Here is a 142,451-nt window from a genome sequence, read left to right on the forward strand (position 1 = left end):
AAGAAATTTCGAAAAATAAATAATTTGGGCAGTAATGGGTTAAGTTGCCCAGCATAACTGAATCTTTAAAGGTAACTCAACGAGAGATCACAAAATTAGAGAATCTCAATACTGAATCTGAACTATCTCATTTTCACCATCTCATAGACGACATACAGAACAAATTGCAAACACTGCAACAGTCTACCCCTACGCAAGATGACATACAGCAACTTAAAACTTAACCAGTGTAGCAGGGGCTACAGAGTTAGATGTAGTTAAACAGGCCTTAACAACACTTCAAAACACAGACTTCAATTTACCCACTTCCCAGGAGATAAGATCTGTAGAAAGAGCAGTAAATTGAATACTCAAGTCAGAAGACATCAAAAACATTCAAGCGGAAATTACTATAATTCAAGACACTATTGCTACTTTGCCTACCAACCAGATAGTCAACGAACTTTATGCATTGTTTGAAGAAATAAGAAGTCAGGTACACGATCTTGCGAGCCAAAATACCAAATTGAAACTTGTAGAAAATTTACAAGAGATTATTTCTAACATTAACCTACAAATCAGTACTCTCGAAACAAGTGAAGAATCTGCTTTATCAGGTTTTACCTAGCAACTCAAAGAACAATTTAAACACTTGAATGTCGATGTGAAAATCAAACCCAGCTACGATGAAGTGGTACGCACTATAAACGAATATCAAGAAACGGTATTAAGCAGATTAGACGATCTCGAATTACGTCAATTTTTTACCGTTGAGATAGTTAGACTTGAGAGTGTACCAAATGTACGAGGGCACTGGACTTATGTTAATTTAGGAAATGTTTACAAAATGTACTCTTACAGTCAGTCTCATGAGTTTTTTATTGATGACGAAATTATTTTTTTTTAAATTTGGGTATGTAAAGAAAGGAAAACATATAGAAGTACCAAATTTCACCATACAGAGAAAAGATGGCGTCTACAGAGCACTACAAATACCTGTTGCATATTGGGACGAATCTGTAAATAAATATAAAATACATGAGGATCAAGAATTATCTGTTTTCCCTGCGGAAGCTGGTGACAAATTATTATTTGAAGTGAAACAATTATACCCCGAGAATAATCCATTGTATGTTATATTTTCTTTTCAAACAAAATGTCAAAACAAGATATAGTGAATGAATTACACAAACCAGTTCGTCGTAACTACAAACGACTGAGTGTGGTAACGAAAGGTGTGAATGAATTCCTTCAGGCTCATCTGATTGAGATGGCTACAGGGACTTTAAAAAATCTGGATAAGATAAATCATGGTTACAAATATATGCTTCCAGTTATTGATACCTTTAGCAAATATGCATGGGCTGTTCCTCTAAAATCCAAGACTGGTACTTGTGTTACCGAGGCTTTTAAGTCGATATTTAGTGAGGGAAGGATACCACAATATTTACAGACAGAGAGAGGGAAACAATTTTACAATTCTTCATTTGCTAAGTTAGTTCAGCGACATAACATTAAACATTATTCTACATACAGTGATCTGAAAGCTAGTATAGTGGAACGATTCAACAGGACATTAAAAAATCGCATGTGGAGGCAATTTACTCTACAGGGCAATTATAAATGGGTGCAAATTTTACCCGATATAATTCATAATTACAATAATACAGTACACAGTACTATTCACATGAAACCTGCTGAGGTAACTAAGTCTGACGAGCAATGATTGATTTCTACTGTTTATTGTCAAAAACATACATACACTACCAAGAAGCCAAAGTTTAAAATAAGAGATCAGGTGAGGGTCAGTAAATATAAACAGTTATTCGAGAAGGAATTCACCAAAAATTGGAGTACGGAGTTATTCTCTGTGGTTCAAGTTTTACCAGGGAATAGAAATACATATATAATAAAAGATAATCATAATAAAATATTGAAAGGGAGATTCTATGAAGAGGAACTTAGTAAAACAAAATATCGAGATACATATTTAATCGAAAAATATTGAAGAAAAAAAATAATAAATTGTATGTGAAATGGTTAGGTCTGTCAGTCAAAAGTTGGATAGAAGCAAACCAGGTGATTCTTTGACACCAACATGGAATGTGGTACAGCGTTTACCAGATGTAGTGGAAACTAATTAAAAAATGGAGAGCTTTTACCCGATAACATAAGATGCCTCATTGCAGGCCCATCCGGTTGTGGAAAAGCCATTTTGCTTGTTGATAATTTCTTGCTGGCCCCCAATTGGCTAGATTGGAAAAATAGACACTTGTATGTATTCTCAAAGAGTTTAGAACAAACAAAATACCAACAACTCATGAAGCTGTACGAGGGATTGGGCATATCCACATTTGCATCAACAATAAAACCTCTCGACCAATGTTTGAAAAATTCTGTTGTGTTTGATGATATCATTCTGGAAAATCAGAATGAAATTAGAAATCTTTTTACACAGGGTCGTCACAAAGAAATAGACTGCTTTTATTTAGCTCAAACTTATTTCAAAATTCCCAAACAGTTACTACGAGATAATACAAACTTAATCAGTTTGTTTCGTCAAGACCATACTAATTTAAAACATGTATACGATGATTATGTGGGAGGAGACTCAAATTACAACCAATTTTCAAAATTCTGTTCATCTTGTTGGAACAGCGACGATTTTGGATTTGTCACCATCGACATGACTCGTAAACCTAACAATGGGAAATTCAGATATAAAATCAACGACTTTTTGAACGTTGAAACGATATAAAATAACCATTAATTAAAAAAAAAAATATGACAAAACACAAAATTGAAGATAATTGGAAATTACGTGATTACTTGTCCAAACGTTTCAAAGGTTGGAAATCAGAAAATCGAGGTTTTTACGAACAACACAAACGTCAAGACCAACCCATTATCGATGCGATCAGTGGTCTCTGTAAAGAGATTAAGGGTGTAACAGAACAAAATAAAAATCTCATCAATGAATTGGTAACTCTTACTGCTAAAAATTATGCAGATTTTCCTCCTACGCCATTATCTAGCATCCACACACCCCTGGTACTTAAGGAACCACCTGCTAAAGCAGCTATAGAAGAAGCAGAGGAAATAGAGTTGGGTCCTATGGCAAGGGATTACCTAAGTACTGGAAAATTCGAGAAAGATGAAGTATTTGGATTGTATCCAACTATGGAACCAAATGAAGGTGTAGTATGGTAAATTGGAAAATCTAAGGTAACATTCGAAGGGGATAACATAAAAATTAATTTAGGCGGGAAAAATAGCTGGTCCAGATATCCTGGTACTGCTGGGCTATGGGAGCTCATCACTAAGAAACATCCAAAAAAAATTACAGAAGATGATTATCAAAGTTACTCTGAAATGTTGACACTCTCTGATGCTCTGTACGAAAATAATGATTCCAGTCAAAAGCAAGTGAAATCGAGCAGTGGTGATAAATACAAAAATCTGATCAAACCCATCTGGAACCAACTCAAAACCGGTAGTGGTATCAAGCAATACAATACTTTACCTAAAGAATTTGTGTGGGTAAACGATGTTAGAAAACTCATAGATAGATTGCTGGTTATAGCAGGGGAGGAAAATGCTGGGAACAACAACTTCCATAATGAGAAAATGCTTATTGTAAACATGATCAGTGACAAACTAGCTAATTTAATTGTAAACGATGCCAAAAGTATAGGATACTTAATTAAAATTAACAATACTTTACCTCCTAAATTCTGGAATATATCAGAGGGTCGAGGTTTGGTAAATGATATTATTAATCAACTTCCATTTGAATTACACGTACCTGGTTACCAATACTGTGGTCCGGGGACAAAACTTGAGAAAAGATTAAAAAGAGGTGACAGAGGGATCAACCCTCTCGATGCAGCTTGTAAAGAGCATGACATTGCATACAACACACACAAAGATCTGGATGATCGTCATGTGGTTGACAAAAATTAGAAGATGCAGCATTTCGAACATTAACCAGCAGAGATGCATCTTTGGGTGAAAGAATAACAGCATTGGGTGCAACTATTGCTATGAATACAAAACAAAAATTAGGGTGGGGTTTGTAATATAAATAAATATCTAATATAAATACCTTTAAAAATAATAAAAAATAATAACAACAACATGAAATCAAAAGGAGTTGTGTACCAAATTCCATATCACAATCTTAAAAATTTAAAAATAAATTCGATTTGAAATAAAAAACAACAAGAAAAGAAGAGACAATGTATAGCCAAAGGAAATGGAATGAAATTATTACTCAGTACGCCACAATTAAAAAGATTGCAAAATACAAGAAAAGAAACACATAGTGGAGGATTCATATTCAGCATTCCAGCTATCCTGGCAGCTTAGCCGGGGACAGTGCGCTATAGCCAAAACTGTAATTGATTAAAAAATGAATAAGGCAGAACTAGAAGAGCAGAAGCGTCATAATCTTGCCATGGAGAAAAAAATTAGGCAGTGGTGCAGAGTCCAGAGCACTCAGAAAATTAAAAAAGAAGAAACGCTCATAAACCAAGACATTGAATCTTTAGTTATAATATTTAAAATTAAACACTTCAGGGTTTTTTCATGTCTGATTCTCTCCCTAAAGGTAATCCCCATTCTCGAGAATGTGGCGTGGTCAATTTGGATAAGTCCGAAAACATTGGTACCCACTGGATATGCTATTATAAACAAAATAACAATGCTTTTATTTTCGATTCTTTCGGAGGGGTATCCCCTACAGAATTAATTTGTTACTTAAAACATGTAAAGGATTATTACAACGAGTATCGTATTCAAGATTTCGATCAAATTATATGCGGCCATGTTTGCATTACGATGCTCAGAATATTAAAAGAAATACCAAACATCAAATTAAAAGATTTTCAAAAAGCTGTATTATATATAAAATATGGGAATTTTTCATCTCTCCAGCGTGACTTCGGTCTTGAAACTACATCTTCACGATTATATTATCTATCCAAAATCCATAGCTCTAAGAGCATTCTACAGTATGTACCTGATTCCGAATGTAACTAACTACAACAATACTATATTAGTAGGTAATGAAAAAATTATTATTCCTCCCGGACAGTATAACTTATCTACTTTACAATCTGAACTTCCAAACACCGTATTGCTATCTCAAAATTCTGTAACGCACAGAGTGGAGATTGTGTCTACCAATGAAACAGTAAACCTATCTACCATGGGTGAACTTCTAGGATTCGAGAACAATAGCAAATTAGAACCAGGTGTTAGGCACATAGGTAAATTTATACCAAAATTCTTAGCTATAGAGACATTAAATATTCACTGCAACATTGCCAAAGGTATGATTATCAAAGCAGAAGAAAATTCGATTGGTAGTCACAAAGAAACAGGTATCATCGCTACATTTAAACCAAATTCAGAATTTATGGAACCCATCTTATATTCCCCAATCCCACCAGTCTATTTCCCTGTTTCTATTGATAAAGTTAATTACATAGAGATAACAATTACGAATGAGAAAAATGAAATCATCGATTTTGCTGGTGCTAATGGCACTGCAATAATAGAAATTAATATTTAAAATATATAAATAAATACCAAGATGGAAAATATCGAGAGTTATGAATTACAGTCCTTCCCACCAAACAGGAGGACATTTGCAAATTTGAATCAGCCCAACAAAGAGATACAGTATGACATCACGGTGGGGGATGGGTTCATTCATCCACATAGATCAGATCTGTATATAAAATTTGATATTGTAAAACAAAGTAATGGTGAAGAATATCCCCCTCCGGAGCTAATATAATATTTATAGATAATTTTGTTCCATTCTTATTCTCTCAAATTGAAATTAGGAAGCATGGTACAGTCATAGACAGGATTGTTTGCCCTAGGATTACATCCACTACAGTGGGGACATTGAAACTATCCAAATCAGAGAGTGCATATTATAAAGTTAGTGGGTTCGAAGCTGGAACAAAAATTCAAGCAAAAAGTCACACAGTACTGTTCCCCATGAGATTGCTATTTGGCTTTTTTTCTGATTATAAAGAAATTATGTGGAAAGATGGTTTGAGTGTCATATTTCGCAGAGCACCCAATGATCATAATGCCATCATGAGATACAAAACTTTAAATGCAAATGGAACAGCCAATGAGGTTAGTTTATCCGAAGCTGCAAAATGTGTGATCCAGTCTATGGAGTTGCGAATGCCTATAGTTGAATATGAATCGAATTATGCTCTCAAATACAAAGCCAACAATTTGAAAAATCCTCAAATTCCGATTCAATTTTATATTTATCAATGCATACAGAGGCCAGTGGAGGGTAATTTTTTTTAATTTGACATTACTAATCAGTGTCAATCTTTACAATACGACATGCCAAAGTTTGTAGCTGTGTTGTTTCAGACAAGGAGAGATGACAATCAGAAAAGGATAGCAGCCAGTTTGATAATTGAAAAGTTAAAAATGTGTATCTGAAGAATGGCAGAATTGAGGTGTTCCCTCGTGAAAATTATAATTTAAACATTGCAGAACAAGAGTATTTGAAGTGATATGAAGCATTTAATGCTTTTAAACGAGTGTCTGAAGGTAACATAGACATGTATTATAATCCAGATGAGTTCATAATTCACAGACCAATGATTTTAATAAATGCATCAAAATGAAAATTGGTAGTTATAAATGATCGAACTAATATAAAATTGATATGTGAATTTCATGAAAATCTACCAGAAAATACTACATGTAGTATGTAGTATGTAGTATGTAGTATTTCACATGCTTTTAAACGAGTGGCTGAAGGTAACATAGACATGTATTATAATCCAGATGAGTTCATAATTCACAGACCAATGTTTTTAATAAATGCATCAAAAAGAAAAATTGGTAGTTATAAATGATCGAACTAATATAAAATTGATATGTGAATTTCATGAAAATCTACCAGAAAATACTACATGTAGTGCTTCTATATTAATAGTAGAGAAGTCATATGTATATGATGTAAAGAATGAGAGAGTGATAGAACAATTTTAAATAGAATAGAATAGAATATAGAATTTTATTATTTTGTTATTTACTTCAGAGCCTTAGGATCGATAAAAATATATGAATAATTATATATAACATTAAAAAGATATATAAATATTTTTATCAACTTTTAAATTTACATTTATTACAATGTTTTCTTATATTATAGTGTCCATATTCTCTAGTATGAATGTTACAATCTAATATTTCTAATTTATTGTCATGGCCATCGAGGGCTATTTTATTTTTTATTGTAGTATAAACAACATTATTTTTGTTGGTAAGATAATATGCAGACATTAATTTTTTTCATTTTTATTTTCAAATAAACAATTTTTGAAATTATCTATTGTTAGTCTTACTATATTTGATCGTTTCACACCCTTACCTTTGTTAATTTCTTCTTCTTTTTCATCTATTTTGATACAATACATTTTTGCTCTGAGTCTAGCAAATTCTGATATTATACATCCTGCTGCTTCATAATAAATTATATAATGGACAATCTTTTGGATAGTTACTAAAATCAAAATGTTCTTTCATATCTAGTATATATTTATACAAATCCTCTGTTTCTATTTCATATATAAAACTAACAGTATCCATGTATGCTACTTTTATATTTTCGTATCTAGCTTGCATCACATCATAATGAAATTTATACATTTCTAATTTAGATAATTCAAGAATTGTAACACCCATAGCTATTGGCACATCACACACTACATCGGTGTTACTTCTTTCAATAAGGGTCATATTTTCAGTAATTTCTCTAAAACTTTTGTATGTAGGATCAGCAATAAGTTTCAAAAGTTTTTTCCAATTGGTCACCAAACTACACCTCAATCGATTTTTTTGTTCTCTAAAAATTTTCCATATATGGCAATAATTATTAATTTATAAAGATCTTTCAAAACTTTAGAATTTGTTTGTATTCGATTGTTTGTATTTTTCTCAATATATTGTGCTAACCACTTTCTTTGATCAAATATTAAAACCCTATGGATTTTTGTAAATATCATACCTTGCTTTTCGTAATATTGTAACATTCGATAATGAAGTACATAATTATTTTTGTTTTCGAATGTTAACATTAATTTTGTTTCTTCTGTACCTGGAACCTTTTGAGATACTGGTGCCATAGCTAATCCATGGTGTTTCTCATGACACCATGGTGGGTATAGTATATCAACTTCCAATAGACAACCTTTTGGATGATTTTCAGACCATTTAAAGAAATCCTCCTTGTCAAGTTCTTCCTGAGTCATCCATTCGCAATTACCAATTGGGAGTGATTGAGTCATGACATACCCATATAAATTGTTCATATCAATATAGTGAATATATTTAGATTTTTTATTAGCATCATAATCAGAAAAATATGTATTGTTTGCTTTTATATATCTTAAAGGACACTGTACTATACCGCCACGTATAGCAGATTCAACAAATGTAAACTGTTCACTATCTTCGAGAAGACCAATTTCAACTCCAGTATTTAAAAGCATAGCTTGCCAAGATAAACCAGGTGTTGCACACATAAAAACAGGATCCAAATTATATTTTTCAAAACATTTTTTTCGAAAAGTTTTGAACACATCAGCCAACAGGAGAACATCTAAATTCAAATAATAATCATGATAATCTACCATTGTTTCGCAATCTAGCATGTCCCAAAATGTGTGTGCAAGTTGATAATCCTCCTCGATACATTATTTATCTTGAAGATGGTTATAAAATGCTTCTCTCGGTGGTAACTGTGTCTCTTCAATTTTTTCAAAATCATCCATGTATTGATAGGGGTAGACTCCTTTTCTCATTAGCAAATTTATATCATATTGCCCAAATTCTTCTTTTGTATAAATAAATTTGTCTTCGGTTAGTTGTTTGACCAGAGTAGCTAACTGCTGGAAAGAAACTGATATGAATCTAAAAATTTAAGAACAACTGTTCTTTTATTTTCTAATCTGATAGTTTTCTCTACAATAATATATTTTTCTTTAGTCTGTGATATAATATTAATATTCTCTGCATCATAATCTAATTCTTTAATAAATAAATGTGCACCAAAATTTTTTGAATTGTGAATAATTACTGGAATATAAAATGTTTTTTGTATTTTCAAGTTACATGAATTACAAATCATATGGATATATTCTCCATTAAAATGGTTGTGGTGAGAATTTTTTTCATTATCTAAATCAAAATTACTTTTACAGTACACACATTGTATGACATTATTATATTCCTGATGTTGTTCTGGTGTAAGATCCTTCATTGATATTTCTGTATGTAAGAATGGAGCAAGAATTTTTACCCACTCTCGAAGTGTTTCAATAAATTTTTTGGATGCATCTTCACCTCGATATATAAACGGTTCTCTTAAGTTATCTGGATCCCATAAGTATTTATTAATTTTAGTCCAAAACCACAAGCTTCATGCTTAGCTATATGTCTTGTATATGATGTACTTGAATCTTGGTTAAAGTTGTTTGCTATTAGTTTTTGTATTGTTTCCAAATCAGCAGAGATTATAAATGGATGTTTTAGCAGTGCCCTAAACATAGAAAATTTTATACTTTTCTTTGGAAATTTGTAGGTTACATGAAGATGAGTATTACAATTTTTAATATGTTGATCTAATTGTTGTTCGCTTGATATTTTACCCCTTCCATAAAATGTTTTCAGACATCTATCACATATAGTAATTTTACCATGATGTAGTGTTACTTGACTTTGTGTCAATTTTTGGAGATCCTGTATGAGACAGTAGTATTTTTTGTTATTTTTTTAACATATAATTAATTTATAGTGTGTATATCATGTGGTGATGAATGATTCAGTTTGAGTACATAAATATTATCATTTTTTTCATTATAACCATAAACATGAAGAGCTATCGATCGATTATTGTGTTCTTTGTATTGTTTTTCAAATTGGTCGATAGCTAAGATGTCTACTGGATATTTTATTCCTTTCATAGCTTTTTTAAATTCTATTTCATATTTTTTATATTGATAAACACGATATTTATGATCTTTAGCTGGATGAAAATATGCTACGTATGATGCACCAAAGAAAACATTTATTGTCATCACTTTGAATATTCACTACACTTTTTTTTGTTTCTGATCTGTACTGGTAATCTAAAATAACTAGATCCACTTCCCCCACCAAGGGTGTGATATTTTGCTATTTTCAATTCAAGTTTATGGTTTGTATCACAAAGAGACAATCCTGAATTTCTTCTTTCAAAATTTTCATGTTTTAACTTAAGTTCTTCACAAAAGCTATCATAAATATCATCTAATTGTTGTTTGTTATTATAGTGTAGAATTTTTGTAAGAGTATAATGATAACAAATGTCTTCTTGAATATTAGAAGAATTTCTAGTTTGATGATAAAATAAAATTTATTTTGAGAGAACATATTGTAAGTTGAAAATGTTATTTTATTTATAATTTTGGGTTTAAGTCTAGTTAGAAAATCGGGAATATCTAATGCTTCATTATTTATATCAGTTGTATCATATATAATATGATCTAAAAAATTTGATTATTCATTTTTTATAATTAAGTTTGGAATTTGTTTTAAATATACAAAAAAATATTGTTTTAGGTTTCTTAAATTAATTTTGAAAAATTATAAAATTTGAGATTGGTTTTATATATACAAAAAACTTTTTTAAGATGTAATATTTTTAATTAAAATAATTAAAAAATGTATGTTATTTAAAAACAAAAAAATATAAAAATATACTATACACTGTAATAAAGATTTTTTCTATATGTTAGAATACAAAACTATATATTTTTTGGTAATTAAAAAACCTCTTCTATGCTTACTTTGATCAAAAATCTGTTTTAAAGTTTTAATACTGGAGGATATGAGAATATGCAAGTACGGTATATTTGGTTCAGATATAAATGGACCGAATTGATACTGGGGTATTTTGCAAAACATTTTAAAATTGACTCACATGAGTGAGGCGTTCAATTTTTTTTTACAGTTAAAAAAATAATGAATTTCGCTTTACGTATTTGAAAAAGTGAAATTTAAACAATTCGGTGTCCTAGGGGGAAATTATCTAAATCTTAGAACTTTTATACAATAAAATTGGAATTTAAGCTCTTGCGTGAAGCAAATTTTCATTTTTTTACACTTGGAAAATCAGCTAAAATCTTGATTTTCTGTTAAATTACACTAGAGAGCTCACTATGAAATTGTTAGATTTTGGGGGGTGGCTGATTTAGCCCCAGTAGATGATACTACAGTTCTGACCTAACAATAGACCCTTTAATTGACATTAATGGCTTTTTTATTCATTTTCGAGGGGTGACGCTATTATTAATTAATCTAGCGCCACGTTTCGGGGTGGTGGAGGAGATGAGTCATCGATGACTCATGCACACGTGTGAGTTTGAAATTAATGGTTTTCCATTAGTGCACAAGAGATACTATCATCTATTCCGTTTTCGGCCTAAGCTAACCTATTGTTGTATTTTATATGTGCGTTTCTGCCGGATATGAGTCACTGATGATTTATACAAACGTTGGAGTTTGGAATTAATGGTTTTTCCATTAATGTACAAAAGACACTATTGTGGATTTCGTTCTTTTACTCTAATCTAAGCCTATTGTTGTACTTTATATATGAGTTTCAGCCGGATATGAGTCATGGGTGCTTTATGCACACGTGGGAACTTGAAGTTAATGGTTTTTCCATTAATATACAAAATACACTTTCGGCCTATTCTAAGGCTTCACGTCCGGCCATTTTGGCGATGGTGGTGAGTCATATTAGCTGTAATTAAGGATCCGTATTTACCCGATATCAACCGGTGCCGATGCGATCGGAGGTAGAAGATATTATAACACATGTTCGCTTTAAAGGCGAAGAAATTGAACGCTGTAGCCTATATGAAAACGAAGTATGCGGGCAGAATGCATGTTATTAATAATAATTGCTCTTAAAAAAGGCAACAACAATACTGCAAGAACCTGCTACGAGGTTGCATTCATCGCCACCCCAAACCGCGAGCGTTCATGGACACGTGAGGGGGAAGAAAGGTTCTCCATTGTTACGTCCCCCATCGGTCTTCTTCCGGAGTGGAACGGCAGACAGGTGCCGCTAATATTTTTACACACGGTTAAAATTTTATTTGGCAGAAGTAATATACGCGTTCTTTTTTTCCGCCTTTCGTAACATTGCAAAGATTATTTAACCTAAGGCGTAAGGAATTTGGCTGAACTAGGAACAATCAGTTCCTGTATCTACAGCTTAAAGTGGATGCGAACCACTATTTGCCCTTATTTCTAGATTGCGAACCACGGACCCTTTGATTATTGGGTTATAAACATCAGGATTCACGTAAAATTGACCAGATGTTTTTACTGCTAGGTCCAATATTTCGCATTTTTTGTGTATTTTTACTCAGAAAACGCTATTTGAACGATTCAAGCAAGAGTTCGCATGGCAATTTAGACACACAAACTGTGTTTCTTCAACTTTAGCTGAAGTTTAGGTTTATTTTTAATACTGTGGTGGTTTATTTACTTTTCAAGTACCTTTTTTAGTAACTCAATTCCACTTTTTATAAATGAAAGAATTGGTTTCTACACACGAAATTTTTATTTTCACAGACTAGTCTACTACAAAGTATGTAATACATCAAGCTTTTTCAATTGTTACATATCAGAGAATACTATTCTACTACAAAGTAGCGTTATACTAACGCTTTTTTATCTCTAATATAATTTCATCACAAGTGCGATATCCAGGCTGATTGTTTTTTACTGTTCACTCAAAATTCTGCTATCCATGTTCACATTTTACCCCAGTACTCTGAGGCTAATGAACCTGCAGCTACTACAAAGCTCTGTGCCCTGATTAGGCTCTCACAACATCCACACTGTTGATAAAGTCAAGAAAACGCATTTGTAATTTTTTTTCTCACTATGGGGTCATTCTTTTTCAAATCTTTCCCAAAGAAAGATAGAAAGTATCCCATAGTTAGATTCCTGCTGGCATAATAGAGGAACATAATACAGTACAATCCGCACACACTGGACAACGGATTCTGAATAACTGTTCTGTTTATACACCAACAAAGGCACTTGCGTTTCAAAACTCTGTCACAGAAGCACTGGGGTTTTCACCAAAACTGTCAAAGTATGTTCCGTGGCAATTCGAATCAATGTACAGGGCAGTCCAATGTATTCCTGGCCCCGAATATCCGTCTGTATTGATAATCAGGGAATCTGGAAGCTTGATATTGTTCGGTAACGTATTGTCTGCAAACATTCCAACGAAGCTTTCAGATAGAACACTGTCTTGATGTACTTTCATGGCAATGCTTATGGTATCCATTTTGCAGCCGAATTCAATGAATATAAGTTCTCCTCTGACGACGAGATGCTGGCTTCTTTGCAGTCTTATGTCGAGTTGTTCTCGTCTTGGGTTGAGGCACATGCAGGTACAACGTGCTGAATGAAACTGTAGTGGTGTAGAAACTGACCGTACATGTGCGCGTTTCTCAGAGCACAAGCTATTTTTCTCAGGCGGTGGTTCTTCTCACAGCAGGTATAGGCAGGGAAACTTAGTAGAGCTGATTTAGAGCATCCAAGCTGCTCCAAGTTAATCACAGTGCGTTGAAGTAAGGTAGAAAGGAAATGGCACTTTTCTGCGCCAAAGGAATAAACGGCTGAGGCATTTTCGGTACAGCAGGATAAAATAGTGGACATATTGGTAAAATTCACTTCTCCAGCTTGCCAAGAGAGGCCGTGCACATTTTGAGTTTCCCATAAATTTTCATTTTGTATTCGGATATCGAGATCATCCCATGCGCACGGAGGTTTAAATACCCATGATTGCAAACAATTAGAATCTGGATCCACAACAGCTATTTCTTTCGGAATATATTTTCCATGATTATTTCGAAATCCTATAAAATCGATAATGGCTCTCATATTGTGATCCTACTTTGAGGCCGACAGTCACTCAACTGAAGGCTTATTTGCTATAATCAGTATATATGCCGCGGTTCTTGTCAATTTGTACCAGAGAATCAAATTCTTCATAAATAACACAAGTGACTGAGGAGGGAAGTGGCGAAGCAAAAGAGACCTTTAATGTCACACTACTGTCGCGAATTAAGTCCCAGGTGGAATCAATTTTCATGGTAGGAGAAAGAATAAATGCATACAGGGCAAATCCATTATCGTAGTCCTCACGCGATATACCGTTCCCACTATCAGAAAAATAAAGAGAAGTACCAGAGAATAATGAGTAATATGCTTGAACGATATTTTTGTCACTAAAATTGAGTGCCAGAGGCTGACTTGGGATAGACTTATTACCAATTTGAAACTGAAGCGAACTAAGATTGAAATGCTGAAAGTTGAAAGGGTTAGAGTCAAATCTACCATTGAAATAGCTATTCGATAGGAATCCTACTATGATACGTTTAGGTACAGTACCTAAAAAGATGTTACCCAGATTGTAGGAAGTGATATTTTGAGGCAGTGTGATTGATTTTACTTCTACTCGTGTTATAGGGTTCAAGGGCTTCACTGTGCGCTAAGCCTACATGAGGGCTAATTGTCACACGGCGAACAAATAAGGAGACATCTTGTAACTGAACTCGATATTCTGAATTCCCACTGGTTATTAAAGCAAACGCATCGCTTGTTCTGTGCAATTTAACTTGCATTGACACTTTGTTCATTAGAAGGCGGGGCTGAGAGGTAATATCTGTATGAAGGCGACCATATATTTCGAAACTACGGCTACCTGATGCAAAAGACATGCGTTTCTCAATTCCTTTGTTTTCTGTTAGATTTTCTAGTTTTCCAGGAGTATCGCGATACCAGAGAGAGGCAGTGAGGTGAGATTTTTTAGCTTCGTTCGAGTAATTCAATAAAGTTTCAATGTAAGCACGGTAGGCATATGATCCAGAGGAGGATGAAATCAATTTGTCGTTCAACATTACGTCAACTTGAGAAAAGAGTGAATGTAGAAAATTGTTCACGGGGGAAACCAAGTTATCTGGAGCCAAATTTGCTCCATCCGGTTTCGTAATTTTACATCTCACATACAAATAAACGTGCGAAGGGTCCAAATATTCATCGCCGCCCCCAACTACTGAAAATTCGATTGGAGAATCTGAAGTTAGCGTTGAAAGTGGGCGATATTCAACTAATGCTGAATTCTCTATAGTTGTCTGAGTGAGTGGAATTGTAAACAAATCAAGTTCCGAGTTTGTACAATCACAGGAGCCAGGATGTAAGAACGACATGGTGGTTAGCTATCGAAAATATCTCTGTTTCCCCTACGCCTTCTCTTTTTGAACTGTGAAGGTACTAGAGGGATGCCAAATTTTATAGTTGCAGCCTTCCGTTTTCTTTTTCCGCTACCAGAGAGAAGTTGAGAAACTCTTTTGTTCTGCCTTGTCTCTCAATGTTTCTCCTGCTTCGCCTAACCGAGTTCTAATCGAATGCTTTACCGGCTTATTTTCCAGGACATCCCCCACTACTTGCAGCCCAGTTGTCAGTGCTTGTTTTCCTAAAGTTTTAGCGCTTTCTTTGAGTAATGGAATAGCCAGACGGAACAACCCCTTGAAGATAGATCCTAACCCGTGTCCCCTTTGAAAGGGTGGACCTGAGTAATATGGGAGTCCCGAACCGGCCTGCTCGAGATAGTAATTGCGGTACAGTTCGCCTCTGTCGTATTTCATTTTCTCTTAAAATAAAGTTTAACGGTCAACTCCCCAAATGCAAATGAAGGTTTACGACCAGCATTGTCCCTTAAAAGGATTTCAATGGTGTCGAAATAATGCTTTGATGCTGATAAATAATGATCAGGATTGAAAATAATGCTTTGTGAACGTCCATACGGAACAGAAGGTATTGTAAACATTCTGAAAAGTGGAGCTTTAGTATCTCCTACTATCTGGTGACTTACTATGTCGCTGTACACCATAATTTGTTGTGGAACGCCAATACTTAAATTTGGTTGTTTCGAAGCTTGTGATTGCTTCACAATATTTCTATCTGGTTCAAAGCCCAACTGTAATGCTAAGATGGGCGAAAATTTGAGTGTGGATAATTGAGAATCGTAGTTTCCTTCGACAGAGTTTGCGGAGTAATTGCACCTGGAACGAAAAAGCCCTTCTCCTATGTGATTTTCATTCAAAACTTGTAACACAGAGTCTACAGTGGGATAATATGCAGGGGGCACCACTCTGCCTATTTGCCTGACCTGGCTGTGAGTTTTGAACTGTCCATGCAATCTCATTTTCCCCTTTCATAACATTGTAAAGACTATTAGTAAAGTGGACTTCAGAGAGCCCTACAACCCATTCTCCAGAATTTAAGTTGATTGGATATGCAAGTTTGGTACTAAAATGAGAAGGTGTATTGTTTCTGAAAAGTTTCTTGGACGCATTTGAAACCAAAGTGACGTAATATTCATTGTCACTGCCTTCAGCGATCATTGTTCCGCTTTTTTAAAATGTAATGTTACGCTCGACGCTCCAAACTGAAATGGGAGAGGGGTGCCGTGCTCTGATTTTAATAGTATTTCAATTGTTTCAATATATTGTTTTTCAACTTTTATGTATTGTCGTGGTTCGAAAATATAACTTTTCTTTGCTCCATATTCATAGTCTACAGTGCTGAATGATCTTATCACGGGGCCAATATTTGGTTGAGATTTCACAATATTTGAGCAAATGTGAATCTCGTGTGGAATATGAAAATCCATGTTGCATGGATACGTGGAACAGGTTCGTACTATCCCTGATCCCATATCAGAATGTATAAGTTCCTTTTTCTCTGGAACAGATAACGAATAACCAAACATTGGAACCAAGGAAGGCGACAAAAGTACTTTCATGCTTTCATCATGTTCCAAAGTTGTTTGCACGTAAATTGTGTGTTTATGTGCATCGTATCCTAAAGTTACATGTTGAGCAAGCACTTTTCGTTTTGGAGGAGGAATATTCGAAAGCAACAAAGAAATATTGGAATAAAATCCTTCTCGGACCACACTTTCACTGTAAAACACTTCGTCTCTGTTTTTAGGTTTATATTCATATATAATAATATTGTTATCTCCAGCTATATTATAGAAACTTCATGTCATATGTACTTCAGCTACAGCAACGACCCACTTTTGATCCAATTCGATTGACTCACTCAACTTTGTATGAAAGTGAGCAATTGTGTTGTCTGGAAACAAGTCTAAACTTGCATTGGAGGGTAAAGTAAGATAGAAATCGTCTCGTGCCATAGTGTCAACTAACCTAAACTTGAGTAATATCAGAAATAAATACCCATGATCTCATGGCTCTGGGATACCCCCGCCAATGTACAAACGCCTTATTTCCTTTTCGTTTCAAAATTTTTTCAATAATAAAAGGTCTATTTGGATCCAAGTTAATTTTCTGTAATTCAGGTTCGTAAAATATCCCTTCTATAATTTCTCCGTTCCAATCTTTGATTCTATACGTTGGGGGAACAGTACTTATTTGTTTGTCAACGACAAAAATTTCCTGTGTCCAATTAGGCAAATAACCTTTTTCGAATTTGAGCTTGTTTTTACTTATTCTTACATAATTACCAATATTAAATTTAAATTTGATATTTTCTTTTGGTTTAACGCGCGAGCGAGACCACACTTGTAAAGCATTATCAAAACTTACTTCTGCAGGCGCCATTTTTATGGATCTATGGTATGAATGATTGTAGGATTTAACAATTTTAGCTAGAATATCAATATATTTGTAGGTACTATTTGCAGTGAAATGCTTATACAATTTTGATTTCATAGTACGTATAAATCTTTCGACCACGGCTGCTTTCATTTCAGAATTAACACTGTAATGTTGCACATTATACTTGTGAAACACTTTCTTCACATGAGCGTTGTAAAACTCTCTGCCTTTGTCTGTCTGACAATACACGGGAGGATATTCCAACATATTTATAATCTTTGTGATAGCCTTTGCCATAACCTCGCCTGATTTGTTTTTTACTGGGACACAGTACGCTTGTCTTGAAAACACATCAATTGCACAAAGAATGTATCTAAAACTGTCGTTAAATCGAGCGATATTTGCATGTCAGCTAAATCCATTTGAACAAGTTCAAGAGGAGCCGTAGCTTCGTAACGTTTACGAGGGAAAATTTTACGAGCAGGAACATGTAAGGTATACGCATCCTGTTCTGACAACCAGTTCTGAATTTGAGTTCTAGATTGTGCTGAAGCCTTAGATATTTTTTCACTATTAGAAAAAGAAGTAGGAAGTTTATGAGTATAGTACAAACTTTTCAGATCCATGTTACAAGTCTTCCCAAATCAATTCAGGTTTCCTTTTTCTTAAAGGGGGTGGAGGCGTGCGTGTAACAATATATTCGCGAGGGATGTTTAAAGAGTGAAGAATGCGTTCGAACTGATCTTTTCCTATTGGTTCCCTGCTTTTTTTACGTGGGCGTACAACTTCGTTAATCAAATCGACTATATTGGAATTTTGATATAATTTCCCATGCATGGTGACTGTTCCTTGAGAATCCCAGCTTATGTTCCGAGAAGCAAGCAATCTTTTCAATAACAATTCTGTCTTTTTCTGGAGTGTTTTAGGCACCGAAGCAATAATTTCTTCTTTGAGTGTGGCAGTTTGTGGAGGTTCTTGTCGCTCTGTATGTACACGTATTTCTTGTTCTTCTATCACTGGTAAATATATCTGACTGGGACTCGTATGTTGTAAGTATCTTCGAAGAGCCTGTTGGTATAATTTCCATTTTTCGGGTTCACTATAATCTTGCCTTGCCAATATAGCATGAATATCAGAATCTAACTGCGATTCGTGCGTTTGTGAACGAGCGGCAGAAGCTTGCATTGCGGCTCCTGCTTCTTCAGGTACCAGTATCATTTTTTGTACACTCATTTGTTAAACAAGGCACTTCCTAAGGCTGCGATAATAGGGCCAATAAGAAAAGGTAGAAATCCAGCTCCTTTTTGTATAAGCAACTTTTTCTTCTTTTTAAGCGAAGTGCTCTTTGCAGCTAGCTTTCGTAGAGTGACTTTAAATTTTTGGAGCTTAGACTTTTGTACTTTTGAAAGTGGAACATTCCCTTTTATTGTATTGGCAGCACATTGACCGAGAACGCGTACTAGATCGGGGGACGCACGGTGCAACAATAGTTTACGCAGCTGAGGGTTGGATTTGCACAAAACTTTGAGCGCTGGAACGTGATGGTTCAGTTGTGAGGTCATTCTGAATTACGCACCAGAAATGACTTGTTTGCGCGCTTTCCTGCCGCATATATAGTTAATTGTTCGTCTGGAAATATATGCGCCCTCATTCTTAATATTTCGGGACTCTGTTGTGTCATATCGAACATTAAATAGCTATGAGGTTTATCTGTTGCATCTTCGAATGCTTGCAAAACACTTCTACTTTCGTCAGGTTTGAATTGTCGTGCCAAATAATGTATTTGTTGCTTATCTCGAGGGTTCTTGAAATACACAATGTAATGCGCGTTCAAGCTTATATCCCGCATCTTTGCACCTTTATGAAATCAATTTTGTACAATAAATATAACACTCATGTTCTTGTGGTGAGAATACTTGGTAAAAATATCTGCTACTGAAGAATCTTTTCCACTCTCGTTCATCAGATCGTCAATAATAATTAATCCTTGAGATTCAATATCCATATTTGCAATATCGGGTATTCCTTCAACAAACTGAATATTGCTGTCTTGACACAATTTAAGATTTGGTCTAACAGCACCATACGCCCAGAGTATCGATTTTGGTACTCGAGTAAACATTTCATTTTTATAAAATAGTAACTTGTCCACAAATGTAGTCTTCCCGCTCTGAGACGGGCCGCACACAATCATAGCAAACGGGTGACCAAAGCGAAAATCCATTGTAAAATGAGCTTTGTTCCAACGTGAGCGTTTATTTTATGTTCTCTTGCTTGAACACAAAATGGCTGACCTATGCGATGTAGTCAGTATAGGTGCCAATATTTTCTCTGTTGACTCTATTCGGTGCTTAAAATGCATTTTGTCTACAAAATACGTATCCTTCCGACATTCACATTCCGGGGGAACATGAAATATAGTTTCTATGTTTATAGCAAAATGTACTTTTGACTTGTTCATTTTTCGTTTCAAAATAAAAATGTTACGTACATGCGGAACATTTTATCTTTACATCTCGTACGGTAAAAAGAGAGATGGGGAACATCTAAGTCTAAAATATACTCGAAAATACTCTGACATAAGGTTGACGGTTATCTGAGATCGAAATTTTCAAGCTTTCTCTCATGCATAAAGTGGCTCTAGGAATCACTAAGCCTCAATAAAAATGGAAACATGCAGTAAAGGCACTTGGAGAGTTGTGGTGATCACATCATATAAAAAACATGCAAGAACAAGAATATATGGAACCCTACTCATATATTTAGGAAACTTTACCTACCCTAACAGTAAGAAAATACCGAGGAAACTCTAAAATAAACAAACATTCCTACGAACCAAACCAAAAATAGCGTAGTGGAAATCAATAAACCCTAACAACAACAACAAGATTCAACAACTACATCAAAACAAAAACAATAATAATAATAATAATAATAATAATAATAATAGTAATAATAAAGTTTGTGGGTACAGTTATACTTAAAAGTACTTCTTCCTTAGTGATTAGAGATTTTTTTGAAATAAAGAACAAAACTCAAAGTTGAGAATTAAAAAATATAAGATACAAAAGGCAATAAATAGAAAAATTAATAAAAGAAGTTGAAAACATTATCTTTGCAAGTCTAAACTGGAATAAACACTCCTGCCAGAATAGATGAAATTGTGATATTAGAGTAAAAAATGGAAATAAACTTTTAAAATAGCAAGTTGAAAGTTGAAAAAATGTATTTGTGAGTCCAAAATTTAACAAAAAAATGTTGGCTGAATAGATGAAATTGTGATATTAGAGTAAAAAAATAAACCTAAACTTCAACTAAAGTTGAAGAAACACAGTTTGTGTGTCTAAATTGCCATGCGAACTCTTGCTTGAATCGTTCAAATAGCGTTTTCTGAGTAAAAATACACAAAAAATGCGAAATATTGGACCTAGCAGTAAAAACATCTGGTCAATTTTACGTGAATCCTGATGTTTATAACCCAATAATCAAAGGGTCCGTGGTTCGCAATCTAGAAATAAGGGCAAATAGTGGTTCGCATCCACTTTAAGCTGTAGATACAGGAACTGATTGTTCCTAGTTCAGCCAAATTCTTTACGCCTTAGGTTAAATAATCTTTGCAATGTTACGAAAGGCGGAAAAAAAGAACGCGTATATTACTTCTGCCAAATAAAATTTTAACCGTGTGTAAAAATATTAGCGGCACCTGTCTGCCGTTCCACTCCGGAAGAAGACCGATGGGGGACGTAACAATGGAGAACCTTTCTTCCCCCTCACGTGTCCATGAACGCTCGCGGTTTGGGGTGGCGATGAATGCAACCTCGTAGCAGGTTCTTGCAGTATTGTTGTTGCCTTTTTTAAGAGCAATTATTATTAATAACATGCATTCTGCCCGCATACTTCGTTTTCATATAGGTTACAGCGTTCAATTTCTTCGCCTTTAAAGCGAACATGTTATAATATCTTCTACCTCCGATCGCATCGGCACCGGTTGAATTCGGGTAAATACGGATCCTTAATTACAGCTAATATGACTCACCACCATCGCCAAAATGGCCGGACGTGACGCCTTAGAATAGGCCGAAAGTGTCTTTTGTATATTAATGGAAAAACCATTAACTTCAAGTTCCCACGTGTGCATAAAGCACCCATGACTCATATCCGGCTGAAACTCATATATAAAGTACAACAATAGGCTTAGATTAGAGTAAAAAAAACGAACTCCACAAGTGTCTTTTGTACATTAATGGAAAAACCATTAATTCCAAACTCCAACGTTTGTATAAATCATCAGTGACTCATATCCGGCAGAAACGCACATATAAAATACAACAATAGGTTAGCTTAGGCCGAAAACGGAATAGATGATAGTATCTCTTGTGCACTAATGGAAAACCATTAATTTCAAACTCACACGTGTGCATGAGTCATCGATGACTCATCTCCTCCACCACCCCGACACGTGGCGCTAGATTAATTAATAATAGCGTCACCCCTCGAAAATGAATAAAAAAGCCATTAATGTCAATTAAAGGGTCTATTGTTAGGTCAGAACTGTAGTATCATCTACGTGGTCTGTTAGGACAGTAATGAAACTGATTTTCTGTAAACGATGAATTTTATTATTTTTACAAATCAAGGTTATCCCCTTCAAAATAGTTTCCTTGGGCAGCTACACAGTGATGGAGGTGTTGTTTCCACTGTTCGTAGCAGTGCTGGAAGGCTTTTGCTGCAATACCTTTCAGCTCTTCGGTTACGCTCTTCTGGATATTATCCAAAGTATCAAAATGGCGTCCTTTCAAGTGGTTTTTGAGTAAGGGGAATAAAAAAAGTCACAGGGACTGAGATCCGGCGAATAAGGAGGCTGAGGAACCACAGGAATGCTTTTTTTTGCCAAAAATTAATTGATGGAGACTGCCGTGTGACATGCTGCATTGTCGTGGTGCAGCATCCAAGTGCGTGCAATGTCTGGTCACCCTTTCCTGGGTCTTGCAAGGACTTCATTCGGTACACACGTTCAAATTTAACTCACTACTGATCATTCTCACCGTCAATCGACGATCTGACCTCACAAGAGACCTCACTCTTTCCACATTGTCATCCGTTTTTGAGGTTGAAGGTCTTCCTGCCCGAGGGTCGTCTTCCACTTGTTCTCGGCCTTCTAAAAAGTACTTCTGCCATCTGAACACTTCTGCCCTAGATAGTGCATGTTCTCCATAAGCCCTTTGTAACTTTTCATAAGTCACAGTGGCGGATTCGCCAAGCTTAACACAAAATTTGATGGCACAACGTTGTTCAAACTTTTGCCAGTCCATTTTCGTAACGCACCTCACAAACACAACTTCACGTCAGACGCTCTCAACAATCGTGTAGCAACTGTAGCAAGTTGAAACTTGTACTGAGTCAACGGCAAACATTCACCTACCTGCCGTGTGAAGGTGGGTGCAGCAGCGTTGCCGGTTCGTGCACAGTGTTGCCAGTCTCATTACTTTCCTAACAGACCACGTACTAGCCCCCTCTTCTACTACTCCCTTGTGTCGACAGTGGAACGCAAGAAATTGTTTCTGTCTTCTGCACTGGATGTGCCACATACCGCACTGCTCAACTACAACAGTGGCTCGATGTGACCACGAACGTCGTTGCACACATTATACCGACGAATCATGTTCTGGTACATTCGCTCCATCACACCTGGTGTCCATCAATCTCTCATGCCAGCAGATCTTCTTCTGTCTCTATATGAGTCTCGTACACCATAGTCTTCATACGACCCCACAAGAAATAGTCCAGTGGCGTTAAATCCAGCAGTCATTGGAGCCACGCGGTTAGACCACTTCAGCCTTCAAACCATGTAAAAATTGCATTCGTAGCATGATGAAATCGCAATAAAACAAAAGGATCTTGGGCCCCAAAGGCATTTGATTCCTTGTAATTGTATAGCAAACCAGCACAAACTTGTAAAAAAATATTTAACACAGAGACTTTAACCTGTTCACTTTGATGGTCAATTATTATACACATTTTTCTATGTATTTTGAACACTTTTCTCTGTAAAAGACTGATTTTATTACCACTTGGAACATTATTGGAGCTCTCCATTTTAACAAGGTTATTGGTTGGGAAGTATGAGGTTGTATGGAGAATATGCATGTTTAGGATAACATTTTATGAAGCTAGAATCCCAGGTTCGAACACAGTGAAAGATATGTATATACCATCTTTCTATGCTATATATCAGTATAGTTTTTCCACTGAATGTTTTGCTATGCAAAAGGAGGGAGATATATATATAACCTGGAATATGCATGTTTATAGTATGAGGGGCTAAATGTATGTATGTTATATGTCATCCACACTACACAAATTTAAATAACACTGGCTGACATAACTGCGTTTGGATATCTACATCATAAAAATGTGTTTACATCTAAGTTTTTATTTTTATTCTTAAAATTTGAGGTCATTACAATAATGAGAAGAATACATATTCACAACTTTAATTTTACTTAGCAAGCAGCAAATATTTTTCATACATTGATTGTTTTATTTTACTGCATGTTGTTAGTGCTAATCAAGGTGTTGCCTGCAAAATACAACTTTTATAACCATTTGGAGTAGTATTGGAGCTCTTCCTTTTATGAGTGTATAGGCTTAATGTGTTGCTTATTATGAGAATTGTTGCCTAACTTGGAATATACATGTTCAGTAAATGAAGAGTTACACGCCTGTATGTTATATGCCATCCACACTCTACAAATTTAAACAATGCTCGTTGACACAACTGTATTTGAATCTACATACTGAAAGATGTGTTTACTTCAGTTTTATTGATTTAGTTTTGAAATTTGATACCATTGCAATAAAGAGAGGGCATTTTGTTCACAGTACAAGAAATATTTCATTATGTTAATTTTAATTTTTCTGAACAAGGAGCAAATTTTTTACATTCACTGTACAATTCATACATTCTTTATTTTCACAACATTTGGTAAGTTCTAATCAGGGTGTTGATCTGTATGGATAGTTTGTCTATTTGTTCTACATTTTCCCCTTCATTTTGGTTTGGTTTGGTTTGATTTGGTGTTTTAAGTCCACTTTGTGCACAGTAAGGCTAATCGGGACTGGACCTACAGTTTAAACTGGGATCTGAACCACTATGTGTCTCCACCGGGTATCGAACCCGGGACCCCTTGATTAGAAGGCAACGACGCTACCACTGCGCCATCGGGGAGGCCTCCCCTTCATTTTATTTCATGCTTTGCTGCATGAAGTTGCCTTTAAATATAATTTAAAAGGAATGTTGCTCATGTTTAGAATATAATATCTCCCTTCTTCCACTTGCATAGCAAGACACTCAGGGGAAAAACTACACTGATGGAAACTTTGTAACAGATCTACTTAGAAGCAGAATCATGTTCTTAAAAAATGATGAATGTTTAAAATGCTATGGAAAGTTGGTATATACATGTCTCAACTAGTGTTCAAATCTGGGATTCATGGCTTCCTACCACATTATGCTAACCACTCCCACAAATAGGCTAATTTCACAGTTATAATCAGGTATAATTTTCTTCTTTCCTGTACTACAATGTATAACAAGCTCAGAATTAAATCATTATCACAAACACTCATGTAATAGTAGTTATGTACAGGGTGGATGGAAAGTAACTCCCTATTTTTATTTTTTTTTCCTCCTAAGATATTGAAGGTAGAAACTTACTTTTTTGTACACATGTAGTTTCTGTATACCATTATCGTTCCTCAAGTTACAACTCAATGCGTGCTCCAGTATTTTCTACACACTGTCTTAAACGAACAGGTACATTTGCTACGACCTTTCATGTCTTAACAGTCAAGGCGTAATGGGGGGAGCTCCATCTTGCATAAATAACAGTTCATGTTATTTTTTAAGGGCTTCGCTCTAACATCTCCCTCACTGTGACCACCTTTTCCTCCGATACTGAAGTCGAGGGCCTACCTGCTCTCTTAATGTCCACGACACTTCCGGTAGTCATTAATTTTCTGTGGCAATTTTTAATTGTTTTTGCATTCAGAACAGCTTGCCTCCCATGTTGACCCCTCCACCACCATTGCACCTGAATTACAGATTGCCACACCTCAAATCTTGATGAGCTCTTCAATGCTCAATCGTACTGCCATTTCTATATTCAAGGGCGCTTCAATGGAATTTCAAAGGCTTCAGAGGATGTGGAAAAAATATGCAACAAATGGCATACTTTAGCCTAGAAAACAAGATAACTTTCATTGCAATATGTACATAACTTCAATAGAAATACAAAGTTAAAAATAGGGAGTTACTTTCCGCCCACTTTGTATAATGTAAATAATATACATTTACAATTTTAACTCAAAATATAACTCAACTGGGAACAAAGTAGGTTTATGATAGGTATAAAAAAAGTATACATCAACTTTGCATAATCTCGATGCATCTTAACTAGGGCTGAGCCAATACCACTTTGAACCGATGTCGATACTCTCACCGATTCCCACTGATACTTGAAAATTGTAATAATTAAAAGTTACTTCGAAATTTCATTAACAATAATATATAAGTATTCCACTAATTATGTACATCAATTGATCAATATATTTGCCTTAAAATACACAAAAAATACATTAGAATATTGATTTTACATGTTATATTCACACAAAACTGCTGAAAACTAAAGAGAAACTTCTAATTTTGGATAATTTGCAGATAGGCCCCACCACTATGTTTAAAAACGTGAGCTAACTGCTGTCATAAGTACATAGTAAACTCAACACTAATGATGTAACTCACAGTTGTAACATTTGTATGCCTTTGCATGATATTAGGGATGTGACGAAGCTGAAAATTTATCGATGCCGATGTACTCACCGATAATTTTTGGAACTGATTCCGATATATATGATTATTTAACAGAAATGGAATGTTATTTTCAGCATGACAAGAATAAAAATGCTATGTACCTTTCTATTGCATATCATGTGAAAATATATATATATATATATATATATATATATATATATATATTCTCAATAGATGCAAATATACATTTGCATCTAAAAAAATGGTTATGTGAACCTTTAAGAAGAACATAGATTCTCAAGAGATTTAACATTAGTACACAATCAGTTCTTTTGAAATGGAAAATTAATTCCTGTTCTTAATATTGTAAATGTAATGCTGGCAGATTCAACTTCAGAAACACGAGTTTTTGAAGCACTTCTGGAAGTAACCTACTTCTTCTCTTATTGCAAATCTTTCCAGCAACACTGAATACTGATGCAGCAGGTATGCACAAGTATTTTCTTACACTTGCTTCAGGTTTGGATACTCACTTTTGAATTTCCAATACAACAGCAGATCCTAGTCACATGAAATAGTTGGTTCAGCAGTGTACTGATTCGAGGTAGATTGATCCTCTGAATGAGAGTTTACAATAATTTTATTACAATAACTCTACAAATGATGAAGAATCATAACCTAATTTTCAATAAATCTTACAAAATTAAAATATAAAACTTATTAAAGGTTAACTCTAGTATAATCTGTACCGGTTTAAATAACGGATTTTTGCCGATCCAGATACCGATGCCTATATGCCAATTTCTGCCGATTTTCATACATATCGTAATGAACTGTGAAGTTCGTGGGATCTTACCAAGAATGTTAACCAATTAATCAATGGGTGATGTAAGCTATTCATCATTCATTCTCTGATGAGGGCACTCGTCGTTGGCATGACAAGTTGGCAATACGAAAGGTACAAATAAGATTTAGGAACTTAACAGCTAGAAAAAACAATGGTCACTCGTTGGGTTTTCTGAACCTTTGAACCTGAATCATGGCTGGGTTTTAGGATAGTTACCTGTCTATCTGACGAATGAAGATAATTACGATGAATAAAAATATACCAAGTCCTCTGTTGGCTTCTCTATAGGTTGACCAGCGCGTCGTCACTTTTGCTCCACTGCTCTCCTAACCTCTCCACTCTCCTCAATTCCAATCCAAAGTCAGTCCCCTCTCAGCTTGTCTCACCTCTATATTCCCTAGGCCATGGAGCTCTTCTTCCATGCTGAATCGTGTTTTCAATTGCCACTATGCAAACCGCTGACTCCATAGGTCGAAGAAACTACCTGTTTCCTGAATACCTCAGGAGGTTTGCATAGCACAACACTGTGCATTGTTTACATACCTCAGAGGTTGAGACAACTGAGATAAACAAGTGAATGCCCTGGTCAACATGAAGCATTCAGAGAGGCTTTTTAAAATAAACATATAATCTTAGGAATTGATACGATATGCAATTGGCTTCAGCACATCCCTGTATGATATCTTTTAAAAATATCCCACCTCTTAGTGCCATTCAACATGCCGGCTGCATAAGGGCATGAAGGTATTCTCGTATCGAAACAGAGGGGGCCAAATACCTACCAATCAGTGGGATCATATTACTTGCCACAGAACAATTTGAAGTTTGCCTTGCTAGTAGTAAGTGTCCTGTTGCCAGGAATATGATGCATGTTTTAAATCCTAGTGACTGGTATGTTGTGTCATATGATTATAAGAGCTATCCAGGGGAGCTGGTGGGTGACCTTTGATATAGTCCACAATAAAATACAAGTGTCCATTATGAGAAGAGCTGGCCTATACTTTCAGTGGCCTCTTCCAAAGGACCAGATTTTTTTGGAAGGGGGGGGGAGTTAACTATGTGTCGTGGTCAATGGCAGTGGACATTTTACATTGAATAAAGATATTTAAACAGTTGACGTGTGGTGTAAGTTTGCTTATTCAGATTTGTAGTATATAGAATATGTGTTTCTAAATATTTTACTCCATGTTACAAACGTCTCATCATTTGTATGTGTGTGTGTAAATTAACTACAATAAATTGCTGAATTTGTAGAATCTGATATTTTGTCATTTCACTCTTCAGTTGTTCAGTGCACTGCAAAAAAATATTAATTTGATTCATAGAATAGGCACCGTTGTTTTTCTCACATTGAAGTATTTTGTTACACTATGTGTCCATTACTTACTATGAGCTATCTAGGTGTCTGTACTTTTCATATTCATGCTGTGCATATGCCCTAATATACAGGTCGGGTACCTTATTTTGCTACCTTAGTAACTTTGGAATGACCCTGAATGGATTGATGAAGAAAGAGATGCAATAAATATTCTTAAAAAATTGTTTAATTGTATGAAACATTCTTGTAGAAACATTCAATTTATACCTTCAGTTAGGTTCGTATATATTATAACATACTCTCTTTGGAATATTTTGATTTGATTTGGTCTTTTAAGTCTACTTTATGCACAGTAAGGCTAATCGGGACTGGACCTACAATTCAAAGTGGGATCCGAATCACTATGTGCCTCCACTGGGTATAGAACTCGGGACACCTTTATTACAAGGCGGCAACGCTACCACTGCACCATTGGGAAGCCACCTCTCTTTCGAATATAACTAGTGAGATGGAATATTGACAATTTCTTAATTCTATATCAATTTTGAATAAGATATACATGTAATTAGGATTTTTTTTTGTTATCATCCAATTAATGGTTCATTTTGGGTTCCTGCATAGCCAAATGGTTATGGCTCATAAAACTGTTTGTACTAAAATCATATAAGTTCAATTTCCATTAGAGCCCCCCTCCCCACCCCCAAGATAGTTTGTTAGTGCCAGCATTTGGAGGACAATTAAGAGCTACTTGAAAAGAAATAGCTGAATCCAATTGGGAAAGCTACATAACAATGTCGCTGGAAATCTAATTGCACACCACATGTCGCGCAATGGAAGTCAACTGACAGGTTCTTGGTGAGTTCCAACATACCATGTCGTGCACAGTTGTGAATCTCTAATATTATTTAGTTTTGACTTTCTTCATTTTCTGTTAATATAAGTTCCTTTTTCTTCTTTATCAGATGGAAATGTTTCATGGTTTAGAAATGGGAAACATTGAATTGAAAAATTAATGGGTTACATATATTGCACTTTCAAAACCTCCAGTAAAATTATATCTTAAAATGTGTGTGTGCATGTTTTTTGAGGCAAGAGAACTAAGCAGTCAAGATGTGTAAGTTCACTTTCAGTCTCAATTATTATGCTGCACGCATTCTACAGAAAATGCCTGCTAATAAACAAAATTGGAATATGTTAGTGAAACTGACAATTGAGAAAAGGTGTGACTTGGAAGGAATTGTAGTCTAGTCATGGAATTTATTGACAGTACTCTAAAACATGAAGATGTGTGCAATAACATTTTTACTTTCAATATCAAACTACAAATGCCATTACTTTTATCTTTTTCTATGTTGACAAAAGTTCAATGAACAATGATTTTAAGCACACCTTATGCAGAGATAGGCTAATTGGGACTGGTCAAGCCGTTAAAATTACAATTCAATTTACAGCACTGTGTCCTGCTGGTAATCAAATCCAGAGATAACGTGGAATCAGAACAATTATGTAGGTCCATGGGGGAGTTACAATAGGTGAATTGAATAATATTGAATATGATTGATTTGTGAATCACTTAAATGTGAATTATGTTTTAATAGGGTCAAAGAAAACGGAGTATTTATGTCCCTCCAAATGAGACAGCAATTCAAGTTATGCTGATTAGTGTGCTGCAAATTGAATTGCATCGGAAGCATTTGGAAACGTTTTACTTTACTACTGAAGAATAGTTCAAACGAATGTGTTTCATGGTTTTCAAAAGTCTGCTAAACAGTCAGTCTTGCATGTTTTAAAACTGACAGTGTCAAAAATCATTATATGTATATATTGTGAGTAAAAAGGGTTTGAAAAACTTGTTTTGCTGAATTGAAGTACCATATACAGTATATCTACTGCAGTATATAACCAGGGATTGTTAAAATTTTTCGTACACTGTCTTATATTCAGGAATTGTGGGTTTCTTATTTACGATACTGTATTCTTCAAAAGTAAGAGAGAAACACATTTTTGTTTTGTGGCAATTATTATACATGTTAGATGTTAATGAAAGTATTATTGTTATAAGCAATAGAAATCAGCTTCATGTGGTACACTGTATTTCATATATTGCTCTTTCTGTGGTAAATAGCAGCAAAGTTGAGAAAATATCTCATTTACAGGTGATCTTGACCATGTTCTTATTGGATATTTTATCATATCATATCATGATAATTTGCAATATATTTGTAAAAACATGTTTTTCAATTTTAATATTCACTAAATGTTTCTTCATGCGGTATGTTTTTGTTTTTCAGGATGGAGATGTCTGGGAAATCGTAGGTTTAAGTAAAATGGTCTTATCCAGTCACCTGAAGAGGACATGTGTTGGGATGAAACTGAATTAATAATAAGAATGGACTTAAGGTGATTGCCAGCTGCTTTTTTGTTTGAAATATTGACATAATGTAAGTGGCTAGGCTTTGCTGCATCTTTTGTGGAGGTGAATCTCTTGAACAAGTGATTACAGGTGTGGCTTAGATTTTATTTTCAGTCAGGTACCTTATCTGACCGAGAATAAGTTCTAACAACACTTGCACTGCTTTACATAATTATATAGACTACTGTGAACAGGAACCAAGCAGACTTCCATGGTCTAGTGTTTAGCATATTGTTTTGCAAAAATAAGAGTCCAGGGTGGGGAATTTTTTTTATTGAAATTGCTGATTGCTTTAAGTCCACTTTATGCACAAAATATGCTTTAGGGACTAGAGTTGAAGTTGAAACTACTGTAGAGTCCAAATCAAAATGTTCCTCCACCAGGTATCGAACCTAGGACCCTTTCATATTTCTTCCCATTGCCATTGTGAACTGAATGATCAGACATGAGAAGTAATGTGAATAAAAAACAATGAAAACAAAAACCTATTTTCTCAAGGGGTCACCTTTTAAGACACATTCCACAGTGGTTTGGATCCAAATTTAAACTGTGGATCCAGTTTTGATTAGTGTGTCATGAGCATATAGTAGGTTTTAACTTTGTGATGAAACACAGAATATTTTGGTCTTCAAAAAATATTAGGAATAGTAATGTACAAAAACCTGGCAATTGCGAGGGGTGAATGCCCCAATCGCTCTCCCTGTGGGTGCATGCCTACACCCATCACTTCTTGTTTTTCTATTTTTATAATGCAAGCATTTTTAGTAAAAGTTGAAAATAAATCACACTGTTCCCTAGGGTGTTCCCAATGTTTATGTATTATTTTTGTTCATAATGTCATAAAGTAACTCGCATAGGAGGAAAAATTCAACTGGTAGACCTGTGAACCCTCTTGCGCATGGCAGTGACAGTTTACAAGTGGTTGGTAATTTTTGTAATTATTATACTTACTATATAAACTATATAGACATTAATATGATTTTTTGAAGTTTAGTGAATGATAAAATATGTGTACATTCTTTCAATGATTGGTTCTTTTTTATTAATGATAATAATTCTTTAATTGTTATATTATAACAGCATCTATGTAAACAACAAAGAAATCTGATTCAATAATATAATTAATGGCTTGGAGTTTAGGGCTAAAAAAATGTTGACCTCTGAGTGTACCGCTGAGGTGTAAGGTATGAAAATTTTAAAACATCTAAATACAGTAAACACCTGATATAGCCTGGCATGCTAAAGGCTACAAATGAAATTGAGTATAGGGAAGTATCATAATGATGTTCACAGTAGGTAGTAGGCTTATAAGTCCAGGTCAGCAATACAGCAGGACCAGTGAAAGTTGCAAAAAAATTTTAACATCTTGATTTTCTTTGCGTACTTTTACAATGCTATTATAATCTGTTTTTTTTTCTCAATTTAATGATTTGGATTTATTCTCCTTATTTTTATTTATCTTTATACTTTAGCCTACATAGACATTTAAACACAAGCAACTGCTTGAGTTATTTAAATGTAGCCTACCTATTAATAACAAAACATACTTTTTATCCATAAGGTCATTTTCAACTTCCTTAATGTCACAGCGTTTGTTTTTAATGGTTGAACCATTTTGCAACTATAAAATGAAACATATTGCAGCTCAGTATAGAGCAAATTAAAAATAACATTTTTTGTTCAGTCTCATGTTTGAATTGAGAATTTGTGGTTTGCTATTGTTACTCATTGAGCAGTTTGTTATGTGAGAGTTCCAATAAATAAATTTCAAAATGAATTGTCCATTTGTTTTAATTCACAGTTTATCTTCCAATCCTTCCGTTATTTACGTAATGAATTTAATGTAATTTTTAATTCCAAGAATATTTCCAAAATACACCTAGTTTGTTATTTCTAAGTTATAAACAATGGTGGTGTCTGTATGAGCAGTGATTCTATTTTTTGTGTGTGGTGGATAATTTATTTGCCCTTATTGGGAATGATTTTGGTCATTTTTCTAAGGCATATGCTTCAAGAACATGTATTTGTTCTACCTAAGAAATTAAGCACAATAATTTGATGTCGTTTTTCTGCCTCTTGTGTTAAGCTGGATGAGAATGAATGTCGGATTGATGAAATATATGAGGCATGGTATGCATGGTAATGCATCCATGTCTTATACAGGATTCAAACAAACTTGAGACGTCATAGCTCTTTTGGCACATACCACTGACCAGTTAGCCAATTTGAAGCCAACCTATCTTCTTTTATGAATTAAATTTTCAGAATATTTATGCAGAATTTTTACTGTCATAGAATGTAGTTCGCATAAAGAATTTGAGACACTTTACTTTTCTTTTTCTTTCACAGATGCATATATTTCCAATTGATGGTGTAATGCTTGTTAATTCTGTGTTCAATTAAAGAAACTACTATATATTCTCTGCACATGCTCCTTCTACATGTTTTTCTATCTGAGGTAAGATAATTTTTTTCAATTACTGCAAAGTTGTCCAGGAACCCTTTTTTTCCAGCTTTAACAAATATTGCTACAGACTTACTAAAGAAGAAATTGTTCCTTAGTCGCATACCCAGGGTTCCATACCTTTTCATGTTCCATTGTTTAGTCTCAATCTTGAAATAAACTTGTCATTTTTCAAGCAACTGGTCTCAAATATAGGTAACTTGAAAAGTGACAAATTTATTTTAATCTTGGAAAGTTGTTTTTTCTTTAATTTTGACTAAATCTACCTCAAGCTTGAGAAGCAATACTTATTCAATTTTGTCTGAACTTAAATAAAAAAATGAATAAACTGACCTCAAGCTTGAGAAGCAATACTTATTTAATTTTGACCTAATTTAAATAAAAGATGAATAAACAGACCTCAGCATTGAGAAGCAGTAATTATTCAATTTTGACTAAATTTTAGTAAAAAAATCAATAAATCCACTTCAGCCTTGGGAAGCAGTAATTATTCAATTTTTACTAAATTTTGGCCAAGAAATGAATAAATCCACCACATCCTTGAGAAACAGTAATTATTCAATTTTGACTAAATTTTAGTCAAAAAATGAATAAATTAACCTCAGCCTTGAGAAGCAGCAATTATGCAATTTTGACTAAATTTTAGTCAAAAAATGAATACATTGACCTCAGCCTTCAGAAGCAGTAATTATTCAATTTTGACTAAATTTTAGTCAAGAAATGAATGAATCAACTTCAGCATTGAGAAGCAGTAATGATTTAATTTTAACTAAATTTTAGTCAAAAAATGAATAAATTGATTTCTCACTTTTGACTATATAACACACTGAAATGAAATGACTAAATGCATGCAGTCATTTTAATGAAAATCGGATCAGGGCTCTTTTGAGTACTGGATTTAGTCAAAAGTGACTACATTTTGCTAAGTTGTTTTTACAGTGTAGGGAGGGGGAGCTGGGATTTTTTCCCACCTGTTCAAGTGGCTCCCTCGCCCACCCAGTGTCGTATGAAGTAGGTACCTGGAGGAAACTTGAGAGGGTAAAGGCAGCCAGGGGTGTGGTGCTGATCATATTAACCCATCTTCGGCCATGATCAAGAAAGTGTGGTGCCCTAACTGCACACCCCCTATACACCTTCGTGGCGTGGTGCAAAGCACAGGTTAAATAATAAAAATTAAAAGATCTTCCAATCGTTGTACAGTGTGTCTCACTAGTTTTAGGACAAGGACATTTTAAAATAGGCAACCCAACTTACAGAAGGCATTGGTGGGTTGCGTGTAGAGTTAGGCTAAATTTCAGGGTTGCCACATGCACAATAGATATTTATGAAAAACACGAAAGAAATAAAACCAAGTATTATTTTATAAAACTATAAAAAATATCAGTATTACATTTGTCGCAAATAAGAAATACTTTCTGAAAGAAAGAAAGTCGATTTTGTAGTATTTCATTGTTGATGAGTCTTCACAAAGGAAAAGAGGAGAGAGGAAACGAAAGGGGACAAAGGAGAGGAGAAAAGAGAAATCCAAAGGAGAAGAGGAAAAGAAAAGGAGGGAAAAAATAGAGGACAGGAGTGGATAGAAGAGGTAATGAGGAGAAAGGAAAAACATGCGAGGAGAGATGAGGAAAATTGAGAAAAGAGGAGAGAAGAGAGGAAGGAAAACGAGGTGATAGAAGAGGAGGAAAGGGGTTTGGAGAGGAGACGAGACGAGAAGAGGGGAGTGGAAAGTAGAGTAAAAGAGAGAGAAAGAGAAGAATGAAAAGAAGAGGAGAAGAGTGCAGTGGGTTCGGAAATCTAAGACAGGAGAGGAGATAAGAGGAGTGGAGAAGAATGGGATGGAGACAAGAGGCGAGAAAAGTAGGGTAGGAGGTATGAGATAAAAGCAGAGGAGAAGGAGGGGAGAGAAGGAGGAGAAGGAGAAGATAAGAACAGAAGGGACTGGAGACGAGAGGAGAGGAGCGAAGAGGTAGTTACGTAAAATATGTCTCAGTGTCAAGAACTGATGCATTGATCAAATTATCGACATGAAACATTCAATACCATTTTATAATGTATTTGATCGGTGCGAAAATCCTTTTGGCCTAATTCAGAGCAAGATAAAATCTTCCACGCAAGATCTCTGATTTTACCTGTGATTATGCCACTAAAACATGAATGTAATGTTAATATTTATCCAGTTTTTCTCCACTTCTCTGTTCGTTGAAATGGAGATTTTGTTATTTAATATTTCCCCTCCCCCAATCATTAATTCCAAACTAATCATTCCGTTTCACACGGCGTGGACAATGAACACATTGGGATATGTCTAAAACTTACGAAAAGTTTCTGCCATCGGAGGGGACCATCAGATTGACATTCCTTAACAGTAACCACAACCCTACAAGCTGTCGCTCCTGAACGAAGGTAGAAGGAGCTGACGAATGTGAAATGTAGATCCAACTCTCCTCCTACATGTAATGTGCAAAGAATACTTGTTTGTATCTAAGAAAATGAAAGTAGTACGATCGGCGAAAACATTTAATGGACAATTGCACATGATGGAAACTTTTCAGTCGATATTTGCAGAGGTATCCTTGCATTGAACTCGAGTGGAAAAAGGGATAAAATAAGTATGTCCTGAATTTCCACAAATATAAACAGTCCTTTCATAAATATTTGTCAATCTCTTTGAAGCAGAACACAATTATCCTTACAATATCAGAATTCAAGATCTGATACTTGAAAATATCCCTTTGAACGTGTGTCAATTCATTTATTTGTTGTTTCAACAGAAGGTAAAGTCGTGGTGTAATGGTTCGAGTTCTTGACTGGGCTGCTAGTGGTCCCAGATTCGAGTCTCCTTACGGGGTGTTAATTTTTTTAATTCTTCTTTTTTTTTAAAACAAGAGCATTGTAACATTATTGGTAATAGCAGTGTAAAGTGACTACATTGTTCAGCATCTGGAATTTACTAAAAAAAATAAACAAGAAATGAATTGATACATTCAAAGGGATATTTTCACGTATATACTCTAACGATAATTGTGTACTGCTTCAAAGACGTTGACAAATATTAACAAAATAACTATTTAAATTTGTGGTAATTCAGGACATATTAATTTTACCACTTTCTCCACTCCAGTTCAATGCAAGGATACCTCTGCAAATATCGAATTAAAAAGTTTTCATTGGCCTCCCCCATGCTGCAGTGGTAGCGTCATTGCCTTGTAATCGAGGGGTCCCGGTTTCGATACCTGGTGGAGGCACAAGTGGTTCGGATCCCACTTTAAACTGTAGGTCCAGTCCCAATTAGCCTTACTGTGCATAAAGTAGACTTAAAACACCAACTCAAACCAAACCAACTCAACTCAAAAAGTTTTCATCATGTACAGTTCTCCAATGTTTTTAAATGTTTGTGCCGATTCGAACTACCTTCGTTTTCTTTGTTACAAACAAGTATTCTTTGCACATGACATGTAGGAGGAGAGTTGCACCTACAATTCAAATTTGTGAGCTCCTTCTACCTGCATTCAGGAGCGACAGCTTGTAGGGCAGTGGTTACCGTTAAAGATAATTATTATAAAAATGAAAATTACATTCATGTTTTTAGTGGTATAATCACAGGTAAAATCAAAGATCTTACGTGGAAAATTTTTCTTGCTCTGAACTCGGCCAAAAGGCATTTCGCACCCATCTAACACATTCACATTTTAAAATGTTGTTGAATGTTTCATCTCGATAATTTGATCAATGCATCAATTCTTGACACAGAGACGTTATTTTCTGGAAATAGATTTTCTCTCCTCTCGTCTTCACTCTCCTCTCTCCTTCTCCTTCCTCTCCCATTCTTCTCCTCTGCTTATATGTCATATCGGCTTCCTTCCCTGTTCTCGCCTCTTGTCTCCATTCCACTCTTCTTACCTTATCTCCTCTCCTGTCTTATATTTCCGACTCCACTGCACTCTTCATTTCGTTGTTTTCCTTTTCTCTCCTAACTTAAATTTCAATTTCAATTCACACATCTCACTGTAATTGTTTGGATGATATCTCACTTCTGCCGGCCCCCATGGCCAAGTGGTTAGCACATGGCACTACGACGTCAGGGGTCCTGGTTTCGAATCCCGGCCTGGACATGGATGTTTGTCAGTGTTCATTCATCAATTTCATCATATCATCACTCATCCCGATCTTCGCAAATTAGCCGAAAGTGGCACAAAAAGTGAAATGAAATAAAGCAATTCAACCAATCCCACTTCTGGTAGGAGTGAGGCCAGCAGTCGGTAGGTATGGCACGGATTATATATGGTATATCTCTGCCTTTGCAGTTACTCATTATACATATGTGTGTGCGTGCGTGCGGTTTCGTGTGTGTGTGTGTAGGCCTATATATTATATGCACTTACATTCTTATTCAATATCCTTGTTACTCTTCATAAATTTTTCCACCCCTGCTAGTTAATCGCGATAGCATTGTTTCATTAGCGACAAGCTGTTAATAATCCCTGATCAAGTACTAAGTCTTGAGATGGATTACTTTCGGAAAGGTGTGTATATTAAACTGATTTTGCAAGTTCTGGGTGAACAGTTAATAGTTAAATTTGGTGCAACTCTGAAATATAATGATCAAGAGGGTTCTCATGATGTGAAAATTGACTGGGCGGATAAAAACACTGTGATGGTTCGATTACATGTAGTGCCTATGGAATTTTCGGACGATGGGATTCGGGCTGTGTTGACATCCTATGGTGAAATCAAATCTATCAATGATGAAGTTTATTCAGGTGAACATATATACCCTGTTCGAACTGGGAGGAAGCTAGTTGAAATGCCACTCAAGAAATCAATACCGTCTTATGTGACAATTCTAGGTATTCGTTATTGGGCAACTTATCCTGGTCAACAGCCTACTTGTCGACTGCGTGGATAAGTGTCCCATACAGCTATAATGTGCTCAAAAAGACGTCCATATACCCGCTCAGTAGTTGGGGGAGCTCGCCTTCCTGCAACGATTTTTGACAATGCTTCCCATTCAACTGCAACTTATGCACAAAGTGTTCTTCGATCTCCGATCCAGCTGCCCATTACAGAGGACACAGTGGAATTTCTATCAACTGAATTACTATCTTCTGTTCCCTCCTCAATAGGAGACGTGCTGAAAGAGCTAGTGATACGTAAGGATGAACCCGGGTGTGTACAAACAAATGTGACACAAGAGCAAACTGTCTCCGGAATCCGGCAGGACGTGAAACTCACGAGTATTTCTTCGTGGATAAAGGAAGTTGAAGACAGTGAAATGGATTCAAGTCTGATGTCTGATAACACCGCGACAAACATGGCGAATGATCCCTCGTCTATGCAGCTGAATGAAAGTGATAGTTCTAGAATGGTGGTTGACCCGACTGGTGTTATGGACTTATCCAGTACAGAGCCATTACACGACCCATTGCCTGAAACACATCCCCAATTGCTCCAATTCAAACATAAGTAAGAAACAGGTGGGCAAACAAAAAAAGGAAGAAAGGCCAGGCAAAGAATGAGGTGACAACGAAGCCTGCAGAGCGACCTTCTCCATATCCACGTATAACTAGATCACAGAGTATCCCAAATACCAATGTCCTGCCAACTGAAAGTGAGAAAGATTAATAATTCCCTTTATTACATTATTACATTACATACTGAATTTGCATTATCATATAATTTAGACAATTATCAACTATAAACAACAATCATACACAAATATACAGCTATTCAATACATGTAATAAGGGGGGAACCCCCGAAGTAAGCCCGGCTCCTCCCGCCTACATTCGAGGGTAGGGTCTTATTGTCCTGGTTCCTAAAAATATACCAGGACGTCAGTTGCTCCGAATTTGACGGTTCCCCCGACTTTATTTCCTCTATTTGTTACTATTTGCATTTTAAAATAGGTATAATAATAATAAATTGTAATGTTATACAGGGAATATATACATGATATAATTGATGTATACAATACTTTATGTGATATTATTTCTGTTCTGGAATCCAGAACAGATGACATGACATTACATTACATAACAATATTAATAATATTATTTTAACAACATCATGAAGAACATCCTCAATAACATTCTCGATAACGTTTCCCTGGCAGTGAGACAAGCATGCATAATATTGGAGTCGCAGAAGATTCCGTTCCGGCATTCCAGAGTGGTTTGATGTACAAGATTATTCTCCTCATCAAACCCACAGAACCCAACTCACAAGTCCAGAACCCCAGTCTGGCATACCAGAGCAGGGAGCCCAAAGAAAGGCCGCATCCTGCGCCCACACTGATTGCTATTCATTAATTAGAAAGAAGAGATAAAATTAAAATTTTGGAGTGTGATATTTGTATTTGTATTTGAATTCTTTAGGGTCGTTACCGCCGCGTGCACAACTGCTGATCTGGCACACGTCCATGCAAGAGTGCAGCGCCTGCATTCCAGGGAGGGGACAAGGGATCACGACGGACAAGGAGCAATGTCCGTGTGAAGAACGATGCTTTATTGTCGTTGCTTCTCTACATTATAAAATGGCATCCTATCACGCCCGTCTCACTACCAGGGGTCATAACTTTTTGTTTTATTACATTATTATTTAATTATTTAATCAATGTAACGGGAGTGATTAATGTTTATGAAACTAAAAATATCCCTTTATTACCTTCACCTGTTAAAATTATATATGTTTAAAGTACAAGAAATATAAACATTATATATTACATAAGAAAAATAGAATATGTTTAACCATGCTAAGCGTACAACTTGTGTAAGTTAATTGAATGCAATGAACATATTAGATGATGTTAAATTATAATCTTAAATTGTAATTCTAATCTCAGTCCCGAGCTCAACTCCCAGGGAGTCCACTGGCTTCCAGCGGTGATTCATTTATTTGATCTAATTTGATCAGATAAGCTTTCTTAAGTAAATTAAAAATCTCCAGAAGGGAAGCTCCCGGGATGTCAGTTTCTTGTTTTGGGATTTTTTTTTTTAATTAATTTTTTTAATTTGTTTCTTTAGCATTTTTTGGTCCTCCCTGGGGATCGAGCTGAGATCATTTACTTAACACTGCTGTTCCTCCTAACGCCGTTCCATCCGTCTCATATACTTCCTGTGTCGCTCCCCAGGCGTGCGGGGTGGGTGGATTCTTCTTCTCTCGGCCGCCTCCTTCGTCCAGCGGCGACATCGCAGCAGCGACGCCCCGACGCACCCTCCGGCGACTCCTCTACGGGGAGGGGCTCGGGAGGGGGCGCAGGGATTCCTCTCCTCGGATTCCTTCTTGGTGTTTCGGCGGGGGCTGGGCGGGGCAGGGGGGCAAAAGGTCGCCGCCGATTATCTCGCATGAATATCTTCAGCTCCGCATCGGACACCGTGTCTGCCAGAGCATTTAGTTTATCAAAATATGGACTCCTTAGCAGATTGTAGACGTCCGTGTGGGGAAGTTCCCGCCTCGCTGCGATGATAATTTCGTCCGAAGCTTGGCAGAAAAATACCTTGTGCTCTGGGGTGTCGATTTCCGTCGTGCAGGACCTGCAGAGATCGTTGTCTCGTCTCTCCATTTTTAAAAGATGGGTGCCGTATGGGCCGTGGCCCGTGAGAAAATGGATCAAGCCCCTTGAGAACCCCTTGTTTTTATGCACCAAAGGCTCGTTCGTGTTCGGCATGAACTGGTAGAGTCTCCTAACCTTCTCGGAAGAGCTCCATTCCCTCTGCCAATCCTCTCTTACTCTATGCTTTATGTCACGGAATGTTGGGTAGAAGTTTCCTAGCATCTCGGTTATCTTTCTTTCGTTGCCCTTCCTGAAAAAGTAGGAAAGGGCCCGGAGCTTTATAATGTAATCCAACGGCAAGGTGCCCGTTACTGTGAGCAAGGCTTCGGTAGATGTTGTTCTGAACGCCCCGGTTAGCCTGAGCAGAACCTTTCTCTGCGACGATCTGAGTCTATGCACGTATGTCGATTTCCCCAGGGATGTCGATGCCCACGCAGATGCACCATACGATACTATCGAGTCATAAATGGAGACCAAGTACGTTTTCCAGGTTGAGGGTGGCAGATGGAATTTGTTGGAGGCTATCGTGGCCACCTTGTTCATTATTAGTTCTGCTTTAGAGGTAATGGTTTCGATGTGCCTCTTGAAAAGCAGCCCCTCGTAGAGAGTGACTCCGAGATATTTTACTTCCTTCACTCTTTTGATGGAATTATTATTTATTTTAATTGTAGGGTTTCTGTTAAAACTTAATTTTCCTTTTAGTAAAACATAGTTGGTTTTATTCGCAGAAAGATCCAATTTGGCTTTGTTACACCATTGCGTCAATCTATTAAGAGCAGTAGAAGTGCGTGATTCAATCTCCCGTCTGGAATTTCCAGTTATCATCAGCAATAAGTCATCTGCATACGCAATACACTTGTGTACTACCTGTAGGCCCTTCATGACTTGGAGACATGGTTCGAAATTAGCATTCCACAAGTGTGGACCGAGGACCGATCCCTGTGGGCACCCTTTAGATATAAGTTTGTTGATTTTTCCTTCTGGAAGAGATAAAAACACTCTCCTGTCGGTGAGGTAGTCGAGTAAGATAGTGTACAGTGTCCCAGGACAGTCCAAGTTCCGCAAAGTTTGGAAGAGGTGGGGCCACCAGAGGTTGTCGAAGGCCCCCGATATATCCGCCAGCACCGCCACTTCATATTTCTCGTCAACCAAGCCAATCGTGTTTAATAGATTGTTTATAGCGTCTTCGGTAGATCTGCCTTTCGTGAAGCTGAATTGAATGTCTGAGCTGTTTGTTAAAGCTGTGAATTCCAAAAGTCTTTTAGTCAGTAATTTTTCGAATATTTTTCCCAATATGTTGATAAGACAGATCGGTCTGTACGACTTGGGGTGCGTTTCCTCTTTTTTCCCGTCTTTTTTAATAATAATAAGTTCAGATTCCTTCCAAATTTTCGGAAATTCCTTAACAATGAGACATTGATTGTACAGAGACGTTAGGAAAGGGGCGATTGCCGGGGTTGCCATTTTAATGATTTCGGCAGGAATTTTGTCTGGACCCGGCTATTTTTTGCTTCTTGTGGCCGTGATTACAGTTATGACCTCCTCCACGCTGAAGGGAAGGAGGGTTCTGTTGTTGTTTTTTTCTTTATAATTGCTTCTGATGTATTTATGGGTGTCGTTATCTTCATTTACGTTATCATCGGGAAGTAGAGTGTTAAGTAGCAATTCCGCTGTGTCTTGCAGGTCCTTGGTGTAGGTGCCGTCCTCTTTCTGCAGAGTTGTAAAACCAGTTCCAATCTTTATCATGTCCATTGCAACCCTATAGGGGAGACCCCATTTGTCATTTTTTAATTTTGATTCGACAAAGCGTTTCCAGCTATTGGTTTTAAAGTTCTTCAGCTCGGCTTCGTATCTGCTCTTGGCCCTCCTGTAGAGATCTAAGTTTATTACCCTCAGAGCGTGTATTCGCGTCCTCTGGTACAGCTTACGCGCTTTCTTCATGACTTGCTTTAGGTTTTTAAGTTTTTTGGGCCAGAGCTTACCAGATTGTCTCCCGCTGGACGATAATTTCGGGGTTGATTGATCTATTGCATTTTTTAGTTCTTCTGTCACGTATTTTGCCCATTTATGCACGGTCTTCGTAAAGTCCACCTGCGGTGGGAGATTTATTGCTTGCATAAGAAGCCTATGATTAGTTTTTTCCAGTCGTACGTATTTTCGGCATTGCTTGTGGGTTCGTTGATGTCGGTTAATAAACAGAAGGTGATTATGTTATGGTCACTCGTGGTTTCCATGTCGAAGACCTTCCACTCTCGCACTTTTCCTGAGAGTTTGTTGTTTGATAAAGTGATGTCTATGTTGCTGGACGCCCCCGCTCTTCCCCTGTACGTTGGCGGATTTCCAGGAGCATTTTCGACAAAGAGGTTGTGGCTCGCAATAAAATCTTCCATCAACTCTCCGTTAGGATCCGTTGTGTCGCCGTGCCACCAAGGGGAGGAAGAGTTCGCATCCGCAGTTATCAGTAATTTGTGGATGTTGTAGGCATCGCATGCTTCCCCAATCTTGTCAAGAAAAATTTCGAGGTTAGTGCTGAATTGACAATAACTATTTATAAGGATGAACGTAAAGTTTTCTAGGGAGAGTTGTACACAATTAATGTGCGAGTTCGAAAATTGAGCGATTTTGGTTGGAATGATGTTCTTGTTCATTAAAATTATAGCAGCTTGTGGTTTCTCGCTGTCATGTAATACTTTTATTCCTGACGGTACGTATGGTATTTTACTATTAATAGTATACGGTTCTTGAATGGACAGAATATCAATTTTATTTATATTTGCGAATTCAAATATTTCCTGGGTAGCTAGTTTTGCACCATTGAGGTTGGCCTGTAAGACTCTTATTTGGCCGTTCATGGATGCCTGACGATCTGGTAACATTGTGGCCATTCTTTATGGTGGATAAACGCGACTCTTCCGTACGCCCTTGCGAAGTCAGCATAAATGTCTTCCAGCTCGAAGGGCACTTCCCTTCGTGAGAAAACCTTGTCAAGGAGTTCAAAGAGTTCATTTTCCGTAATTGGTATGTTATTCGACGCTAGAGTTATTTTGTCTATAGCCTCCGGATATGGAAAAGTAATGTTTCTGCCATTCTTATGTTTATATCTGATTATTAGTCTCAGTGCGGTTGCCAGGTTATCTTTCTGTTCCAGCCGACTGAGACGTAAAGACGTTTCGAAATCTTTATATATTGTATCTGGGTTTATGTTATTGAAAGTGACTTCCGGTGTAGGTGGGTTTAGGAGTGTCGGTTTGCAAAAATTAGGGTATTTACTGGAAGGTTGGAACTCAGGAGCGTTGGGGTTGAGGTTCTTTTCTGAAGCAGAGGTTGTGTTTACAAGGTTTCTTCGTGGAAGTTCTGAGGGGGTGGGCTCCAGGTGCAGTTGCGCAAGGATGTTTGTTGGCGAGGGAGGGGAGGGAGTAGTCCTTTTGAGTTTAGGAGAATAGTAGATAGTGTGAGGTCTCTCGGGTGATTCCGATGGGGAATCGGGTGGGGTCATAGGCAGAGTTAAAAGATTGTTTGTATTAGGTTCATGGACTGGTGAGGCACAAACTGGTGATGGCGGGGTGGATGAGGAAAGTGGAGAATAACTGTGTGGCATTTCCGAGTAGGATGACTCTGGGGAGCCATATGGGGGGTTAAGTGTGGGGAAAATGCAAGGCAATGCGGTGAAAACGCTCATGGGTAGTCCGGGAATGTTTCGACTAATTATTTGGTAAGGTAGTCTCGCTGGAGGGGTGGATTGATTGTTGGTTAGGTAAAAATTTGATAATGGATTGTTATTGCAGTGAGTACTGCAATGCTCTGAGTTAAGCATTGTCGATTTTAGCAGGTTAATAATTAGATCGTCAATCGGTTTCTCTTCTTTAGTAGCTAAGATTAGTTTCCATTCTCTTATCTTTCTTTCTCTGTATGCTGCCGCCCTTGCTGCATCGCGGCGAACGCGGCAGGGTGTTTTCCTGTTCTTGGCCCTGGATGACTGTTTGGAGTTTGTCTTATAGTCCATAATCGGTTCTTTCAATTGGTCTTTGTAAATGAATGTTATATGTGGGGCAGTCTTTGCCGTCACATTCTTTTTTCCTTCTGAGGCAGGGTATACACTTCTTTGGTTCTTCGATCCTGGGGCACTTATTTCTGGTATGCCCCTCGCAAGCACAGTGAGTGCAGATTTCGTTGTCCTTGCAGTTTTTGCTTATGTGTCCTAAATTTCCACATTTATGGCAGTTTGACACGGCAATGTAGTCTTTTATAGACAATGACTGGAAGGATATGAAAACCTGGCCTGTTTTTAGTAGGATCTTTCTTAAGTCAGGGGTAGCTTCGAATACACAATGACAATTTGCCCTGTTGCGTGGTCCTGTTTTAAATCTGAGATTAAACTTTTTGATGTAGTCCTCCCATGATATATGATTCTCTAAATTCAACAAGAAAATCTCCTCATAAAGCTCCGTTTCGGATTTATTTGAAGGGACATCGTAGACAATGAGAAGCGGATTTCTCTTTTTAGGAAATTCGGCCCTGATCTTGAGTTTGGCAAGTTCGCGATGATTTATTATCTTCTCTGCCTCTTCTCTGGTCTCCGTTTCCACTATAAGCATTTTGTTAGTCGTCCGCATTTGCTTTATTTTAATACCATCCCTGGGGGGGTTAATTGCCTTTGTAAATACCTCCTGCACCTTTTTTGAATCTTTTGTTCGATTCTCATCTGATATGAAGACAGTGTGCTTGGGTTTCTGCACTGTCTTCTGTATTTGTGCAGTTTTCCCAGATTGTGTTACCGCCGGTTGGGCCAGCGTTTGAGCGTAGGAGGGTTTGGAGTCTGCTTTGGCAGTGCTTTGCAGAATGTCGCATGCTGTTTTTAGAGACTTGTTCTCCGCCACTGTGTCTTGGTGTACCTGAGCCATTTTAGCAACTATTTCCAGAATAGATGTCTTATTCTCTGATGCGATGTTCCTGTCTTTGGTTATCATCAGGTTTAGCTCTAGTGACAGTTTAATGAAGAGTCCAAGCTGTATATCCGCAGTATCTGGAATATTTTCCATTATGGGGTTCATTGTATCCAATTCCCTTCCCTTTGCCCTTGTAATTACGGGGGGTGGGGGGCTGGACTGGGGGCCGCCCCCTATCTGCTGGTTTCTCTTCTTTCTTGGGTCCTCTAATGTTTCCTGGGAGCGCAGTCTTTTATTAACTACTGTTGTTTGTGAGTGGAGGCCAGACCGATCTGAGACCGGACCGCCAATTTGGAAGGATGGAGTATCATTTTCTCTTGTTTTATTCTGTGTGGGGGTTTTCCGATTTGATTCCCCTTCTTGGGGCATTCGGAATTGTTTTTCGCTAGACAGGTGTGTAATTTTACTGAAATATATTGTCTGCGATTATAAGTTCAAAGTTTATTTTTCATTGTGGTGTCGACGGTTTGCTGACTGTTCCGAAAAGTCACCGCGTGGGAAAACTCGGAGGATAGTTCTCATAAAGCAAATTGTTTATAAAAGCTCAATACTTACGGCTTCCTGGAGAGCTGGCTTCCAGATCCCCACACAACACCAAAAACAAAACAATCACCACACACACCGCACTAACTCCCGGCACTTTAGGACACACGAAACATTCGTTCCAACTTGATTTAAACGGACGAAGACAGAGCTCGCGCGCGAGACGTCTTCTTCCTAGCGCGTCACTCAGCGAAGTCCAGAGTATCCCAAATACCAATGTCCTGCCAACTGAAAGTGAGAAAGAGTAAAAGTCTTCAATCTGATGAATTTGTTCTGGTTAATTTTTCGTGTTAGTATATGGTGTGTTTTTGTGTGGTGCGATAGGTTTGGCCATGCGATGTGCGACATGCTGCATTATTGGTAAGTCCTATTATTAGTTCTGTTGTTATGACCACTACCATTAAAATTGCAACCATTAATATTAATAAACTGCAGAACCAATGTAAGCAACATGATCTGGGTGATTTTATTTTGCAATTATGTATTGACATTGCATTGTTTCAGAAGTGTCGGTTCTCCAATTTGACATACCATTTTCCCTTCGTGTATATAATAATGCTACTTACCGGGCACAAGGAACTGCCATAATAGTAAAGGACAATACTCCAATAACGGATGTTATCATGCATCCCGGTGGATGAATCATAAGTGTCAAGATGCATAATATTTGGATTTTTAATGTATATTCCATCAGGGAATCAACAGCGCCAAACAAGTAACACTTTCTTTATGCATGATCTTGCACCTGAAATTCCAAGCTGTGCTGTACATATTATCGGGGGATTTAATACATCAATTGCCTTCCAAAATATTGTTAGTAGGTTTAAATTTTCTGATGTGAGGACTGCCATTCACCCAGCAGTAACTGGTTTTGCATATATGAGAGATAATTGTGCCTCTAGATTAGATAGAATATATGTAACTCAATCTCTGAAATGTAATGTGTCTGCTATTCAAATTCAGCCGGTCTGTTTTTCTGATCACACTGCAGTAGTTGTGTCTTGTAATATTAACTTGCCTACTATACAACATGGATATGGATATTGGAAATTAAATACCTTCACGATTGAGGAATTTAGTAAAAAATGGGAATATTGGGAAGCTCTTAGTCAGAAACAACGTGATTTACCTATGTGGTGGGATACCTATTTAAAGCCAGCAATCAAACGTTTCTGTATTCAATATTGTAACAGTGCACGTGATTGGAATGTAAATTATGATTTTTATTATAGTGTGTTGCGTGAAATGCATAATGAGGCATTTAAAGCTAAAAAGGTTTCCGCTGAACTGAAACATGTACAAGCTATATTGTTGCGAATGCATGCACAAAAAAGAGCAGGTATAAAAATTCAAAATCGAATTTTCCCATTTGATTTACATGAAAAAGTGTTATTAACCCATGTGTTACGTGAACGTGCTCGTGGCAAAAAAAAATAATATGATTCATTGTATTACAGATACAGCTGGTAATATATCGACACACTATCTAGATATCAAAAATGTTATTTATTTATTTATTTACCAGAGAATTCCAAATACAGCTCTGGCCATTTTACATTGGAGTGTAATAACAATGGAAATAACAAAAAATAGCAATGGAAGTAACAATAAATAATAATAACATATAGTAAAATACATACTTTTTTTCTTCATACTTCACGTTTGTGCATACATACATATGAGATAAAGTGGATTACATGTTGTTACACAGTAGCTTTTTAAAACGTGACTGGTTTTCAAAAATATCAACTTGGTTTGGTAGAGTGTTGTATTGTGAGGGTAGTCTGTGGAAGAGAGAACGCTGTATTAAGCTTAATCTGGGTTTCTGATATGTGAAAAGCTGAGTGCTCCTTGTGGTGCGGAACGGTACTCGAAAGTGAATTTCTTGAAGAAGGCGATCCCTTCTAATGTTCCCATTGGTTATTTTATGGAGGAAAATATGGTCTGCAAGTATGTGTCTATCATGAAGGGTATGGATATTCAGAAGGATGGACTTTTGTAAATGTTTTGTGGATGGAATTCGTTGGCGAACAATGGCCAGGAAGAAATTTAGAACAGAATTTAGTCTATCTAATTTTGGAGGGCAGGCCATAGACCAGATCGGAGAACAGTATTCAAGTTTAGGTGAAACGAAAGATTTGTAAAAAGTGCCGAGAGCAGACAGGTTGTTTATTTCAGTAAAACGATAGAGGAAACCCAGCATACACATGGAACCCTTCGTGACTGCAGAGATGTGGTCAGAAAAGGAGAATTTCTCATCAAATATGACGCCTAAGTCCTTCTGTGCAGCAACCCTTTGAACGCAATTATTTTCTATGAAATATTGCGTATTAAATGTATTTTTCTTTAAGCAGAAGTTCATGGTGGTACATTTCTGAGGATTAAGTTTCAGTTTTTTTACAGGAACTGCAACACAAGTTACATGGTGTCACCTTGCCTTCTGTAACCTTGAAAGTATTAGGATATGCTGATGATGTAACTCTATGTATGAATTTGCCTCAGGATTTGACGATATTGTATAAATTACTAGATCGATATGAATCAGCATCAGGATTACATATTAATTAAAATAAAACTCAATATTTGCCACTTAGCGACACACCATTTACTTCTATGTTATTACCGTTCAGAGAAGTTACGTCTCTTAAAATTCTTGGTATTCATTTTTCTACATCATTCAATGAGATGATAGAACGTAACTATGCTTAGTGTATAAACTCGCTGAAAGCTATTTTGTGGCAACACAAATCTCGTGATCTTAGTCTAAAGTCTCGTGTTACATTCGTAAACATGTATGCTTGCTCGAAACTATGGTTCCTTGCAAAGTTACTTTCAATGAGGAAAATGGACTACAAAAAGATAAGAAGTGCGATAAATTGGTTTGTGTGGGCAAAGTACAGCCACGAGACATTTTGTTTACCTATGCAACACGGAGGTTTAACTTTGACCAATATTGAGCAGAAGAGTCAAGCTCTTCGAATACGAAACAATATTGCAACACTAGTGAATCACCTTTCTTGTTTAACTGCTGTCATCATGAAGGAAATGCTTAATGATATCGAACTGATATTGCCCATTTATGTTGCATGCATCCCTAAAACATATAAACATTTGCGAGACTCGATCGTAGAAATGTGATATTTATTACTCAATTCGAATGATTTTGCATCACCTACAGTGGCAGCTCTTTATAAGCATTTCTGCTTGTCTAGTATGATAATGCGTAAAGTCACTCTCCAAAACCCAACAGTGGACTGGGGTCAAATTTGGAAAAATATCCATGCAAAACATATGCCTTCTTATTATGTCTATGTGGTATAGTGTTGTACATGATTTGGTGGTCACTGAGACGAAATTATGTAAAATTCGGTTATCGGATGATAACTTGTGAATTCATTGTAAATGTGAAGGGATGATACAACATTGGTTAAGTGAATGTAAAAGAACTAGAGAAACTTGGAAATATTTATGTGTCCTAGAAGGTAAAATTTGTCGATTGCCAACTCATTGCATTACTGAACAATTTTTATTGTTACCTACCTCTCATTACTATCCCGAGACTAAATTGAAAAGTGTGCAGTGGATCTTTGGTTATTATATATAGCTTGTATGCAAATATAAGGAAATGGATTTTCATAAGCAATTCTTGCAGTATATAAAACACGAATATTATCAAAATAGTGAAAATAAGAGGAAAACTTACTATAGTAACTTTTTGTCAGTTCCTACTGAATGTTAACATGCTAAAATTGTAGTCACACATATGTGATTTCCCGTCAAATATGATTGTATGTTGTTTCTGAAATAATAATTTAAAAAAAAGCCGTGTTACGGCTTCACGTTCTGAAGGTTGAGTGTTTGAGCCCGGTCAAAGAAGATTTTTATATTTTGTAGTTACCAATGAGACTCCAACATGTGTGTGTAAGAATCTGCAATTGGACATTGTAACTTTTTTAAATCTTGTGTAACTATGCATATTCTTGAAAACATGGGAAAGTGCATATGACATGCATTTTCAATCCATGATTTGACCTGCTAATTTCTAAAAACGTCTTACATGTTTTATTCTTTACAAAATCATTTTATACTTGGGAACCTAACATGGAGCTATTAGACCATACCTGCTTTCAGCCAGGCTGTAAATAACATGCCTCTTCATTTTAATCTACAGAAGATTCAGAGTTTGTTTACACAAGTTTCGATTTTCACCTATTAATACAAGGGTTGATCAAATGAAAAGGTACAAAACGACACTGTCTGTGAAAATGAATACTTTATTCAAAGTATCCTCCATAGGCCTGAGCACATTGATCCCACTGATGAACGAGCCGAATGATTCCTCTTTCCCAGAATTTCTTTGGCCATGACGCGACCCAGTTCTTCACAGCATCCTTGAGTTCATCGTCCGAGGTGAAGCGTTTTCCTTTGAGATGCTTTTTCAGGGGACCAAACACATGGAAGTCACAGGGGGATAAGTCCGGACTGTAGGGCGGATGGTCTAGCTGCTCCCACTTCAACCTGGCCAGTTCCGCGTGTGTGACCCTGGAGACGTGTGGATGTGCGTTATCATGGAGCAGAACCACACCCTCCATGAGCAGCACTGGTCGTCCGTCTTCCCCGTAAACGTTCACCATCCGGCGATGAATATCGGCCGGTTTAACACCTTCCGCTGTCAGAAAACGGATAACGCCTCGCTGCTCCTCAACAGTCGAATTTGCCAATGTTAACGCCATCCTGTCCGAACATGCACTGCCACGTCACTTGGAGGGCGCTCTGTATCAGAGCCTCTGCTCTCTCCTGCACATGCGCGTTCCCCTGCATGCTCTGATGCCGCGTGGCGACTCCAATCGCACCCCTTCATATCAAGCTACGTTCTCCCATCGCGGCATCGGTATTATATAAACGATTCCGTTGTTACGACGTTTTGTACCTTTTCATTTTCTTTTGATTTGATTTTCACCTATTAATATGTTTAATTTAATCTTCTTTGTAGCTAATCAGTGGTGACTTACTCATTCCAGTATTTTAGATTTTTAACCACTGTTATTTTTTTATAAGAGATTTACCTACGTTTCGGAGGCCACCAAGAATAATCCTCCAAGGCAACCATTTATATGATCTAACTGACTACACGCTCCCTGAAGAAGGAGGCAGATTCAACCTCCGAAACGTACGCAAATCTCTTAAAAAATAACAGTGGTTAAAAGTCCAAAAACTAGAAATAATTTAATCTGTATCTAAATAGATATTGTTCTCGAATCCTAAAATGAGAATGAAACAGACATTTATACTTTTATACAATGTATGCATACTACAAATGTAGTAGCAATACTGATCGGTCGAAAAACAATGTGCTAAAGGTGGTCATAGGAACATTTGTTTCGTTATTCTTATACATAGCTACAGATATAAAACATTATAATAACGTGCTTGTTAAGGATTTCCACATATATGTTTCAACACCAAGCAAGAATTATAGTGAAATCAATTTCATACACAACAATATCCTCCTATCAACTCTCTATGTCTTTTTTGTATTTATGGCTCGTCCACATGCCATTTTCTAAGAGATTTAATGTCAAGTAGTTACTCTGAAAACCAGTACATTTTTATTAAAAATATCAGACGTTTCTAAATGTGTAATAAATTCCATTCTAGGCATACACTAGTTGCCACTGCACTGCAAAAATAATTATACTTTTGATGAGAAGCAAACCAGGGACCATTTAGCATCTCGGCAACTTATCACACCGACTTGGCAATAAAGTCATATTTCCACAGCATTTTATTGCACACTTTGATTTATGGAGAAAAAAATATTATAGAGGTGGAGGGTGGAATGATGACGATCTCTCAAATTTTTAGGAGTGTTTGTGCGTAGTTAGGGACTGATAAATGTAGTGATGCAAAGTCGATATCTTCTTCTCTCACTAGGCATGATACACAATGTCAAAACTTACACAATTTTTCAAGGTGTAAAACAACATATATAATTTATCATTTTCATAGAAAGAATATAAATGGCAATCTCCAAGAGACGTCATTTTATGAAATGAGAGCTTGCCACAAGGTTGCTAACAATTCCAACATTATCCTTTGCGTCCGAGTATAGATTTAGAGGTAAGATTCAATAGCATATCTATAGCCTAATATAAGCAAATAATCTAGTGATGTCAATTCCATGCAAAACACTAGATTCAAATGACAGACTACACTTAAGTGTTTATTTTATTTATGTTTCATTTCATGGCTTCAATTTTATTAAAGTAGTTTGGTATTTAGCAGTCTCAAAAACATTTGCAATTAAAATTTTACAGACTTACATTAGTTTGCAATTTATCGTTTTAAGAAAAATTGTTGTAGTGGAGACTCGAACTGGAGACCTTTGTGTGGTGGGCAAGTATCATAGTCACTGGACCACACCATCTATTTTGAGCATGTGCTTACATGTCCCATCCAATCAAGCACTCACACTGATCAAGAAAAAGCGGAGGAAAATCATGCCAACAATGTTGGCTAAAATCTTCACCACGGAGTGTATTGCGACGAAACACCACTTCAAAAATCTTAATGATAACCTCTACTTTCTGAAGGTACGAAATGTTTTCATTTTTCCACATAGTGTTTAACATCGAAATCTTCCTTTCTGGTCATAAAAAGAAAGAAATGTACCTGTATTGACAAAAATACCTCTTCAAAGCCATCTGTACGCAGAAGTTTGAACATGACTGAGACCTTTTATTTTCTGATATTTACTTATATACCTTCCATCATAACAAAATTATAAGGATTACAGGTTCTACTGAATAAAACAATCTTTTATATCGGAAAATTACTTAGTTACTGAATCTATATTAGTTGTATGGTTATCCAAAAATAAACGGGACCTATGCTTTAGTATGGCTCTAGAACACCCTTAATGCAAAAACTTTATTTTTTTTTAAATAGAAAATGGCATGCATTGGGATTAAAACGAATACACAGTCTTGACGAAATTATATGTCTAGTAGATGCACGAGCTTTTCCATTCCATGGGTGCTTTTCTAAAGTTACACGAGCATAATGCGTCAAAGGTGTTGTGGCAACTGGCAGTTCCATAAGTGCTTTCCTGCATTTTGTGCAATAACAAGCTTATTGCTAACATATTGTGCAATAAACAACAATTTACATAGGTAGTAATGTCAACCAGGCAGGTGTTCGGGCAGAGCAAAACATCTGAAACATGTGATCACGTGCAAGTGAATTTCACACAAGTATTCAAGTTAATGATGAAAATTATTAAGAATTCTTTCTAAAAGGATGTATTTAAGATGTGGTCAAAATCTGGGTGTACAGAGATGAACAACTTATATGTTAGGGAGATTATATAGTGACATGTTTTTTTTTTTCAGGAAAAAACTTGACAGTAATTTGTTTGTAATTCATATATTTGCAAAGAAAACGGATGCTTTTTTTTAACTAAAGGATTTTGGAGTTAGGGTCAAATGCTCACCATGGAACAACCAGCTGTATTTCCATTGAACGTGATCATTGTGTGGAAAACTAGTATGTGACAGTTTCTACAGATGTAATGTCATAAACAAAGGACAACAAAGATACAACTTCATAAGTTTTCTTTTCCTTTTAAAAATCAAGGCTGGAAGTGAAAATAAACCTAAATAACTTTACATGGCTTTTCTGAATATATTACTTTAGTATAATACTACATATATTTCGATTTTGATGTAATTTGGAAATAATAGAATCCTATGTAAGCTGAAATCCCCTACATCATATGACTATAGAAAAAAAAAAGATTTCAAGAACAGGGCCTCCCGATGGCGCAGTGGTAGCATCGTTGCCATGTAACCAAGGGGTCTTGGGTTCGATACTCGGTGGAGGCACATAGTAGTTCAGATCCACTTTAAACTGTAGGTCCAGTCCCGTTTAGCCTTACTGTGCATAAAGTGGACTTAAAACACCAAGTCAACAAAAAGGATCATTCCAATTTGAACACAGAGTCGAATTTCAGTTCCAGTCAGTTTTGAGTCCCATTAATATGTTCCCAATATGTTTACTTACAGTTTAACTCAGTTTTGCAATCTGAGTCTAAGGAGTCATGCCTGGGATAAGTTGCCTCCAGTTATGAATATGTAACACAGTTTCATGCATTAACGAACATAGCAAAGGTTGACCTATTCTCTTGTGAAGTTATAGTTTTTATGAGTCTACGAAACGTGTATTGTTCAGTACAACAGAACTGCATGTCATCAGAAAGAGGAACATTTACTTGCAGATCATCATTATATTTTATAGATATGATCCCTTAGCCATGTGAACAAAATAAACGCATGGTATCCCCAATCTTAAATAATTTACTGATTACAAGTATTGAAGTATAATGTAAACATAAAAAGAGCAGATTAATAGAAACCTGCATGTTACTCAAATTATGTATCATTCACAAAATGTATTATTAATCTAAACTGTATAAGAGTTGTAAATTTATTAGTTCATTTTCTTTATGTTTTCTGATCTGAAGATATGCAATTATTAAGACTTCATCTTGTAAGTGCAATTGGGTTTTATCGCTTACGCTAGATGATGGATGCTCCCAAAACACATTGAAAAGTCCTTTATCTAGTAAATTAGGATGTACATCTTGAAGTATATACGACAACAGTCAGAAAACAAGGGATTCCATGCTGACGGTGTCTGATGGAAGCACCTCCGAACAAGGTGAAAGAACAAACGCATTGTGACAAACTTCTTTACACCATATTCTGTTGTTTTTTTAAAAAAAAATCACATTATTCAAATTATTTATTGCACATTAAATACATGCTACAACACAAAAGGCTACACAAGTATCAAACCTTGAATATCATGAATTATTTAGATTCTGAAAAAAAATATATTAAATGTTGAATATAAAATAGGCATTTAAGCTGTATGACTTTCTGAATGTCATCTAGATCCTGCTTCCGTGCAAATAACTTCATACATGTTGAACACAAATAGGGCTTCTCTCCAGTATGAATTCTTAAATGTTTTTCAAGACCACCCTTCCATGGAAATGATTTGTTGCATGTTGAACACACATAGGGCACCTCTCCAGTATGAATTACTGGATGTTGTCTGAGAACTTCTTTCTGTATAAATTATTTGTTATATGTTGAACACACACAGGATTTCTAACCAGTATGAATTTTGATATGTTGTACAAGAACATCCTTCCATGGAAATGATTTGTTGCATGTTGAACACACATAGGGCACCTCTCCAGTATGAATTACTGGATGTTGTCTGAGAACTTCTTTCTGTATAAATTATTTTGATTGATTGATTGATTGATTAAGTTTATTTTACTTCGCGTTTTGTGCCTCTTGGCTAATTTGCGAAGATGGGGATGAGTGATGAAATGGATGAAAATGGACATTCACAAACAACCATACCCGACCGGGATTCGAACCCGGGACCCTTGGCGTCGCAGCGCGATGTGCTAACCACTCGGCCACAGGGTCGGGCTGTATAAATTATTTGTTATATGTTGAACACACACAGGATTTCTAACCAGTATGAATTTTGATATGTTGTACAAGAACATCCTTCCATATAAATGATTTGTTGCATGTTGAACACACATAGGGCTTCTCTCCAGTATGAACTTTTAAATGTTTTCCAAGACCACTCTTCAATGCAAATGATTTGTTGCATGTTGAACACACATAGGGCTTCTCTCCTGTATGAATAAGTGAATGTCGTCTGAGAACTTTTTTCTGTGTAAATGATTTTTTACATGTTGAACACACATAGGGTATCTCTCCAGTATGAATTTTTAAATGTTGTTCAAGACCATCCTTCCATGTAAATGATTTGTTGCATGTTGAACAAACATAGGGCTTCTCTCCAGTATGAATTCTTAAATGTTTTTCAAGACCACTCTTCAATGTAAATGATTTGTTGCATGTTGAACACACATAGGGCTTCTCTCCTCTATGAATAAGTGAATGTCGTCTCAGAACTTGTTTCTGTGTAAATGATTTTTTACATGTTGAACACACATAGGGTTTCTCTCCAGAATGAATGTTTAAATGTTGTTCAAGACTATCCTTCCTTGTAAATGATTTGTTGCATGTTGAACACACATAGGGTTTCTCTCCAGTATGAATTCCTAAATGATTTTCAAGACCTTTCTTCCGTTTGAATAATTTGTTGCATGTTGAACACAAATAGGGCTTCTCTCCAGTATGAATTCTTAAATGTTGTTCAAGACCATCCTTCCATGGAAATGATTTGTTGCATGTTGAACACACATAGGGCTTCTCTCCAGTATGAATTCTTAAATGTTGTTCAAGACCATTCTTCCATGTAAATGATTTGTTGCATGTTGAACACACATAGGGTTTCTCTCCAGTATGAATTCTTAAATGTCTTTCAAGACCATTCTTCCATGGAAATGATTTGTTGCATGTTGAACACACATAGGGTTTCTCTCCAGTATGAATTCTTAAATGTTTTTCAAGACCATCTTTACATGTAAATGATTTGTTGCATGTTGAACACACATAGGGCTTCTCTCCGGTATGAATTCTTAAATGTTTCCTGAGATTTGACTTCTGTGCAAATGCTTTATTACAAACTGAGCATGCAAAGGGATTATCTCCAGTATGAGTTCTGGAATGCTTTCGAGGATCTTGCTTGCTCACAACACTATGAGTTTTCCAATTATTTTTAAGACTATGTTTAAATGCGAAAGGATTGCTACAATTGGAACACAACAATGACTTTTCTTCACTACAAACTCCTGTATATTCCATGAGGCTTTTTATCTCCTTTAATTTTAATGATTCCTTGCACATTGAGCATTCAAACGATTTTGTTCTAGTATGATTTTGCACATGATCCACAAATTCACATTTATCATAATACAAATTACTTCCATCATTCAAAATGGCATAACCATCTGAGTTCGAAGATTTTGTAGATTCTCCTTCCCTTGTAGATTCTAGATTAGTTCCACTAATCTTTGTTGCAGAGTAGAATGTTGTCGCTAGTGTCGAGCTGCAAGAAAGAAATGCTATTGGAAGTGATTTGGGAATAAAAGTTTTGATTTGTAACATGAGTCTGTCGAAGATATGAATGTCCAGCATTATCCAAGTACTTTACACACACACACACACACACACACACCCCCACACACACATACACATCAGTAAAGGTGAATTTATTTTCAATTTTTTTCCTCCATTCGAAAAGCCTCTTTGATATTCCAAAATATAAAAACTACATACGTTTAGAAATCCATCTACAGCATTATCATGAATTTTCATGTAGTTTGCTTTAACTGTTATCTAGATATTCTCAATAGTTTAACAGACTTACATAATCGTGAAATTTTGGGAATATCTAGATAACAGTGAAACAAGACTACTTGAAATTCATGTCAATGCTCTAAATGGAGTTCTAAACGTACGTAATTTTTCATATTTTGAAATACCACAGCGGATTTTCGAGTAAAGAGGAAAATTTGAAAAAAATTTGCCCTTACGGCTGCCAAAGGTCCAGCCGAGCCTTAATGCTGGATGGTCGATATTTCGACCAGCAGCACGCGGCAGCAATTATCATGCAATATCTCACAAAATACACACAATATTTGAACTCTGGATTATGTATGTTTAATATACATATAAAGGTATGACATACTTGGGACGTTCAATATATGTTTCCCTGTGCTATAAAATATTGTATAAAGCAATGCCATTAAAAAGAAGCACATGGTTAACAAGCGCCATCCTTCGTTTACAAGGAACAACAATCGATTCATTATCAGACATGAAGGTGCATGCGCTCAAGGGCGAAAAGTAAATGCTTGTTCGGAAAACATAAGGAGTTCAGAAGCATGGATGGTGCACGCATGTTGGAAAGCTGGAGTAAACATCCCCTGTCACAATGTGCATGAGGAATGCATTGCCATCTTGCTGGTATTGCATTAAACCTTCAAGGCTGCAGCCCATGCTCATCAGTCGATTATCGCGACACAGTGGATGAGGAAACCAACACTCGCCCCCACTTAGCAGTGCAAACACAACAAAAAATTGAAGAACTGAGGTGGGAACAGCTGACCCACCCTCCATACAGCCCCGATTTATCACGGAGTGATTTCCATCTTTTTCCGGTGTTAAAGTCTGAATTGCAAGGTTACAGTTTCGATAATACAGATGAAGAAGTGAAGTGAAATGTGAGAATAGTGCTCAATAGCCAGAGCCCTGATTTTCTTGCAAAGGGTATGGACAAATTGGTGCAACGGTGGGACAATGCCTGAATCTCTATGGGGATTATGTGGAGAAGTGAGGAAGGAACATCCTACACATGTATGTATAGTTTTCTAATGTATCTTAAAAATAATTTTTTTTATAGCATGTGGAAACTTATATTGAACGACCCACGTACTCAAATTGCAAAGCATTCATTGTTACTACTATTATCAAGCAAAGTTTAAAAAAAGTCCTTTGTTTATCTTCCTTTCACTTTGTTACCACCATATTATTATGGGATAGATTTGTAAAAGCAGTTATTACTTGTAAACTACTACATCTATTTTGAAAAATAAATTCTACCAAGCAAGAATGAGTAAAAAGCAACTTTTTAAGCAGCGTCAGACAATTAAGGATTCAGGGGGGACATAGGGGCAAAGGCCAATCGTTGAAATTTGCCTCAACCACATGTTAGCACATGGCAGGAATTAATGCGTCATTTCATAAAAACTGTACACTGTATTTCAGTTGTTTGTTTGTTACCACCATATTATTATGGGATAGATTTCTAAAAGCAGTTATTACTTGTAAACTACTACATCTATTTTGAAAAATAAATTCTACAAGCAAGAATTAGTAAAAAGCAACTTTTCAGGCAGCGTCCGACAATTAAGGATTCAGGGGGGACATAGGGGCAAAGGCCGATTGTTGAAATTTGCCTCAACCACATGTTAGCACATGGCAGGAATTAACGCGTCATTCCATAAAAACTGTACATTGTATTTCAGTTTTTTTTTATTACTAGTTTACGTATAAAGGTCATAGATACTGTAATTGCAAAACAATACATCCATTGTTACTATTATTAACAACTGCCGTTTGAAAAAGCTTTCATGTCTCTTTTGTTACTATGGGATAAAAGGCTATAATTGCTGATCTACTGCATCTCTTTTAACAATTTAAATTCTAAATGTAAGAATTAGTAAAAACCAACATTTTAAGTAACATCTGAAAATTGAATGTCCAGAGGGGAAATGGGGACAAAGGCCCAAAATTCAAACTCTTCCATAATTACGCAAAATTTTCGAACTTTGATATTTGAGTTTCTCTTTCGCAGTGCCGGCACAAGAATTACATATTTTCATAGTATGGTCTTTTGTTGTGCTTCCCTCCAAATTTGGTCAATCGAGAGTTCATTGGGCCGATTCTATGTGAAATCCCGGCATTGTCCCGAAGCTGGCAACATTGCCACTTTATATAAGGTTGTATTTTTTCTTTGCTCTAAAAGCATCAGTCTCATTTCAACCAAATTTGCACCATTGTTGGAATGTACCGCCGCTACGTACTACATTTTTCATTCGCTTCGGTCTATTAAGGGGGTACAGGGGAGTACAGTGTGCCAACGTTTTCTTAAACAATTAAACTTTATTTTTGTTTTTCTTCGTTTAACACTAGTTTTTGCAAGGCACAATGTATAAATTTTACCTGCACTAAAAACCCTGTCTTTACAAAAAAAAAAAAAAATCATCTGTCTACGACAATTAGTTCTTGAGTTGTGATTTTTCTTGTACTTCGTGGTAAGTTTGTAAAGTGCATGCTTGGAAATGCGGCGGCGTGAACGAGAATTGAGGTACAAGAGAGGTCCGGCAGCTAAAGGTTAACCTTTAAGTAGGCATATGGGGGTCAATTTGACCCCAAGTAGATATTTCATTTATGCCCAGACACTTGCGGACTGGTCACATTGCTAGCTTACTAATACCTTCCTAAAACATTCTCATTCAAAGGTCATGATCAATATGTGAGTAATGGAAGTAAGGTGAAACTGCTCCAAACTTGCTGGGGGTTAAATTTACTCCTGTCTGCCTGGTAAGGTGTGTGATTCTTTGTTAAAGCCTTGAAAAAGATACAACAGAAGTTCACTTGGACTGGTATGAAAGAACAATCAAAGCCTTTGTATCTTCTTGCGATATTTGCCAAAAAGCAAAAAAGAGAAATGTATTACCATTTAATGTTCTAAAGTCAGAAATTGTCACGAAAGTGTTGCAAAGATTGTATGTAGATGTAGTTTGCCCTCTGCCTCTGTAAAAATTATGCATAATTCGTTTATGTTACATAGCATACCTTTTGAAAGCATCACAGATAATGCTGCATATTTCAAGAGTGAGTATTTTGCTTCATATTTGTTTCAAATGGGAATAAGACATAACTACCTCTCCATATCATGCCACAGCTAATTTAAGTGAAAGATGCATTGCCACCATTAAAGGTGCATTAAAAACTTACATTCATAATACTCAGATAAAATGGAGCACAATATTAAAAGAAATTCAATTTAGCATTAATTCTGTGTATCACGAAATATTGAAAATGTCGCCAGCAGAATTATTTTTGGGCCATCCATTACATTCGCCACTGAAAATTAAATGGAAACTTTTTCAATTTGAGGAAGATACGAATATAAAGGACCTTGCTTCAAAATGGGAAATTGCTATTGGAAATATGGCGAAAATGTGGAAAAAATCTAATGCGTTGTACAGAAAAGATATTCTGATATCACATTTTCGGTTGGTGATCTAGTTCTGATACAGTCTCAGGAAATTTGCAAATTGTCAGATAAAATTACTAAATCTTTATGTTTGAAATATCAGGGACCATATTTGGTTCAAAAGTTCTTAGGTGGAAACACTGTTCTGCTGGAAGGCTTTAGACACACAAAGAATTTGCGAAGGTCACATGTAAGCTTTCTTAAAAGATATCTTCCTCGCCTGAATACATAGCTTTAGGCTCAGCTACTAGAGACCGACGAGTTTGTTTTTTATCTTGTATATCTGTAAAGAGTACGTACTTCTGTTTTTCTTGTTAGATTCGTTGTTTGTTTACATTTACGTAATCACGTGTTTTATGTAAATCAGTTTGAATGGCACCGGATAATGAATGGACTTAGAAATCGATTTTACCTTTATCTGCAAATAGGAATATCGTAAACTAAAAAGGAATTCATATTGATGTATTAGTCAAAAGTGTGTTTAGATACTGTTTCATGTCCTTGTGTATTTCAGGAGATATGCTGGTATCAAGTCGACATAGAACAACTACACGTGCACTCAGTGCTACCTGAAGATCAAGGCATAAATTGGTATCTTTACAGCTAGAAAAGGAGTTGTTATATGGTATTGTATATCTTTGAGGGAAGAGGGGGAGGTTATCACCACCCCATTTCACAGCTGTACGATTTGGCAACACAACATCATATGGAATGAAGTCATGCTACGTAATCTCGAGGCCTCGTGTCCGAGCCAGGAGAATGGCTCGCCCACTTGGTCTCTGGGTAGGAAAGCTATACACACATACACTGGGGGAAATCTCTATTGCACTTAAATATTTCAAATGAACCATTAATTAATTAATAACGTAAACTGCTTTGTAGTAAGCTTATCTGCCATTAGGGCTAAAATTAACATAACTAATTTCGGGGTTTATTATATTTTTGAAAACTAAACTTTCATAGATTTGCATGGCCGATAACAGTATGGGTATTAATGCAAGAATTAATATTGATCTACTATAATATACACAAGGGGGAAAACACTAAATCTAGGTGCCAATTGTTCAAGGTTATTTACTGGATATATACGTGAATGATGTTAGAATAGTTGTTATTATTCTATTTACTGTTAATATGTTGATTGTAATAAACCTAAAAAATGAAAAGGTAGCTTTGGTTATAATTTATGCTTTATTGATAAGGTCTGTTCCTCTTACTACTAAGTACGCAGTTATATGGCTGAAGGAAAATGGGGGCCCAGTATAACTTTTCATTGTGTGGTAAGACGTTTGCTCGTACGTTGCTTCATCTATAGAGGTAATTTACGTGGAGAGGTCATAACTATTACGCTATCCACCAACGGAAGAAAAATGAAAACTGTCCCACAACTTCTCACGACACAGACTGTTCCATTTGGAACCAAAAAGGGAAAAGAAAGGGCTCTCCCACATTATGATAGGGGAGGAAGTGTGATAATTTACAATGATATTTCTTAATATTAAAAAAAAAAAAAATGGTACGAGGGTCCAATGTTTTACTTTTTTCATTTCCATGTGTTAGTACATACATTCAGCTACAAAATGGCATAGTTCGTTTAATTTATGGTTGATACTCTTTTGAGATAAGCTTATTTCTAAAGTTGTGGATTTCGCAACTTTTAAGTATTCAAAGGGTATTATCTGCTAACAGCATCAATATCCAAGTAATGTGCTATAGCAGGTAGTTTGTCCTAATAGTGAACTTCAATGCCCAGTAAACAAATCTTTGGGGTACTGTTGCTTAACCAAGATATTAAGGGGCAAAATCAGGCAAAAACTGCATTTTGGACCCTCTTTGTTGCTGCATAACAATGGAAAGAAATAATGCCCTAACAAAACAATTGAGTGGATATAAGCAAACAGTCTTATATTAACAGTATATCAAAACACAAGTTTGGGATTAGTAAGTCTTGAAGCTTTCCTGGTGACGAATGATGAAAATATTATCTCGGGCTATCGACCAGGTGAGTTGCGAAAAACATTCCAAGCTTTCGAGAACTAACGTCACTCTCATCTTCAGGGTTGAAGTTCAGCTCTGAGCATCAACCCAGTGTATATAAGTTCGTAGAGGGAGGATACCGGTGAAGATGGCGGACCAATGGGGTGGCATGTCTGCTGCATGCATGCTTCTGGTTAACTAAAGCTAACCAAGCTGGATCCAGTTCGAGTCCTGTGTCGCGATTAAGATTATCATTTTCTTCATGAATAGCAGCTTTCTTCCTTGATGATGTTGTCCCTGTAGTTTGAAGTCTTGGCTATGATTTCTGTGTTGCTGAAATCTGGTCTACGTCCGTCATTGATTGAATGTTCTGCTAGTCTCGACTTTTCAGGATGGTAATACTTGATGTATTATTTTCCTGTAGTTTACGGTTATTACAAGCATAAGAAAACAGTTTTTCTTTGTGACGTTTCAGGAGAACACACACTCCTTTCATCAGACATTTATTTTCATTTTGACTAAAGATACAGTAATTTTTAATTTCAAAATTGTTTATAAATCACCAAGAAGTTTGGAATGTACATTTAATGAATTCAAAATGAGAAATTCTCTACCAGATGTGGAAACCACACGAATATATAATATAAGTTGTTCATGTTCAAAAGATTATGTGGGACAAACAGCAAGGAAAATGACAATAAGATGACATGAACACGATTTGGACATTTTAAATCTAAACCCAAGAACAGGTTTGTCAACTCATATCATCGAAGAGAAGCATTTGATTAAAAAGAGAAGGGTTTTAAAAAGATTAACGGGAAACACAGAGTTGAATGTCTGGGAAGCTTCGTTCATTGCAGAAGAACACTGGAATAAATTAAATAATGAAAATGGTAACATAGATTCAGTATGGAGTTTTCTTTTTCACAAATGGAGTAAGCCACCATCTTTAAAATTTAATGTAACAGAAAACATCAAGAGACTTTGTGAAAACAATGATGAATTTGAATTACCTGATGATATTTGGGATTCATAATTTTAATATATATATATATATATATATATATATATATATATATATATATATATGAAATAAAAATAAAACAGACTGCTTTTTTCACAGTTAAGTTGCTATATTACAACAATGTAACATTGACAACATCCATTATATAACAGATTCTTTTTGTTTAAAAAATTACTAACCATTGTTATAACTGTATCTTTAGTCAAAATGAAAATAAATGTCTGATGAAAGGAGCATGTGTTCTCCTGAAACGTCACAAAGAAAAACTGTTTTCTTATGATTGTAATAATCGTAAACTACAGGAAAATAATTCTATAATGCAAGCAATGCGTACATACAAGAAAAACTAATACTTGATGTAGCTTTGGTGTTCTTTACAGTGGTTTTATTGCCCTACCCATTTGCCCAATGTATGATTTCCCGCATTTGCAGATAATACGGTAGACTCCCAGCGTCTTGAGTCCTAACTCATCCCTGGGGTTGCACAGTAGGCTTCTGATCTTTGGAGGTGGTTTGTGAATGGTTTTTAAGTTATTTTTATTGAAAATTTGGCTAATAACTCCGGAGAGATTTATGGTGTAAGGAAGAATGGCTATCTTGTGGTCAGCTTTGTCCGGATTCCCTGGAGTCTCCATGTCCCCTGATGTATTCGGATTCCCCGGTGTGTCCAGATTCCCTGATGCGTCCGGCTACCCTGATTGCTGGTCTTCATGGACAGTACTAGTCTTTATGTTTTGTTGATGTTGTGTTCCGAGTACCCATTCTGTTTGAAAGCTGTCCGAAGATGCTGTATTTCTTATGGAAGGTGCTCCGCGTTGCTGATAGAGATGGCCCGGTGAAATAAAGTAGAGAGTACTGTAGCTCGTTGAGACGGATGGTGAAGACTGTTGGCATTAAGATTTAAATATGTGTGAGTTGGCTTCCGCATCATCAAGGAAGCAATAGCCATTCATGAAGAAAATTATAATCTTAATCGCGACACTGGACTCGAACTGGACCCACCTTGGTTAGCTTTAGTTAACCAGAAGCGCACATGCAGCACACACACCACCCCATTGGTCCGCCATCTTCACCGGCATCCCCCCTCCACAAACATATATACACCAGGTTCATGCTCTGAACTGAACTTCTACCCTGAACATGTGACGTAAGCTCTCGAAAGCTTGGAATGTTTTTCGCAACTCGCTTAGTTGATAGCCTAAGATAATCTTTTCACGAAAAGTTTGGGATGTTGTTGCTTTCCAAAGATACAGCACTTTTAACTTAGTCTCGCTTCACTTTTCATGAAAAATGGAGGGTATAACCTTGAATTTCAACATTTTCTACAGGGGATGGAAAATTAGTTCAGGGTTTCAAATTTGCACAATATTCATTTCTCAATACCTACTTCAACATATAAACAAATTAAGGCAAACAAAAAATACTTCTATCTCAGTTTGTGCAAATTTCAAAATAATGGCTCTTAACAACAGATATTTATGTCATATAAATTGTTAATGTGTGTTAACATAATTTATGACAGATAAATATAATTGAGATTGCGATGAATACTGCACCAGAGAAGCTGAGCAGAAGCTTTTCTTGAGGAATGAATAGATACTTGCAGTGATTCCATGTCAAGTCAACTGATAAAAAATATTTTTGAACCTAAGAGATTCAGATTTTTTAGGTTTTTTGTTTATACATTGCACCTATCAAGAGGACAAAAACTGCCAAATTTCAGATTATTTTTGGCTCTTAGTTTTAGAGTTATTGACTTTCAAAGAAGCAAAAATCCAAACATTTGAAGACATTTTGAAATCTTTAAACAATTCTATAGATCGACCACAAGCAAAAAAACCTTGGGACGACAAGTCCCCGTGCAGCTTTCCCTTCTTCCCTGCACCTCGGGCCATAAAGAAGCATGGTCCACTCTCCCCCTCCCCTACTCACAGGGGTACGGTGCACAGGAGCCGTGGGTTTGCGCAGGTTGTTTTGCTCGTGGTTCCACTACAGATCAAAAACTATTTGATGTAGAGAGCTCAAATTGGAGTCATTATCTTCTGCTGTTAATGAGCTTTAATTTGAAATGCAACATGACTGTGGTGTTTGAATGTCTTAATTTTTATGAAACTCTCAAAAACACCATTTTTAATATTTTTGAAAAATATATATGATTTGAAGACATCAATTGACTATTTGTGTGCAAAATTTCATAGTGGAATGGCAATGGGTTCCGATGGAAATTAATTTTTTGTATTGTAATGTATGCAAAATTTGCTAAATTTGTTGACTTCCATGTTATAACCACAATTATATGCTGAGTGGTTGATGTAGAATTCCTCATAATAGTCTATTTTATAATTTTTGGACTAGACATATGAAATTTCATCTTATTTATTACCTTTAATATCAGGTAAGCAAATTGAAAAATGTACATGGGGAGTCATTAAATAACAGGAATTTTATTCACCAAAAAAGTTCCTTAGCAACACTGCACCTGTGCAGTAGTTCATACAGTATGGCCGCTCCTCTGTTGGCTTGCACTGTAGGAGAGCTACAAAGTGTTTTTCGTTTTTTGTAGTCAGATGGAGTGAAACCTTCTGAAATCTAGAGCTGAATGAAGGTTCAGTACGAGACAATTGTAAGTCAGGGGAAAGTATATGAATGGGTGGAAAGGTTTAAAGACGGAAGACAAGCCAGTTTGTGTGGCAACTAACACAGTGAAACAGCAGATCCATTAGCGAATCCATTAATTTAGAACACTCTCTTCTGACAAACAATTATCTCTGTACTGAGCATTCATTCTGCTGTAGATTTCAACACAGGCATGAACAGACCCTCTGATTAGAGGGGGGGAACCTTGATGATAGTTTATTTGGAGAAAGAAAAACAACCTCATTTCATCTTACTGTTTTATTGTATTGATGGGTATGGAACAAGGGCATATATAGAGTGGGCCCCGAACCACTGAAAGTAAATGTATTAGAAGAATATACCCTTATGTGACACCGATGTCCTTTGCTCCCTCCATTATTCTCACTAATTTACATATGAACATGGTTTCAGACAGCAGATTTAAAACAACTGCATATAATAAGTTCATTTCCAACACTAATGGCCATTGGGGGTGGGGGTGGTTGCTTCTTCACTTTCTGCCCCCAAAACTATAGCATGTTAATGCTAAGCCTCATCTGCAAAGGAAAAGTAAACTGTCGTTGCCCTCCTCCCCACTTTTGTCACTCAATTGCTGCTGCTGATTTCTAATGTATGGGCAATTTATCTTGCAAACACATAGGTAACAAAACTAATGAATAAACTGTATGCAAGTGATAATAACAAGACATTTGCTAGAGAACTAAGTTGGATAGTTCAATTAAATAAAAAATAATGCATCTTACGTAGTTGCTTGGTACTTTCGTTGGCTTGAAAATACTTAATTATGTAAAGAGCATAATATCGTTTAATAACAGCAATAAAATTCCTCTGCACTAAATTCCTAAGCAAGAGTATTAGCGCACACCTTTGCATTTTAGAAGGTTTCACTCCCTCTGAACACAAAAAACGAATTACACTTTGTTGCTCTTCTACAGTGCAAGTCAACAATGGAGCGGCCATGCTGTATGAGCTACTGTACAGATGCATACTTCGCCATTGTCACGACACCTTTATAGTGTGTTGCTAAGAAACTTTCTTGAGTGCCAAAACACACAATTTCGTTGTGCATAAATATCCATGAAGTTTAGAATAAATTCCTGTTATTTAATAATGTCCCTTCGTATATATTTCAATTTGCTTACCTGATATTAAAAGTGATAAGTTTTAGGTATTTTCATGTTATTTGTAGTATAAAAATTATAAAATAGACTAATATGAAGACTTCAACATCATGAGGGGTCCAAAAAAATAGAATTTAATCATTTGGTGTTGGGCACCAGCCTCAAATTAACAACAATAGATTAAAGTTTGAAAATTTTAATTAAAAAAAATAAAGTGTGCAGGAGATGCATTACTGTGAGAAATGCTTACAAATGGTTGTGCAACTATTAAATTAACTACACGTACGAATTCATCATCATGTTTCATTTTTACCTCACATTTCGTATATATAAACATAAATGTGTATGCTCATTCCAACATTAATCAAACACTGACAACAAGGCAATCTATGCAATGAGATGTGGTTATAGATGAACTTTCATGAAACCCATTCTAGGTCAATAAAACATTGTCAGTTATATATGTATTTAAAAACATCTACAAATAATAGACAATTACCTATATCCTTATGACTTGGCCAAGTAATTACAAACCACATTAGCGTACAAGGTAATTTTAATTTAACAAGTATTAAAATTCACTTAATGACTTTTTCAGGCATTCGTGTAGGACTCAATATAAAAATAATCTGGCACAATTTCTTCTATTCCACTTTTTTCCTTTCAGGGAAGAAATCTTAGCAGACGACCTATATGCCAACAACCTTATATATAGAAATCGTAATTTTTTCCACGTTGGCCAAAACTGATGCCCAATATCATGTTCACTACTTCTAACAGTTATAGTTAGGAGTTACCAAATTATGATCTTCTAAGTCAATTATCATAAGATTATGGAGGAATAAATAATTTCCGCTCAAAAGAAGTTCGAAGAACCAATACATATCCTGACATTTTAATGCTTTGAGGTTGTGTCTTTGTCAACCATGTGTAATGTATCCATGTACAACCAAGAACACCTAGTCCACTTCGCTTATCACACTTGTTAAACTTTCACGTAAAAGAGAGACTAATCATCGTGCTCCAATATGAGACTTAAAATGTTGAAAATAAAGCCTTTTTGAACAAGAAAATCATGCATTGTATTGTCCTGCACCAAACCATCACTTTTTCTTCATCACGATATCCTCACAAGTGTATCCAATACCCCATCCTTTTTCCGTATTTACAGATTACTATCAAATTTACATGAATACAAATAACAATTTTGTAACAGTTTTGTAGAGATATTTACATTGTAATTCCTTCTAAACCTAATAAAAGGCAACTTGGCAACAGATTTAAATATGCTTCATTATTTCTTACCTTTAAGAAGAGAAAAAATTCTATACATGTTTGCGCAATTATAGAGGGAAAAAGGATATTTTTGTACTATTCCAATTTTTCCCTACAGAGATATTTTGCCACACTGAAATCAACACAGTCAATGATACATTGCTTAAAATTATTAATCAGCATTTTTACCATGCAGAATACAAAAATTGAGTTCAAAACACACTTGAGTTAAGGAAAAATGAATTAAAATAACCAAGAAAGTGAGAGCAAACTCTATTCATTGTGCAAAACCAGGTAAAAACACAGTCTATTAACATGCAACATTTAGTTCTGTGCAAAGCATGCAAGACTGCAAGGAAGTATTGTGATTTATTTGTTAATTTTTTGAGGTCGGTAACTTTTGATTTAATGTATTGATTTTCATGAAATTTGAAATATAATGAAGAAATCTGACAGGTCGAACAATGAGATAGATCACATTCCACAAAAATGTAATTTAAAAATTAAACGTTGTAAAACCTTGGCCACATATAATGTACACTTGACGGTATCGTTATAACATCATCCACTCAGCATATAGTGGTGGTTATAACATGGAAGTCAACAAATTTAGCAAATTTCGCACATATTACATTACAAAAATGTAATTTTCATAGGAACCCATTGCCGTCCCATTATGAAATTTTTTCTCACAAATAGTCAATTGATGTCTTCAAATCATATATGTTTTTCAAAAATATTAAAAATGTTGTTTATGAAATTTTGAAAAAACTTCTTCTCAAGCTTTTTAAAAATTAAGAAATTCAAACACCACAGTCATGTTGCATTTCAAATTAAAGCTCAATAAAAGCAGAAGAGAATGACTCCAATTTGACCTCTCTAGGTAAAATAGCTTTTGATCTAGAACTGTTTAAAGATTTCAGAATGTTGGCAAATGTTGGGATATTTGCTTCCTTGAAAGTCAATAACTCTAAAACTAAGAGACCAAAAAAATCTGAAATTTGGCAGTTTTTGTCAACTTTACTGGTACTACCACTGCCCCAAAAATTATTAATTACTGGGATGTCAAGGTTCAGATCCCGGTTCATTTGGCTTGGAATGACCCCATAATCTTATATTACATTATTACAACATTTTGCACTTGGTACGTAACAAGAAAAAAAGAAACAGGAGAGGGTAGGATTTGAACCTAGGATGTTTCAATCTTGATGAAAAACTATAACAGGATCACTAACCAAACTGCTACGCGAGATTACTCACAAGAAACTCTGTAAAACATGTTCATCTCACTGGAAAGAAACTCGTGCCAGAGTTCTGAATAATTTTTCACCACAGATCAAGGAAAAGGTGCATTGTACATAATTGCATAGTATTGTGCAAGATATATATACTGATATCACACCTACAATTGTAAAAAAATTGGCTCTTTGCTTTCAAATGTGGACAATTCATTCCAAGTGAAGGAGATCCTGTTCAGTGTTTCAACTGCACACATTCTTGTGCTCCTTATTTTATGTTTGTAAAACAGGTAACATATGGTAAAGGGACTGATAGACTGAGATTATTTGGTAACATTCATAATGGGACTGAATAATTCTATACCAGCCAGTCAGAACATGAAATAATATTGTATGGAGCATGGAAAAAAGAAAAGAATATCAATAAAAAAAAGCCCCAAATTTTCAGGAAGTTGGTGGCAGCCATATATAGCTACCAAACAATCAGAACATTTTACATTTCCAATAAAATGTAATGCTTTCAACCATGGTGTAGCCATTGTGTAAACGAGTGGGCCATTGCAAACTGGTAATGATGTAGACTATGCCAAATATGCTTAACATGAGAGATTTTCAAATAACATGAATAAGCATTTCAACAGATGGATGATAGAACTACAGCGTGGGCGAGAAATAACTAGGTAATGAAAATTTGCTGAAGTTTTTGTAATGTTTAAGCAATCTGAATAAAAGTTTCTGTCTGTACATTATGAAATAGAATTACATATGTGCATACAAATTTCACAATATGATGATCCTGTGAAATACATGAAGCACATCCTTAAGTTTTCTTTTTGGAAAGGTCCCAATAGTTCTAAATTCCACTGCAATGTGCCAGTGGTTAGAAGAAATAATTTTGTGAGAGTAGGTCAGTCGTGAGTGTGCAATGTCAGTTTCATACAAAATTTCATTAAGATCCATCACCTAAGAACTCCATTGATTTAGTGCTGAGGTGCATACTGAAATCTGTCTGAATGGAGTTGGATTACCATATTGACCTGTGCAGAGTAACAAAGGGTGCTGACATTAGCATTTGTGAGTTAACTTTGTGATAACCACTGGCACTTAAACATGGACAGTTACATTACACATGTGCAAAATTGTATCCTATTTTGACAATATATGAAAAAATTTAACAAGTTTAAATCATTCAAATAATTTTGAAACATGGTATATAATAAGTAACCCTCCACATGCAGAACACATCACAAAGAGTTGGCAATCATGAAATGACATATATATAGTATAACATAAAAAACACTCATTTCATTGCTACAACATATCTCTGCAAACTAAAACAACAGAGGCCGACCTCCATGGTGAAGTGGTTAGGCATGTCCTGGGTTCCAATCTCTGCCTGGGAATGTGTGTTCTCTGTGAGTGTGACTTCATCAATTTCAACCTTTCATCACTCATCTCCACGATTAACCAAAAGTGGCAGAAAAGTGATGTAAAATAAACCAAACCAAGCAATCAAAAACAACAGAAAGTGTTCATATGTAAAACTATTCATAAAGAAACCATATTTTGTTCTTAAATATGGGAGACTTAAAATCCAAGCTTCATTGTTTAATTGCTACATGGAAAAATTCATGACTTTGCCCATATACAAGAAGCAATTCTGAAAATGACTAAATATTCAAGTTGAGGAAATTTTGAGGACCTATGATCAAAGTCTTATGATACTTGGTTTCACTACTGTGAAAATATTTCATGTACTCACCTTTCTGTCTCTGCAGATGGACATTCATCTTCAATTGTGAGTTCACTCTTCACATCTTCAGACTCTACATTAACATTGTCACTCTCATCACTTTTGCATGTAACAGCACCAAACTCTGCACTCGCATCCAAATATTTACAATCATTCTGCAAAAATTCAGTCATCCCAGCACCAGAGTTGAATGGTATGTGAAAGGCAACATTTCCTGGTTCATTGACTTTCATTTGTTCCAACTTTGGTTCAGATTTAATAACTGATGATGATGATGCTGGCTGCCAAGTGTTTTCAGTTGACTCTTCATTTGGTTCACTCTTGATTGAACAACTCATGAAATGGGGTTCTGCATTCAGGAGGTTGGACAAAGAGTGATCATGAAACTCCATCTGTGTTGATGAGGGTGAGGCACTTGCAATCTGAAAAGACATTTTACACACGAACATCAGATGGTGCTCAAATATTGGTGAGCCCAACTTAAAGAGTTCAGTATGGGCTTATGACAACAGCATTGGCGCATTGTGCGCAGCAGAAGACTGTTCCTTTGCACGTTGAGCGTTTTCTGTAGTACATGCCAACACAAAAGTTAGTGGTGCACACAGGCCCATACCCAAGGGGGTATGGGAGCCATGTCTCTCGCTCAAAGATTACAAGAATCTTTGCTAATACATATCATTTAATTTATAAATATATTATTTTCTAAACATAGAATTATAATGGCCATTCGGTGGTACTGGTAAATGTGTATTAAAAGAAATTTTAAAATATTGCTAATTTGCGGAATACAGTTTATTTCTCTTGGTGGACAAGGCTTAACATTAAGTAGCCATCCATAGCAGGGGTGGGGGGCAATGCCCCCCCCCCAGACCCCACAATCATCACCACTGTAAGCAATAAAAGTAAAACAAGAATGCAAGATAAATATAAGAATGGAATATTAATTGATTATATTAATAGAAAGCAGAACTTAAACATAATAAAAGCATTTCAACTACATTTTGCAATCTGGCATTTTAACCAGTTAGTTTGCTACTTTTCAACTTTTTAAATATTTGAAATACTGTATAAAAGTAACAAATTAATTCCTTTATGCATAATGTTTAGCAATTTACTTCTGTATGTAACATAATAAATATGCATATTATAATAAACCAATATACCAAATAAAATAAATTGTCCTCCACATTTTTTCAGTGGCCGCGGTGGCTCAGTAGGTAACGCATCTGACTACCATGCTAAAGGTCCCAGGTTTGATCCCCGGCTGGTTCAAATCCAGGATCTTTTCTAATGTTGGTAGTTGCCCCGGTGGCCACCCAGCGTTGAATAACATGGGTATCTGCGGGAAAAGGCAGTAAGGGGCATGATGCTGATCACATCAACCCCACTCACGGCCGGATCAAGAAAGTGTGGGGCATTACCCCCAAACCCCCTATATGCCTTCATGGCCGGGTGCTAAGCACAGGGGAACACACTACTTTTTTTTCCACATTTTTCAATTACCCCCCCCCCCCCCAAAAAAAAATCCTGTGTCCGGGCTTGGGTCCACTGTTACTGTATAATACAAGAGCACAAATTCATAAAACAAAGAAACCTCCCTTTAAGAAAAGGAGAAAAAATACGGAACAGCAAAATAATTATAATGATGTATGTCCTTACAATGCTACTAAATTCTTATTCCAAAGGTGCAACGCCATCTATTGGGTTACCACTGCCTGAGGAATCATCACTGGTGGTCATCTCTTAATCCGAAGAATCCTAGTTTAGCTGTATATTTATGGGTTCGATGTCATCCTGAAGTTCATCTGCATCCCACATTTCACTTTCAATTCTTCTTACATGCTCCACACACTTTTTCCACAGTTCACTTGTCACTTCATCGAAACCCTTACAAATCAGTCGCTCCATGTCTTTTATTTTAAATGTGCCGTTTCTTGAACTGGCATAGTGTTTGACCTGGGCCCAGATAAGTTCTATGGGGTTCAACTTGCAGTGATAAGGGGGTAACTGCAGAATTGTGTGGCCAAGATCTTTTGCCATTTCGTCTATTTTATACATATCATACTTGCACCAGATGTCCATCAGATCTCTTTTAAGCATCTCATCTTCATAAGTGATGTTGTGCGTCTGCAACAATTTTCACATGTCATCCTACCTAAATGATTTGTTGGACATCTGTTCTTTCTTACTGCTGTGGTACGATGCATTGTCCAGAACCATGATGGACCGTGGAGGGAGATTTGGAATTATCTGGTCTGGAATATACTTTTCGTAGGTCTCCCCATCCATTTCATCGTGTTCGTTGGTGGTGTTTTTTCCGGCACACAAAAACGAGTTTCGTATTTAGAACAAAACCATGTTCATTACCGGCATGCACCAAAGCAAATCTCGCTCCCCCGACCTGCAGGTGGTGCAAGCACACTGGAAAGGCCACAGAAAAAGGCATTGTGCAGTTTTTATTGTCTTGTCCCTCCACTCTTTTTGCACAGTAGCACCAGCATTAACCCATGACTCATTCGTGTATACAATGTGCCTGTTTTCGGTCCTAAATTGTCTAATTTGACGCAGATATTTGTGACGCATAGACACAACATCTTCTCTTTCAATGAGCATTGCTTTGCTTCCTCTTTTTTCATACATAAAATCAAGTTCTTTCAACAAACGATCAAAAATTGTCCTCTTTAAATTTGGCAACGAAGGGTCAGCATTTACTGATTGCAGCACAAATTGAAGGGTTGGAGGATGATTTTTGAAAAAGAACTCTTGGACTTTCCGCCGCACAGCGCTTTGAACAAAGTCGTCGTATTTTACATACCTGCTGTTATTTGGTGTTGTAAGAATTCCTTGAACCGCTTCGCTGCAAATTTTGTAAACAGTTTTACATGAAATTCCAGTCGCTTCAGTGGTTTCACTCAATCCAAGTAACACTTGTGCCACGATTTTTCTGCTTTAAATAATCAAAAATATTTATTACAATTTGTCTCTCTCTACTTTTAAGACACTGGCCACTTTTTCGTTTAATAACACTTCCACTTGACATTTTGCTGTTGTACAATAATAATAGAGCTAATAATGAACTCCTTGAAGGACTACCCAAAACGAAAAAGCACACTACACGGAACGACTTGAGATGACCGGACCCCTCTCCGATTTTCTTCATATTTGGCATACTCACTAATTGAGGCCTCCTAATCATAAATCTGAAGTTAAAATTTGTCGGAAACATCTAGAAATTGCAAAATAAGCTAAAATAAGGTGTTAGTTTTTAAGCAAATATATATATTATTGATACTACTACACCAAATTTTAACTATGTTTGCCTAACCTAACCACGCTCCAATGGTTTGTGGGGCTAGCGTCAATGGTTTGCAATTATTTGCAATTTCTAGATCCTGATACTACCAAGACATGAAATTTTAACTATGTTTGCCTAACCTAACCACGTGCCAATGGCTCACAATTTCTAGACGTTTCCGACAAATTTTAACTTCAGATTCGTGATTAGGAGGCCTCAATTAGTGACTATGTCAAATATGAAGAAAATCGGAGAGGGGTCCGGTCATCTCAAGTCATACCCTTATTTTTTACTCTTCAAATGTTAAGCATTTTCCTTTATGACAGAAACAATGTTATTTGGGGGTGGTGGCAACAAAAGTACAAGCTCATAACAGACCATACTGAACTCTTAAGTTGGGCTCTTCTATAGAAGATAAAATACATGTGTGTGTGTGTGTAAGAAGGGAAAGGGAAACCCTCACCAGACACTGGAAAAACTCAAATGTTTACAGCTGCATCTCCAGTGGTAGAAAAAGTTTGTGGAAACGCAAGCTGTGTAAAGTTGAAAGTGGTGGTTAGAAAGGGATAGGGGTAATGATGGATTAGTTGGAAAGTTAGTGGGTGGCGTCTTTCAGGCCAGTGGCCTCCACGATCGCACAGTGGCAGCATCACCGCCTTGTAAACAAGGGATCCTGGGTTCAATACCCGTGGAGTCACATAGTGGTTCGGATCCCACTTTAAACTTTAGGTTCAGTCTCGATTAGCCATTCTGTGACGTCATAAGCTCTAGCCCAATGACATGCAAGTAGCGGAGTGGACCCCTCTGCACATATCGTACTACAAACATTTCGTGAATCGCCCTACATGTTTTTTTCAGAGCGATTTTACAATATCGGGAATTTCTCCATTTTGTTTGAAATTCGGCATACTCACTAATTTTGGCCCCCTAATCACGAATCTGCAGTTAAAATTTGGCGCTCACACGTGGAAATAGCAAAATAATCTAAATTAAGTTCTTATTTCTGCACCCTCAATTTCCAAATTTCCCACCGATTCTGGCCTCCGCCCCTGGGGTAGTTGACCTACCGCCACCAACTGCTAACGCGGCTCCGCCTCCGCTCCGGCTCCCCAGTTTTCTCTATAGAGTCCCTGTTAAAGGCATGTTATAAATTGGGGTAAAATTTTTGTATCCCCAAAACGTATTTCTTCAATTTTACAGGAGAAAGTACTTACCGAAATGGCTTTATTTATACTTTAGGAAGGTCTTGGAAGTTTGTTTTCACCTGATTCAAATTTTTTGCCGGTAAATCATGTAATTTTCGACATTAATGTCATTCCGATACACGAAAGCTGTTCCCTTGATGTCCGTCTACTATGTGAACCAAATATTTGCGAGCGTTTCATGACGTAACAACCAATCAGTGTTTCCAATACGCACTTTTGTAACTGTGTAACAGTGGTAGAATGTAAATAAACGTGAGTTACTGTTCATCATTTCTGATTACGAACTTGCAACAACATGACGTGCACAGGATCAGTGGCGTGCTCAATGTGAGGTTGATGGGGGTTATAACCCACCTTTCGCCCAGTATCTCTAAGGCTATTTATGAATGGTTCGTGGGGCAATCTGTGAATGGTTTGTGGAGTTATCCGTAAATGGTTCATGGGGCTATCCGTAAATGGTTCATGGGGCTATTTATGAATGGTTCGTGGGGCTATCCGTGAATTGTTCCTGGGGCTATTTATGAATGGTTCGTGGGGCTATCCGTGAATGGTTCGTGGGGCTATGTATGAATGGTTCGTGGGGCTATCCGTGAATGGTTCGTGGGGCTATGTATGAATGGTTCGTGGGGCTGGCTATTTATGAATGGTTCACAGGGCTATTTTGAATGGTTCACAGGGCTATTTTGAATGGTTCGTTGGGCTATCCATGAATGGTTCGTGGGGCTATGCGTGAATGGTTCGTGGGGCTATTTATGAATGGTTCGTGGGGCTATCCGTGAATGGTTCATGGGGCTATCCGTGAATGGTTCGTGGGGCTATTTATGAATGGTTCGTGGGGCTATTTATGAATGGTTCGTGGGGCTATTTATGAATGGTTCGTGGGGCTATCCGTGAATGGTTCATGGGGCTATTTATGAATGGTTCGTGGGGCTATTTATGAATTGTTCGTGGGGCTATCCGTGCATGGTTCGTGGGGTTTTCGAACCCAAAAAAAATTCTAATTTTGAAAAACAAATTTAACTATGTGTCCTAACCAAACCTTGCCATCCATGGTTCGTGGGGCTATTTATGAATTATTCGTGGGTCTATCCGTGGAGTTTTGGAACCTGGAAAAAATACAAAATCAGTAACACGAAAGTAGGTATTTTTCTATGCAGAAGGGTTCAACACTGCATAACCACTGATCATGGACTACGCTAGGTAAGATTTCTCCGCCATATTGCATGTAACGCAAGCAAAAGCGAAGAAAATAAAAATACTCGATATTTCGAAATTTGAGATTATTTGCCTGCAAAAAACGAAACGCGAAATAGAAGAGTCCTTACGAATGCAGAATATGTAAGTATCAATGTGAAAAATACGAAAATAAGGGAATTAGAGACATTTGGTGGTTACCGAAATTTTAATGAAATGGGCCGGATTGAACTGCCCCCAAATAAACGCCCAATTTATTAAAATTTCAGTAACCACCAAACATCTCAAATTCCCCTATTTTCGTATTTTTCACATAGATACATTACTATGGGTTCTTTAAGTTCACGTTTAGTTTTTTGCACGCAAATAATCTCAATTTTCGAAATATCGAGTATATTCATTTTGTTCACTTTCGCTTGCGTTACACGCGATATGGTGGAGAAATCTTGACTAGCGTAGTCCATGATCAGTGGTTATGCAGTGTTGCAACCTTCTTCATAGAATAATAGCTACTTTTGTGTTACTGATTTTGTATTTCTTTCCAGGTTCGAAAACCCGACGAACCATGCACGGTTAGACCCACGAACCATTCATAAATAGCCCCACAAACCATTCACGGATAGCCCCACGAACCATTCACGGATAGCCCCACCAACCATTCACTGGTAGCCCCACAAACCATTCACGGATAGCCCCACGAACCATTCACGGATAGCCCAACAAACCATTCATAATAGCCCCGTGAACCATTCATGGATAGCCCCACGAACCATTCACGGATAGTCCCCGAAACATTCATAAATAGCCCCACGAACCATTCATAAATAGCCCCATGAACCATTCATGGATAGCCCCACGAACCATTCATAAATAGCCCCGTGAACCATTCACGGATAGCCCTACAAACCATTGACGGATAAACTCACGAACCATTCATGCATAGCCCCACAAACCCTTCATAAATAGCCCCACGAACCATTGACGGATAGCCCCACGAACCATTCATAAATAGCCCTACGAACCATTCATAAATAGGCTTAGAGACACTGGACGAAAGGGGGGGGGGTTATAACCCCCATCAACCTCACATTGAACACGCCACTGATCCTGTGCACGTCATGTTGTCGCAAGTTCGTAATCAGAAATGATGAACAGTAACTCACGTTTATTTACGTTCTAGAACTGTTGCACAATTACAAAACCGCGTATTTGTAAACATTGACCGGTTGTTACATCATGAAACGCTCACAAATATTTGGTTCACGTAGTAGATGGGCATCAAGGGAACAGCTTTTGTGCATCGGAGTGAAATTAATGTCGAAAATTACATGATTTACTGGCAAAAAAGGTAAGACTGCAGAATATGGGCTGCTTAGGAGGAACACGGTTCATAATTTTTTTTTAACGTTTTGTAGTTAGTAATCGGGAAAAGTAAGTTTTAAGGTGCGGAATTTTTTTTTCTTTAAAAAGCCAGAAAAACGTATCCAGGTTGGGTGGTATTGAAATCGTAGCAACGAAGGAAAAGGCATATCCTGCACAAATCTAGTGAAAGCAAAAAATGCCTATGTTGTTAGGTAGCTAGGGTTAGTTCTCTTAGCCTAAAAAATAATTAGTCATTGTATTTATGCTAATGAAACCTAACCTAACCTTGTAGGCATTCCTCAAAGAAATAACAAAAGAAACTGTGCGTAAACAATATGGACACGAACGAATGGAGAAATGCATTGCTTTTAGTAGCAGAAAAAACATCTTTCATTGCATTTATGCTATTGTACCCAACCTAACAGGCTAACCTAACCTTGTAAGCATTCCTCGCCTGAAATAATGGAAGAAACTGTGCATCTGTGGGTGGAATCCGGACTGACAAATCAACTTGAATGCCGTGAAACGAAGGGTCTCACTTATCGCACAACACTTGAAAAAAAATGTATCCCACTGTTACATCGATTCAGGAATACACCACCAGGTTTTGCTCTGTTACATGTTCACAATAGAGATTATGATAGATTTGGAAACAAAATACTCCTGTCACTGATTAAATTTTTTTATAACTACATAGAAGGGAGCAAAATGGCTCTATCCTATCACTACTTCAACTCTGTGTGTACAGTGGAATCCATGAGTATCTCTGTGCAAATTGTCCATCATCCTGTTAGTGTACTTTATTTGACCCAATAAGAGCTTCAAGAATTAAAATAAAGCTCAAAACAAGCTGCAGACAACTTCTGCGCATACTTAAAAATCAATCGCTTACAAACGCACAGGATGCAAGAGGAAAATTGATGAAAATAGTCATGGACAATTTGCATGCTAATATTCATGGATTCCAATGTACAATGGTGTCTCATAGAGAGAAAGAATTTTAATTCCAAATTAAACACTGAATACAGGATATGAAGAAACCCTGATTTCTTATGATTAAACTGGGATTCTAAATTGCTTTTCTGATAAACTGTTAACATTAAAATTAAATGACAAAGATGGATACCATTCCTAATACTGAAGAAGCAGTTAAGGTTGGGTGAACAAACGAAGAAGAATGGGACATACAATAGAGGTACAAACACACATTATCCCCCACAATACAGTTACATGAATTTTTCAAACAAAATTGGGGTAAGAAATCTGCCTAAAGGTCATGTTTATGATTCATTGCAAGTAGAAACACAAGAAAAATATAATTGTTGGTACTAGAAAATGAAATGTACTGCGGATATCAAAGTGAGTCCTGCTGTTCAAAAATGCATTGGGGAGTACATTACACAGGTTTCCTTGAATGTCATACAGTTACTCTCGGTAGCAAAATTTACAGGTGATACAACTCACTTTTCGACCCAAGTTCCTTTTGTTTTACGAGGTGCATTCAAGTTCTAAGGTCTCCTATTTTTTCTTCATTAATAGAAGAAGTTATAAACGTGAGAGTTGTTTGAGAAGAAGCACCATTCTTGAAGGTTGATGAGGCCAGATGACAGCACAATATGGCCCATAGGAATCTAGTGGCGCAATGTACCGGCGGACATATTTTTGATACTGGGAATGACATCATTTACATCAAAAGAACAGCATATTATTATTCATTTTCTACACCTGTGTCGAGTAACATCCATCAATATTCTTCTTAAATTGACTGGGACATGCTGTGATGGTGGCATAGACATGAAAAATGTGCGTTCGTGGGTTCGATAGTTTAAATGATGTTGAACGTCTTATGAAAACAAACCAAAGGAGCCTCGCCTCACTCACAAACCAGCCGCCAGTTACTCCATTGCTGAGAAAAATTATGTTTTGGGACAGCGAAGGCGTTATACTCACGCATTGTTATCCTAAAAGTATCTCAATGATGTGTACAAGCTATAAAACTGATTTGAGGACCAAGTTGCTGCCAGCATTGCAAACGAAATGGCTGGATATTGCAGCAACTGTGTTCTCTTATCAGGACAACACACCTACTCATCGGGTAGCCATTGTTCAGACGCTCTTCATGGAAAACAAATTTCAAGTGAATCACATGCTCTGTCCACAATCACCTGACCTTGCACCTAGCAATTTTTGGCTCTCTCCAATGGTAAAGGACATTTTCGCACATTTTCTGCTGTTCCTCGATAATTTTTATATCCAGAAAAAGTATTTCATAAAATTTACAGGAGAAATTACTTACCGAATGCAGTTTATAGTTGTGGAAGTTCGGGAAAGTTATTTTCTCGCATTGTTCATTGAATTTTGCAGGTAAATCATCTATTTTTCAATATAAATGTGTGACCGATGCACGAAAGCTGTTTCATCAATTTCCTTCCAGCCGGATATTGCCTTGTGTGTGATGAGGTAATCACGGTCAATGCCGGTCAGTGTTTCCAAACACGTGTTTTTGAAACTGAAGAAGGTACGTTTATGCAAATGGTTTGTAGAGCTATGCGAGAATGGTGTGTTGGGGTATGCGAGAATGGTGTGTGGAGCTATGCATTTTTTTCTAAACCAATTTTTAACTATTCTAACCTAAACGTGACCCAACCTAACCGGAAATGGTTTGTGCGGCTATGTATGAATGGTTCATGAGGCTATGCGTCAATGATTTGAGGGGCTACGTAGGTATTTTTGGGTGGAGTGGGGTGGAAACGCTGCATGCCGAGTATGGTAGTGAAACTGTGACTGCCATTTTGCTGTTACCAAAGGCAAAAAAAAAAAAAGAAGAAAACTTAACCGATATGTCGCAAATAGAGCTTATTTCTGTGAAATAAGCGAAATGCCACCTTCAACAATGTTTCTCAATGCAGAATACGTAAATACGAATATTGAAATTAAATGAAATAGCAAATTTCAGCCGTTTCCCGGATATAAGAAATTGGTACCAGTTAGAAAAGTCGGAGACACATTCAACCTTTTTTTTTTTTCAAATAAAAATCATTTCTACTTAACTCATATGCATAGCAGAACATTTTTCAACCTGGGGATCAATTTTTTTTCCCATGAAAAACACGTTATTTCTGACATTATAATTCTTTATTTGTCGTTGCTAATTCGGCGGCCAAATCTTGACTCACGTTGTCTGTCGTCAGCCGATATGCAGTATTGTCAGCTGATGTGTAGTGTTTCCATACCTATGAACCTATAAATGCCGCACAAGCTATTCACAAAACGTTTTGAATCGAAAATTGTTCCACAAACCATTCATGGAAGGTTAGTTTAGGAAAATTTAGAAACATAAATTTCAACAACAACAAAAAATTACTTTCACTACACTTAAATGTATTGCATGCTATGAACCTATAAATGCCGCACAAGCTATTCACAAAACGTTTTTATTCGAAAATTGTTCCACAAACCATTCACGTAAGGTTAGGTTAAGAAAATTTCGAAAAAAAAATTAACATCTTGTATAACTACCGCGTGGTTGCTACACTGACAGGGGGTTATATAACCGAACGCACGGAAATTTGATTCACGTAGTCGACGGTAATGGTGGCACGAGCTATCGTGCCACGGAGATGCATGAATGACAAAAAATACCTTACTTACAGGCCAAATATGTTGCACGATTCGAAAAACCTATTTCCCCGGTAACACTTTACTATACCTGAGACAGATTTCTTCAAATTTACAGGAGAAAGTACTTATGCAAATCATTTTCTGTAGCGTTGTTGATGTTCGGGAATGTAGTTTTGATCCATTTTAATGCGAATGCATGTGGTTTTCTACGTAAATCTATTTCCGACGCGCTATAGCTGCTGCCGCCATTTGCTTTCTGCATGAGAGCACAATGTACCAATGTTTTTGATGACGTAAACACCGTAGTAAGTGTTTCAACGCACGCCGTCTTTTCGCTATAATATGATGTGCCGTTGTCCGTATATGCTAAATTGAATGGAGTGCTAATGGAACCTAACCCAACAGGCCTAACCTAACCTAGTAGGCATACCTCGTCCCCGTGATGGTTCGTGGGGCTATCGTGAATTTTTGGGCTAACATCAATGGTACATATGCATTATTTTCGTTAGAAATTCATTATTTCACCTAAATAAATGTTCGCGAATGCAGAATAGTACGTTAGCAATGTAAAAAAGTGTGAAATAAATCATTGACAGGTGTCTCAGGTATAGTAAAGTAGTACCGAAATCCGTCTCCGGCTTATCTAATCGTTACCAAGAAATTTACCCCTGACACTGGTTTTTCACTCCCACATAATCCTGCATTTGCTTACTATCGTCTTGGTTACGAACTGCTGCTGTCTTTTTCTTCTTCACATGTGTGAGGTACGAAGGGTTTTCCGGTATCGGTTCACGAATTCTAACCATTTAGGTTTTCTCTTATCGCACAACACTACGACAACTCTGCGTTCAGTCGTCAGACGAGGATTGGCTACGTGGGAAATGCTCCTTTCGTGGCTACCATAGCATTTCCTTCATGATCCTATTTGCAAAATTACTATTCACTTGATACGTTTAGTTGTATTATCTCAGAGATGTCACTACTGCTGTTCTCAAACACGAAACCCCTTCGAGCCTCCTGTAAACACTCAAAAAGAGCTACCGGTTGTAGTCTGTGTTATGCATCAAGTTTACAAAAGAGAAATTTTTGCGAAAGGTAATTTCAACTTCTCATTTCACCTATACTTCGGACTTTATCGAAATGTAAACTGTGATAATTACTTTCAGTAAGGTTCCACATTACATTCATATTCGTTCACAGTACTTTCCGGTACTTCCTGACGTTTTTATCAATAGAAAATAACTTACGAATCGGAAGAAAACATGCAGGGCGATTCAGGAAATGTTTATAGTAGGATATGTGCAGAGGGGTGCACTACGCGACTTGCACGTCATTCGCTAGAGCTTGTGACGTCACGAAGAGGACATGAGCGGAAGAAAGCTATGCGGAGAATGTATCAGATGGCCCATGAAACACTGTTTTCATGCATCTTTTGATTTTATACATCAAATCTGTTAATTTGATTTGACAACAAGAGATGAAATACGCGATAGAAGAATAAATTTATTCCGAAACAATGAATAGTTTCTTTTCCAGACATTATTTGCGTGATATCTTGTCCCTGTAGGCTTTGGCCCAGTGCCGGCTTTTCTTTCCAGCTAACCTATTACATTTATTTTAAATGTCTAATTCTAAGGAAAGTTTTTGTGCTGGCATATTCTGATATGACTTTTTCCTGAATATCCTGGAATATCACTTTAATATTTTTACGTTACTTTTCAGATTCTCCAAGTCGACCGTAAGGATGAGGATAAATTTGTATTAGTGTTTTTGTTATTTAGTGTCGCTTTTCTTCCACTTTTGGCTCGTCGCGATGAACAGGATGAATGATGATTAGTTTAATTTGATGACGGAACACTCGTAGAGAACCCCTATGCCTATGCTGGGACATGAACCTGGGATCTTTGGAGGTGAAAACAAAAGTATACCACTTAACGCCCATGGCTATCGAGCCTGTGAATGAATTGGATGGTGGCTATTGCATAAAGGGTGTCTCTTCGGGAAGCATTCAAACGTCTTCCACATAATAATAATATATCCTAGGATCTTCATTATTGCGGGCTTACTAGGCTCTGCCATGTGGGCCAACAATCTGAGTATTACTATGTAGGGTTTGTGTTCTTTGTCTTGTGATCTTCCCTTCATCAATTTCATCTACTCACCATTCATTTGTATCATTGTGATTAGCCAATTGGTGAATTATACGTAAAACGAAACAAAATCAATACAAACACAAAATAAAAATAATGGAACGATTATGCTGTTAGGTTTTTCTGTATTTTAGGCACGTTGCACTAATCAGCCAAGAGTCAGAGATTGCTTTTCAGTCCTATGATTCTTCTAATAATGGGAGGTAAATGTAAGCTGAGAATTATAATTTGGTCTTTTATCCACCTGACTTGAGGACCTTAATTTTTAGATTTTATTTGTAACGATATTTTAAGGTGAATAAGGGAAAGTGAGGGTAAGACCGGGTAGTTAGAGTGTCAGATTTAAGTAAAATATGCATTGTTTAACTGAGTACGCTATATTTCTTTCCTGAAAAGTCATAGTTGCACTACTTTTTTTTATCATTGATTGTTTTCTGAAAAAAGGCAAATCACCAGGTATTATCCCACTGGTGGGGTAAGACCGGGTGCATATGTTAACTTTATAGGAAAATAGAAAAATGGGATTTTCAGTGGAAAAGTAGCAGAAATTTTTATTTTATACCTATGACAAATTTGTTCATGCCTTAGCTGAACAATTCAAGAATATTAGTTACAGAAGTCACAAGTAAAGAAGTTGTCTTCTTCCTCCACTCCACTGCAGCTTTCGTGGGCTCAGCCAAGACACTTTCCACTTTGGATCCACCCTTCTCCTTGTTCTGGGTTATAAAATACATCATTACAAAAAAATATAATTTACTGTTAAAGGATGGGACAATGATGGGTAGTACACGGTCTTGCACCGCTGCTTGTACTCGGTCTTATCCCGAGTGCAGAGGTTATAAAAACTAAACAGTACCAAGCTACTATTGGACTATATCCGTATTGTTTGTTAGGGTATAAATCCTTAGTAAACATATAATAAGCTGAGCTAAAGAGCGTTTTATAACTGTAATGACTATTAAATAAGGATGGTTTAGAAACAAAATTAACATTTGAGAGATGACATCGTAAAACAAACTAACCTACACAGACGCCATGAATTAAACAGCAACAACATGCCAATATGGCCTCTCCTTCTTTTAACTAGTGGAGTGTAGTTCACAATCTTTCCGCTAAAGAGGAGAACTAATGACGCCAGAACCAAGGTACCCAGTTTCACCCCATTATCCAATCTTACCCCACCTTCCCCTACTAATGCGAGGAATTATAAAAACTTACGGCTAATTTCGGCACTGGCTTCCTATCACATTCTGTAATACTTATATTTGTTGTAAGACCATACTTAATACATTAATTTACTTTGTATAAATATTATATTATCAATTGCTTTTCCTAATTAAATGTCATACCATATCAAACACACATGAAATGTGTTTTCCTAATACTAGTAGACCTAGTAGTCCGCAATTAGAAAATAAGTCTTGTGAAGCAACACAAAAATGGCCTCCCCAATGGCATAGTAGTAGCGACGTTGCCTTGTAATCAAGGGGTCCCTGGTTCGATACCCGATGTAGGCACATAGTGGTTCGGATCCCACTTTAAATTGTTAGTCCAGTCGCAATTAACCTTTCTGTGCATAAAGCGGACATAAAACACCAATTCAATCAAGCAACGCAAATATGAAATATTAAATCTAGTTTCTGTATTTTTATTTGGTTTATTATACTTCACTTTTCTGCCACTTTTGGCTAACTGCGAAGATGGGGATGAGTGATGAAATTGATGAATAACCACTCACCAAAATCCATACCCAGGCTGGAATTCGAACCTGGAACCTCTGGCTTCGCAGTGCGATGAGCTAGCCACTCTGCCACGGAGGTTGGCTATTAAATCTACATGAAAAGAGTTTCTGCAGTGTGATTGAGTTGAGTCAAAAAATGTCCTAATGTGTCAGTATTCCCGCGGCATGTATTCCTATATGTACTAATACATGGGATGGTTAAAGCCTACCTACCGACTGCTGGCCACACTTCCACCTGCCGAGGCAGAAGATCATCCAACCTGTTACAAAGTGACGTGTGGTCAGCACAAAGACCGCACCGTCATTTTTGTAAGTCTCCATTACCGGATTACGCTACTCATTCATAGCTCTCGGATTTTCTCACAATGGTGGGGTCCACCGGTCTCATACACAGTCAGAAACCTCAGAAGGAAAGTTGTTACGCTTCCCCTAGGAGACTCGAACCTGCGCGTTCTGTAGCCGGAGCCAAAAAGCATGACGTCTTAGACTGAATGGTCATGGTGTGCAACTAAATATGTACTAAGTTTTAAAAGCAAAAGTGCCTTCTGCGCGTTGCAACATGCCATGAATAAATATAGGTATTATGATTCACAATCTCGGCCATTTATGAAGGTGGTGTTATCATCACGTTTCGGCCCCCAAAATACTATTTTTTAGACCCCTGGTGAACCTCAAAGCAGTTTTGATGCAAGGACGTTGCTGAGAAAATCTTCTTTGAGGCCAACCACCCAGGGAACAGAATCCTCCAGACTATTTACCGACTGAACCACCGCGAGTTTTTAAAGCACATATGAAATAAATTAAAGCTAGCAAATTAGTATTATATTTGTACGATATCTTTAAATTATAATATAATAGATGTGTATACAACATATTATATTGATAACACAAAAATCAGTGAAAAATTTTTCCTTGCTTTCATAAGCATGCGTTACATTGAATAGCTTCTTTGGGCATTATTTACATGACAGCTGTTCTCATTGTTTAACGAGAAGGTTGAAAGTATGTGCAAGGGCAAATCTTCTGTCCTGGAAGACGTACATTATATTTTCAGCACATGAAGTAAAGTAACACAGTGCAATTGACAATTAGTGTTGGCTACCTACGAGATGTTCAAAGTATTATTTTTGCAGGCGATGTTTCAACTTCAAAGCTTAAAAGATCTTATCTTGCTCTCAATATTCAATAAAGCAATAATTAGAACCTGAGTTCCGATTGGTGGCCGCGGTGGCTCAGTCGGTAACGCGTCTGACTACCATGCTGAAGGTCCCGGGTTCGATCCCCGGCCGGTTCAAATCCGGGAACTTTTCTAACGGTGGAAGCGGCCCCGGCGCCCACCCAGCGTCGAATAACATGGGTACCTGGGGGAAACCCTTGGGGGTAAAGGCGGTCAGGGGCGTGATGCTGATCACATCACCCCCACTCATGACCGGATCAAGAAAGTGTGGGGCGTTACACCCACACCCCCTATACGCCTTCATGGCGTGGTGCTATGCACAGGGGAACACTTTACCTTTTTTTACCTGAGTTCCGATTGTGTAATGGCTTTTGAAAGTTGCATACGTGATGATGCAGAAGGCGAGTGTGGAAGTAAGTAGTTTTGAGGAATAAATTGAATCAATCCTGCTGCAGCAACGTGATTTTTTGGAAGCGATTGTTACTTTATTCCAGGCGATTTTCTTCTGTGATTATTGCACGTGGCAAGAGCACAAATAGGATGATTTGTACTCATTCTAACAGCATTCGAGAAAAGGTGTGTATAAGTAAAAAAAAATCGACCGAGTATACGCTAATGGAGTAAGTTCCATTCTGTTCTCATAATGACGTCATAGCATGCACATAATCATGGGAGAAATTCTCGGAACCTCGGGAATCGCCTACCGAATAAAGGTACCTTGCGATATGTGGTCTAATATGTAGCCTCGACAGGCTTGTGGTCAAATTTGTAGTCATTTCCTCAAATACGCTGGTAAAGTAAACGTTACTTCCAGCAATGGAAGACCTGTCTTAATACAATGCCCTCCTCGTACTTTCCCTATGCAGGTAGTATGGAAACGGATCGCGAGGGATACATTTTGTTGTAAGTGACAGCTCTTATCAAAGAAAAAAATGGAGAAACAAAAGCATGCATTTTCCAAAAATTGGCCGGGACTTACGATTTCTTCGGATTAGCTACGATAGGCTTGCTGGCGAGTAAAGGAACGTGAAGTCAAATGGTTCTTTGTCTGCTGTCAGATATTCTATTATTACTTTGTGTGTGATTGCAAATATTAGGCACATTTCCTGCCTTCTACACCACTGCGCATTAAAATAAAGTACAATTCAAGGGAAACTTTCTGTTTCCAGGAAACAGATTTCATAAAATTTACAGGAGAAATTACTTACCGAATGCAGTTTCTTTAGACTTGTGGAAGTGTTTTCTCGCATCGTTCATTGAATTTTGCCTGTAAATCATCTGTTTTTTGATATAAATGTGTGACCGATGCACAAAAGCTGTTGCATCCATTTCCTTCCAGCCGGATGTTGCCTATGTGTGATGACGTAATCCCGGTCAATCCCATTCAGTGTTTCCTAACACGTGTTTTTGTAACTGAAGAATGTACATTTCCGCAAATGGTTTGTAGGGTTATGTGTCAATGGTTCATAGGGCTATGGGGCTATGTAGCCACTTGGTTGACCAAGAATAAAAATAACCATATTCAAGTCTACACATATCACCCATTGATGTTCATGGTATTTTATATTTGCCAAGAACAAGGAGATGCTCTTGGACTATTCTTTCATCCTGTTGGGGTGACTTATTGGAATTGAACCATATTTGTTGCTGTTATTTAAAATAACACATTTCAAACTACATTTGAACTGTCAATAAAAATACTCCACTCACTTGTTTTATATTCTGAAAGACCAGGTTTGTTCAGAATGTTTTCCATGTCATTGCAGAATACTAATTTTTGTCTTCAGTAAAAAATGACAGCAAATCTTTTTTTTTTCCATTTGATAAAATGTAATTCTTGTTCCAGGCTGAAGTACTTTCTTTTCCTTTAGTCTGGAGGCAAGCAATTCCAAAGACTCCTTGGAAAGATGTAAGTCCTTCATCAGATCACTCAATTCATTCTGGTCAACTATGTGAAGTTGTTTGGAAATCAGTGACACTAAGCCTACTGTCTTTATCTTGTGCAGTATCAGACATGCAAGACTCATCCCCTGAGAGCTGTGGTAGTTCATGGATAGGTGGAATGGGTACAAGATCCAAATGCGGAACAGGTCTTCTGACTGAAGGTAGATTAGGGTAAGACCACTTGTCACAATTATGTTGATTGATGCCTGTGATATTAACAATACAAAAATAACAGTCATTGAAGCATTTTTTCTGTTCCCTCTATACCATTGGTACTTCAAATCTCAAGCAGCTTCTCTATCCTTTTGTCCAATGGCATAAATGCTCTGTACAAGTTGTGCATGCAATATGAGGAGCCCATGGCTTATCCTGATCTCCAAGCTTGACACCAAAATGAGCTACATATGCTATTTTCACAAATTCAGAAATTGGTTTCCTAATTGAAGGACCAGGGGGAAAAACGATGAATGTTCATTCGAGACGATTTGCCAGGAAATCAAAGACAAGTATTTCTCTTTCATAAATACATCAATATATGCCAAAATAATAATGCGTTTTTCAGGCACTTCTCATCGTTTCCCAACCAAGGCCGTTCTCATTCTGAGCTATCAGATGGCGCTGCGATCTCAAAATGGGCGAAAAATCGACATTCATCGTTTTTCCCCCTGGGTCTTCAATTGCTTTCAGTGTGTACTCCCCACAAATATAGTGAAATACACTGGGATGATTCAAGCAGGTCCGTCTTGAAGTAGCCATAACTTCTGTAGTGTTCGATCTGCAGTAATGAAATGATATGAGTGGGAATAGTTGTGAAACATGGATCAATTATACATACGAAATGTGGGTAGTTTAAATATATTAATTGCGAAATCAATTAACAAAGCTTGTTATGATATCCCTATTCTGCAGAGGAGATCTTTCAAAGAATTGACTAACATTTTATGCATTCATATCTATCATATCATATCTGTTTCTAAGAAACCGGAACTGATGCAGTCTATCAGATGCAATTTTCTGAATCAGCCCCCAAAACCCCAGGAACAGGCTTAAAATCCAAGAGACACATACACACAAGAAGTTGAGCAAATTTATCTATACCTTCACCTGCAACATTAGGGGAGGGGCACATTGAAGGCCTTCAACCTCAGGATTAACACCCACCCCTTCTCAATCCACAACCTGGACTTAAATTATTTTCGTCACTACCAACCATCAAAACATCCCTTTCAATTAACACTTTGGTACGAAAAAGATGGGAGAGGGCCTACATATTAGCCATGAATGCAACCAACCTCTGGCCTGAAAGATTGATTGATTGATTTGTTGTTTTAAGTCCACTTTATGCACAGAATGGCTAATCGAGACAGGACCTACCTACAGTTTAAAGTGGGATCCGAACCACTATGTGACTCCACGGGTATTGAACCCAGGATCCCTTGTTTACAAGGCGGTGATGCTGCCACTGTGCGATCGTGGAGGCCACTGGTCTGAAAGACGCCACCCACTAACTTTCCAACTAATCCATCACTACCCCTATCCCTTTCTAACCATCATTTTCAACTTTACACAGCTTGCGTTTCCACAAACTTTTTCTACCACTGGAGATGCAGCTGTAAACATTTGAGTTTTTCCAGTGTCTGGTGAGGGTTTCCCTTTCCCTTTTTACACACACACACACACACACACACACACACACACACACACACACATGTATTTTATCTTCTATAGAGGAGCCCAACTTAAGAGTTCAGTATGGTCTGTTATGAGCTTTTGCCTTTGTTGCCACCACCCCCAAATAACAGTGTTTCTGTCAGAAAGGAAAATGCTTAACATTTGAAGAGTAAAAAAGAAATATGCAATAAGCAGAGGAAATGTAAGGTTTTGAAATTCTACACCTTCTTTTACAAGTCAGACCATCGAATAAAGACATATTCTTTTCTTGTGTTTACGTGATTTGGGGAGCTAAAAATAACAGCCCTCCGAATGTTGCCAGTTGCTGCAAACACATGTTGGGAAGAGGGAAATGGGGAGGGGGGAATGTCCAGGCAAAAGTTCGTCAATAGACTTCTGTCCTTCCGTCCCGTGGGGTCAAGAGGTTTATTGTGTGCATGTTTTTTCGTTTTGGCTAGTCCTTCAAGGAGTTCATTATTAGCTCTATTATTATTGTACAACAGCAAAATGTCAAGTGGAAGTGTTATTAAGCGAGAAAGTGGCCAGTGTCTTAAAAGTAAAGAGAGACAAATTGTAATAAATATTTTTTTATTATGTAAAGCAGAAAAATCATGGCAAAAGTGTTACTTCGATTGACTGAAACTACTGAAGCAACTGGAATTTCATGTAAAACTGTTTACAAAATCCGCAGCGAAGCGGTTCAAGGAATTCTTACAACACCAAACAAAAGGAGACAGAGGAGAAAAACGCCAAATAACAGCAGGTATGTAAAATACGACGACTTTGTTCAAAGCGCTGTGTGGCGGAAAGTCCAAGAGTTCTTTTTCAAAAATTGTCCTCCAACCCTTCAATCTGTGCTGCAATCAGTAAATGCTGACCCTTCGTTGCCAAATTTAAAGAGGACAATATTTCATCGTTTGTTGAAAGAACTTGATTTTGTGCATGAATAAAGGGGAAGCAAAGCAATGCTCATTGAAAGGGAAGATGTTGTGTCTATGCGTCACAAATATCTGCGTCAAATTAGACAATTTAGGACCGAAAACAGGTACATTGTATACACGAACGAGTCATGGGTTAATGCTGGTGCTACTGTGCAAAAAGAGTGGAGGGACAAGACAATAAAGACTGCACAATGCCTTTTTCTGTGGCCTTTCCAGTGTGCTTGCAGCACCTACAGGTCGGGGGAGCGAGATTTGTTTTAGTGCATGCCAGTAATGAACACGGTTTTGTTCTAAATGCGAAACTCGTTTTTGTGCGCCGGAAAAAACACCACCGACGAACATGATGAAATGGACAGGGAGACCTACGAAAAGTATATTCCGGACCAGATATTTCCAAATCTCCCTCCACGGTCCATCATCATTCTGGACAAACCATGGACCCAACCCCAAACACAGGATATGAAAATTAGATGCTTAAAAGCATCCGGTGGAAGTATGATATGTATAAAATAGACGAAATGGCAAAAGATCTTGGCCACACAATTCTGCGGTTACTCCCTATCACTGCGAGTTGAATCCCATAGAACTTATCTGGGCCCAGGTCAAACACTATGTCAGTTCAAGAAACAGCACATTTAAAATAAAAGACATGGAGTGACTGATTTGTGAAGGTTTCGATGAAGTGACAAGTGAACTGTGGAAAAAGTGTGTGGAGCATGTAAGAAGAATTGAAAGTGAAATGTGGGATGCAGATGAACTTCAGGATGACATCGAACCCATAATTATACAGCTAAACGAGGATTCTTCGGATTAGGAGGTGACCACCAATGAGGATTCCTCAGGCAGTGGTGACCCAATAGACAGTGTTGCCCCTTTGGAATAAGAATTTAGTAGCATTGTAAATTCATCATATAATTATTTTGCTATTCCCTATTATTTTCTCCTTTTTCTTAGATGGAGGTTTCTTTGTTTTATGAATTTGTGCTCTTATATTATACAGTAACCATGGACCCAACCCCGGACACAGGATATTTGTGCTAGGCACCATGCCATGAAGCCATATAGGGAGTGTGGGGTAACGCCCCACACTTTCTTGATCCGGTTGTGAGTGGGGGTGATATGATCAGCATCACACCCCTGACCACCTTTACCCCCAGGGTTTCCCCCAGGTACCCATGTTATTCAACGGGGGGCCGCCACCAATGTCAGAAAAGTCCCCGGATTTGAACTGGCTGGGGATCGAACCTGGGACCTTTAGCATGGTAGTCAGACACGTTACCGACTAAGCCACCGCGGCCACCGAAAAAATGTGAAAGGCAATTTTTTATTTGGTATATTGGTTTATTATAAAATACATATTTATTATGTTACATACAGAAGTAAATTGCTAAACATTATGCATAAAGGAATTAATTTGTTACTTTTATATAGTATTTCAAATATTTAAAAAGTACAAAAGTAGCAAACTAACTGGTTAAAATGCCAGATTGCAAAATGTAGTTGAAATGCTTTTATTATGTTTAAGTTCTGCTTTCTATTAATATAATCAATTAATATTCCATTCTTATATTTATCTTGCATTCTTATTTTACTTTTATTGCTTACAGTGGTGATGATTACCCCCCTGCTATGGATGGCTACTTAATGTTAAGCCTTGTCCACCAAGAGAAAGTAAACTGTATTCTGCAAAGTAGCGATATTTTAAAATTTCATTTAATACTCATTTACCAGTACCACCGAACGGCCATTATAATTCTATGTTTAGAAAATAATATATTTATAAATTAAATGATACGTATTAGCAAAGATTCTTGTAATCTTTGAGGGAGGGACATGGCTCCAATGCCCCCTTGGGTACGGGCCTGCGTGCACCACTAACTTTTGTGTTGGCATGTACTACAGCAAACGCTCAATGTGCAAAGGAACAATCTTCTGCTGCGCACCATGCGGCAATGCTGTCGTCATAAGCCCCATACTGAACTCTTAAGTTGGGCTCACCAATATTTGAGCACCATCTGATGTTCGTGTGTAAAATGTCTTTTCAGATTGCAAGTGCCTCACCCTCATCAACACAGATGGAGTTTCTTGATCACTCTTTGTCCAACCTCCTGAAGGCAGAACCTCATTTCATGAGCTGTTCAATCAAGTGTGAACCAAATGAAGAGTCAACTGAAAACACTTGGCAGCCAGCATCATCATCATCAGTTATTAAATCTGAACCAAAGTTGGAACAAATGAAAGTCAATGAACCAGGAAATGTTGCCTTTCACATACCATTCAACTCTGGTGCTGGGATGATTGAATTTTTGCAGAATGATTGTAAATATTTGGATGCGAGTGCAGAGTTTGGTGCTGTTACATGCAAAAGTGATGAGAGTGACAATGTTAATGTAGAGCCTGAAGATGTGAAGAGTGAACTCACAATTGAAGATGAATGTCCATCTGCAGAGACTGAAAGGTGAGTACATGAAATATTTTCACATTAGTGAAACCAAGTATCATAAGACTTTGATCATAGGTCCTCAAAATTTCCTCAACTTGAATATTTAGTCATTTTCAGAATTGCTTCTTGTATATGGGCAAAGTCATGAATTTTTCCATGTAGCAATTAAACAATGAAGCTTGGATTTCAAGTCTCCCATATTTAAGAACAAAATATGATTTCTTTATGAATAGTTTTACATATGAACACTTTCTGTTGTTTTTGATTGCTTGGTTTGGTTTATTTTACATCACTTTTCTGCCACTTTTGGTTAATCGTGGAGATGAGTGATGAAAGGTTGAAATTGATGAAGTCACACTCACAGAGAACACACATTCCCAGGCAGAGATTGGAACCCAGGACATGCCTAACCACTTCACCATGGAGGTCGGCCTCTGTTGTTTTAGTTTGCAGAGATGTGTTGTAGCAATGAAATGAGTGTTTTTTATGTTATACTATATATATGTCATTTCATGATTGCCAACTCTTTGTGATGTGTTCTGCATGTGGAGGGTTACTTATTATATACCATGTTTCAAAATTATTTGAATGATTTGAACTTGTTATATTTTTTTCATATATTGTCAAATTAGGATACAATTTTGCACATGTGTAATGTAACTGTCCATGTTTAAGTGCCAGTGGTTATCACAAAGTTAACTCACAAATGCTAATGTCAGCACCCTTTGTTACTCTGCACAGGTCAATATGGTAATCCAACTCCATTCAGACAGATTTCAGTATGCACCTCAGCACTAAATCAATGGAGTTCTTAGGTGATGGATCTTAATGAAATTTTGTATGAAACTGACATTGCACACTCACGACTGACCTACTCTCACAAAATTATTTCTTCTAACCACTGGCACATTGCAGTGGAATTTAGAACTATTGGGACCTTTCCAAAAAGAAAACTTAAGGATGTGCTTCATGTATTTCACAGGATCATCATATTGTGAAATTTGTATGCACATATGTAATTCTATTTCATAATGTACAGACAGAAACTTTTATTCAGATTGCTTAAACATTACAAAAACTTCAGCAAATTTTCATTGCCTAGTTATTTCTCGCCCACGCTGTAGTTCTATCATCCACTTGTTGAAATGCTTATTCATGTTATTTGAAAATCCTCATGTTAAGCATATTTGGCATAGTCTACATCATTACCAGTTTGCAATGGCCCACTCGTTTACACAATGGCTACACCATGGTTGAAAGCATTATATTTTATTGGAAATGTAAAATGTTCTGATTGTTTGGTAGCTATATATGGCTGCCACCAACTTCCTAAAAATTTGGGGCTTTTGTTATTCTTATTCTTATTTTTTTCCGTGATCCATACAATATTATTTCATGTTCTGACTGGCTGGTATAGAATTATTCAGTCCCATTATGAATGTTACCAAATAATCTCAGTCTATCAGATCCTTTACCATATGTTACCTGTTTTACAAACATAAAATAAGGAGCACAAGAATGTGTGCAGTTGAAACACTGAACAGGATCTCCTTCACTTGGAATGAATTGTCCACATTTGAAAGCAAAGAGCCAAATTTTTTACAATTGTAGGTGTGATATCAGTATATATATCTTGCACAATACTATGCAATTATGTACAATGCACCTTTTCCTTGATCTGTGGTGAAAAATTATTCAGAACTCTGGCACGAGTTTCTTTCCAGTGAGATGAACATGTTTTACAGAGTTTCTTGTGAGTAATCTCGCGTAGCAGTTTGGTTAGTGATCCTGTTATAGTTTTTCATCAAGATTGAAACATCCTAGGTTCAAATCCTACCCTCTCCTGTTTCTTTTTTTCTTGTTACGTACCAAGTGCAAAGTGTTGTAATAATGTAATATAAGATTGTGGGGTCATTCCAAGCCAAATGAACCGGGATCTGAACCTTGACATCCCAGTAATTAATAATTTTTGGTGCAGTGCTAGTACCAGTAAAGTTGACAAAAACTGCCAAATTTCAGATTTTTTTGGGCTCTTAGTTTTAGTGTTATTGACTTTCAAGGAAGCAAATATCCCAAAATTTGCCAACATTCTGAAATCTTTAAACAGTTCTAGATCAAAAGCTATTTTACCTAGAGAGCTCAAATAGGAGTCATTCTCTTCTGCTTTTATTGAGCTTTAATTTGAAATGCAACATGACTGTGGTGTTTGAATTTCTTAATTTTTAAAAAGCTTGAGAAGAAGTATTTTCAAAATTTCATAAACACCATTTTTAATATTTTTGAAAAACATATATGATTTGAAGACATCAATTGACTATTTGTGAGCAAAATTTCATAATGGGACGGCAATGGGTTCCTATGAAAATTACATTTTTGTAATGTAATATGTGCGAAATTTGCTAAATTTGTTGACTTCCATGTTATAACCACAACTATATGCTGAGTGGATGATGTTATAACGATACCATCAAGTGTACATTATATGTGGCCAAGGTTTTACAACGTTTAATTTTTAAATTACATTTTTGTGGAATGTGATCTATCTCATTGTTCGACCTGTCAGATTTCTTCATTATATTTCAAATTTCATGAAAATCAATACATTAAATCAAAAGTTACCGACCTCAAAAAATTAACAAATAAATCACAATATTTCCTTGCAGTCTTGCATGCTTTGCACAGAACTAAATGTTGCATGTTAATAGACTTTGTATATACCTGGTTTTGCACAATGAATAGAGTTTGCTCTCGCTTTCTTGGTTATTTTAATTCATTTTTCCTTAACTAAAGTGTGTTTTGAACTCAATTTTTGTATTCTGCATGGTAAAAATGCTGAATAATAATTTTAAGCAATATCTCATTGACTGTGTTGATTTCAGTGTGGCAAAATACCTCTGTAGGGAAAAATTGGAATAGTACAAAAATATCCTTTTTCCCTCTATAATTGCACAAACATGTATAGTATTTTTTCTCTTGTTAAAGGTCTGAAATAATGAAGCATATTTAAATCTGTTGCCAAGTTGCCTTTTATAATTTTTAGAAGGAATTACAATGTCAATATCTCTACAATACTGTTACAAAATTGTTATTTGTATTCATGTAAATTTGATAGTAATCTGTAAATACGGAAAAAGGATGGGGTATTGGATACACTTGTGAGGATATCGTGATGAAGAAAAAGTGATGGTTTGGTGCAGGACAATACAATGCTTGATTTTCTTGTTCAAAAAGGCTTTATTTTCAATATTTTAAGTCTCAAATTGGAGCACGATGATTAGTCTCTCTTTTACGTGAAAGTTTAACAAGTGTGATAAGTGAAGTGGACTAGGTGTTCTTGGTTGTACATGGATACATTACACATGGTTGACAAAGACACAACCTCAAAGCATTAAAATGTCAGGATATGTATTAGCAACACACTATAAAGGTGTCGTGACAATGGCGAAGTATGCATCTGTGCAGTAGCTCATACAACATGGCCGCTCCATTGTTGACTTGCACGGTAGAAGAGCAGCAAAGTGTAATTCGTTTTTTGTGTTCAGAGGGAGTGAAACCTTCTGAAATCCAAAGACGTGCGCTAATACTCTTACTTAGGAATTTAGTGCAGAGGAATTTTATTGCTGTTATTAAACGATATTATGCTCTTTGCATAATTAAGTATTTTCAAGCCAATGAAAGTACCAAGCAACTATGTAAGATGCATTATTTTCTATGTAATTGAACTATCCAACTTAGTTCTCTAGCAAATGTCTTGTTATTATCACTTGCATACAGTTTATTCGTTAGTTTTGTTACCTATGTGTTTGAAAGATAAATTGCCCATACATTAGAAATCAGTAGCAGCAATTGAGTGACAAAAGTGGGGAGGAGGGCAACGACAGTTTACTTTTCCTTTGCAGATGAGGCTTAGCATTAACATGCTATAGTTTTGGGGGCATAAAGTGAAGAAGCAACCACCCCCACCCCCAATGGCCATTAGTGTTGGAAATGAACTTATTATATGCAGTTGTTTTAAATCTGCTGTCTGAAACCATGTTCATATGTAAATTAGTGAGAATAATGGAGGGAGCAAAGGACAACGGTGTCACGTAAGTGTATATTCTTCTAATACAGTTATTTTCAGTGGTTCGGGGCCCACTCTATATATGCCCTTGTTCCATACCCATCAATACAATAAAACAGTAAGATGAAATGAGGTTGTTTTTCTTTCTCCAAATAAACTATCATCAAGGTTCCCCCCCCCAATCAGAGGGTCTGTTCATGCCTGTGTTGAAATCTACAGCAGAATGAATGCTCAGTACAGAGATAATTGTTTGTCAGAAGAGAGTGTACTAAATTAATGGATTCGCTAATTGATCTGCTGTTTTACTGTGTTAGTTGCCACACAAACTGGCTTGTCTTCCGTCTTTAAACCTTTCCACCCATTCATATACTTTCCCCTGACTTACAATTGTCTCGTACTGAACCTTCATTCAGCTCTAGATTTCAGAAGGTTTCACTCCATCTGACTACAAAAAACGAAAAACACTTTGTAGCTCTCCTACAGTGCAAGCCAACAGAGGAGCGGCCATGCTGTATGAACTACTGCGCAGGCGCAGTGTTGCTAAGGAACTTTTTTGATGAATAAAATTCCTCTTATTTAATGACTCCCCACGTATAGTTTTCAATTTGCTTACTTGATATTAAAGGTAATAAATAATATGAATTGATAATGACTCCAATTTGAGCTCTCTACATCAAATAGTTTTTGATCTATAGTGGAACCACAAGCCAAACAACCTGTGCAAACCCACAGCTCCTGTGCACCATACGCCTGTGAGTAGGGGAGGGGGAGAGTGGACCATGCTTCTTTATGGCCCGAGGTAGGGGGAAGAAGGGAAAGCTGCACGGGGACTTCTCGTCCCAAGGTTTTTTTTCCTTGTGGTCGATCTATAGAACTGTTTAAAGATTTCAAAATGTCTTCAAATGTTTGGATTTTTGCTTTTTTGAAAGTCAATAACTCGAAAACTACGAGCCAAAAATAATCTGAAATTTGGCAGTTTTTGTCCTCTTGATAGGTGCAATGTATAAACAAAAAATCTAAAAAATCTGAATCTCTAAGGTTCAAAAATATTTTTTATCGGTTGACTTGACATGAAATCACTGCAAGTATCTATTCATTCTTCAAGAAAAGCTTCTGCTCAGCTTGCTTGATTTTTCTCTGGTGCAGTATTCATCGCGAGCTCAATTATATTTATCTGTCACAAATTATGTTAACACACATTAACAATTTATATGACATAAATATCTGTTGTTAAGAGCTATTATTTTAAAATTTGCACAAACTGAGATAGAAGTATTTTTTGTTTGCCTTAATTTGTGTATATGTTGAAGTAGGTATTGAGAAATGAATATTGTGCAAATTTGAAACCCTGAAATAATTTTCCATCCCCTGTAGAAAATGTTGAAGTTCAAGGTTATACCCTCCATTTTTCATGAAAAGTGAAGCGAGACTAAGTTAAAAGTGCTGTATCTTTGGAAAGCAACAACATCCCAAACTTTTCGTGAAAAGATTATCTTAGGCTATTAACTAAGCAAGTTGCGAAAAACATTCCAAGCTTTCGAGAGCTTACGTCACATGTTCAAGGTAGAAGTTCAGTTCAGAGCATCAACCTGGTGTATATATGTTTGTGGAGGGGGGATTCCGGTGAAGATGGCGGACCAATGGGGTGGTGTGTGTGCTGCATGCGCGCTTCTGGTTAACTAAAGCTAACCAAGCTGGGTCCAGTTCGAGTCCAGTGTCGCAATTAAGATTATAATTTTCTTCATGAATGGCTATTGCTTCCTTGATGATGCGGAAGCGGGCTCACACATATTTATATCTTAATGCCAACAGTCTTCACCATCCGTCTCAACGAGCTACAGTACTCTCTACTTTATTTCACCGGGTCATCTCTATCAGCAACGCGGAGCATCTTCCATAAGAAATACAGCATCTTCGGACAGCTTTCAAACAGAATGGGTACTCGGAACACAACATCAACAAAACACAAAGACGAGTACTGTCCATGAAGACCAGCAATCAGGGTAGCCGGACGCATCAGGGGACATGGACACTCCAGGGAACCCGGACAAAGCTGACCAGAAGATAGCCATTCTTCCTTACACCAGAAATCTCTCCGGAGTTAATAGCCAAATTCTCAATAAAAATAACTTAAAAACCATTCACAAACCACCTCCAAAGATCAGAAGCCTACTATGCAACCCCAAGGATGAGTTAGGACTCAAGACGCTGGGAGTCTACCGTATTATCTGCAAATGCGGGAAATCATACATTGGGCAAATGGGTAGGGCAATAAAACCACTGTAAAGAACACCAAAGCTACGTCAAGTATTAGTTTTTCTTGTATGTACGCATTGCTTGCATTATAGAATTGTTTTTCTTTGTGACGTTTCAGGAGAACACACGCTCCTTTCATCAGACATTTATTTTCATTTTGACAAAAGATACAGTTATAACAATGGTTAGTAATTTTTTAAACAAAAAGAATCTGTTATATAATGGATATAATCAATGTTACATTGTTGTAATATAGCAACTTAACTGTGAAAAAAGCAGTCTGTTTTATTTTTATTTCATATATTTTTTTAAAAAAATTATGAATCCCAAATATCATCAGGTAATTCAATATCATCATTGTTTTCACAAAGTCTCTTGATGTTTTCTGTTACATTAAATTTTAAAGATGGTGGCTTACTCCATTTGTGAAAAAGAAAACTCCATACTGGATCTATGTTACCATTTTCATTATTTAATTTATTCTAGTGTTCTTCTGCAATGAACGAAGCTTCCCAGACATTCAACTCTGTGTTTCCCATTAATCTTTTTAAAATCCTTCTCTTTTTAATCAAATGCTTCTCTTCGATGATATGAGTTGACAAACCTGTTCTTGGGTTTAGATTTAGAATGTCCAAATCATGTTCGTGCCATCTTATTGCAATTTTCCTTGCTGTTTGTCCCACATAATCTTTTGAACATGAACAACTTATATTATATATTCCTGTGGTTTCCACATCTGGTAGAGGGTTTCTCATTTGGAATTCATTGAATGTACATTCCAAACTTCTTGGTGATTTAAAAACAATTTTGAAATTAAAAATTACTGTATCTTTAGTCAAAATGAAAATAAATGTCTGATGAAAGGAGCGTGTGTTCTCCTGAAACATCACAAAGAAAAACTGTTTTCTTATGCTTGTATTAACCGTAAACTACAGGAAAATAATACATCAAGTATTTCCATCCTGAAAAGTCGGGACCAGCAGAACATTCAATCAATGACGGACATAGACCAGATTTCAGCAACACAGAAATCATAGCCAAGACTTCAAACTACAGGGACAACATCATCAAGGAAGAAAGCTGCTATTCATGAAGAAAATGATAATCTTAATCGCGACACAGGACTCGAACTGGACCCAGCTTGGTTAGCTTTAGTTAACCCGAAGCATGCATGCAGCAGACATGCCACCCCATTGGTCCGCCATCTTCACCAGTATCCTCCCTCTACGAACTTATATACACTGGGTTGATGCTCAGAACTGAACTCCAACCCTGAAGATGAGAGTGACGTTAGTTCTCGAAAGCTTGGAATGTTTCCCGCAACTCACCTGGTCGATAGCCCGAGATAATATTTTCATCATTCGTCACCAGGAAAGCTTCAAGACTTACTAATCCCAAACTTGTGTTTTGATATACTGTTAATATAAGACTGTTTGCTTATATCAATTCAATTGTTTTGTTAGGGCATTATTTCTTTCCATTGTTATGCAGCAACAAAGAGGGTCCAAAATGCAGTTTTTGCCTGATTTTGCCCCTTAATATCTTGGTTAAGCAACAGTACCCCAAAGATTTGTTTACTGGGCATTGAAGTTCACTATTAGGACAAACTACCTGCTATAGCACATTACTTGGATATTGATGCTGTTAGCAGATAATACCCTTTGAATACTTAAAAGTTGCGAAATCCACAACTTTAGAAATAAGCTTATCTCAAAAGAGTATCAACCATAAATTAAACGAACTATGCCATTTTGTATCTGAATGTATGTACTAACACATGGAAATGAAAAAAGTAAAACATTGGACCCTCGTACCATTTTTTTTTTTTATATTAAGAAATATCAATGTAAATTATCACACTTCCTCCCCTATCAGAATGTGGGAGAGCCCTTTCTCTTCCCTTTTTGGTTCCAAATGGAACAGTCTGTGTCGTGAGAAGTTGTGGGATAGTTTTCATTTTTCTTCCGTTGGTGGATAGCGTAATGGTTATGACCTCTCCACGTAAATTACCTCTATAGATGAAGCAATGTACGAGCAAACGTCTTACCACACAATGAAAAGTTATACTGGGCCCCCATTTTCCTTGAGCCATATAACTGCGTACTTAGTAGTAAGAGGAACAGACCTTATCAATAAAGCATTAATTATAACGAAAGCTATATTTTCATTTTTTAGGTTTATTACAATCAACATATTAACAGTAAATAGAATAATAACAAATATTCTAACATCATTCACGTATATATCCAGTAAATAACCTTGAACAATTGGCACCTAGATTTAGTGTTTCCCCCTTGTGTATATTAAAGTATATCAATATTAATTCTTGCATTAATACCCATACTGTTATCGGCCATGGAAATTTATGAAAGTTTAGTTTTCAAAAATATAATAAACCCCGAAATTAGTTATGTTAATTTTAGCCCTAATGGCAGATAAGCTTACTAAAGCAGTTTACGTTATTAATTAATTAATGCTTCATTTGAAATATTTAAGTGCAATAGAGCTTTCCCCCCAGTGTATGTGTGTGTATAGCTTTGCTGCCCGAGACCAAGTGGGCGAGCCATTCTCCTGGCTCGGACACGAGGCCTCGAGATTACGTAGCATGACTTCATTCCATATGATGTTGTGTTGCCAAATCGTACAGCTATGAAATGGGGTGGTGATAACCTCCCCCTCTTCCCTCAAAGATATACAATACCATATAACAACACCTTTTCTAGCTGTAAAGATACCAATTTATGCCTTGATCTTCGGGTAGCGCTGAGTGCACGTGTAGTTCTTCTATGTCGACTTGATACCAGCATATCTCCTGAAATACACATGGACAAGAAACAGTATCTAAGCACACTTTTGACTAATACATGAATATGGATTCATTTTTAGTTTACGATATTCCTATTTGCAGATAAAGCTGAAATAGATTTCTAAGTCCATTCATTATCCGGTACCATTGAAACTGATTTTCATAAAACATGTGATTACATAAATGTAAACAAACAACGAATCTAACAAGAAAAACAGAAGTACGTACTCTTCACAGATATACAAGATAAAACACAAACTCGTCGGTCTCTAGTAGCTAATCCTAAAGCTATGTATTCAGGCGAGGAAGATATATTTTAAGAAAGTTTACATGTGACCTTCGCAAATTCTTGGTGTGTCTAAAGTCTTCCAGCAGAACAGGGTTTCCAGCTAAGAACTTTTGAACCAAATATGGTCCCTGATATTTCAAACATAAAGATTTAGTAATTTTATCTGACAATTTGCAAATTTCTTGAGACTGTATCAGAACTAGATCACCAACCGAAAATGTGATATCAGAATATCTTTTCTGTACAACGCACCAGATTTTTTCCACATTTTCGCCATATTTCCAATAGCAATTTCCCATTTCGAAGCAAGGTCGTTTATATTCGTATCTTCCTCAAATTGAGAAAGTGTCCATTTAATTTCCAGTGGCGAATGTAATGGATGGCCCAAAAATAATTCTACTGGCGACATTTTCAATATTTCGTGATACACAGAATTAATGCTAAATTGAATTTCTTTTAATATTTTGCTCCATTTTATCTGATTATTATGAATGTAAGTTTTTAATGCACCTTTAATGGTGGCAATGTATCATTTACTTAAATTAGCTGTGGAATGATATGGAAAGGTAGTTATGTTTTATTCCCATTTGAAACAAATATGAAGCAAAATACTCACTCTTTAAATACGCAGCATTATCTGTGACGCATTCAAAAGGTATGCCATGTAACATAAACGAATTATGCATAATTTTTACAGAACTTTTAGCACTTAATTGTGTCATAGGTTGGCACATGCAGAATTTTGAAGCCCCGTCTGCACAAATAAGAATATATTTAAAATTATTAGACATTGGCAGAGGGCAAACCACATCTACATACAATCTTTGCAACGCTTTCAAAACAAATTTTTGACTTTAGAACATTAAATGGTAATACATTTCTCTTTTTTGCTTTTTGGCAAATATTGCAAGAAGATACAAAGGCTTTCATTGTTCTTTCATACCAGTCCAAGTGAACTTCCGTTGTATCTTTTTCAAGGCTTTAACCCAATAGCTATGAGCACCCCTATAACATTTGCATGATAATAATCTATGATAGAATTTTGTAAATGTTTAGGACCAAGAATTTTGCTCTGGTACATTTATACAACAAGCCACCTACTAATTTATAGTCAGGTATTACTTCTTTATTCTCTATCCTATTCATAATGTCTGACAATTCAGAATCTTTCCATTGTTCATCTTTCAAGGACATAGAACACAGTGTAATCAAGGGGTCCCGGGTTCGATACCCAATGGAGGCACATAGTGGTTCGTATCCCATTTTAAATTATAGGTCCAGTCCCAGTTAGCCTTACTGTGCATAAAGTGGACTTAAAACACCAACTCAATCAATTAAGTTTACACTTTCCAATGCCTCTACATCTAAATCTTCACTATCAAATTCGTTATTATTATATATATTCTAGACAGAAAATCTGCTATTACATTACTTTTACTATAGATGTGTGTAACTTCAAATTTAAATTCAGACAATTTCTCCATATAGCAGCATCCACGTTACACTTAAAGAGTCAATTTGTACTTCAAAGGGCTGTAATTTCAAACAGGATGCAAACTTTTCAATGGCTAACATGAGCCTTAATAATTCAATTTCATAAATTGACTTATTCTTATCTTTTTCTTTAATTCGTTTAGTATGAAAATGAACAGCCCTCAATATATCCATGTCATCCTTTTGTAACAATGTACATCTATACCCTTTTAAACTACAACCTACTTCTACTACAAAGGGCTTATTTAAGTCTGGTAATTTTAATTTTACATTCTCTTCTAAACATTTTTTGATTTTCTTTAAGGCCAAGTCTTGAGCCTGTCCCCACTTACATTTTACTCCCTTAGTTTTTTTAATTCATACAGGGGTCCCATTAATTCTTGAAAATCAGGAATAAATCTACTGAAATATGATAGGAAACCACATAATCTATTAAGTCCACGTATGTTCTTAAGCTTGGGGATCTTTCTTATCACCTCCAAACGTTCTGGATCCATATTCAATGTACCATCTTTAATAATAAATCCTAAATATTTAATTTCATTTTTCATAAACTGGCTTTTCTTTGGTGAAATTATAACGCCCCATTCATGAAATCTTTCAAATACAGTACGTAAATGTTATCTTTACTAAATATAATCACATCATCCGCATAGAATAGTTCCCTTGAGATCCCCTAGAATTTTATACATTATCCTAGACAAACAGCTACTTCCTATCTAGACTCCAAATGGTACACGAGTGTACTGATACAAATTAGAACTATTAGCAAAGGCTGTTAACGGTTTGGATTCTTCTGTTAATTTTACATGGTGAAAGACTTTTGTTATATCAAAGACACAATATATAGAACCCTGACAAAGTGATGTTAGTGTTTCTTCCAGTACACTATTTGGAAAATGTCTGTAAACTACCTTTTTATTCAATTGTCAATAATTACAAACAAGCCTGCTCTTGTTTTTTTCCTTTAACTAGAAAACAGGGACTACAATAATTGCTAGTAGATTCTTCAATAATACCCTTCTTTAATAAGTCCTGTATGATTTCTTCCATTTCAAGACGTTTTTTCATGTGTCACAGGATGCGGATTAGCACTAAAAGGAATATTATATGTTACTCTAATTTTATATTCAAAATCCTTAATGCATCCCACTTTATTATCACATAAAACATCAGAGAATTCTTTCTTTGACATACCTGTTTCATTTTGATAGTATTTCTCCTCCGAAAAGGCTGCATTGAGACATTGGCCTGTGTGTTGTGGGGTGGGTCCTCTGTTTTGCTTCCAACGCTGACCTTGGCCACCTGCAGCAGTGCACCGAACTCTTGTCCGTGCGATACTTCCTCCTCCAAAATAGCTTGAATGAAGTCCTTGGGATCCAGAACTTGCTGTAAAAAAATGAGTTATCCTGAAAAATGTCACATCCATTAATAATACTACTATTCCACACAATAGGTACACTATTTTTTCGAATGTTTCAAAGTCATTAAACCATTTTCCAAATTTATCTTCATGCCTGTTTTTATTTGAAAGTTTAATCCTAATACACAGTATGACTGATGTACCAATTACCTTTTATCATTACCATCGGTCTTTCTACGCACTTCCCCAAGATCTCATTTTTCTGCTCTCTAAGAGAAGGACAGCGGTCTCAAAAAAGTCAGCATTCTTTCCCATGAAGCCCAGGATATATATATATTAGATCACCGCACCTACTTCGAGAGAAAGAAGCCAGTGTGTTCCTGCAATAAACTTTGATATACATCCAGTCCACTATCGGCTCAAGTCACCAACAATTCATGTTTGGCTTGATGGTTGAAATTTAGAGATGCAGCTAATCATGAAACTTCAGGCATTTTAAAATTTAAAAGCCCCAACGAAACTCTCGCTCTCGTCCTGAATAACGACCCTCTGTTCTTGAGGGTGGAAGCAGCTGTCCAGGCCCGGAATCAAAACAATAGTTCTACACATAATATTCTGAAACAGAGGACATTACTTACTCAAGCGTGCTAGCTAATCTGGCTCATTGACAGTGAAGTGACAAGGGTAAATAGTACGGAATCTTGACCCCCGACCTCGCTCGAAAATATATCTCCACCGTGAAAGTTAAGACAGCGAGAAAACACAACAGTTAACCAAGTGTCAAAAGGAAAGTGCTCACTGTGGAGTTATTAGAGACTTAAATTTAATTAGAGCCAGATACTTCTTCACCCTCCAAAATAACCTATGAACAAGGTTGTCCCATGCAAGGCTATCATCCCTTATCTCATCCCCATCAGTTTAAACATAACCACGTGTGGGAGGAGTTAAAAGTGCAACAACCAATAGAGAAGAGCGACAATTCCTCTCCGGAGCAGCGTACTCGAGAAATCAAGTGAAAAAGGAAGAACTTCAAAAGGACGTTCTCGCATCAGCATCTTTACATATCGGAGAGGGAAATATTCCTCCTCACTTGACAAAGTTTGGACTCTTAGCTTTGAACTCAGTTTTAAATCAGACTTTTTAACTTATTAAGAAACTTATTAAGAAATGGTGCGTACGTAAATACTAGTGTTTGTGTGCAATGCTGGCCATCAGAGGCCTCCGCTGCTAACTTGTTTTGACCCAGTGCAGAATGGGTAAGGGATCATATTTTGCCTGCAAGGCTTGTGTAGGAGGGAGCGAGGCGGCGTAAATATTTCAACTGCAGCCCATTAAATACTATCTCATAACTGATTTCTGATTTCTCCATATTATAATAATAGTTGCTTGCATTGGCTTGTGATCGAAGACCAACGTATTATGAACTTATGCATCCTTCTCCGTTGGCCGATCTCTGGGCCGTTCACACAACCAACCTCCCCATGTCTTAATTGTTTTGGTACAGTTATTTGGTTTTTCTCTCAATGTAATTAAACATTCATGTCTAATGCCAAATAAATTCGAACAATATCCACCACTACCCATTTCTGTTATAACAGTCTATAGGTAAGTTCTTTGCAACATAGAATTCCACAGGCCATGACACTTCATTTATCACCAAGGGTAACACTACTTTCTTATTCATTTGCAACACACTTGAAGTACCAACTGTAACTTGAAAGTTTGCCTCCTGTTCATTACATTTCCTGTTCTTTTTAATATTGTCCCACAAGGATTCTTTCAAAATATTGTGAATACTTCCTGTATCCACACAAGTTTGTAATTCTTGTTGTGCAACCATACAGTTAATGAAAATAGCATGACACTTAATATTAGGGGAATTATTTCCTATTTTTTGTTGCATTGAAAACATATTTCTCTTGACAGGGAAATTATTTTCTCTACGGTTAAATCCCTGGTACTTACGGTACTGATTCACTGTTCTGTCTTTATTCTGGGATGGTTGGTGAAAATGAAAGTTCCCTTTTTTCGTTTTAGTATTCCCATAAAAATCCTGTGCAAGCTTATGATGTTTCTGGATGTTGGTCAAGGCCACTTGAAATTCAGCAAATGAATTAGGAAAAACACCACCAAAAAAGAACCGTTCTGAATATTTAGGCAAGAAACGTTCCAAAAATAATTTGCATTTCTCTTCTTGTGTCCACAGAAATATAAAGTGTACATGCTGCACGCATTCTACTTTCTAAAAATTCAAAAGGATCTTTAGTTTCCCCTTGTTTCTTCAATACCCATTTAAACTATTAAATGTTTACGGCCCAAGATACATACGAATTTATCCATTAGAGTATCCATTATAAATTGTCAGGAATATCCCCGTTCTACACTTTCCATCCATATTTTCATGATTTTCTTGGGCATCTTAGGAATTAATGCTAAAAATAATTATCTTGGAGGGAAGAGCAGAACAATACAATCTACCTCGTACAAGAAGGCAAAAAGTTCATCACATCTATCACTTAATCATGGGACTTTGTTAAGTATCCCTGTCAAGGTTGTTTGGGCCACATGACTTGAAATTTTTCCCAAAGTATGTCCCGAAAATAAAGGTTAAGAATTTCTTATAGCATTTGGAACTGAACTTTCGTCTTCCAAATCGGAAAACTGAATCAAATGTTCCCTAGGTTTACGATCAATCCATGAACTATAAAAAGGGAATTCTTGGTCACCCTTTTGCTCCAGTCTGACTAATAGGGGGTATTTGAGTAGAATTATTTTCTTGCTGACCGTCTAATCTATCAAACTTACTAAGACCTACTTTACGTGTCGAACTCATGGCAGGTAGTCCTTGGTATCCAGTTACATCAAGAATTCCTGTCTGGTCGACGGTCGCATAAGGATTGCCATTCAAATAACTCATCTTATATACTGCAATAATATGACATACCGAAATTAACAGACACCATCAGAACAATTTCTCGCACAAGCTTTTAAGGTCAATTCTATGCAATATAGCTACAGCTCTCTGGCTTCAAACCAACCATGCTCTTGTATGTCCTCCACACGTAAATTATCTCTATAGATGAAGCAACTTACGAGCGAATGTCTTACCACGCAATGGAAAGTTATACTGGGCCCCCATTTTCCTTGAGCCATATAACTACGTAGTGAGAGCAACAGACCTTATCAATAAAGCATAAATTATAACCAAAGCTATCTTTTCATTCTTCAGGTTTATTACAATCAACATATTAACAGTAAATAGAATAATAACAACAATTCTACCACCAATCACATATATATATATCCAGTAAATAACCTTGAACAATTGGCACCTAGATTTAGTGTTTCCCCCTTGTGTATATTAAAGTAGATCAATATTAATTCTTGCATTAATACCCATACTGTTATCGGCCATGCAAATCAATGAAAGTTTAGTTTAAAAAAAATAAAAAATAATAAACCCCGAAATTATTTATGTTAGTTTTAGCCCTAATGGCCGATAAGCTTACTAAAGCAGTTTTATTAATTAATTAATGGTTCATTTCAAATACTTAAGTGCAATAGAGCTTTCCCCCAGTGTACGTGAGTATAGCTTTGCTACCCGAGACCAAGTGGGCGAGCCATTCTCCTAGTTTGGACACGAGGCCTGGAGATTACGTAGCGTGACGTCATACCATGTGATGTTGTGTTGCCAAATCGTACAGCTATGAAATGGGGTGGTGATATGGTAAAGTCACCCCCTTGTAATCAAGGGGTCCCAGGTTTGATGCAAGATTAAGGTACAAGTTGTTCGGATCTCACTTTAAACTGCAAGTCCCAAGTCCGGATTAGCCTTCCTGTGCATAAAGTGGGCTTAAAAACAAAGCTCTACCAAACTTTATATAGAGTTTCGTACCAAGGAATTTCGAAAGGGGGTGGAGGCTATACATTTTTTTAGTAGCCAGCCATCTTTTCCTGCCTTTTAAATTATTTTTTTCTGGACTAAAGGGGACGGTTATTATCGACCCAAAAAAATACATCATTTCTTGTAAAAGTCTGTACTTGTAGCACTATGCTGTAGGTGCAGGTTTACCAAAATAAATCAGTTTCAATTCAGGTAGACCTAGGATTGGAACTTTGTGGTGGAGTGGTTACCACAGCATGCCACGATACCAGGTATCTTGGGATCGAATCCCGGTCTGGTGATGATTCTACTTTGTGAGTGTTGCTTCATCAATTTCATAATATCATCACTCATCTTCATTGTCGCGATTAGCCAAAAGTGGCAGAAAAGCAACATAGAATAGCTTAATATTAAGGAATCAATCTCAAATAGACCTAGGAAAAGCAGGCTTAGGATATTTCCATCATCTTTAATATTGTTACTGCAAATAACCAACGTGCTTTTTTTTTTTATCATCATGGTAGTTGTTTTTAAGAAGTTTTAAAACTTCAGACACAAATTGATATTTTCGGGTGCTTCACCTTCCAAGTATAATGTGGTACTCCAGATGTGGAGTGCCTTGTACAATATGTGTCAATAGTTGCCCAACCCATTTTTTTTTTAAATTTAAAAAAATAAAAACATATTAACAAAGAATCACACACCTTACCAGGCAGACAGGAGTAAATTTAACCCCCAGCAAGTTTGGAGCAGTTTCACCTTGCTTCCATTACTCACATATTGAAGGAAGTGATCCTGACATTTGAATGAGAATGTTTTAGGAAGGTATTAGTAAGCTAGCAATGTGACCAGTCCGCAAGTGTCTGGGCATAAATGAAATATCTACTTGGGGTCAAATTGACCCCCACATGCCTACTTAAAGGTTAACCTTTAGCTGCCAGACCTCTCCTGTACGTCTATTCTCGTTCACGCCGCCGCATTTCCAAGCATGCACTTTACAAACTTACCGCGAAGTACAAGAAAAATCACAACTCAAGAACTAATTATCGTAGACAGATGAAATTTCTTTCGTTTCTTTTTTTCGTAAAGACCGGGTTTTTAGTGCAGGTAAAATTTATACATTGTGCCTTGCAAAAACTAGTGTTAAACGAAGAAAAACAAAAATAAAGTTTAATTGTTTAAGAAAACGTTGGCATACTGTACTCCCCTGTACCCCCTTAATAGACCGAAGCGAATGAAAAATGTAGTACGTAGCGGCGGTACATTCCAACAATGGTGCAAATTTGATTGAAATGAGACTGATACTTTTAGAGTAAAGAAATAAGACAACCTTATATAAAGTGGCAATGTTGCCAGCTTCGAGACAATGTCAGGAATTTCACATAGAATCGGCCCAATGAACTCTCGATTGACCAAATTTGGAGGGAAGCACAACAAAAGACCATACTATGAAAATATGTAATTCTTGTGCCGGCACTGCGAAAGATAAACTCAAATATCAAAGTTCGAAAATTTTGCGTAATTATGGAAGAGTTTGAATTTTGGGCCTTTGTCGCCGTTTCCCCTCTGGACATTCAATTTTCAGATTCTACTTAAAATGTTGGTTTTTACTAATTCTTACATTTAGAATTTAAATTGTTAAAAGAGATGCAGTAGATCAGCAGTTATTGCCTTTTATCCCATAGTAACAAAAGATACACGAAAGCTTTTTCAAACGGCGTTTGTTAATAATAGTAACAATGAACGTATTGTTTTGCAATTACAGTATCTATGACCTTTATACGTAAACTAGTAATAAAAAAAAATATTTTTAAGATACCTTAGAAAACTAGCAAGCAAAGCAACTGAAATACAGTGCACAGTTTTTATGAAATGACGTGTTAATTCCTGCCATGTGCTAACACGTGGTTGGGGCAAATAAAAAAAAATGATAGTAGTAACAATGAATGTTCAGCAATTTGAGTACGTGGGTCGTTCAATATAAGTTTCCACATGCTGTAAAAAAAAACTATACATACATGTGTAGGAGGTTCCTTCCTCACTTCTCCACATAATCCCCATAGAGATTCAGGCATTTTTTTTAAAACAGAAAATGGCATGCATTGGGATTAAAACGAATACACAGTCTTGACAAAATGATATGTCTAGTAGATGCACGAGCAAAGTTCAAAAGCATTTGTCCCACCGTTGCACCAATTTGTCCATACCCTTTGCAAGAAAATCAGGGCTCTGGCTATTGAGCACTATTCTCACATTCCACTTCACTTCTTCATGTGTATCGAAACTGTAACCTTGCAATTCAGACTTTAACACCGGAAAAAGGTGGAAATCACTCTGTGATAAATCGGGTCTGTATGGAGGGTGGGGCAGCTGTTCCCACCTCAATTCTTCAATTTTTTGTTGTGTTTGCACTGCTGAGTGGGGGCGAGCATTGGGTTCCTCATCAACTGTGTCGCGATAATCAACTGATGAGCATGGGCTGCAGCCTTGATGGTTTAATGCAATACCAGCAAGATGGCAATGCATTCCTCATGCGCATTGTGACAGGGCATGTTTACTCCAGCTTTCCAACATGCGTGCACCATCCATGCTTCTGAACTCCTTATGTTTTCTGAACAAGCATTTACTTTTCGCCCTTGAGTGCATGCGCCTTCATGTCTGATATCGAATCGATTGTTGTTCCTTGTAGACGAAGGATGGCGCTTGTTAACCATGTGCTTCTTTTTAATGGTATTGCTTTATACAATATTTTATAGCAGAGGGAAACATATATTGAACGTCCCAAGTATGTCATACCTTTATATGTATATTAAACATACATAAGCCAGAGTTCAAATATCGTGTGCATTTTGTGAGAAATTGCATGATAATTGCTGCCGCGTGCTGCTGGTTGAAATATCGACCATCCAGCATTAAGGCTCGACTGGAACTTTGGCAGCCATAAGGGCGTATTTTTTCAAATTTTCCTCTTTACTCGAAAATCCGCTGTGGTATTTCAGAATATGAAAAATTACGTAAGTTTAGAACTCCATCTAGAGCATTGACATAAATTTTCAAGTAGTCTTGTTTCACTGTTATCTAGATATTCCCAAAATTTCACGATTATGTAAGTCTGTTAAACTATTGAGAATATCTAGATAACAGTTAAAGCAAACTACATGAAAATTCATGATAATGCTGTAGATGGATTTCTAAGCGTATGTAGTTTTTTATATTTTGGAATATCAAAGAAGCTTTTCGAATGGAGGAAAAAAAATTGAAAATAAATTCACCCTTACTGTTGTGTGTGTGTGTGTAAAATCCTTGGATAATGCTGCACATTCATATCTTCGAGAGACTCATGTTACAAATCAAAACTTTATTTCCAAATCACTTCCAATAGCATTTCTTTCTTGCAGCTCGACACTAGCGACAACATTTTACTCTGCAACAAAGATTAGTGGAACTAATCTAGAATCTACAAGGGAATGTAACAAATCATTTACACAGAAAAAAGTTCTCAGACTACATTCACTAATTCATACTGGAGAGAAGCCCTATGTGTGTTCAACATGCAACAAATCATTTACAAGGGAGAGTGGTCTTGAAAGACATTTAAGAATTCATACTGGAGAGAAGCCCTATGTGTGTTCAACATGCAACAAATCATTTACATGGAAGAATGGTCTTGAACAACATTTAAGAATTCATACTGGAGAGAAGCCCTATGTGTGTTCAACATGCAACAAATCATTTGCATGTAAGGATGGTCTTGAAAAACATTTAAAAAATCATACTGGAGAGAAACACTATGTGTGTTCAACATGTAACAAATCATTTACACAGAAAAAAGTTCTCAGACTACATTCACTAATTCATACTGGAGAGAAGCCCTATGTTTGTTCAACATGCAATAAATCATTTACAAGGAAGAGTGGTCTTGAAAGACATTTAAGAATTCATACTGGAGAGAAGCCCTATGTGTGTTCAACATGCAACAAATCATTTACATGGATGGATGGTCTTGAAAAACATTTAAAAATTCATACTGGAGAGAAACCCTATGTGTGTTTAACATGCAACAAATCATTTACACAGAAAAGAGTTCTCAGACGACATTCACTAATTCATACTGGAGAGAAGCCCTATGTGTGTTCAACATGCAACAAATCATTTACGTGGAAGGATGGTCTTGAAAGACATTTAAAAATTCATACTGGAGAGAAGCCCTATGTGTGTTCAATATGCAACAAATCATTTACATGGAAGGAAGGTCTTGAACAACATTTAAGAATTCATACTGGAGAGAAGCCCTATGTGTGTTCAACATGCAACAAATCATTTACATGGAGGGATGGTCTTGAACAACATTTAAGAATTCATACTGGAGAGAAGCCCTATGTGTGTTCAACGTGCAACAAATTATTCAAACGGAAGAAAAGTCTTGAAAATCATTTAGGAATTCATACTGGAGAGAAACCCTATGTGTGCTCAACATGCAACAAATCATTTACAAGGAAGGATAGTCTTGAACAACATTTAAACTTTCATTTTGAGGAGAAGCCCTATGTGTGTTCAACATGCAACAAATCATTTACACGGAAGGATGGCCTTGAAATACATTTAAAAATCCATACTTTAGAGAAACCCTATGGGTGTTCAACATGTAAAAAATCATTTACACATAAAATAGTTCTCAGACGACATTCACTTCTTCATACAGGAAAGAACCCCTATGTGTGTTCAACATGCAACAAATCATTTACATTGAAGAGTGGTCTTGAACAACATTTAAGAATTCATACTGGAGAGAAACCCTATGTGTGTTCAACATGCAACAAATCATTTACATGGAAGAATGGTCTTGAAAAACATTTAAAAATTCATACTGGAGAGAAGCCCTATGTGTGTTCAACATGCAACAAATCATTTACGTGGAAGTATGGTCTTGAAAAACATTTAAAAATTCATACTGGAGAGAAGCCCTATGTGTGTTCAACATGCAACAAATCATTTACATTGAAGAGTGGTGTTGAACAACACTTAAGAATTCATACTGGAGAGAAGCCCTATGTGTGTTCAACATGCAACAAATCATTTACATGGAAGGATGGTCTTGAAAAACATTTAAAAATTCATACTGGAGAGAAGCCCTATGTGTGTTCAACATGCAACAAATCATTTAAATGGAAGGATGTTCTTGGAAAACATTTAAAAATTCATAGTGGAGAGAAGCCCTATGTGTGTTCAACATGCAACAAATCATTTACATGGAAGGATGGTCTTGTACAACATATAAAAATTCATACTGGTTAGAAATCCTGTGTGTGTTCAACATGCAAAAAATCATTTACATGGAAGGATGGTCTTGAAAAATATTTAAAAATTCATACTGGAGAGAAACCCTATGTGTGTTCAACATGCAACAAATAATTTACATTGAAGAATGGTCTTGAAAAACATTTAAAAATTCATACTGGAGAGAAACCCTATGTGTGTTCAACATATAACAAATAATTTATACAGAAAGAAGTTCTCAGACAACATTCAGTAATTCATACTGGGGAGGTGCCCTATGTGTGTTCAACATGCAACAAATCATTTACATTGAAGGGTGGTCTTGGACAACATTTAAGAATTCATACTGGAGAGAAGCCCTATGTGTGTTCAATGTGCAACAAATTATTCAAACGGAAGAAAGGTCTTGAAAATCATTCAGGAATTCATACTGGAGAGAAGCCCTATTTGTGTTCAACATGTATGAAGTTATTTGCACAGAAGCAGGATCTTAGATGACATTCAGAAAGTCATACAGCTTAAATGCCTATTTTATATTCAAGATTTAATATATTTTGTTTCAGAATCTAAATAATTCAAGATATTCAAGGTTTGATACTTGTGTAGCCTTTTGTGTTGTGGCATGTATTTAATGTGCAATAAATAATTTGAATAATGTGATTTTTTTTAAAAAAAAAGAATGTGGTGTAAAGAAGTTTCTGTCACAATGCGTTTGTTCTTTCACCTTATTCGGAGGTGCTTCCATCAGACTTCAACTTGCTTTGTTTTGCCAGGACCTCTCCAGGATCAGCAGTCACTATGACACCATCAGCATGGAATCCCTTGTTTTCTGACTGTTCTCGTAGATACTTCAACATGTACATCATAATTTACTAGATAATGGACTTTTCAATGTGTTTTGGGAGCATGCATCATCTAGCGTAAGCGATAGAACCCAATTGCACTTACAAGATGAAGTCTTAATAATTGTATATCTTCAGATCAGAAAACATAAAGAAAATGAACTAATAAATTTACAACTCATATACAGTTTAGATTAATAACACATTTTGTGAATGATACATAATTTGAGTAACATGCAGGCTTCCATTAATCTGCTCTTTTTATGTTTACATTATACTTCAATACTTCTAGTCAGTAAATTATTGAAGATTGGGGATACCATCCGTTTATTTTGTTCACATGGCTAAGGGATCATATCTATAAAATATAATGATGATCTGCAAGTAAATGTTCCTACTTTAGATTCCTCTTTCTGATGACATACAGTTCTGTTGTACTGAACAATACACGTTTCGTAGACTCATAAAAACTATAACTTCACTAGACAATAGGTCAACCTTTGCTATGTTCGTTAATGCATGAAACTGTGTTACATATTCATAACTGGAGGCAACTTATCCCAGGCATGACTCCTTAGACTCAGATTGCAAAACTGAGTTAAACTGTAAGTAAACATATTGGGAACATATTAATTGGACTCAAAACTGACTGGATATGAAATTCTACTCTGTGTTCAAATGGGAATGATCCTTTTTGTTGATTTGGTGTTTTAAGTCTATGCACAGTAAGGCTAATCCGGACTGGACCTACAGTTTAAAGTGGATCTGAACTACTATGTGCCTCCACCGAGTATTGAACCCAAGACCCCTTGGTTACAAGGCAACGATGCTACCACTGCGCCATCGGGAGGCCCTGTTTTTTCTTGAAATATTTTTTTTCTATAGTCATACGATGTAGGGGATTTCAGCTTACATAGGATTCTATTATTTCCAAATTACATCAAAATCGAAATATATGTAGTATTATACTAAAGTAATATATTCAGAAGACCCATATAAAGTTATTTAGTTTTATTTTCACTTCCAGCCTTGATTTTTAAAAGGAAAAGAAAACTTATGAAGTTGTATCTTTGTTGTCCTTTGTTTATGACATAACATCTGTAGAAACTGTCACATACTAGTTTTCCACACAATGATCACGTTCAATGTAAATACAGCTGGTTGTTCCATGGTGAGCATTTGACCCTAACTCCAAAATCATTTAGTTAAAAAAAAAAGCAACCGTTTTATTTGCAAATATATGAATTAGAAACAAATTACTGTCAAGTTTTTCCTGCAAAAAAAAAAACACAAAAAAAAAACAAGAAAAAAAGTCACTACTGTATATAATCTCCCTAATATATAAGTTGTTCATCTCGGTACACCCAGATTTCGACTACATCTTAAATACATCCTTTTAGAAAGAATTCTTAATAATTTTCATCATTAACTTGAATACTTGTGTGAAATTCACTTGCACGTGATCACATGTTTCAGATGTTTTGCTCTGCCCGAACACCTGCCTGGTTGATATTACTACCTATGTAAATTGTTGTTTATTGCACAATGTGTTAGCAATAAGCTTGTTATTGCACAAAATGCAGGAAAGCACTTATGGAACTACCAGTTGCCACAACACCTTTGACACTTTATGCTCGTGTAACTTTAGAAAAGCACCCATGGAATGGAAAAGCTCGTGCATCTACTAGACATATCATTTTGTCAAGACTGTGTATTCGTTTTAATCCCAATGCATGCCATTTTCTGTTTTAAAAAAAATAAAGTTTTTGCATTAAGGGTGTTCTAGAGCCATACTAAAGCATAGGTCCCGTTTAATTTTGGATAACCGTACAACTAATATAGATTCAGCAAGGAAGTAATTTTCCGATCTAAAAGATTGTTTTATTCAGTAGAACCTGTAATCCTTATAATTTTGTTATGATGGAAGGTATATAAGTAAATATCAGAAAATAAAAGGTCTCAGTCATGTTCAAACTTCTGCATACAGATGGCTCTGAAGAGGTATTTTTGTCAATACAGGTACATTTCTTTCTTTTTATGACCAGTAAGGAAGATTTCGATGTTAAACACTATGTGAAAAAATTAAAACATTTCGTACCTTCAGAAAGTAGAGGTTATCATTAAGATTTTTGAAGTGGCGTTTCGTCGCAATACACTCCGTGGTGAAGATTTTAGCCAACATTGTTGCCATGATTTTCCTCCGCTTTTTCTTGATCAGTGTGAGTGCTTGATTGGATAGGGACATGTAAGCACTTGCTCAAAAGAGATGGTGTGGTCCAGTGACTATGATACTTGCCCACCACACAAAGGTCTCCAGTTCGAGTCTCCACTACAACAATTTTTCTTAAAACGATAAATTGCAAACTAATGTAAGTCTGTAAAATTTTAATTGCAAATTTGATGACAAATAATTTTATTTTTTATTCAAATTGCAAATGTTTTTGAGACTGCTAAATACCAAACTACTTTAATAAAATTGAAGCCATGAAATGAAACATAAATAAAGTAAACTGTTAAGTTTAGTCTGTCATTTGAATCTAGTGTTTTGCATGGAATTGACATAACTAGATTATTTGCTTATATTAGGCTATAGATATGCTATTGAATCTTGCCTCTAAATCTGTACTCGGACGCAAAGGATAATGTTGGAATTGTTAGCAACCTTGTGGCAAGCTCTCATTTCATAAAATGACGTCTCTTGGAGATTGCCATTTATATTCTTTCTATAAAAATGCAAAATGATATATGTTGTTTTACACCTTGAAAAATTGTGTAAGTTTTGACATTGTGTACCATGCCTAGTGAGAGAAGAAGATATCGACTTTGCATCACTACATTTACGAGGGGCGTATCATAAAGAATTACACTTTATTGTTTTAATGCAAAATGAAATGGCGTAATTCCACGCACTGCGCAGGATGGGCGCATAGGTACCTTGTCTACCGCCAGGTGGCAGCACCGTGTGACAGTGCGTAGTCTGTGGCCTGTGCAGCCATCGAAGCACAACGTCACGAGTGCTGTTGCGGACAACATGGAACAAGATGAACGTGGTCAACGATGGACGAGTTGGTTTTTGTGGAAGGAAGGGGAAACAACGGCACGTATCCATAGACGGTTAGTGCCTGTGTGTGGCGAGTATGCAGTGTCACGGAAAACGGTGTATAATAGGGTAACTGGCTGGAAAAACTGTCAAACGTCGACGGAGAAGGGAAAGAGTCCAGGTCGACATGTGAGTGTGAAAACAGACGCAAACATCGCGCGTGTGGAAAATGTCATACTGGAGAACAGGCGTGTGACGTTTACGGAACTGGAGAGGATTACGGGATTAAGCAGATGAACCCTGCAACGCATTGTGCACAGTGACTTGAAAATGGGTAACGTGTCAGCTCGGTGGGTACCGAAATGTCTTAATGCATGCCACAAACAACAACGCGTAGACATTTCCAGGGAGCTTTTGGAATTTTACGACCAGAATCCAGATGATTTCATGGGGAAGCTTGTGACAGGTGATGAAGTGTGGCTGCATTACCACGAACCGGAAACCAAATCCCAATCCATGCAGTGGAAACATAAAGGTAGCCCCCCACCCAAGAAATTCAAAACAGCGCCCACGGCTGGGAAACAAATGGCCACTGTGTTTTGGGATAGTGATGGCATCATCCTCATTGATTGGCTACCGAGGTGAACCACCGTTAACAGTGCAGTCTACGTGGCAACACTGACGCGGTTGCGTCGTGCAATTCAAAGAAAGAGGCAAGGCAAATGGGGCAAAGGTGTGCTTCTCCATGACAATGCCCGGCCGCACACCAGTCGTGAAACAACAGCTGCTATTGACCGACTGGGTTTCAAGGTGTTACCACATCCAGCATACTCTCCCGATTTGGCACCGTCCGATTTTCACTTGTTTGGCGCCATGAAGAAGCCCCTGCATGGTCACCATTTCAACAATTGTGAGGAACTCCATGAGGCTGTCCTAGTGCCATGTGCTAACCACTCTGCCATGGGGGCCGGCAGAAGTGAGATATCATCCAAACAATTACAGTGAGACGTGTGAATTGAAATTGAAGTTGAAGTTAGGAGAGAAAAAGAAAATAACGAAATGAAGAGTGCAGTGGAGTCGGAAATATAAGTCAGGAGAGGAGATAAGGTAAGAAGAGTGGGATGGAGACAAGAGGCAAGAATAGGAAGGAAGGCGATATGACATATAAGCAGAGGAGAAGAATGGGAGAGGAAGGAGAAGGAGAGAGGAGAGTGAAGACGAGAGGAGAGAAAATCTATTTCCAGAAAATAACGTCTCCATGTCAAGAATTGATGCATTGATCAAATTATCGACATGAAACATTCAATAACATTTTAAAATGTGAATGTGTTAGATTGGTGCGAAATGCCTTTTGGCTGAGTTCAGAGCAAGAAAAATTTTCCACGTGAGATCTTTGATTTTACCTGTGATTATACCACTAAAAACATGAATGTAATTTTCATATTTATAATAATTATCTTTAACGGTAACCACTGCCCTACAAGCTGTCGCTCCTGAACGCAGGTAGAAGGAGCTCACCAATTTGAATTGTAGGTGCAACTCTCCTCCTACATGTCATGTGCAAAGAATACTTGTTTGTAACAAAGAAAACGAAGGTAGTTCGAATCGGCACAAACATTTAAAAACATTGGAGAATTGTACATGATGAAAACTTTTTGAGTTGGTTTGAGTTGGTGTTTTAAGTCTACTTTATGCACAGTAAGGCTAATCGGGACTGGACCTACAGTTTAAAGTGGGATCCGAACCACTTGTGCCTCCACCGGGTATCGAACCCTGGACCCCTCGATTACAAGGCAATGACGCTACCACTGCGCCATGGGGGAGGCCCATGAAAACTTTTTAATTCGATATTTGCGGAGGTATCCTTGCATTGAACTGGAGTGGAAAAAGACGTAAAATTAGTATGTCCTGAATTACCACAAATTTAAATAGTTATTTCGTTAATATTTGTCAACTTCTTTGAAGCAGTACACAATTATCGTTAGAGTATATACGTGAAAATATCCCTTTGAACGTATCAATTCATTTTTTGTTTAATTTTTTTTGTAAATTCCAGATGCTGAAGAATGTAGTCACTTTACACTGCTATTACCAATAATGGTACAATGCTGTTGTTTTGAAAAAAAAAGAAGAATTTTAAAAAAATGAACACCCTGTAAGGAGACTCGAATCTGGGACCACTAGCAGCCCAGTCAAGAACTCTAACCATTACACCACGACTTTACCTTCTGTTGAAACAACAAATAAATGAATTGACACACGTTCAAAGGGATATTTTCAAGTATCAGATCTTGAATTCTGATATTGTAAGGATAATTGTGTTCTGCTTCAAAGAGATTGACAAATATTTATGAAAGCACTATTTATATTTGTGGAAATTCAGGACATACTTATTTTATCCCTTTTTCCACTCGAGTTCAATGCAAGGATACCTCTGCAAATATCGACTGAAAAGTTTCCATCATGTGCAATTCTCCATTAAATGTTTTCGCCGATCGTACTACTTTCATTTTCTTAGTTACAAACAAGTATTCTTTGCACAATTCATGTAGGAGGAGAGTTGGATCTACATTTCACATTCGTCAGCTCCTTCTACCTTCGTTCAGGAGCGACAGCTTGTAGGGTTGTGGTTGCTGTTAAGGAATGTCAATCTGATGGTATTCCATTTCCTTTGGCTATACATTGTCTCTTCTTTTCTTGTTGTTTTTTCATTTAAAATCGAATTTATTTTTAAATTTTTAAGATTGTGATATGGAATTTGGTACACAACTCCTTTTGGTTTCATGTTGTTATTATTTATTATTATTTTTAAAGGTATTTATATTAGATATTTATTTATATTACAATCCCCACCATAATTTTTGTTTTGTTTTCATAGCAATAGTTCTACCGAATGCTGTTATTCTTTCACCCAAAGAAGCATCTCTGCTGGTTAATGTTCGAAATGCTGCATCTTCTAATTTTTGATCAACCACATGACGATCATCCAGATCTTTGTGTGTGTTGTATGCAATGTCATGTTCTTTACAAGCTGCATCGAGAGGGTTGATCCCCCTGTCACCTCCTTTTAATCTTTTCTCAAGTTTTGTCCCCGGACCGCAGTATTGGTAACCAGGTACGTGTAATTCAAATGGAAGTTTTTTAATAATATCATTTACCAAACCTCGACCCTCTGATATATTCCAGAATTTAGGAGGTAAAGTATTGATAATTTTAATTAAGTATCCTATACATTTGGGATCGTTTACAATGAAATTAGCTAGTTTGTCACTGATCATGTTTACAATACCCATTTTCTCATTATGGAAGTTGTTGTTCCCAGCATTTTCCTCCCCTGCTATAACCAGCAATGTATCTATGAGTTTTCTAACATCGTTTACCCACACAAATTCTTTAGGTAAAGTATTGTTTTGCTTGATACCACTACCGGTTTTGAGTTGGTTCCAGATGGGTTTGATCAGATTTTTGTATTTATCACCACTGCTCGATTTCACTTGCTTTTGATTGGCATCATTATTTTGGTACAGAGCATCAGAGAGTGTCAAAATTTCAGAGTAACTTTGATAATCATCTTCTGTAATTTTTTTTTGGATGTTTCTTAGTGATGAGCTCCCATAGCCCAGCAGTACCAGGATATCTGGACCAGCTATTTTTCCCGCCTAAATTAATTTTTATCTTATCCCCTTCAAATGTTACCTTAGATTTGCCAATTTACCATACTACACCTTCATTTGGTTCCATAGTTGGATACAATCCAAATACTTCATTTTTCTCGAATTTTCCAGTACTTAGGTAATCCATTGCCATAGGACCCAACTCTTTTTTCTCTGCTTCTTCTATAGCTGCTTTAGCAGGTGGTTCCTTGAGTATCAGGGATGTGTGAATGCTGGATAAAGGGGTAGGTGGAAAACCTTCATAATTTTTAGCAGCAAGAGGTACCAATTCATTGATGAGATTTTTATTTTGTTCTGCTACACCCTTAATCTCTTTACCGAGACCACTGATCGCATCGATAATGGTTTGGTCTTGACGTTTGTGTTGTTCGTAAAATCCTCGATTTTCTGATTTCCAACCTTTGAAACGTTTGGACAAGTAATCACGTAATTTCGAATTATCTTCAATTTTGTGTTTCGTCATATTTTTTTTAATTAATGGTTATTTTATATCGTTTCAACGTTCAAAAAGTCGTTGATTTTATTTCTGAATTTACCATTGTTAGGTTTACGATTTATGTCGATGGTGACAAATCCAAAATCGTCACCGTTCCAACAAGATGAACAGAATTTTGAAAATTTGTTGTAATTTAATTCTCCTCCCACATAATCATCGTATACGTGTTTTAAATTAGTATGGTCTTGACGAAACAAACAGATTAAGTTTGTATTATCTCGTAGTAACTGTTTGGGAATTTTGAAATAAGTTTGAGCTAAATAAAAGCAGTCTATTTCTTTGTGACGACCCTGTGTAAAAAGATTTCTAATTTCATTCTGATTTTCCAGAATGACATCATCAAACACAACAGAATTTTTGAAACATTGGTCGAGAGGTTTTATTGTTGATGCAAATGTGGATATGCCCAATCCGTCGTACAGCTTCATGAGTTGTCGGTATTTTGGTTGTTCTAAACTCTTTGAGAATACATACAAGTGTCTATTTTTCCAATCTAGCCAATTGGGGGCCAGCAAGAAATTATGAACAAGCAAAGTGGCTTTTCCACAACCGGATGGACCTGCAATGAGGCATCTTATGTTATCGGGTAAAAGCTCTCCATTTTTTAAAAGTTTCCACTACATCTGGTAGACGCTGTACCACATTCCATGTTGGTGTCAAAGAATCACCTGGTTTGCTTCTATCCAACTTTTGTCTGGCAGACCTAACCATTTCACATACAATTTATTATTTTTCTTCTTCAATATTTTTTCGATTAAATATGTATCTCGATATTTTGTTTTACTAAGTTCCTCTTCATAGAATCTCCCTTTCAATATTTTATTATGATTATCTTTTATGATATATGTATTTCTATTCCCTGGTAAAACTTGAACCACAGAGAATAACTCTGGACTCCAATTTTTGGGGAATCCCTTCTCGAATAACTGTTTATATTTACTGACCCTCACCTGATCTCCTATTTTAAACTTTGGCTTCTTGGTAGTGTATGTATATTTTTGACAATAAACAGTAGAAATCAATCGTTGCTCATCAGACGTATTTTCCTCAGCAGGTTTCATGTGAATAGTATTGTGTACTGTATTATTGTAATTATGAACTAGCTCGGGTAAAATTTGCACCCATTTATAATTGCACTGTAGAGTAAATTGCCTCCACATGCGATTTTTTAATGTCCTGTTGAATCGTTCCACTATACTAGCTTTTAGATCACTGTATGTAGAATAATGTTTAATGTTATGTCGTTGAATTAACAGAAGAATTGTAAAATTGTTTCGCTCTGTCTGTCTGTAAATATTTTGGTATCCTTCCCTCACTAAATATCGACTTAAAAGCCTCGGTAACACAAGTACCAGTCTTGGATTTTAGGGAAACAGCCCATGCATATTTGCTAAAGGTATCAATAACTGTAAGCATATATTTGTAACCATGATTTATCTTATCCAGATTTTTTAAAGTCCCTGTAGCCATCTCAATCAGATGAGCCTGAAGGAATTCATTCACACCTTTCGTTACCACACTCAGTCGTTTGTAGTTACGACGAACTGGTTTGTGTAGTTCATTCACTATATCTTGTTTTGACATTTTGTTTGAAAAGAAAATATAACATACAATGGATTATTCTCGGGGTATAATTGTTTCACTTCAAATAATAATTTGTCATCAGCTTCCACAGGGAAAACAGATAATTCTTGATCCTCATTTGATTTAAGTTTCTTAAAATGTTCGTCTAATCTGGCCATGTCGCTGGAATTATCTGGTATTTCCTGTCGTCTTCTGTTTCCAAATATGTTCATTTTGCTTTGTTTTATTTATTTATGTTTTATTTTTATTTATTTATTTTTATTTTTGTTTCGGTATTTATATATTCATGAGAGGATAGATTATTCTTATTTCGATAAAGAGAGGAATTAGTTTATCATACTCCCCAATTATTTCAGCATAGAGGAAATTTCCTTTTTCTACTTCGTATGTTGTGTTGGGAAACCTATTATTGTGCTTAATTCTACAGAATTTTTTTCCTACATGAACAACAGCAGCATTAGGTGGTGAGATAGTTATCTGGATTTTCCCTGTGACAGGAATCTCATATGACGGTAGGTTGTTGTTAAAAACATATAGTTGCTTTCCAGTATTTTCGTCTACCTGGTACCATATACTATTAAGTTGAATAATGACCAACCCTCTCAATTTACGATGAAGATCGTAAATTACTTGCATGCTGCTGTCCGAACTTCTCTCTATTTGGGGAATATGTTGCTTCTTATAGCCAAATACATTCATTGGCATTTTTTTTCTTTTGGGAAATTTTTATTATTTTAATATATTATATTTTTTTTTGTAATTCTTAAGATATATAATATTTTTTATGATAAGCTATGTCGAATTTGGTCTCATTTTAAAGAGTACGTTGAGACACCTTTCTACGTTGTATAGTTTTTGAGATATGAGTGTTTTAATAATTTGCAAATAATCACTAGGTCAAGAAAACTAAGACAAAATCTATATCTTATTATATTTCTTTATTACACGCAAAGAAACAGATAACAACCTTTATTCCAAGTTGTGTCTGTTTATCGTGTCATGTCATCGATTCCCTGTTCGAACACTACATATGTCAGTGTTACAAGCTAACATTGATTTTCTCTTCGCACAACATGCATGACCTCGCAATTCATTCATTCATTCAGTTTTTGTCTCTCTATTATCGACATCATTTTTCTAATAGGGCATTGCCTCGTTGTTACCTGCATATTACAGAGCCCCCAAAAAGGGGAAAATAAGTTATTTCTTACACAGTATTGACATGTAGTAGCAAATAATTGTACTTGGAGAAACATGAAAGCAGAATAGAAGCATGTGTATGTGTGTGTATGTGTATGTAAGGGCTCGCCATCTAGTTTCAATGGAGAGTACTAATATAGCTTTCATAACTGAGCATGCGTAAGTTTCTCCGAGCTAGTAACATTTAGCAATACCTCAATGTTTGTACATACACTTGCATATTACACTTTTCCAGAAGGGGAAGGTGGGGGGGGGGGGTTACTAACAAATATAAACATGTGTGTGTAAGTACTCGCCATCTAGTTGCAAAAAAAGTACTTGTCAGACACAAGTTTCATTAGCTAATATTTTATAACATGTTCAAGCAGTGACTGGATTTAGCTGAAGACCATAATAGAGCGCTCTTAAGTTGACGTAGCTAAGTTTGTAGGGCCCCCAATGTTACTGCTTAACAAAATTGTTTTTAAAAAAATAGAAAAAGGAACACTACGAAAACCTATGACCTTACTTAGATTCATTCATTCTTAACAGGTCAATGTCCCAATATTCACACGCTCCCGCAAGTGCATCAATCTTCACACATACACTTAGGAATGTTTGGAATGCAAAGAATTCTTGTGAAAACTATTGATTTGTCTGAGTAAAGAAAACTAGGTTACATGAGAATTCCTGCATGTCACGCAAGTTAGGTTCCCAAAAAATACTCCCTACACAGTGATTTATATATCACCAATGCCATCTAGTTGCACATAAATGTACTTGGAGAACATGAAAGAAGTAAGTATCACTAGATGCTGCCATCTAGTTGCAAAAAAATGTACTTGTTGGAAAAAGATTCATTACTCAATGATTTTATATATCTTCCGGTAGTAATACGATTAGCTGAAGACATATAACAGAGCGCTCTCGAGTTCACGTAGCTAATTGCTAGGGCTCAAATATTACTAAAATATGTTTCCCTTGTATATTTCTTGAACTCCATGATGATACTGATTAGTTATAAGCACACACAATATCATAACACTGGAGGATATGAGAATATCCAAGTACGGTATCTTCGGTTCAAATATAAATGGACCGAATGTATACTGGGGTATTTTGCAAAAATTTTTAAAATTGACTCATGTGAGTCAATTATTTTTTACAGTTAAAAAAAGTAATGGATTTCGTTTTAGTTATCTGAAAAAGTGAAATTTTAAAAATTGGGTGTCATAGGGGGAAATTATCTAAATCTTAGAATTTTTATACAATAAAATTGGAATTTAAGCTCTTGCGTGAAGCAAATTTTCAGTTTTTTACACTTGGAAAATCAGCTAAAATCTTGATTTTCAGTTAATTACACTAGAGAGCTCACTATGAAATTGTTAGATTTTGGGAGGTGGCTGATTTAGCCCTCTCTTCTACCACTCAAGGGTTATTGTTATCAATGAATAGTACGTTTCTTTTTTGTTCCCTTGGCAATGTTACCAAATAAATTTGTTTGTATTATGTACTGCGTCACACGTCATTCGATTCTGTACCTTACGTAACACCTCATTTGACATGGTTGTAATAAATGATTACACTTTAGGTCATCAGGTGATCTTCTGACGTCATGTACTGACTACCAACACAGGCACATCTGACACATTGTCATGGTTGTAGCACGGACACGGTAGGTTTCCAGACACGGGTTCCTATTCCAAATATTGTCTACTCAGTCCCCTCTACTAGCCCTAGGAGATTGTGAGGGGGATTTCCGAGCACCCTGTATGTGTTTTATTTCTTTTCCTTATTCATACCGATGTCGTAGTGGTAGCGTCCTCGCCTTGTAATCAAGGGGTCCTGGGTTCGATACCCGGTGGAGGCACAAGTGGTTCGGATCCCACTTTAAACTGTAGGTCCAGTCCCGATTAGTCTTATTGTGCACGTAGTGGACTTAAAACACGTAATCAATCAATCAATCAACCTTATTCGTACATGTATCAAAAGAGATAATGGTTGTAAAATATACCAATGTTTGTCAATATGTAGTGCGTACAGCTTACTGCCCGCACAAGGAAATACAAATAATATTCAAAATATTCAAAAATATGGAAGTCCACTTGTATTACAATTAAAATCCTTCTCGGAGTCCAGTCCTTCCGATCGACTTTCATTGAGTGACGAATTTTCAGTGAATGAAGTCCGATCACCGCCATTTGTCCTGTCTTTCAACACTGGAGTCTGCACTACTTCCTTCTACTATATTCCAATTCATCTTGTGATGCTGGGTTAACACTGGAACCCATTTCAACCCTCAAAATACAAATGTGAAGTTTGTTGAATATATTAGTTCCTATTAGTATTAGAAGGCTAATGTGAGGGGATGACTTTTTGTCATACATTTTAGTCCGATGAGAAAGTCCGGAAAAAATGCAGATAGACACCTCAAAATTCAATGCGCTATTGTATTTTAGAGGTCGAGCCACTTCAAGGTGGGAGAAGAAAAAACGATTTTAAATATTAAGCGTGATTTATAGTGTTATACATTTTGAGAGTGTAATGAATTGAGCTCGAAGTAATTTTTGGCCATTTATAGCACCACAATTTTTCAATAAAACTTTCAAATGTAATGCGTAGTTTAGGAGGTAAGAGAGCAATTATCCAGTGTTAAGTAATGGAATTACAAGTTCTCAGGTTCGACATGGATCTGCCTTCTGAATATATATTCATCAATCGCGATTATCTGAGAGTGGCAGAAAAGCAACGCTAAATATCAAAAATAAAATACAACCTAGGGCAAATATTTTAAATGAACTATGTGTAAATACAAATACAAGAAATATCGTAATATCTTCGGCAAATTTACATTCTTTAAGATGGAATTCATACATCGGTTATAGATACGTTAATTAACTGGTGTCGTATTCCGTTTGAGTGAATTCGGCCAATGTTCACGTTGGCGGACATTACATTTGAAAAACTCATTTTCTTAACTCAGCAGTTTCCATGTGCGGTGTTTTTTTCTTTTATGTTACTGTTGTATGCAATAACATGTCCATGTGTTTTATGAAAATTCTGTAGAAATACTACTGAATACATTTGACGGAGTGGTTAGCACAGAACGCTACGACGACAGGGATCCCTGATTCGGATCTAGTTCTAGGCACGGTAGTTCGTTGTTTCACTTCATCATTTGATTTGATTACATTTTTGGTTATTTAGCGTTGCTTTTCTTACACTTTTAACTAATCACTACAATGATTGATTTGGTTTGTTTTACTTCCCATTTCTGCCACTTTCGACTAACTGCAAAGATGAGGATGAGATATGATGAAATTGATGAAGGGACACTCACAAAGAATACCAATGCCCAGGCCGGATTTCAAATCTGGGACACCTGCCATCGTAGCACACTCTGATAACCACTCTGCAACGTAGGTCGGCGTTATTTTTCGTAATTTTCATAACTTATCCTCATCAGTAGTACAAATGGGGGAATTTTCGTCCGACCTTGTACACTTCGCAACATCTTATTTGACCGCCCTGAAAAATTTCAAAGTCCGGAATTCGTAAATTTGGCAGCACAGCGCTTCAGAGCCAACTAAGAGTAGCCAACTTTGCAACATTTCTTCTTCCTGAATGAAAACGCTCGTCATTTTTTTTTCATTCTTTCACATTCCATAAAGTAAAGAGACCCTACAGCAGTAATAAAATATATCAATAGACAAAAAAATGTTAAGTAGAAATACGAATGTTGAAAATATTTCAAGATTCTTCGTTCTGAATTAGAAAATAGGAAAATGTATGTGCATTGTGAAACACTGAACAGGTTCTCATCCACCTGGAAAGAATTGCGGTCACATTTGAATGCAAGAAGGCAAATTCATGATGATTTTATGCGAAATGTTTAGTAAAGATACCTTGCACAACACCAAACGATTCTGCAAAGTGTGTCTTTTCCTTGGTTCTTCGCGAAAAATGGTTCGAAACTCCGGCACAATGTTGCTTCAACTGAGATTAACGTGTTTTACTGAGATTTCTGTTAGCAATCTCCTGGAGTATTTGGTTAGATGACAGCACTTTCGTTTTTTTACTGTTTTCGTCAAGATTGAAACATCGTAGGTTCAAATCCCACCCTTTCCTTATTATTATTTTTTTCCTTTTTATTTACCGAGTACGAAGTGTTCTAATAACGTAATATAATATTATATGATATTACTGTAAATATTTATGCGATGCATGCTCAGTGGCGGCGATTGGGTTTCAAAACTGATGGGGTAAGGTGGGGGGAGGGGGAAGGGCAAGGACAGTTTCTTTCCCTTGGTAGATAATATTTAGCATAGTGCTGGGTCATCTGGCCCTCCACACTCCATAATCGTCGCCACTGTGCATGCCTCATGTAATGCTTCTACTAATGTTTTTAATCTTTCAGTGATTGGCAGGATTTTAGGAAATACTTTTCCTTTCATTCAGCTGTTATAAGTTAACACATATTAAGAACTTACATGTCAACTTTCTCCATCCGGAAATGCTGCACATAAATCGCATAAATATCAACGGAAATATCCAAGAAACGTAGATAAGCATTCTCGTCCAAAGCCGTTTACATCCCGAAAAAGATTTTGCAAAGAAGTAGGTTTGAAACCATGACCTTCCATTCCATAAGCAAACGATCCCCCGACACCACACGGTTCACGTTATTTTATGCACTCGATTCGGATCCCACTTTAAACTGTAGGTCCAGTCCCGATTAACCTTACTATGCATACATTTGACTTAAAGCACCAAATCAACCAATTCATCTCCTTCTATGATACTGAAGTCGGCCAGCATCCGAAAATACAGTTCTGCTTCGCGTATACCAGAGTGTAATTGCATTTAATATTGTGACTAATTTTACTTTAAAACTACCGATTAAAGCGATAATAGTGTCCAGAAAAGAACGTCAAAGTAGATCTTCACACAAAGTATTTTAATCCATTGCCAAACATTTCAGTTAAGAATAATATTTTGCTTTTCCATTGACCGTATTTTCGATTCATGGTGAATTTGCTAAATGGAACATGTCAAGAAATCTAAATATGTAAGTTTTACTTGCATTTAAAATGCACGAAACAACAGGGGAAGAGAAAAATAAACCTCAAAAAATAAGTAAAAATGCAACAAAAACTGTTAAAAATACTGACAAATAAACTAAAAGCCAAAAAAGGCCGAAAAATGCAAAACAAAAATGTAAAATAGAAAGTGTTTTCCGGCTCTAACTGAAGGGAAACGGACATGATATCAGGTTTAGCATTGTTTAAATGCTTGTTTAAATCAACCAAAAAGTTGATTTTTCATCAACTTCCGGACCCTAATTAGTAATTATGACCATTGAAAATGTTGGAGGTAGCTTACTTAAAATTTTCTTGCTGGGGGATCGTATCGTCCCATATCTCCACTTCATAATATAGAAAAACATCAAGTTCATATTTCGAAAATGACTTGGAGTTTTCCACCACGAAAATATGTTTTTCATAGTTTGAAGTATTATCTTTCAAGGTTTCCATTGTTTTAATTTCACACATATTTTATATTTCATACGTTCCTCTCTCTTTTCATACAGTCTTTGGAAAAAAGCTGAAGTTTCTTGTCAAACGGGGTCTGGTTCAAATTACTCATTTTCGCTCTCCTGTTCCTACTTTAAACAAACAACAAAATACTTCTCAAAACACGGAATTTTTACACAATTTACAAAATTTGACAAAACTACAATAGATATGTTCATCATTTTTCCCTTTCAGCGTTTCTCGATTTTATCTGAATTCGTTTCCTCATGAAAATTGCCATGAGGAAATTATAGATATGACATTATGTGTGAATTTGTTTCTTCAAACTGGTAGCAAATTTTAACATGAGCTACCTGGAGAAGAGGTAACGTGCTTGATTCTTATGAGGGAGGTCGTAGATTCGATTCTCCACCTAGGCAGGATATTTTTCAGGAGCATATCGTTGGGTGTAAAGTTTATCCACCGTGCTAAGAAGTTAGCATTGGTCTCTGTATTTCACGAGGTGAAAGGAAATAGTAAGAGAAAGTTATTTCGATGATAGGAGGAAGTCACATGCCACATGCGCAGAATCAAGTTACATAGAGCTAAGTCTGTAATGGTGGTTTCGAATATTGCAAAGTTAGTGGGGAAAGTTTGTTATATCTGATACTCGTACTTTCTGTTCAAAGAAGACAAACATTTTAGATACATAGCAGTGAGGAATTAACGATCATCATGAGGTTTTGAATTTTTTGTTTGTCACTCACTATATAAATACTTATTAGTAGTTTCTTATCGAATCGGCCTTCGTCGCAATAACAATTTATTTATGTTAATTAGTATTGACAACAGTCATTACGAAGGAACGGACATAAAATTACCAATCTTAGCAATTTGAACTCATTAATGGCTCTCCTTCGTTACAGTGCTGCACTACATCACTACTTAACATAACTGTATATATTTTTTTAGTATATCGAAATCAAATAATCAATATTTTAGGTGTCAGTGAAGAACAAACAATACATAACTTAAATAACATTACATTTTGCATCCTGAATACATATATGTGATTTGTGAATTAATCATGATGTGTGTTAACACAACATATGAACAATAACTAAAAAAGAAAAGTTTTAACTTTAAATCCTAGAAATCTCCAACTTCTAAGGGGAAATATGCGCAGAAGGGACGTCCCTCAAGTGTGCATCGGATTCATTTTTTAAATATTCAAATAATAACGGTATCTGTTCAGCAAACAAGAAAAGAAAAGGAAGAGGAGAGGGTGGGATTTGAACCGGCGACCTTTCACGCTTGATTAAAAATAAGGATAACAGCCAAGGGCGCCGACTTTCCAAAATTTCTGTGGGTGCATATCAATGGCGTTTAGATCTGTAATTATCAAGTATTGTATACTGTAAACAACTGACATGCACAATGATTGCAAGAGGCAATGATATTATCAACACGTTACTAAAAGAAAATACCACATTCATACAAATTAAAATGAAAAAATCTTCATAAATGAAAATAATTTTAATTGTATTGCAGAAAGAACTATGCAAGGATTTTGTTGTGAACAGAAACTACAAAATGACTAACTTTATGTAAAAAATAATAATAATAATAATCATGACATGTTAACTTTGAATATAAAACACATTCCTTTTTACGTCATTTGCACTTATGAATTTGTTTGCAATTTTGGTAATGTCAATATTTTTAGTCATTTATTTCTGAACATGCAAAATTGCCAAATCATTCAATCTTTTTTTGTGTCATTGTTGACCGCAAAAACATTTTCAATCGTCGAAGTGCTGAAAATGACCGCTCAGAGGTACATAAAGTAACAGGTATAGTTAAAATCACCCGTACATACTTCACAAATACTGTGAGCATTTCATGCATGGGACCACTGTTTTCTCTACTTAAAATATTTGTAATGTCTGACAAGTTGGTCACTTTTTCTTTGTTCGTTCTGCACACATAGAACTGCAGAATTCGATCAGCACCAATTTGACCGATAGCAAAATAAGTTCCAAAACCTTTGTTTGAAATCTACGATTTAGCGAATCTACAGCCACATCAATTATTTCAAAAAATATTTGTCTGTACATTTCCTCCGGCGTTTGATACGTATGAGGACCACTACCTTCGTCGTAGCGTTTTGGCATCTTCCTTTTCTAGACAAAACTGGTTCAACAATGTTCAATTCCTACGCTTTCCTCATGGTTTCATTCCACAACTCAAACAATATATATCCCTTTGTAAAGCTAAACTTGCAGACAAAGTTTCAACCAAAGTTTTGATTTCTCGGTATGACAATGATTTCTTCTGAAAAGAAGAATGAAGTTGTTCAATCCTGCAGAAAACTGAAATTAACATTTTCAGGAAAATAAGAAATCTGAATTGATGTAGGTTTGAAAAATATCAACTAACCTTCCCACCGACTTCACTTTTTTCTCCTGACAGATCTTCCAAAAATTTCAAGAGAAAGTCATAATTACTTTCCACCTTGTGGGACAAAATGGTCGCAAAATCAGTCTGGGAATGTTTTTTACAAAACCATCTTCGTTGTCTTCTTGTGGCGATTGAAACACTGCTATCCTCTTTGGCGAATGTCTTACAAATGATATTAATTCACGAAGAATCACAAGAAAGTCTCACACATAACTGATACCTTGCAGCGCGTCTTGCACTACCAAATTCAATGAACAAATATAGCTCTCGGCTCCAACTGAGTAATCCTACTTTGTAATCCTGTTAAATGTCCACTGACAGTACTCGCGCCATCATAACATTAACCACGACAGTATTTTATGTCGAGAGATAAACGTCTTATGACATTCTGGACGACTTCAAACAATGTCCTAAAACTTGTTGAAGCTACTTCATAGAAGCCCATAAACACGTCTTCAACTTGCAGATGTTTATCGACAAATCTGAAGCATATGGATATTTGTTCCTTCACTGATATGTCGGACGTCTCATCTACAATGAGAGAAAAATATTGTGCCACCACAATATTTGGCTGTACATCGCTGGATAATAAAGAGACAATTTCATTCAATATATCGTGAGAAACCCAAGATTTCAACTCAGGAGCATCATCTGCTCTAAACAGCAGCAACTGATGGATATTTGATGATTCATCGGTGTGACCCCGAATTGCTATTCCTTGCTGATTTCAAAATTGGACGGACGTTATTATCTTTAAAATCGCCTTGCGTGCATTTTTCATATATCCTAATTTATGTGTTGAGATAAGAGATGACACATTGGTTCCTTGTTTCGTAGTTGCCAGAGCAGTCACGGACGAACGATGAAGTGTACATTTTTCGTGAACCCTGAAACGTTCAATTGCCTTTTGCGACTGGGAAAATCCATTTCGGACACATGCATTACACGAATCTCTGTCTGCAGAAGTAGCATTTGCCGACGGAAGCACTATACTGGAATCAAAAGCGTTTTTACACACACTACAGAACATTTTGTCCAATTCTTTGTCGTAATAAATCAAGGAAATATCTTTTTCCATCCTTCATGATATGACCTGCCTGACAATTTCTTGACACTTGTTGCTAATGTACAACAGGAACTGGCGGAAGACACATTCTCGGGTTCCTTATTTTCGACTAAACATGCTTTTAACTATGTTCAGTGTCAGTAATATCCACCTGTGATGACGACGACAAACGTATGACGAATTTATCCATAGCGACTAGCAAACCTACTGTTCGAATTCGAAAGTATGTAAAGAAGCAATACTCAATATTGTGTGCTTTCCACACGCGTCCGAGCTACGTTTGAAAATTGCAAAAATTTTTGGCCGGCGAAGAGTTTTTGCTCCACGCATCTGGTCAGTAAACCCTCCTCTTTGTATTAACTATTAACACGGTAACATCCCTTTTTTCTGAAAACGAGAACTTCCCAGTCTACAATCTAAGCTCCTGCGTCCTTCCAAGCCATTGTCTCTCGGAAAACAAACAAAACGATAACAATCCAGATTACATGAAAACAACTTCACTGAAATCGTAAACCACGCCGCTCTTATCTGATTGAAACAAAAAAAGAAGAAAAATCAACTATTGAGGTAGTCGGATACAATCAGCTTCCTTGTGTTTCGATTTATTCTTTATTAGTGCTCAATATAGGCAAGTAGTTATTTTAAAACAATTGTTGACGAATGGAGGGGGTGTATTGTAGTGTGTCACTTGTAAGGAAACACCAAAGGAAGCAGAAAAGACGGGATTCTATTCACAATACTTCAATATACTTCCATTGTTATTCTGGGGACTGCCTTTGACTTGGCCAGAGACATGCAAGGAAGGGGGGAATGTGTTGCTTGGTTGCCTTTGCACAAACACATTTGAAATAATTATGTTTTAGAGTTTAGAAATTTTAACTTCCATCTCAATGTTTTAATTGCTTATTATTTTTTGATAATGGCAAGTGAGAAATATTTATTTTATTTTGTTTTTATCAAACTAAAAATCTTGTGTGTGCGGCGCACCCACAAGATTATTTATGTGGGTGCTCGAGCCCCGGAGCACCCACGTAGTCGGCGCGCATGATAGCAGCGCCTAACCAACTGCTCTACGTTAACTTAATGACGTTATACCCTTAAAAACATATTGACGTTTATGAAGACTCCCACCTTCCTGTGTTTCAAGCACATTTTCTCGACAAGTCGTGTAAAATATATGTTTTTGAGAACTGTTCGATATTATGCAAGGTATTGTAAATAAAATGTCGCATAAACTCCTCACAAATTTGCTTCTTTCTGCACAAACGTGATGGTAATTTCCTCCAGGTGGAGAAAAACTCTATTCAGTGTTTCAAACCCCCCAAATTTCAAGTCGAGGAAGCAGAATCGTAAATATCCTTCAAGGTTATTTTTCCAATTTATTATTTCTGTTTGATTGCGTATTATAATAGCGGTTTATAGTTTCTAAGTTCATGGAAAGTGTTAAATTGAAAACCTATCACCGCAGCGTTTTTCGTCTAGTGGAAGGACCTACTCAAAGTTGGCTACGCTCAGCTGGAGCTGAAGTGCAATGTTGCTAAGTTTACGATTTTGGGACTTAGAATTCTTTCGGGGCGGTCAAATAAGATGTTGCGAAGTGTACAAGGTCGATTAATATCAGGGCCTATTTTGACTAAAATTAAGCTATATTTTCATATCTTCTGGTAGATTTAGCTAATCTATAAGTATAACAAATTGCCTAATCATACAACGAGGTCTAAATCCTAGTACAAGGATTAAAATTAAGCTAGAACTTACAGGTGTAAGTGAAATTCTGGAATGTCCTGCAAGAGGTCACGTGACCCCTGTTGATTGGCTGAGCTGACTCGGGAATGTCCCGCCAGGGGTCACGTGACCCTTGTTGATTGGCTGAGCTGGCTGGGGAATGTCCCGCCAGGGTCCGGTGTCTGTATATATATATATATATATTGTAATCCCATCTTACCAGGGTCCCTGGACTAAGGATAAGATCTACATTAGGAATAAGGATATTAAATTAGGCACCTGGAATGTTCTGAGCCTTTACCGGCCTGGGGCATTTCAGTGTACAGTTAATGAGATAGTTAATTATAAATTAGTTGTAATAGCTGTCCAGGAAGTTAGGTGGCCAGGAGAAGGGAATTGTAAAACTAAAAATTATACTTTTTTCTATGGTGGTACTGAAAATCATAATTTTGGAACAGGCTTTTTCATAAATAATATAATTATCTCGGTTCTTAAAACAGTAAAATTTATTAATGATAGGATATCATATGCAGTTTTACAGGGTAGGTGGTGTAAAATTATTTTAATAAACATACATGCACCAACGGAAGATAAAGATGATAATACTAGGTAGCTCAGTCGGTAACGCGTCTGACTACCATGCTAAAGGTCCCGGGTTCGATCCCCGGCCGGTTCAAATCCGGGAACTTTTCTAACGATGGAAGCGGCCCCGGCGCCTACCCAGCGTCGAATAACATGGGTACCTGGGGGAAACCCTGGGGGGTAAAGTCGGTCAGGGGCGTGATGCTGATCACATCACACCCATTCACGACCGGATCAAGAAAGTGTGGGGCGTTACCCCCACACCCCCTATACGCCTTCATGGCGTGGTGCTATGCACAGGGGAACACTTTACCTTTTTTTACCTTTAATACTAAAGATGATTTTTATAGTTAGTAATAGTACCTTGTACTGTGTTAGTTGAAACAACACTGGCTGTAACTAATAATCGCCTCCAAGATGGTTGAATAATGTCCAACCATGTACGACCGATCAATGGATATAAAAGTTTCTCCTGACAGAGAAAGACAGGTAAAGTATAATCTCTATTGTCTAAGTATAGTTTGACGGATGTTTGTGCTGTAACACGTACATATCCTTCGTTTACACCTCGTAATCGTAGGTTAGAATTACATTTAACATAGTGTGGAAACAACTGATCAAAATACTTCTCGTTGAAAAGAATAACAGCAGACCCAGTATCTACTTCACATTTAACAATACACTTAACGATTTGGAAATTTATTATGAAGCTATCCGAACTGATTTGGTGCTCGAAAATGTGTTGAGTAGAAGTAACCAGTGTGGAATGATGACTGAGTGCATCAGTGTTGAGATGGTTGAAGCTGAACGTAGACAACTCATCGGATGTAGTGCTCCATGAGGTTGAACTGGACGTTCTATTCCCGGCTCTATCTTTCTGCTTCTTTCTGCATCGTATATTCCAATGGCCTTGTCGTTTGCAGTAGCTATAGATTGCGTTTTTTGCCGGACATATACCTTGTGGGTGATTATTTGTGCAGTTGCCACACTGGGAGCGAGGATTTTGCTTGGTAGCAGTTGAGTTCTGAGGTTGATTTCGCCTGTTCTGCTTCATTTCTCCCGGGCGTGAACTCGTCGAAGGGTCTGTGTGGCGATCTGGATTCATCCGCGTCAAATTTCTTGAGCTGGTGGCAAAAGTCACAGAATCTGCATTGTACTTATTTCAGAATAATTGAACTTCTCGTTCTAATAACTCACAATGCAAAGCAATTTCTTGACATTTAGCAAATAGTCCAGTAAAAATAGGCAAAATGTCATCAAAGAATGGAAAAAATTCCAACAGAGATAAAAATTGGTAGATATCACCAGTATGGTATTTCAAACAACATACTAAAAGTCCCCGACAATCCGAGTTGTGCTCTGTCCGCCATATTGGAAAATGGCGGATGAACGGTGACGTTTGATCATAATTGCTTTATTAACTAAAAATGGTGAAGGTTGAGCCGAAAATGTGTTCAGACATAAATTAAAGAAAATAAAATTTCCAATAACTGTAAGAAGATAAATTTTTGTGATTTAACCAACCTATCTAATAATGTTAAAAATAAATTTAACCAATATAATCCAATAATGTAAAAAATAAATTTAACTCTGTGGAAACTTTTCCCATTATTTTGTAATCAAATTTTCCTGGCGTTAATTGAAGATTTACACTTTTATTTCGCGACTTGTAACGAATAATATAAATTACTGACCAAGCTTCTTCCAATCCGCTTCCCCTCATCATGTATCCTATCGCTCCCATGTACAACATAAGCATGTGGAATCCACCTAGACGAAGGACAACTGACGACATATCTCTGTTGTCTAGAGAAGCCGCAACAATTTCAGAGGCTTTCAGATATAGAGGTTGGTCGAGAGTAACAATACATGTCTTTTCACCATGTTTCATGTATTCTTCAACTGCGAACATAAGGGATGAGTATATGGCATCTGGAATTGTCGGCAGCAGCTTTATAAATGGTAATATACTTATTTCGGAAATGTGATATTCCTTGCTACCTTCAGTGGCAAGCTTCATATAAATACTCCAACTTAGACTTGGTGACAAGGTAAGGTGATTTCCACACATCTATACAAAATCAAGAAGTGATGCAACATGCACTGACGGTGCTACCTGTTTGGTGTATTCAATTTCTTTAATCTTGATTTTCTCCAGGCTACGGACAGCAGGCACAACGTATGTGCGTAATGGAACATTACCAAATTTGGCAAGGTAACATTCTGGTGGTTGCTTCTTCAATCGAACAATTTATTTTCTGGGATGAACAGATCTTGCAGGAGTAGTGCACATAATGCTCCCCGTATTGTGGAAAGTTCCTAGTCTGTCCAAGGTCCGAACAATGACGTCTGCATTATCAAAAACAAACTGATTCAATAATTCCTGGTCAACAACAATTTCCTCATCACTTAACTTTGCAGAACTAAGATACAATACGGCTTCATTGTTGGATGCACATAAACCCATGCTTGATAACATATCAATAATATTTCTTGAACCAAAATATCTATGTGGATGAACTGCAAGTCCAATCTGAATCATTGAATTGAATGACCGTGGTCTTACTGCTGATATAATAACATGCTCAATACACGCACATTTTCTTTTGATGGAGTCTTCATTTCCTTTTATTCGTTTCATAATCACACCCTCTATAAAGACCCTTAATGTCTCTGGAACCATATCATCACCTGTTTTCAAGAATTCATGTGGATTTGGATACATATTTTTGGCATATGTTTCAGATCGTTTATCTTCCCGAATTATTGCAGCGGCAGTTCTAACAATTCTAAGTCTTTCGTTCTTTGGATCTTCTTCTTTCTGTGTGTACCAACTTTTGGATAATATTTTATATCCTGTATCACGGAAACATACTGTAGTGGTTTGCCCTTTACGTGTTTTATCATCATGTCTTCTCCATAGTGATCACATAGGTGTTTCTTAAGAGTTGTTTCTGAGACATCAGTATCTTGTGGAAGATATTCCATCATCTTCGTCATAAGTTGATTCATCGAGTACTGACACTCGTCGTTATCATTATCAAGGTAGCAGCATAACTGCAGAAATGCTATAGGAATACACTCATCTTCAGGCCTACCACGTTTTCCCGATGTAGGTGAGGATGTATAAAATTTAGTGAAACAAGGATGGTGATACCTAGCCTCAACTGCAACTAGATCAATAACGGTATGCATTTGATCAAGCACTGTCCTTCCCCAATTATCGTTCCTCTTGATGGCAGCTTCAATGATTTGATCCTTGCATGTTAAGGATCGAACTTCAAATATGTTAACTCGTCTGTTCACATTTTTTTTTCATTTCTGCTTGAAAATCACAAACTTCACTGCAAGACAAGCAATATATGTACTGCTGATCGAAGGAGTATTGAATTTTGAGGTGAACAATTACTTGCAGCAGTACTACTACTCTCACGAGTATAGTCTTTACGGCACTTAATATATAACCTTACATTCGTCTCATTTTCCAATTTCTCAAATATTCCATCTTTTCGACGTAAACTGCTGGTTTTATAGAATTTAAGCCTTTTATCACAACCACAGTGTCACCTTCACTCAACGTTTGTTAACAAATAATACAATATTGGGTTATATCCATTGTTGCCTTGCCAAAAAGGTTATTCAGTTTGTTTTCTGATGATCAGATCCATTACATCGAAGTTCCACAACGG

General features: G+C 36.6%; 2 protein-coding genes across 2 annotated transcripts; one reads left to right on the forward strand and one right to left on the reverse strand.

Moving 5' to 3' along the window:
• Positions 1–56,168: 56,168 nt before the first annotated feature.
• LOC145981196 (uncharacterized) lies at positions 56,169–83,851 on the reverse strand. The gene is made up of 3 exons (XM_083114318.1): positions 83,770–83,851; positions 72,436–72,848; positions 56,169–57,663 (listed from the first exon to the last, which is right to left on the reverse strand). The coding sequence occupies exons 2-3, from the start codon at positions 72,816–72,818 to the stop codon at positions 56,169–56,171; spliced, it is 1,878 nt and encodes a 625-aa protein (XP_082970444.1). The 5' UTR covers positions 72,819–72,848; positions 83,770–83,851.
• Positions 83,852–90,206: 6,355 nt separating this feature from the next.
• Positions 90,207–121,128, forward strand: LOC145981379 (uncharacterized). The gene is made up of 5 exons (XM_083114618.1): positions 90,207–90,286; positions 94,773–95,185; positions 114,723–114,915; positions 114,985–115,324; positions 120,881–121,128. The coding sequence occupies exons 2-5, from the start codon at positions 94,803–94,805 to the stop codon at positions 121,126–121,128; spliced, it is 1,164 nt and encodes a 387-aa protein (XP_082970744.1). The 5' UTR covers positions 90,207–90,286; positions 94,773–94,802.
• The last annotated feature ends 21,323 nt before the right edge of the window (positions 121,129–142,451 follow it).

The sequence above is a fragment of the Lepisma saccharinum genome, chromosome 29 (genome assembly GCF_977018435.1).
Source record: "Lepisma saccharinum chromosome 29, izLepSacc3.1, whole genome shotgun sequence".
NCBI lineage: Eukaryota > Metazoa > Arthropoda > Insecta > Zygentoma > Lepismatidae > Lepisma > Lepisma saccharinum.

Coding starts and splice junctions, on each gene's coding strand:
- LOC145981196 (XM_083114318.1), bottom strand. CDS start 72,818: ATGGAGTTTCATGATCACTCTTTGTCCAACCTCCTGAATGCAGAACCC. Junction 57,664..72,435: donor CCATCTGCAGAGACAGAAAG/GTGAGTACATGA, acceptor TCTTTCTTGCAG/CTCGACACTAGCGACAACAT.
- LOC145981379 (XM_083114618.1), top strand. CDS start 94,803: ATGGAGTTTCTTGATCACTCTTTGTCCAACCTCCTGAAGGCAGAACCT. Junction 95,186..114,722: donor CCATCTGCAGAGACTGAAAG/GTGAGTACATGA, acceptor TCTTTCTTGCAG/CTCGACACTAGCGACAACAT. Junction 114,916..114,984: donor GGGAGAGTGGTCTTGAAAGA/CATTTAAGAATT, acceptor TTTACATGGAAG/AATGGTCTTGAACAACATTT.